A 108,628-nucleotide genomic window follows, 5' to 3' on the forward strand; every position below is an offset into this window, starting at 1 on the left:
GTCCCCCGGGCCCGTCTGCAAGCCAGGGAAGCCGGGGGGGGACGTGACCTTCACCCCTCCTGTGTGCCTGGTGGGGTGCTGGGGTAGGGGACACCCCCTCTGTGACGCTGCTGAACTACTGGGTTTGTGCCTCAGTTTCCCCATCTGCAAAGGATGAGGGGGACTTGTGGTCTCTTTGTCCTTGTGTCCCCTGCCCAGATGAGTCCTTCATCCCACCACTGATAGCCCTCTTGTCACCCCAGCTTCCTCCTTCCTCTCCCCCTTCCAACCTGATCCCCCCCCTGCTTTCCCATCCCTTCTTTGAGCCCCCTCCAGCTCCGTGTCTCCTCCTCCCACCACAGGCAGCTGTAATCCCACTCTCCCTCCACATCACCCTGCTCCTGGCAGCCCCATTCGCCTTCTGTCACTGCCAACCCTGGGTCTGAGCTGCCAAGGTGTAGGGGATGGGACACCCCATCCCTTCCCAGTGTGTGACACTCTGGTTTCCCCCCCTCCCTGCTGTGGAAGTGAGGGGACAGCACCTCCGTGCACTCCACCACCATCGTCTGCTGCCTCTTGGTTTAATAGCAAACCTCATCTTTGGATTCCTGCCTAAACCCTGCCCCTGGGACCACAGAAATCCCTGCTCGAGAGCCTGAGCATCCTTGTTTACAGTGGCAAGCTGAGGTGGCAGGCTGAGAAACACTGCAGGGTTGGATGGCAAGAGGAAACCCTACAAGCCCCATCTCCCTTCCCCAGGCCCGAGCTTATGCATGGGGTTGACAATCCTGCTTCCGCACCTTGCTATGGTGCCTGTCCACATTCCTGGCACATCCTCAGCTGTACCTGAGCCGGGCCGGAGAAAAGCACCTGCACTACCTGCAAATGCCATGATATCTCCAGACATCTCTTCACAAGGCTTCTAAAATCCCTGGAAGAGTCGGATGGGTTCCCTGTGCTCTGAGCAGGAAAACTGTGGGCAGTGCAGGAGGAAAGGGAAGGCTTCTGCGGAGCACACATGGGATGCAAAGCTGTTTTCATGGAGCAAATGCATCTCCCCACCTACTGCAACCCAGCAGCGTGGTCCCTACCCTGGACAGTGAGGTGGTGTCCTCCCATCTGCATGCGGGACATGGGGGTCCCCATAGTGTCCCCTGGTTTTGGGGCCCCACAAGCCCTGAGCTGACAAATCCCCTTCCCAATCCTCAGCTCCCCCCAGTCCACGCAGGCAGCCTCAATGGGAGCAAGGCAGCTGCCCACTGGTGCATCCTGCTCGGGATTCATTGGAAAAGTGCTTCCCAGATGTTTCCCACCATTCCCTACGTGCTATCCCCAGGGTCCTGCTGCCCTCACAGCCACCTTGTGCACTGCTCCAGCAGCCAAATGCACCGGCTCCAAGCCAACCCCATTGCACTGCCCTGGCCTAAATCCCATGGAGAAGCACCCATCGTGCAGGTGCCTCCCGTCCTCTCCCATCCGGCCGTGGTTCTGGCTGCAGGATTTGGCTGTTTGCCCGCGGCTCCAACCCTGTTTGTGTTGCAGCTGGAGGGGTTTTGCCAGGAGATGCAGGATGGGGCCCTGATTGCTCCTGCTGATGGAGCTGGCAGCATGGGAAGGGCCCAGGCTCACCTCCCACCTGGCCTTGGGCTCAGTTGGATCATGAGGGGCAGGATGGGTGTTCTGGCCGCTCAGGACCCCCAGGCTGTTCAACCAGAGCCCTGGTCCCCAGCTCCTGCCTCCTCCCGCTCCTGCCTCCATGCCCAGTGCCAGCGTGAATCAGCAGCGCCCGCTTAACCGTTTCCTTGCAGGGTCCATATCGGCTCTGGAGGGGGAGGACAGCTCAGCCATGCCAGAGCTAACCCCTCTGCTGCCACCCTCTGCAGCCCTATGGGAGGCTTCCCCTTGCCCCAGCCCCATGGATTCACCCACCAGCCGGTGGGAAACCTCAGCACCCGGCCAGGTCCGAGCTGAGCAGCTCCTGCTGCTGCAAAGCCTCTTGCAGAGCTCATCGGTGTCACCAGCTTTGCCTGCGGCTGTGCCATCGTGCCAGGGGCATCTCACCCACCCGTACTCGGCCACAGAGGGAGCAGCACGTAGGCACCGGTGCCTGCAGGGGATGCAGCACTGAGGTCGGGTACCACCAGCAGCTGATGCAGCAGCAAGGCAGCCCCAGAGCTGCTGCGATGCGATGGGAGATGCTGCTGCCAGGCTGCCCTGGGCTTCCTTGCCTGTTTCTAGTCCGTTTGTCTTTCCCATGCTGGCCATAATGTGGCCATAGCACTGGTGTGTGGTGGTGGCATTTGGTGCTGCACTCCCTGAGAGGCCCTTGACCAGCTCAGTGCCAAGATAAGGGAGAGCAAATGACCTTCCCCATGGAACCCCAGCCTGGCTCCCTTCCCCTAAACCCCTGCACTTACCTTCAGCCTTATGCTTACAAAAGGAGCCAAAATGCAGCAACTATTTGACATTGCAGCCCCATGGATGGTTTGATTTGACAGGCCAGGTCAGTCCCAGTGTTCAGTTGCAAGAAAACCCAGCTCAGACCATTGGGTCCTTTCCAATTGCTGAGCTTTGGCTTTATTACTGGGAGGGCTCAGGTAGCTACAAGGCAATAGCATACAGCAAATTACCTTCCCATCCCCAGCTCATGTGCTCCAGCTGGAGCCCTTGGCTGGATTGCAGCTCCTGAAGGGCTTTGCACCAGAGGAGCATCATGCATTGCACTGGTTTGTGCTGGGTTTGGTGTCAGGGAGCTGCTGCTTGCTGTGATTCCCACAGAGGGAGTGCAGTTCAGCATGGCATCCCTCTCTCCTGGGTGCTGTCACCAGTGATTCCCCCTCCCACAGCACCCACCCCTCTCCCATTCACTGCAAATGTGAACCTCCTGCCTTGGGACAGGATGGGGACAGGGATGGGAGCACAGGGTGCTCCTTGCAGCACATCCAGCACCATCCTGCTTTGGCAGAGGTCTCCTTGCAGCAGGAGAAACTACCAGGAGGCTCTGCAGCTCTGGGTCCTCACCATTTTCAATTGATGTGCAGGCAGGCAGGATGGGGACACATTCAGGCAGCTGCCTGTTCCCTGTATCACGTCCCCATCCCTTGCTTTTTGGCTGCAGCAGAGATGCTGGGGCCAGGGCAATGAGAAAACCTGGAGGCAGAGCAAGCTGCCTCCTGGCTGCAGCATCCCTGCTGCTGGGGCTGGTGCCTGGCACCTCACTTGAGGATCCCAGAGCCCAGGATGGGGCACCCCCATCTGACAGCACACCCCAAGGCCACTGCACTGGGGGTCACACATGTGATGGTGGTGCTGCAGCAAAGGCAAAGGCAGAGAGAGCAGGGAGAGGCAGGGGCACTGCCATTCACCCTTCCCAAGCAGTGCTTTGCCCAAAGCTCTGCAGCCCAGCTGCCAGGGGCAGGGACAGCGAGCCTGAGCTGCATGGGGACAGGGCAGTGCTGTGCTGTGGGGTGCAGGCAGTGTCGGCAGCGTCAGCTCTCTGCATTGCAGCACCTCCTGCCTGCACAGGGTCAGCACCGTCCCTGGTGCCCATGGAGGGCACAGACCCCCCTGCAACGCCAGCAGGAGCTGTGTGGGATGAGCTGCGCCAGTGCTCAGCACCGAGCGGGCTGATGGGGACAGAGATGCAGGGGGGCGGCTGCTGCCAGAGCAACCCAAGGGCACGGAGGAGCTGGGGCCAACTTCACCATCCCTCGATGCCAAATGCTCTGTGGCTCCTCTCCAGCAGCCTCCTGCAAACATGGGGCTGGGGGGGGCACAGCAGAGCCCCCTTGGCCGAGGGTACCCGACCAGCAGTGTGTGGCTGGGGCTGGCTGCTCAGCACCGGGCATCACCGCAGCCGCCCTGATGCGATGCGATGGGCTGCGGCAGAGGGCACGGGGCTGGTGTGTGCCGTTGGGCAGCCTGGCATGGTGGGGCACATGTATGGGAGGGGGGTGTGTGGCAGCAGAGCGGTGACAAGGCAGTGGTGTTAGATGGGAAGTGATGCAGAGCCAAAAATAACCCCCAGGCTGTGGCTCTGACCAGGTGGCACCAAGGAGAAGGAGCAGGGAGAGGCTGGGGCTGGCTCACGTGCCCATGGATCCCATGGCACTACACCCAGCTATGGATGTGCTCCCTCCCCAGGGTCCCTGTCCCAGCCCCGAGCAGCACTGGGGCTGTCACCCCAAGGATGCCCTTGCCTCTGCAGCAAAACAAAGAGCCACAGCCCAGAGACACAAACCAAGCCCCCGGTGCCAAGTGCAGCCCCATGCTCGGGGCTTGCAGAAGGGGCAGCCCATGGGTGCTTTGCCACTGCTCAGGTGCACTGGGGCAGCCCATGGGTGTCTGTGGAGGGTGGGAGGTGCCAGACTGGTGCTGGCTGCATCACTGCGGTCCCCTCTCCATCAGCATCACGGCAGCTGAGTGAGGGACAGCCATGAGTTTATTTATAACTGGCTGGGGAGGGCGGGCTTGGTGCCTCCTTGGTTATATCACTGCATCCCTGCCGGGCCCTGTTAGTTCCAGCACAGCGAGCCCTCTGCTGCGCTCCAGTAACTGTTTCGGCCCTCCTGCTCCTCTTGGGGCCATGTCCTGCCCTGGACCATGGGCCCCTTGGAGCCAGCTGTGTGCACAGCTGGACAGCTTGGACCATCTGCTCCCCATGAGTGGGCATTGGGACCCTGTGCCCCCAGCCCTGGCCTCCCACCTCATTGCCCAGCTGCAGGGCAGGTCTCCCACTGCCTGCTCCACCTCCCCAGGGGAAGGGATGGTGCATGGGGACCATGGCCACATCTCCCAGTCCCACAGCCCTTTTGGGGACACAGCAGGAGGAAACCGGGGCAATTCATGGCTACTTTGTCCTCATCCTGGTGGCAGATGCTAGGCAGGACAGGCCCAATGCTTTCCTGTGGGAGCACTGTCCGAATCCCGAGCAGGATGGGGATGCCAATGATGCTTATGGCCACCACAGCCCCCTATCCATCCTCACAAGCTGCCATCATCAGGCACAGCTTTTGGCAAAGCGGCAAAGGGTTAAGCCATGCAGCGGGGCCACGTGACACTCCAGGGATGCCGTGTTCCTGAAGATCAGGATGGATTAGGGTGGAATATCCAGACGAGCATTCCTTGTGTGGTGCATCCCCCCCACCCCATCCCTGCCATGGCCCCTCGCTGGTGACCCCGGCTGGGGAGCTCCTGCCACCATCCCCACCCACACAGCACCACGGCTCTGGGGCAGGTTTGGATGGCACAGAGTGCAGTGCAGGGGTTGGAATGGACACCATCCCCATGCCCATCCCCATCCCCTGCAGCTTGACCCTTGGTGCTGCAGGCAGGAGCAGTGGGGTCCCCTGCTCAACCCCACCATGACCCCCTCTTCTTCCCACAGTGCATGAGGCTGGTGCCTGCCCAAGAGCCACCCAGTGCCCGCACGGACGCCGCAGGCAGCACCGGGAGCCATGTCTGGTTCCTATGATGAGTCGGCAGCGGCCGCGGAGGAAACGACCGACAGCTTCTGGGAGGTGAGTCCTGTGGGGCCCCCACTGCCATCACTGCACCCAGGGGCCCTGCATGGAAGGGGACCAGTGCTGCCTGCAGGCATCCCTGCCATGGTGGCTTGGGCATCCAAGCCAGCTCTGCTGGAGCTCTCACCCTCGGCAGTCCCCAAAGGGTGAAACAATGGAAGGGACCAAACAGAGCTGGGTTTGAGCAGCCCCAAAGGAAAGGCTCCATCCCTGTACCCCCAAAGTGCCGGGTGCCACCCCCATCCCCACCAGAGGCCAGCTGAGGTTTAGGGCTCTCTGGACACAGCTCCCATGCCTGTCTGTCTGCATCCCCCTCCCAGGTGGGGAACTACAAGCGCACAGTGAAGCGGATTGATGATGGGCATCGTCTCTGCAATGACCTCATGAACTGCGTGCACGAGCGGGCCAAGATCGAGAAGTCCTATGCACAGCAGCTCACTGACTGGTCCAAGCGGTGGAGGCAGCTCATTGAGAAAGGTGCCATTGATAAGCAGCTCCCCAAGGACAGCCGGGGCCCGCGGGTACCCGGGCACCAGCACAGCTTCACCTGGCACAGGTGGAGGGGTGAGGGCTGTGCGGTGATGCTCAGCTGTCCCCTCAGGTCCCCAGTATGGCAGCCTGGAGAAGGCGTGGGGTGCCATCATGACAGAGGCAGACAAGGTGAGTGAGCTGCACCAGGACGTGAAGAACAGCCTGCTGAATGATGACTTCGAGAAGGTCAAGAACTGGCAGAAGGATGCTTACCACAAGCAGATCATGGGAGGCTTCAAGGAGGCCAAGGAGGCTGAGGATGGCTTCAGGAAAGCCCAGAAGCCCTGGGCCAAGAAGCTCAAGGAGGTGAGAGGAGAAGCTCTGCATGTCCTGGGGCACCCCTGCCATCTCCCTGCAAGCAGAGGGATGGACAGGGAGCTGTGACTGCTCCTCATGTGCCTTCTCTCCCCAGCTGGAGACTGCCAAGAAAGCCTACCACCTAGCATGCAAGGAGGAGAAGCTGGCCATGACCCGGGAAGCCAACAGCAAGGCCGACCAGTCCAACACCCCCGAGCAGCAGAAGAAGCTCCAGGACAAAGTAGAAAAGTGCAAGCAGGATGTGCAAAAGGTGCGAGGCATCGGGCAGGGAAAAGCAGTGGGAATGACAACCTGGCCCTTTTCCCCCCATTCATTCCCATTTTGCCATCCATATGCTCCTACAGAAGTGTGACTTGCAGGCAGCGTGAGCAGGGCAGAGATTTACCCCTTTTACCAGGGCAAAATCTCTCCAGTAACAGGCTTGTTTTCACCCACCCAAGCTCTTATCTCAGCCTGGGCTCCCCACCATGGCAGCCTCCAGACCAGGCCCTCTCAGCACCCACAAAGGGGTCTGAGGTGCTTGGGGTATAACCAAGGTACCTTTGCAGACCCAGGAGAAGTACGAGAAGGTGCTGGATGAGCTGAACAAGTGCACCCCGCAGTACATCGAGAGCATGGAGCAAGTGTTTGAGCAGTGCCAGCAGTTTGAGGAGAAGAGGCTCAACTTCCTCAAGGAAGTGCTCCTGGACATCAAGAGGCACCTGAACCTGGCTGAGAGCAGCAGGTAGGTGCCTCCTGTGCTGGCTGAGAAAGTGCCCATGCAAGGGTCTCCTTATGGTACCTGGAAAGCAAAGCAAGCCCTGGAGGAACCGAGCACTTCCAGACAGCCCATTGCCACTCCAGTACATCCTGGTGACGGTGGTGTTGGCCAGAAACAGGCATGGGCACCACTGTGGTCACTAAGATGCCCTGGAGTGGCAGGAGGCCTGTGCCTTGTAGTGGGTGACCCCATCTAACCCCATCAGCAATAGGGTCCTCCCTACCTGCAGCACCCTGACCCCCATCTCTCCCTGCAGCTATGCCAACGTCTACCGGGAGCTGGAGCAAACCATCCGCCTCTCGGATGCGCAGGAGGATCTCCGGTGGTTCCGCAGCACCAGTGGCCCCGGGATGCCCATGAACTGGCCGCAGTTCGAGGTGAGGCTGAGCACCACGGCTGTGCTGGCAGCCCCACAGGGCAGCCGGGCGCTCAGGGACCGCTCTGTGCTCGCAGGAGTGGAACCCGGACCTGACGCACACGATAACACGGAAGGAGAAGCAGAAGAAAGGCGAGGGGGTGACCCTGACCAATACCAGCGGCACGGGCGAGAGCGGGGCTCCGGCGGGCGAGCGCGGCAGGTGAGGGCTGGCAGGGTGGGAAGATGCTATGGGAGCACTGCGAGTGCTATGGGGATGCAGGAGGTCCTGGTCCTTATGAGCTGGGCTCGTGCTGCAGCCACTTCACCCCTGCAGCCTCAGGGGAACTGCAGCATCCTCCCAGCGGCACCCGGTGCCTGCCCCAGTCCTCCATCCCTTGCCCACTCCTACAGCCCCTCTTCCTCTCTGCTGCAGCGTGAGCAGCCACGACCGCGGGCAGACCTACAGCGCTGAGTGGTCCGATGATGAAGGCAGCAACTCCTTCAACACCAGCGAGGCCAATGGTGGCACCAACCCCTTCGACGAGGACTCGGTGGGGAAGGGTGTGCGGGTGCGGGCTCTGTACGACTACGATGGGCAGGAGCAGGATGAGCTCAGCTTCAAAGCAGGTACAATCCATTGTCAGTGCTGGGTTTGCTGGAGCTTCAGGTGCCCCATGTTTCGGTGGGAAATCCCTCAAATACCTTCTGAGTTATCCCGGCCCTTTAGGAAGTTGAACTGGCAGAAAGGGGAAGGCACAAGCTGAGCCCAAACCCAGGTGGGACTGAAGAGGTGGTGGGACGAGGCCCACGAGGTCTCATGGGTCACCTCTTGCCTTTCCACCCTACAACTCAGCACGCTCAACATCAGTCCTAACCCCCCACGCCAGCAGAGAAACAAGGTGGTAGAAGAAGCTCCCAACAAACCTCTCCCCTTCCACCTTCCTCCCAGGTGATGAATTAACCAAACTCGGTGAAGAGGATGAGCAAGGATGGTGCAAAGGGCGCTTGGACAACGGGCAGCTGGGTCTCTACCCCGCCAACTACGTGGAGGCAATCTAAGTCTTGTGGTGTGCTCCTTGTCGCCGTCAGCAGCTCAGTCCACCCTCCATTGCCTCCATCGCTCCACCAACCGGCCGTGGTGCTGTCTGCTCCTTCACTCCTCACACTTAGAGATTCAGACATATTTTCCGACCAAGCTTTTATTTTTTTAAGAGTATTTTGCATAGCCGCTTTCTTCAGGTAACGTGAAGCGAAAGACGTCGTCCGTTCGTCTGCGTTAGTCGATCTTTTCTCTGGACAAAAAGCCGATACCTCAAGATCTTAAATCCCAACCAGTGAGAGCTCCTGACCGGTTGGCTTTTAAAGATACTGAAATCATGAGCCGCCTTCTGATTGGCTGGAACTGTTCCGAAATGCACAGCACTGAAGCTCCTGGGACTAATCAAATTCATCCCAAAAGCCCAAGATGGATTGGAGTCTGACTCCATGCTTCCATGTTCTCCCTGCTTCATCCTCCCTTCCTAAAGGAAGGGAATGAACATCCCCTCCGGCCCTGCAGCCAACAGGCAGGGCCCTGCTCGTGGGCAGATTTGGATGCCCAGGTGAGGTGGGACCAGCCCTGCCATGGAGCTTGGTGGCATCTCCTCAGCTTCCTCTTCATGGCCGGGCTGCTGAGCCGATGTCCCACGTGTGCTGCAGGGAGCAGCAGTTACCCAGCTCCGGGTGGGATGGCCCTAAAATCCAGCTCTGTTCCCAGAAAGACCCACCTGGAGAAGGACCCACTGCAGATCAATGCTGCTGGAAGCACCTTCACACCCAGCCTGGGCTAGCAGGGACCGGTTCGGATGCTGCTGGGGACAGTCCCCACCCACTCCCTTCCCGGAGAGAGGCAGGAGCAGAGCAGGGATGAAGGATAAGCAATGTCCAGCCTTGCACAGTGCCAGCAGGAGCTGCAGCACCCCGAGGATGAGGAGGCTTTGGTGCAGGCAGCAGAGCCGCTGCCTGGTGAAGATGGTTGGAAACAAGACATGCCAAAGGGGGAACGGATGCAAGCTTTGCCCTTTGCTTCTCCCCAGAGGGCTCTCACCCTCCTGCACTTGGGTTCTGCAACCGGCCGTGGCATGGATAGGAGCCCTCAGCACCCAGGGGTGCTGCCAGCCAGCACGGTCACCCCAACCCCTCTGCCCCAGGCATGTTTGCTATCCCAAGCAATTCCCTACAGGTTATCTCTGTTTTCCCTACTCCATCCAGCATCAACACCCTCATCTCCTCGCACACTCCTCCCGCTCCTCTCTGTTGCTTTGTGAATTTCTTGGCCCCAGGGATCAGGTGTTCTCAGGAGGCAGGAGATGCACCATGTGCTGGGCACAGCGGGTGAGAGCCGCGCTGCCCCTCGCCCTGCCAGGGATGCAGGAAAGCAGAAACCACACAAAACAGTCAGACAAAACCCAACCAACCTCCTGTCTCAGCAATGCACCCCGGTTTTTGTACATTGATGGTGTAATTTAAGAAGTATATATATAATATATATATATCTCGTGATTGTAGTACCGTGGATACAACAACGAAAAGCAGCAAGCGAAAATAACTGAGCTCTGTCAGCATCCTTCGGGTCCGGGTCCTCGTGTGCCTCCCTGCGCCAGTCTTGCCCCCACGGAGGAGGCTGTCAGGGTTATGGACCCGCCCCCCCATACCTCTGGGAGCCACAGTTATAGGGATGCCCCCACACTGAGGGTTTGGAGTGCAGCGGGAGGGGGGCTCGGATGTAGTGCTGGGGGCTGAGAAGGGAAGGAGCAGCCACTGCCTTTGGGGACTCCCCTGCTAATACATGGGATGAAACCTTGTGGAAGCCATGGGGTAACTCAGGATAAAGCAGTTTCTGGGGTTGGTTCCAGCATCAGCCCCCAGCCCAGCAGAATGAGGGCAGGGGGAGAGAGGGGAACCCTGGCACAGCGAGTGGTGCTGGCAGAGATGACAGAGCCTCTTGGGCTCCTTATGAGTCCTAAAACCTTGGGAATTATGACCAGGACAGGGCCATGGACAAGGGGGACAGGGTGGTGAGAGCGGGGTTATGGGGTTATGGTGGCACTTGCTGGGCTGTTGATGGGGAGGGGGCAGAGAAAAGGGAGTTATTTCCCCTTGTTTAAGGGCCGGAGCTGCAAGCAGTCTGGTGAGAAGCCCAGTCCTGCTGCAGTGGATCTGCTGTGTCAGATCCCCACATCCCCGTGTTCACCCTCTCCATCTGGCCCCAGCTCTCCCCCTTCCTGCTCACCTTCCTCACAGTGATGCGCAGCCAAAGGACCTGTGACAGAGACCAGAGATCTGGGGCACCAGCACCACCAGCGCATCCTCCCGGTGCTTCCCACACCAATGGGATGCAGGAGCATCGGTCGCACACAGGAAATCACAAGACACATCCTCCCCCTTCCCCTTTGTCTCCCGTCGATTTTTCCAGAGGCCAAGGCAGTTTTCCTCCTTCCCCTGCTCCTTCAGTGCCCTCCAGCTGGGATGCTTGCGGGGCTGAACGAAGGGTGGCTGCTTCTCTGCCATGTAAGCACTATGAAACAGGCAGAACAAACCCCAACGGGCAGGAGCCATCACAGGCACCTATGTCAAATTAAAACCAAAACAACAAGAACCAGGCTTCTTTCTGCTTTTAAAGCTCCCACAGAGCATCTCATGGTGCCCAGGGCCCATCACCCCCCATCATCTGAACCTAAACCACAACTTGCCGCCAGCCCAAACCAGAAAGCAAATAAACCAATAAAGATGTAATATAAAAGACCAACATCAGGTAACCCAGGCTGTCGGGAAATGTGCAGTTTAAGCAACCACCGGGTTTCTGTCCCAGTCCAGGCTCAGGGGGTTGCATTTCTGATTCACTGTCCAGAGGGAAATGGCAAATCTGCCACCTCCCTTTTCCAGAACTCTGGAATTAGGCAGCCCAAAACACAAATCCAAGTCAAGGGAAGAGCTCTGTGCCAAGGCCAAGGACCTGGGGGCTTTGGGAGGCTCCGGGTGACCCCATGCCTGAGGATGCGGTCCCAGCTCAGGGGATCCCCCCACTACTGCAGGGATGCCCATGGTGGAGAGCCCTGCACCCACCTTCTACAGCTGCTCCCTTTGCAGAATGCCCCAGATCCCTGCGGAGGGGCAAAGCGGAGCCGGGAAGCAAAGGGAGGATGTTCCCATCCGAGGGGATGCCCATCCCAGGGCACAGCCGCCCCGCTCCCAGCATCCCTGGGTGCTGCTGGTGCCAGGCTGCTCCCGCATGGGCACAGCCGAGGGCAGCCGCAGGTGCCCTCGTCCCTTTGGATGCCATTGTCCCAGCTCATGCCCGTGCTTTGTCCTCCCCAGACAATGGCTGGGGCGATGCCACCCGCAGCCAGCACCCGGGAGGGAGGGGAAGAGGGAGAAGCCTGGCCACTGTGAGCAGCCCCTTTCCTTACAGCTGAGGGCAGAACCCCCCATCCTGAACAGAGCTGAGGACCACGAGATGCTTTGTTAGGGTCAATCCAGAGCAGCCCCAGTGCAGCACACGGGGTCACTCCTAATGGGCGCCGAGGGCAGCCGGTCCCACAACTGGGCTGGTGGTGACAAGGGGACAGGCTCCCACTGGAGGGGAGTATGGTCCTGATGCTCATGGGGATCTCGAGGTGTCCAGCTTGGCCCCTGTGTCCTGGCAATGCCCTGGGGCTGTAGGGTAAGGGGGCAATGTGCCAGGGCAAGAGACCTGAGGGCAGGACTCCTCTGTCCCCCAGCTCCTCTCCCACCATCAAACCCTGCCAAAGGGCACCGAGGTTGTGGGGAGCCCCATGACAGGCACGGATTTATCTGCCTTTATCTCACCCCCATCAACCCCGCACTGGTGCTTATCCCTTAGCTGGGGGCTCCTCCCTCCTCTCCAAGGCTGGGTGGTGACAGGAGTCCCGTGGTCCATTGGCAGTGGCATGGAGCCCCTCAGCATCCCGGTCCTTGGTGCTGAGGTGGTTCCTGTGGCTGGGAGGCAGGGGAGGCAGTGAGGGTCCCCTGTCCCTGCCGGGGCCTCCGCTCAGACCGGGTGCACGAACTGGTAGACCAGGCGCTGGGAGATGTCAGGCTTCCGGATGATGCCTTTCTTGTAATACTGCCGGATGGAGCGGCTCAGTTTGTCGTAGTTCATGGCCGGGCGGTTCTTGCGGATGCCCCACAGACGAGCCACTTGTGCCGAGTCCTCGATCTTGAAGATGCCTGGGAGGAAACAGGGCCGGGGGGTTACAGCCTTATCTGCACCCCCCGACCCGCCAGCACCCACCATGGGGCCGCCGGAGCACCCACCATGGGGCTGCTGGAGCACTCACCCTTCTCCTTGTTGAGCCAGCGGATGAAGCGGCCATAGTTGTGGGGTTTCAGCAGCAGCTCTTTGAGGAACTGCCAGAGGTGGATGGGTTGGCCAGCACAGGATGAGTCCACCTCGCTGTCTGCCCAGCCAGCATCACCTCCTGCTGTGGAGAGGGATGGGTGAGATGAGGGAGGAGAGAAACCGCACTGCTCTGCACTGTTCCTGGGGCCTGGAACAGTCCTCATCCGGAAAACCTCAGCTCAATGCTTGTCCATCTCTGGAGGCTGGATCCGGAAGCAACGCTTTCTCCTCCCCATCTTGGAGCTGGGAAAACCGCTCCATCCTGCCCTGTCACAGCCCCACAGGGTGCAGGAGTCTTGTGGGCATTTCCCCTTGGTTGCACCTTGCAGGGGCTGCTGTGGAGCAGAGGGAGTGCAGCCACACGGATGCTGCTGCAGCAGCTGCCCCCACACCAGATAATGGCAATAAAGCAGGGAAAACACCCCGACCTGTCTGATGCACCAGTGAGGCCGATGGAGCTGAGCCCGCACAGAACTCACCGCAGTATCTCCCATCTCCCGGGCTGGCTTTTTCCTTCATCCAGGCAGCTGGAAGGCAGGAGTGGGCATCAGAGGAGCAGCTCCCATTGCCAGCATCACCCACCCGCCCGGTGCCCAGCACCCACCAGACTTCCAGATGTCGAGGTGTGCGTGCAGGATGCCCCCGCAGGCAGGCGAGCGCTGGCAGAACTGCTCCTCGGACATGGCACACAGATCCTTTCCCGACAGCTCCTGGAAGGACTTCCCAATCTGCGGCAGCCGGTACTGGTGCTCCGTCCATAGGATCCACTTCTGCACGTTGCCGGGGCTCCAGTCCACAGGGTCTGGAGGCAGTAACACCCCAAGGAGGATCTCGGTGATGCCCAACGGCAGCAGTACCCCAGGGAACTCGGACCAACCCTACCCCTAGCTCAGGTAATGGCAGCTGCCTTCAGGCCGTCCCCAACCACACAAACTCCTCTGCCCATTCCTAACATTCAGGGACAACAGGATGGTGGAAAGGATAATCCAAGTGCTCACTCCACACACATCCCCAGGGTGCAGTTACGGAGGTGCCTTTCAGCCTCACATCAATGCCCTGGGAGGGGAAGGGACCCCCAGCTCCGGAGAGGGGAAGGGCTCAGCGCAAGGTTGCTGTGTCCCTGCAGCTCCCTGGCTCTATGGCATGGCTCGGTCATGCTGTTACCCTTCACCCAGCACTGGGCTCTGCACCCTTCCCTTTAGCTCCCGCTCCAGCACATCCCTCCCTCGCTGCACCCCATGGCTGTGGGGACACTGACCTGCAGCGATGTTGAGCAGCTTGCAGGCCGTCTCGATGTCCTTCAGCACTTCACCCACCACCATGCTCTGTACCTGCTCCAGCGAGTGCTCCTCCAGGGGCAGGCTGGCCTGCAGGTCCCCCTCTGCCCCCAGCCCCAAGCCCTGGCTGTCAATGATGGGACATTGCTCCGGCTCCTTCTGCGCCTCCCCTTGCCCGCCTTGGGCACTGCTTTGGGATGGCTCCCCCATGTCCTTGGTGGTCCAGGCGATGTCCTCGGAGTAAATCATGTCGAAGTAGTGCAGGCAAACAGCGGGCAGGGGCTGTTGAGGGGTTGGGGGGGGGCTCGGGCAGCCCCAGCTCCGGTTATGGGGGTTCCGTGGGGCAGTGTCCGGCCAGGAGAGGCGGCCGGGGGGCAGAGCGCTCAGCGCGGGGCTGGCGCTGCCCATTGCTGTGCTCAGCACCGGCTCCAACCCTGCTGGAGAGGAGGAGAGGAGATGCTGAGCCCGGCACCGGCTCCTGCCCTCTGCCCAGCAGCCAGGCACAAAGGGAGGAACTAAGCCTGTTAGAGGGGAAAAAGCATCCACAGAGACCCACGGCTCCCTGCAAGCCCCTGGATGAATGCAGGCTCAGGATCAGCCATGGGGCTGGGGGCTGTCCTGATGTGGGGAGGACGCTGCTGCAGCAGACAGCAGAGAGAAGCAGGTCCCAACAACTGCGGGGTCTTAGGCTCTCCCTATGAATTCCACACTGGGTTGGCAGCAGTTCAGTCCCAGCCCCATGCCCTGTGCTTGGCAGGGGCTCTGAGGACTTGCTTGGGCAGCCTATGGGCATCAGAGGGTGCTTAAACCATACAGGAGCATTTCTGCACATGGAAAGCATGACCTGCTGCTTTAACCTAAGGATGCCATTGCACAATAGCACCCAAATCCAGCTTCAACAGCCCCAGGCGAGACCTTTCCTTTCATTCTCTTGCAAGGAAAACTGCTCAGAATTAGCCCGTCCCCATCTGTCTCCAGCACACGGGAGTCCTGGAGGCCACGGAGGAGAGGATGAGCCTGAGCCTGCTGAATTTCCATAGCAACACCAGGGAACAGCTCCATCCATGGGGAAACTTCCCCACAAGACACCAGGAGGCTTTGGGAAGAGAAAGCGGGTGCCAGGAGAGAGGCTGCCCATGGGCACAAGGGGTGTGCACAGCACCCAGTGCCCCCACCACCCAAACAGTTTCCCTGAGAGACGGCGCTGGCTTCCAAACCTCTCCTTGATTCGCTCTGGATTAAAGGAAGAGCTTTAGAAGATCAGCGCTAAATCCAACCCCACGCTGCTCCCGGCACAAAAGGGAAGCGGTAACAGCTTGTGCAGCTCCAGCCTGATGTACAGCACTGGGGCTCTCTGCGGAGAGGATGGGGTCTTGTCCCCAGTGTCTGCGGGATGCTCGGGGTCCTGGTGCATCCTTTGCCGTGGAGCAGCAGCAGGGCTGTGGAGCCGCCCTGGGCACCGGGCACGGTGACGGCCGCGTTCCCATCCTGTCCCCGTCACGGGTGGCACCACAAGGACCCGATCCCTCGCAGCCGGTGCTGTAGTCCCAGGGCGGGGGCCCTGTTTGACTTCGTGCCGCGGAGCAGGCAGCGGCCGCGCTGGGTGGGACATGTTTGCTCTGAGAGCCGCTTCCCTCTGCCCTGGGGCAGTTCCCTGGAAAAGCAGAGCCGGGAGGGGCAGCCCCGGGCGCAGGGAGATGCTCGCAGGGAGCCCGGACCCACACGGACCCACACGGACCCACACGGACCCACACGGACCCACACGGACCCACACAAACCCCCTCATGCGCTGCCCGAGCTCAACGAGGCTCTTTGGTCATCGCATCAGTCGTGGCAAGCGCTCTCCGGCTCTCGCATGCTGCTGATGGTGAGCACGGGCTCTGCACCACAGCTCTACTGCAGCAGAGCCGAACCAGCGCAGCCCTGTGCTCATCCTGCTGCTCCGGGCAAGAGAAGCGAAAACAGAATTGGTTCTTGCGACGCTTGCGCCCTGCCATGGGCAGGATCTGGCTCAGAGGGGAGGAGGAGCTGATCCCAAACGAGGATGGAGCCATTGAGTACCCAAGGGGTTTCTCCATCCCCACAAGGCTCTGCCGCTAAGGGCACAGCTGGGAGGGTGCTGCCATTCCTGAGGCCCAAGGGGCACCGCAAGAACGCAGCCCAAACAGCTCCAACACCTTCCTTTCAAGCCAAAAGCTGGGGCTGGGACAGGGCTCCTGCTCTCCCCAGGGGTTCAGATCATGGCTCAGCTCCATAGGGCTGCAGCCCCATTCCAGGGAATGCTGGGGTCTGAGGATGAGGACAATGATTCCCTGTGTCATCCCCAGCAGTCCTGGCAAACACAAGGCATTGCTCGGGGCAGTGACCCGGCACCGGTGACAGAGCTGGGCTGGGATTAGCCCTTGGGAGCAAGAGGAATTAAATAAATAAGAAATGGGCCCAACCGTCACACTCAAACAATGACCCCGTTAATGAGAATTAAATCCGCAGTTAAACAGGTTGTGCCACAGCCGAGCTCGGGCAGGGCTGGCCCCCGGCACTCAGGATGTCTCCCAAGTCTCTGGGTGCTTCCAAAGCCCTTCCCAAACAGCTGCCGGGTGCTGGGACAGGACCAGGCTCCGGGGTCACCTCCAGCTCCCACACTGAGGATGGGGACAGGGATGGGCTTTGCTGTCCAGAGGGGATCTGGGGCCATGAGGGGTGCAGAGCTGCCCCAGACTGCTTGAAGCTGCACCATGGACGGGGGGGTTTGCCTTTAACCCATCCCTTCAGCTCCGCCTGCCCCACATCCCTCAGCACAGCAAGGCAGGGGCAGGCAGGGACCCCATGGACACAGGAACCTTCTCTTTGCCTAAAGAGGGGCTGCGATCTGGAGGCTTTGCCTCTGCTCCCTGGTCTGACTCATCACCTCTTGCTCCAGCCACCTCCCTGGGCTCAGCTCTCATCCTGGGCCCCAAGGAGGGTGATGCAAGCACCAAGGGGCACAGAGAGACAACAGAGCCCATTGCCTCTGCCAGACAACTGCTGGCCAGGACAAGACACGAGCCGTGTCATGGGGCCCACATTAAGCAGGTGAAGGGACCTGGGGTCCCTGCATGAGCCAGGGCTGCATCATGCACCTGGGTGCTGGGAAGCTGCTGACAATTTGGGGTGCTGCCAGTGCATCCCATCCACCCACCAATGCATCCCATCCACCCACCAGCCTCACAGTGCTTGGCCAGGTTCACACCATGCAGCCCCCTTTCTGTCTGGGTAGAGGGAGGCCAAAATCTGCCCTCAGCCAGGGCAGGGGCTTGGATCTGTCTCTGGCAATGACAGGACTGGGGCCCATGTACTGCAGGAGGGATGCAGCCCATCCCATGGACCCTGCACCCCCATCTCCTCACCCAGCCGTCTCCATCACCACCGACGTCCCCCCAGCTCCTCCTGCCGTTACCTGCATGGATGCTGGTGCGGGGACCAGGTCACCTCACCCTGGGTCAGGCAGCCCTGGCCATGGGTGCAGGGAGGAAAGCAGGAGCAGGGGGAGGAACAGGACAGGCCTGAGCAGAGCCTGGTGCTCTGTGTCCCCAAGGTGAGCAGCAGAGCTTGGTGTCCCCATGCAGGGCCAAAAAGCTCCTATTTATAGCAGCACCTTCCTCCCCGCCAAGCTCCTGCCCATGAGAAAGCCCATATTGTGGGGGATTTGGCACCTGAGCAGCGTTTGTGTTTCACTAACCGAGCAGAACCACAAAAATCAAACCTAGAGCCAATGTGCCTTTAGCAGTGAGAAAAACCACCCAGAGAGAAGCACTGCTGAGACCGTGCAGGTCTGTAAAGGGGTTCAATGCATAGAGACAACCCCTGAGCTGCCCAGAGCCTGCAATGTTCTGTGCAGGGCACAGTGCCCCAGAGCACATTGTCCCCTGCTCCCTGCCGGGCACTGGGGCAAGCAGGACACTCAGTGTCCCTGTGGGTACCGGTGAGCAGGGCACAGGGGCTCTGGCTTCATTGCACCACTGCTGCCTGAGCAGGAAGGGGTTCCAATTGGCAAATCCCATTGCATTCCAGGTGATGCCATGCCAGGAAGCACCAGGAACCTCGCGCTGGGGGACAACCTGTACCTGTTTGGCTCTAATGGCATCCAGAGGCACAGGAGCTGCAGGTGGGGATGCTCACGTGGGATGGCACCACATCCACACAGACTTGGTGCCTAAAGGGCTGCAGGACCCCAGGGAAGGGGGGAAGGTCTCAGAACAGAGCAGGGCTTACCTTGAGGCTCAGAAACTGCAGAGGTCCCAGTGCAGGGTGGGAAGAGCCATCCCCGTGGAGCTCCGCACGCATGGCCCAAGGCAGGGTGCCCCAGCACTGGCAGGGAGGACGGCAGCAGCACCCGGCCCTGCTCAGCGCCGTCCCTGTGGCCCCACTGCAGGATGGGGACAGGCAGAGGGTGAACACAGGGCACCCCGAGCAGCTCCGAGGGTGGTGGGTGGGTGAAGCAGCCAAAGCGTGCGAGGGGAAGCCGGCAGTGAATGCAAGGTGCTCAGCTCAGCAAATGCCTCCTTTGCCCATTATATCCAATTCCTTCCTTATTTACCTGAACAAACAAGCTGGGTGCTGGTATTTGAATAGCCTAAGCCAGGGTTAACCCTTAATGGGTGCATCAAAGCACCAGGCTCAGACCCAAATGGGCCCAAGGAGGGGAGTGGGGTAAATCTGGGCACCATTAACCCCTTCCCACCCTCATCTGGGACACCCACCAAAGAGATGGGGACACATCAGGGGGCGAGAACAAAAGCTCCTGCTGCAGCCAGACCCTGCAGCACAGAGACCTATCGGATGCATTAGAGCCCGTCTGGACAGTGCTGCATGACACTGTTCCCCCAGCACAGGCTGGACTAGGTCAGGGCCAGGAGCATCCCCTATGCAAGTGCAAGGGGCTTGAGATAGGGACTGTGAGTGAGGATGCTCAGGGCTGACAGGGACAGCAGGAGCCCCTCACACCAACCCAACCACCCCTCGCAGCAGGGATATCCCAAGGGTACCCAAAGGGTCCACGTTGCTGCTGCCTGGGAGCAGCACAAGGTACCAGGGCATGGCCAGAATGTGCAGCACTCCAGGCTGGGGTTGTCTCCACTGGAATAAGCAGGAAAAAGCTGTTTTGATCGAGACAGACACTGGGCTGGTATTTACTGTCTCTAACACATGAAGAGAGCAGAGCAGCTCAGCCGGGAAACCAAACCCTCCCCTGCCCTAAAACCCAACGTCAGACAAAACCCCGGTCACAAACACCCATGGTGCAACCGGGGTCAGACCCACGTCACCGTGTCCCTGCAGCCGTCACAGCCGGGCTCAGCACCATGCAGCCCATCGGCACCGTGTGCCAGGATGGAAACAGCCCCGTCAGGAGGTGATCCCGGCTGCCCCATGCATTGGTTTCACCGCGCTATCACCACGACCAGCGGATTCTGTCCCGTCTGAATTGCCTCAATGTTATCTTATCGGTGGGGAAAAAGTTGCCCCCGGATTTGGGCTCCTGCACCCGGGGGCAGCTTTTCTGCCCTGTTTTGGTAAACACGGCCAAGCCCAGGACACGTGGCAGCGGGTGGGGGGGATGTGGGTTGGGAGGACACGAGGGGCAGCAGCTGTGGGGAGGGAGCCCCAGGCTCTGCCATGGGGCAGGCACAGGAGATGGGCATGTGCCACAGCCAGGAGTGGGCCCAGCCACCCGCTGCCCTCTGCTTCAGAGCCGGTACCATGAGCACGATGTGGCTCTACCTGGTCCTGCAGCCATTGCAAAGCTCCTGAGAGCTGCCAGGTCCTGACCAGAGCCACCGCAGGAAGCTGGGAACAGTGGGCACCATGTCCAAACCCGTTCCCGTGTCCCAACTCAGCATCCCCATGCACGAACCAGTGGTGGAAGCATCCCAACACACCTCCAGAGATGAGACTGTAGCCCTCCAAGTGCGGGTACTTTTATCATAGCATAGAAACGCAGGCATCTTGGCTGTGGAAACTTAAGGTACAGAGTGAAACCGTGTGTAAACTACACACAAGCCATGGTAGGAAATCACTGTGGCCATCCCGCACCTTCCCACAGCACCAGTTTGCTGAGCAGGTTAGTTTGCATGGGTTGTGCAAGCTGGATTTGCACCTCCTGCTGTGACATCACCTCCAGCTCTCCCTTGTGTATTCGGTTTCATTACTACTCCTTACCAGAGCAAACACCAAAACAGTCACCCAAAGGAGCCAGCAATGGAGGACTGATTCAATCAGGGATGCTGGCTGCAAGCAGGTCACCGAGCAGAGGGGATGCACTGGAAGTACCTGGTGCTGGGTCCCTGCTTTGGAGCATCCTGGACCCCGGTCATCCTGGTCCGTTGGGAAGCCAAACTCACATCTGGGTCTGGGAAAGCTTTCCCTGCTCCTCTTATCAGTAGCACCGGAGATTCCGATAAGTAAAAGAGATTAAAGGGGAACAGCATTTGCTTTGCTGTGCTCAGGGAGAGCAGCAAAACCAGGCCCGAAAGTGAGATCTCTGCTTTCCTCCCCAGAGCAGGTTTGGTGGCTGCTGCCTGGCGTCACCGGCCATGCGATGCTCTCCCCACTGCCTTTCGCAATCGGTGGCTCGGCACATGCCTGCCTATGCAAACCAGGCAAAGACAGGTTGCAACACCTGAGAAACAACAAAAGAGGGGAAATAAAGTCTGGATGTTCTGCCCTATGTGCGCAGCTTTCAACGCGTTTCCCTTGTCCTCCCTGACAACCCAGTCCCGGTGCCTTTTGCCATGGCTGAAACCTCAATGCTTGGGAACGCAGCCCAAGGGAAGGGATGGAGAAAGGGCTCGTGAATCAGCCTGGAAGAATCTCTCTGCCTGCAGCTAATCTCTGGCTCCATCACAAGAATAATAGATCAGCAGCCATGTAATAGATAATAAAACTATTGAAGGCACTTGATGTCACTGCAAAAACCACAGAGACCATTGAGCCCCATTTGTGTCTGACCTGAGTGGTGTTTCCTGGTCCCCTGCAGCAGCAGCGTTTCCTCTGCTTTGGTTCCCACACAGCACCTGGGGACAGCGGTGGTCTCCATGCAAAGCAAAGCCATCAGCTTGGGTCCCTCTGAGAGGCTCCATCCTGCATCTGTGCTTCTGGGTGATGCTCACAGAGGAGATGGATCCTGCTCCCAGGCTTTCCTGCAGCCCAGTGAGACTGGAAATGGTTTGAATGCCTTTAACACATCCCCCAGCTCAGGGCTGCTCTGCAGCTGTGAACCCATGGGAGCCTCATGCAGTGCTCAGCAGTGTGATGAGGACAGATGCTCTCAGGCTGCCGCTGGATCAAGCATCCTTTAGGTTTCCACCATCTCCCCTGCCCTCATACCTGCAAGGACTCTGGGGATGCTCCCTGCACTGGGCTGCGACCAAGGCAGAAACCAGCCTACAAATGACCAGTTTCCCATTACTGGGAAAGCATCAGGACACAGGGAATCCCTGCCAAGGGTGAAGGAAAGCCTGAGATCCACCACGCAGGATGAAGGTCCCAGTGGGAAGAGGGGGCTGCTCACTCCCCTCCTGCCACCCATAATCTTCATTGCTCTTCACCTGCTGTTTGCTGACAGCAATTTGCTTCCTCCCAGCTCACACCAAGAGGGTTCCTCACCCTTGTGCTGGTTCAAGCTAAGGCACATACATACAGAGGGTCAGAGCCTGGAGCAGGCAGGGGCCTGGGGGCCAGTGGGTCTCAGACATCTCTTACCCACTGCCTGCAGGCTCCTCTTTCCCCATAAAGGGCAGGATGTGGGAAACAGCCACATTTCCTATCCCAGCTCCCACGTGCTTTGCTCAGAGCCCACCCCCCGAGGGGTCCCCTCACTTCTGCCCAGCTCACCAGTCAAACCCATGGGTTCTGGTCTCCAGGAGGCCCCAGGAAGGATGGGTTCTGGTCTCCAGGAGGCCCCAGGAAGGGTGGGTTTTGCAGGTGAGTTTTGGAGATGCTCTGGTGAGAGGTGTCAGCGCAGAGCAGCGTCCTTCGGTCACAGTCCCACTGCTGCAGTGACACCAAACTGGAGCAAACAGCAGGAAGCACAACACTGGCATCCACATGAGCTGCTCGTGCTCCCCTCGTGTCCCCCCAAACCCCTCCATAAGGGGTGTGAGCAGGCACTACCATGGGGAAAGGGAGTGAGATGCTGCTTGGGCTCCCCAGGACTGGGTATAGTCAAGGCCTCCTGTACCCTTGGAGGGAACCTGGGAGGGGAAGAGGTCCCTGCAGCCCTGAAGGTAGCCAAAGGGCCAGAGAGTGCAAGGAAAGGAGCTCAGAGGCATGCACAGAGAAGCCAGCACCCTTTTGGTTTGTACAGATCCACCAGGATCATGCTTGGGGCTCTTGAATCACTAAGACTGCTCCAAAGCGGAGACAACTGAATCTCCTTAAACTCCTTCTCACCCCAAATACACCAGTTTCCGGAGCAGCCCCGGGGCCAAGCAAGGCCGCTCCTCTTTATTACCTCATCTGGCCACCTTTGCTTGGCTTCACCATCTTCCAGCTGCTGCCATAAACCCCGTTTACAGGGGATGCTTGTATGCTTGATGCAAACAGCCACGGTTATTGCTGCTGGCACCAGCCTGCAGGGCCCACCCTGATAAAGAGCTGGGCTCTGATGTTGTGCGAGGTGCTCCTGGCATTCCCAGTGTTCCCAGCTGTGGCAGGGAGACCTGAGCAACAAAACCCAAGCAACCAGACTAAAGGAGAGTAAATGGTCCCACAACCCAAACGGTGTCACCTACATGACAAGGCAGCCCTCGAGGATGCTTGCAGGTGGTGTTGGAGAAGCCAGCTCCATTCTGGAGCACAGGGACCAGTGTCTGCTCTGTGCTGGTGGTGCTGGAGGTCCCAGAGCCATCCCTTGGCCGAGCATGGAGATGTCAGCACAAAAGCTCCTCCCAGCCCACAGCAGCGGGGGCTCTGAGGTTGCTGCATCCTCACTCCTTCAGCCCAGCCATGGAGCAGGATGGGCAAGGTGGTGATGAATACATCAGGCTGATGCCAGCAGCATCCTGGACCACCAAACACACTGCCCTTCCTGCCCCCAGACCTTCCCATGCCCACAGCACCCATTCTCCCATGCTTCATCCCAAACACTGCCAGTGCAAACGCTGGGTGACGCAGGTGGGGAGGGCACAGGGCACCCGGCCGGGCTGGGAGCAATGGGATCCACAGGAGTGTTTGCTGTTCCCTGCTCAAAACCCTGCTCTTTTCTTCCTTCAATCTCATTAAACTCCTGCTTTTGTCTCTTGGGATTAAAAGCCTAGGAACAGCCGCTGGTTGCCCAGCGGTGCCAAGGAGGAGATGGCTCAGGGTGGCATGGGTGCGCCAGCTCAGTGCCACGGTGAACCTTGGCAGGAGGAGGAAAGATCACTCCCCCCCCCCCCCCAAGTCACCAGTGAATTGGGGTGCAGGGGAAGGAAAACCAACACATGAGGATGCTCCTTATCCAAACCCCATCCAGGATGACAGAACCCCCTCCAGGCCAGGTACCAGCATCACTTACCCACGGCCCCGGCACAGCTGGGCAATGGGACCAGCATCCCCTCCCTGTGCTGGTTCCCAGGCACACAGAGGCAGCCAGGTGAGACGGCCGGGCCCGCGGCCAGCAGACGCTGTGTTGTCTTTTCGGCTTCGTTTCCCACACCGGTTGCCATCCAGAAATGCAAATTCCCCATTCTTCTGCTGTTGGGGTTTCTCCCCACGGGCAAAATGATCCTCGGGCATAACGGCCCCACAGAGCGGCCACTGGGGAGCGTGGGAGCCACCGGGGCAGCACGAGCAGCTCCAATGGGCTCAAAGGCAAGGAGGGCAGCACACAATGCCCCAGAGAGCAGGGTAGGCTCCTGGCTTCAGTTTCTCTTTCAGTCCAATGCAATCCATTGGATCCTGCCCCTCTGCTCTCGTGAGACCTCACCTGGAGCATTGTGTGCGGCTCTGGTGTCCTCAACATCAAAAGGACATGGAGCTGTTGGAACAAGGCCAGAGGAGGCCACGAGGATGATCAGGGACTGGAGCACCTCCTGTATGAAGACAGGCTGAGAGAGTTGGGGCTGTTCAGCCTGGAGAAGAGAAGGCTGCGTGGAGACCTCAGAGCAGCTTCCAGTGTCTGAAGGGGGCTACAGGGATGCTGGGGAGGGACTGTTCATTAGGGACTGTAGTGATAGGACAAGGGGTAATGGGTTGAAACTTAAACAGCAGAGGTTTAGATTGGATATAAGGAAGAAATTCTTTACTGTGAGGGTGCTGAGGCACTGGAATGGGTTGCCCAGGGAGGTTGTGAATGTTCCATCCCTGGTAGTGTTCAAGGCCAGGCTGGACAGAGCCTTGGGTACCATGGTTTAGTGTGAGGTGTCCCTGCCCATGGCAGGGGGTTGGAACTGGATGATCTTAAGGTCCTTTCCAACCCAAACCTTCTATGGATTCTATGAATGCATCCCTGAGTAGCCTGCAGGAGGCTTTGCCCCAGGGCAAATAACCCTAAACCCTGCGCTCCCCTCTCCTGTTGAGAGCTGAATGGAGGGGAAGGCAGCAGGGACCAGAGACAACCTCCTCCCATCACTTGGTGAACCAGGCTTGCTGCTCGCAGGGGTGCAGAGGGGGACGGCTCCTCTGTGCCCCCCACACGCAGAGGGCAGGGACTCCACAATGGTTAAAGCTGCTCCACATCCCTCAGCATCGCATGGAGCTGTGGGAATGGTTAAAACCCATGGAGCTGGAAGGAAGCTGGGGACAGAGATGGCAGCGGGCTTGGAGCTGCTGCAGAGAGAGCAAGGCTTGGGTCAGGCACCCTTGTTCAGGGGGCAGTTTATGGGCATGGAATCATGGGATGAGTGGGGTTGGATTCGAAGGGACTGTAAAGCTCATCCAGCTCCAACCCCTGCCGTGGACAGGGACCCCTTCCACTGGAGCAGCTGCTCCAAGCCCCTGTGTCCAACCTGGCCTTGAGTCCTCATCCTTGTTATCTCCCCAACACCTTGGTTCCCAGAGCCTGTCCTGGGGGCACTGGAACTGTGCCCAGTGCTGGGAGCTCTGGGCAGACCTGGGCCTGCTCAGGGCCCAGCTCTCTCCATCCCAGCACTGGCTCTGGGCACAGAGCGAGGCCATCACTGCTCTCCTCAGGGGGGGATTTGGAGGGCAGCAAAATGTTTGTTCTGTCAATACCTGCCTAATCCCCAGCGAAAACGTGATGAAAAAGCCATGGGGGAGGAGGGAGGATGGGAATGAGCTGCCCTTTGAAACACAGCCCCGGTGGTGACAGCCACAGCCCAGAGCAGGGGATGGCATCTCCAGGGCTGGGAGTGCTGGTGTGGCTGGGACACGAGGGCAATGGGGATCCCCCAGCCTGCAGTGAGGCAGGGCAGGGGAATGCTCCCCATCAGAGCAGGGATGGCTCCAGGGCAGGCACACATCAATGCCCCTGCTTAAACCTGAGCAGGACCATGCAGGAGGTGCAAGCAGCACATCCCTGCTCTGAAGTGACCGCACAAAGGGGCTCACCTGGGGACAGGTGTTTGCAGATGACCCATAAAGCCCTTTTTGGGGTGGGATGCAGCACACCTGCTCATGGCGAGGCTCATTTCCACATTGCCTGGGGTCCCCCCCTCCGCAGGGACCCAGCACCCGGTGGCATCGGCGCTGCACCCTTCACCCGCAGGAAATAACAGCGAGTACTTTGAAGCAGTTTCCATTTGTTTGCTCTTTAAATAATCGTTTCCTTATCACTATTTATTTAGATCCCTTTAAAATTCTGACAAACCTGATTCTCAGGCACCAGCAGCAGCTTCCTCCCAGCTTCCCCCCTCTGCTGCCTGCGGGCAAGGCGGAGCAGGCAGGATTGTCCCAGGAGGAGGTCCCCTGCTTGGGGAGGGATGTGTGGAGCATCGAGCCCTCACTTACCCCCTCCTTTCCGAGATGGACAAACCGGGATGCTCCAAAGCTGTGTTTTGGGGAGCTCCTCCTCCTCTCCCCATCCCACCGTGGGGATGGGGCCATGGCAGCACACACAGATGCTCTGGGGCTGCTGCAAAGTCCTGCCAAGCTCAGGGGAGCAGGGATGCCAGCGAGAGGGTTGGGGAGGAAAATGATGTTCTACACGTTTCCCACCATGGAAAGGCACCAGAGGGAGCAGGAAGGATCCTGGTGCTGGCCCAGCCCTTGCCCCCCAGTTCTGATTGCTGCCCCAGGATGAAGCCATGTCCACAACTGCCATGTCCAGGCAAGCGCTGCTCTCGAGTACCAACAGCACCAGTCAGGCCAGCACCCAGCACCAACGGGGGTGAGAGCAGGATGGGTTCAAGTGTCCCAGGAGCATGCACAAGGGACATCCTATGGGTCTCCGGGGACAGAGACCATGGCTGCTGCTGGACTCGTGTGTATCCACAGGCCTCTCCTGCTGTCACCTGCTCGGGAGGCTGGGCTGGGGGTGAGGGGTCTGTGCCCCACTGCCTGCCCCACACCACCCTGGGGGTTTGGGTTCCATCGGCTGACGTCAGGGCCCAGCCTGCAGCTGTCAGAGCTGATTGAGGAAACCCAGCCACGGCAAACAAGGAGGGAAGGCAGGGGCAGATTAGATAACCGGGAACACCAGGCTCTCGCTGCGGTTCCCTCTGCTTGGCAAACCCTGCCTGGCTCAGGCTGCTCCCTGCCAGCAGCGCAAGGACACCAGGAAACACTGAACCCCCCTCCTATGGGATGGCTTTCCTCGAACAGGTCTGGTTTACCCCAGACCCAAGAGCTGGTCCCATCCCTCCTGCATCACCCTGGGGCAGGCAGCAAGAGCGGAGCAAGGTGCCCCATGGAGATAGGTAGGAGTGACCGCAGGGTTGCTTTATCCTGATGGAGAGGCAGGGCAGGGGCCTGGCCAGCAGACCTCCTGTGCCCACTGCACACCAACAGCCACAGGGTCCCAACAAAGGGGAACCTCTCAGCTGGCTCCAGCCTGCATTGCCCCCAGCAGCACAGCACCCTCCCAGATGGAGCACAGCGTGGACCTGCCGGTGTTCAGGCACCTTCCTCATCCCCACCGGCAGCACCGCTCTGCCTTCGGGGCACCTCGGCTCTGGGGGGATCTGCAACTGAGGAGCAGCCTCAGCTCCCTCTGCTGGCTCCTGCTTCAGGAACACCTGGTGATAGAGAACATTCCCAAGCAGCTTCTCCCACCTCTCGCCTTGTGGGACACGGTGACACCTGCCCAGCCACAGCCGGGAAGATGCTGCAACCCAGCACAGGCAGCCAGCTCAGGACACATCACCCATCCATGCATCCATCATCCATCCATCCGCCCATCCACTCTCCTCAGGGCAGCCATCCCTGGTGAGGAAGGTCAGCCGAGGCAGCAGGGATGAGCCACAGCCCTGTGGAGCAAGGCACCCACCAGCACTTGCTGGTTTAGATGTGGGGCAGTCCCAGGGGCTGGCTGGGGGGATCTGGGACCTCCAGCCTCAGCCTCTCCCACTTATAAATCCCAGCAAGCACTGATCTCAGTGGGAACATACCTGGGAGCAAAGCGATGCGACCTCCTGGCCAGGCACCTTCACCTGCAAGAGATCAGCGGCTCTGGAGCTTCACTGTGCCTTAGGAGGAGCAGCAGCATCAGTCAGCTCAGTCCTGCTCTCTCAGGACAGCACACACACCTGAAGCAGCACCTGGAGCCAGCCAAGCAAAGCAGCACTTAGGCCTGAGCCCTGCAGCAAGTGGGAAAGCTCCTGTGAAGATGTTTATCCTTGCTCGTGGAGATCCTTAATGAATTCCCATGAACAGCCAATGCAGCCCCAGAGATGAAGAGCTGGCACTTGACTGCTGCAAGAAAACACATCACTTGGTGAGGGTAAGTACGTACAATCTCAGGCTTGTTCAAACATCCTTAGCTTGAATGGGAATACACCTCTGCTGGGAGAGCAGCTCGGGCAGCCCATGGGAGCCTCTGGGAAGCTGCTTCTACAACTGGTTTTATGCAGGTGGTGTTCAAACACAAGAGCCCTGAGTGCAGGAGCCAGGGATGCTGCCTCCGGGAAGCTTGTGGACTGTACTAAGCCAAGCAATGAGCTCCTCCTCTGGAGGATACTCTGCACCCAGGTCCCAGCATCACCTTGTCCCAACACCAGCACCGTGACAAGATGGAGCCATGATTCTACAGGGTCACCAACACAGCCAAGCAGCCTCACAGGACACTGCACTGGTTACTGTGTTCATAAATAGGAGTAAAACATTCTTCCCCTCACCCCCTTAGGCCCTTTAAGTTGTTGGGAAGGTACCACTTCTGCCCACGGCATTCAATGGGACAAACAAGGCTGGTCCTTACCTGCGTGTACCATCTGCTTCCTGGCTCCATCTCTGCTGTGTTTTTACTACTCAGCTGTTTTATGAATGGTGTAGGAAGTGTTTGAGATTAGATTTCCTTAAGCAATTCCTGTTTAACCAGGTACTTTCCAACACTCGGGTACAGCAGGTGAACAGCAGATCACCTACAACACAAGTTATTCCGGACCCTGCACAGGCACATGCAGATCCCATACCCTTCCCCAGGGCCTCCCTCACACCATCCCCTTCACCACCATGGCCTGGTTTTCCCTCTGGACCTGTTGATATTTCACTGTGCATCTTCAAAGTACATGCAGAGAAACAAGAGCAAAGGGAAGAGGTGAAGCGAGCACAAACCCCTCCTCAGCACCTCCTGTGCACCGCAGGACTTAGTGCATGTGGCTGGTGTGGAGGGGAGAAAGGAATCACAGCCCCTGCTCTTCCCTTCTCTGCTGTACTCAGAGCTGCTGCTTCCAGTCTGCAGGTACCAGGACGCTGTGGAGGCTCTGGAGCATCCTGCATCCCAAAGCACTGCAGAGGAGCACAGGAGCAGGGGACAATGCTGCTTGGTCCTGGGCACTACCCAGCGTGCTGAGCATGCCACCCTCACTGTAGTTCATCACACATGGTAGAAAGCACCCTCCTGCCTCCCGCAGCATCACTTCAGGAGCCAAACAAAACCTGCTTAAAACCTGGGTTATGACTTTCAATAAACAACAACCTGGACCCCCCAAATTAATCAATAGGCAGACAAAAGCAAACCCAAGTAGTTCCCAGGTGACTGCAGGAGCCCTTTGACTGCCCTGCCACCCTGCACCAGCCCCAGCCTCCATGCAGGGATCACAGTGTGAGGATGACCCCTGTTACAGCCATCCCTGAGGTTACCTGGCTGCTCAGGGGGACGGTGTAAGAGGGTGCGATGCTCTTGCCCTGTCCTGGCATCGCCAGGTTGCAACCCTAAAGACAAACATATTCTATCATCCAACAACTAGGAAATGACAAGATGGGCAAGAGAGAAGGGGAGGTAACCCCAATCCACCCACATTGGTTGCAAGGGCACCCATGAGCACCGAGAGCTCAAGGGTTGCATTCTTTTCAAGGCACAGAATAAATACCCGTAGGCACAGGTAGCAGGATGTCTGTTCCCATTAAGGCTTTCAGTGAAGCTGAAACGGCAGCTGAAAGCTCCAGGCACTTATTCAAATGGTAAAAAGCAAACCCCGTGTGCACACATTGAGGCTCCCTGCAAGGATTAGTAACAAAATCACATGTAAGCAAAGAGAAAGGCTTCAGCTAAGCTGCTCCACAATATAGTTTATATAGGCAAATGCTTGGGCTGGGTGCCTCGAGTGGTCAGGTGTCGCTTGGGAAAGAGGAGCAGCCTGCAATGGCCAGGCCAGTGCAAACCAAAGCAGAGACCTTCACACATCCCCATCCTGGTACACAGGAAATGCTGCTCCCTCAGCGACAGTAAGAAAAAACCCAAATCCTTTCCTGCCTCACCAAGATACTCATGGAACAGGAGGTCTGATCCATTGCCACTCATGGGAAGACTCACCATATAGCCCACCAAGGCTCCCAGTAAAGTGCTGGGATGTAAATAAGCCACACAAGGGGCACTGAAGGATGCGGCTGTGGCTATGACCTCAGTTCGTGATGGTGACCCCCATATGATCACTGAAGCCAGATTTCTCCTCCTCGCATCCACCCCTGCACCCCTCAGTGCTGCCTCAGGCCCTTCCCAGCACGGTGCTGAGCCGCTGCTCACCTTCATCAGGCAACTGCACACCGCAATGGTCTGTACTGGCACCGAGATCCTGGGGCAGCTCCGGTGGGAATCCTCCTTCCGGAACAGACGCTGTGGTGAGCCCGCTCCCCATCACCCCTCATAAAATAACCTAAATGGGCTTCTTGGCCATCCTTATCTGGACCGGAAAGGTTGGTTGGTAAGTTCAATATACACCAAATGTGGTTTGCCTTTAAAGTAATTTGGGGTAAGGGCAAGGCTAGAACGGGGTTTAACGACACCGTGCTTTAGTGCCTGGAAGCACCCTGGAGATAGAAACAAGCTGTGTACATTTAACCACACCATGACAGACTCAGATGCTTTTGCAGCGTCAATAAAACTCTCAACAGCTACACAACATTTTTTTCTGTGTTAATTTAATCATACAAATATTCATTTATACATCAAGGAAAAAGCTTCCTTTATTCCCCCCCTCCATGTGCTATCATAGGACTTCTCCCAGACTCAATGAGGCAACACACCATCCTGTTCTACACATGCACTCTGCCCGGAGAGAACAGACAGGCTGCAGAACCCCCACGCACTCACACACCAAAAGAAATGGAAACACGCAACAGAAACGGAGACACGGGACAGCATGCACCTCTCTGACCACCCAGCTTCGCCCTCCAAACCCCGGAGAGCTCAAACCCAGCACTCCTGAGATGCAGGCAGCACATTCCAGCTCCCCCCATCCCCTCCTCACAGGGCATCGCCAGTTACGGGTTGGTCCTCTAGGGATACTGTGCTCCAGTTTGCCTAGGCTGAGACACTGTGCCTGGGCTGCTGTTGTAAGGTTGTTCCAGCATTATGGTTCCACATAATCCTGCTTGACACCAGGATCCATTCTAGAGGCTATCAGAGATGTTCTGTGCTACCTTTTCCTTTTGGAAGGGCTGGGGCAGTTAAAGAACATCTCCCCCTTTCCCAGGGCTTCAAGACAGATGGGTGTTAATCAGACTGGAGCCAGCTGCAGCCTCTGTCACTGCATCCTCCTGTAGCAGTGGGTACCAGCCTCACTGGGGCAACAGCCTCTTCAACCAGTTCACCACTCTCAACCCATTCAGGACTCCCCCCTATTTCTAACACTCCCGAGCTCTACGTGTGTAACTCACACGGATCAGGGTTATCCAAGCACACGCTTCAGGCTCACCAAAACATTTGTCATTCAGCCCTTTTGGAAAACCAGGCCATTTGGTTCATGTATCTGATGTTAAGACTCCACCAGTTTGAATGCATCAGCCATATAGAAACCAACACAATCACCATGCCCTGAAGTCACCCGGAAAGAGCTTTGCTGAATACACCTCAAACCTCACCTATTTAAAAGCTGGAAACCTGATAGTAAGAGCAATTTCAGTGCTGGCTGCACCACTCCAAAGGACCACAAGAGGTAAAACCACCTTTGGCCTCAGTTTTTACTCGTTAAAACCCAAGGGATAGAGCAACCACTAATTTAAGCATTCTTCCACTGTCACAGCCACAACCTAAACCCTCAAAGCAGCGAGAGCTCAGTGTGACTGCTCGCAGAGATCATACCTGCACACAAGAGTTGCTCACACCTGGTTACCTGGGGAATAGCAGTGATGTGAGCAGCAAAAGGATGCAGATTTCAGCAGCAACTCAGATCTGGCCCTGGCCTTTCTTTACGCCTTCCAGTAAGTGACCCTGTGCAGAATGAGTATGCCTTCTGAGTGGGAAAACACACACTACTTGGGGTACATGCAAGGGTTTCTTCAAGAAGAGGAAAATTCAGCCTAAGGAGGAGGACAGCAACATGAATGTGGCAGCCATGACCTATGGAAGAAGCATGCATGGCTGGGAGCAGAAAGCCAGCATGAGAGTATCAAGAGTTCAAGGGTCTCCCAAATGCCTCAGCTGACACAAGGCAAAGGTTGCAGCACCAGCTACAACACAATCCTCACACCACCCCCCTGGCTTCCACTACACACCTGATAAAAGGGGCTAGTAAAGATAAAGAATTGCCTTGTCACTTGGACAAACAGTCTCCAGTGGTTTAGACACCTCCAGAAGGGAAGTGGCAGCACTGCAGGAGGTGTGATGGTCAGGTCACTGTTGATACCTTCAGAGCTTGTTGCACAAGCCACCTGCTTGGAAAGGAAGGGATCACAGAAAGAATCCATTTACCCATTCGATGCTATAGTGATGGAAATAATTCCCTAAACTGAATGCTACTGAGATAACCAAAGGCAAAATGATGTTAGAGAACAAGAACCAAACACTACAGCTGCACTGAGCAGTGCAGCACCACCTTCCACAGGATCGCTCTGGATCTTAACAACCACCCAGCTCTAGCAAGGTGCCAAGACAGACCCCCAGACTGCAAGTGTCAATGGCCAGCAGTCCAAACCCTGCAGTGCCTCTCTCATGCCTTTCTCACACTGTGCTTGTTTCTCCCTTCAAGCACATTACTGATGGGAGATTTTGGGTAACGGTGACCTTGAACAACTGAACCTCTGAAATACAAACCAGAGCTATCACCCAATTCTTCCTCTATTGGATACAAGGAAGGTTCCTCTAGAATGTCCTCCACAACATCCACCTGCATACAGAAAAATAAAGAGAGCACTTGCTAGCTGCAATGAAAATGAATGCCCCATTCAAAGGTAACTAAGGAAACACAACTAGTCAAGGGCAATCAGTGTAAAGACACGTACCATGCAGCAAGCCCATGTTCTACTCCAACAAGCAGAACAAGGGTCTCCACTGGAAAGATCTGTAAGAAGGTAGTGGGGGCTTTGCATATTACTGTTACCTTTGGCAGGTGGCTGTTGCAGCTATGTTCATGTTTCTGAGTAAGACCTCATTCCCAATCCACAACCGGAGGAAGTTACACTGAAGGAACAGCAGAACAACCTGAACCATCAGAGGAGCCATTCCTTCTCTAATACTAAGCCCTGGAGATCCCATTTTGAAGGTAAGAACCTCAATGATGCTCTAAGCCAGGATGCTAAAGGCAAATGAATACAAGGTGACAGAGTGGAATCCAGCTGGTGATGCATTCAAAGCCACAAACCGTTAGCCTTTAAGCTAGTATTTTATCACAGGATAAAAGAATGCAAACTTATACCCTATGAAAGAGAGATGGGACATTCAAAATTAAAAGGACATGACCTTTGTAAAGCTTTGCAACTACCACCAAGTGAATTACAGCTACAGAGAGGGACTTCCCTCTTGGCATAAGACTTGATACGTTTGCTTGATTGCTCTAGGCCCAGCTACTGCACATCAAGAGCTAACAAAAAGGTATTTTACAATGCTAACCACATAGGACAGCTCTGGATCTTTAATCTGTTTCTTATTAATATCGGTGGTATCTGTGTGTATTTCATGTACAAGGGGAAGGGAAATGAGCTCTCCATGTCATGCTGGAAGCCCCAGAGTCTCTCTGATTTTGACCTCAAGACCTGGTCTTCAGCAGGGTTTCCAAGGCCACGCAGCACAACTTAACTCACAGCAACAGCCAAACCCAAAAAGAAATACAAGGAATTAAAAAGCTTGGTAACTAAACCCAGCAGCTGATATTAAAAACACAGAGCCGGGCGCAGGCCCAACCTGCCATGAAAAAAACATCTGACAAAGGAAATCACTGCACGAACCCCAGAAGACGCGAAGCAAATTCCATTCAGGAGCAAGTCATAAACACGAGGGTTCCATACAAACACACGCTGTCCCTTACTTGAGAAAAGAACAAGAAACAAACAGAAATGAAACATTTGCTCAAACTACAACCGCTCTGTAGGCAACACATTTTAAGATGGCTTTTCCATAGTCATTTGTTTAAGCTTCTCTTTAAGCTCCCTAATTACGTGTGAGAATGATTGCTAAAAAACCCAAACAAACCATGGTGTTGGTATAGTTTCTTTCTCATAGCATTGAACAACACTCCTGAAACTCAGCATTCACACATGCATACTTAGACTTCGTATTTTCCTCTGGAAACAGCTAGTCTTAAGTTACTGAGTTTTAAGTTACTTAAGTTTTCTTCGTTATCCAGAACATGGAGGAGGAGAAGGGGGGTGTCCACGCTGTGTCTGCCACGTGAATTCCCCTCCCTCCTCCCCAAAGTCAGTCCTTTGTTAAATTCTCCTCTTGTCGATACCCGTTTTGTTTTTGTGGTTTAAGACTGTCCGAAGGGATAAGGACCGTGGAAACCCTGAAAGAAAGTTGGAGACATAATCAATTTCACCAGGCAAGAAATAAAACACTGAGCATCCCATCCCAGTACTTCCAAATCAAATGCAACCCTTTACCCACAACACGACCTCTGGTGTTCAGCCTTAAGACACACTTGAAGCTGATCTCTTGCGATGTCATCCTATCCACTTACCTCTTTCAGTGCTACTGGGCCACAAAGTAACTTGTATTTTCTACAACAGAGCAAAATAATCCCTTATAGATGCTACAATACCTGTGAGGCCAAGAACTGCAGTTTCCCAAGTCTCTTCTAAAGGTTACAACAAACAGTGAAGTAAGAGGCTGTAACTGGTGGGAAAGCCCCACAACTGCCACTTTTGCTCTCTCAAGGTAACAAAATACATTTTCCTCAAGTGAAAAATCAATCACATTTAACCAAAGAAACCAAGACGCTTACTAGAGAATCCATTTTTACATCCTAGAGTGAGTCACCTAAGCAACAGATTTAGTAACAGGTTTCAAATGAACAGGAACTTCTTTCTGCAGTTCCTGTTGTTTGAATCAGCTATCCAGGGTTTCATCAGGAAGCAAAAGAAAGTGACCAACAGGGAGGTAAGAGATTTCCTGAGTCACAGGGATATGAAGTTTGTCATAATGATGATGGTACAAGCCACACATATAATCCTCCTGTAAGGTCCAGACAAGCACTCAGGTCAGAAGTGAGATGAGTATCATTACATTTCACTGTCAAAGGTAGAAGATCATTATCCAAATGCTTTTTTAAACACAGTGCAGCTTCTTTCCAGCACGCTGATGAGTTAAGACAACCGAGAGCCTGATTAGCACAAAGCCATCACTCGTCTTGAAGTGAAGCTCTAACCTCAAGCCTTCAGCATTTTGCCTTTAATGTGGCAAATTTCAAAGGAAACAGCAATTCCTGCACATTCTTTTATGACTGTAACATCATTGCATAAGCCACAGAGCCATGAAGCAATGAGTCTAACATGACTTGTATAAAGCATCAACTTCATTACTTTAAGCCCCCAAAACCCCAAGTTCAAGACCTCTGTTGTGTATCTATGTTATAAAGGAAGGAAGTGCTCTAAGAGGCCTGTAATGTTGCTGTAGGTGAGAAAAACTTAGCTCTTTAGGATACACCAGGTGGCAAAATGCAAGACAATGGTGACATGAAGCATCTATCGGCAGGTTTCAAAATTCAACCCAGAGACAGAAGGGCATCTCACAGACTGCATGGGAAGTATAGAAGACTGGAAACTTGGAAATTACTGTTTGCAGACATGAATACCTGGAAAACCAAACACACTTCTACCCTAGGAACAGGCTGTACTCTGAGTTTGTAAAGCAAGCTTTTCAGAAGACAACTTCTAAGAGATTCCAAGACAAAAATCCACCTTGGAAAGGAGAAACTCCTGCCAAAACAGAGACTGAGATACTCAATCTGAAAAACACAGTCATCACTGAAACAATGGGGAGAAGAGGAACATTAAAGTAATGTGAAGAGGTGCACACCCCCCCCCCAAAGGACATAGAAGGAAAACAAGGTTATAAGCAAGATCCTAAGCAGTCGCACTCAAAGAGGTTAAGCTATTGTACTTACTGCTCAACAGCAGAAAACCAGGGTTTGTTGTCCATTACCTGTACAGACATACTTGCAAGAATTTGCTTTATCTTTCAGTTTCCTGCACACCAGGCTCTGCCTGCAGGTACTGACAGGCAGGCGCTGCTCCAGCTGCTCCCTGGACCTCTCGGGCACTTCAGCTTATGAGCAAGGCACCACCTTGCTCATTTAAACTGTGCACACCTAAGCCAAGCCATCTGCATTTCCCCATGACATAACAGCAGTGACACAGTTCAGCAGTACACAGTATGGTCTTCACCTTAGCCACAGTTCACAAGTCTTGCTGTATGCAGAGACTCTGCCATTAACGTTGTTTTCAGGGAAACCCTCTGGATCTTCAGATACTGTTTTCTGTAGCATCCAATTTAAAACACTACAATTATGCTATTTGTGTTAAACAAAACCAGAATTTAGCTCACCTTCAGTCAGATGATCAAGTACATCCATCTCTGCACCACTGGCTACACTGCACTTAACAGGCTGACATCTCTAGGTGAACTTCCCATGAGCAACTCCAGAACAGTCCCACAATCTGTGACCAAGGTCAGCGTTTCCTGATATAATTAGTTTCACCAAGAAGAAAGAGCCCAAAGTCTTTGCTCTTGAGATTGCCACTTCACTGCATTTCACTTACCCATGAGATTTATTAGTGTATATGAGAATGTACAAAAGCAAGAAACTTATTTCTTTTAAGATCAAGCCTAGACTTGGTTTAACATCAGACCCCGAGCAAGAAACTCTTACTCTACTTTGTGAAATGAGAATACTCCTTTCTCAGGAAGATACAAGCTGCCTGCAAAGCACTTGTTTCCCATTAAATGTATCCAACATGCAGTGCAATGTTGGCACCTGAAAACTTCAGTTACTGCTGTAATGCAAATACCAAACTCCATTATACGACATTTTCAAGAATATGTCCCTTGTAGGCAATATTTTACATCACAAACATGCAAAGATAATTCTGCAGAAATTGCAGTTTTTCTGAGTTCGTTTATCTGAAGAATTATTCACACTATTTTTGGCAAATTCCCTTCTAGTCTCAAAATGAATCATTGTCTTTATGAAAAGCTCAGCTGCAGCTTTGCAAATTGACTTTCATGTCTTCCAGTATCATCCACAGAAGTAATTGCTAACTTGCTAGTGAGAGCACACTGGCTGTTCATGCAAGTAAGCGTGTGAGACCAGAGGACCACATTTTCCTTCAAGGAAAGACTCTACATGAAAATCATTGGTATAAATTATCATTTGACTTCTGCATCTAGAATGGAACGGAGTCGTTTTGGAAAGTTAAAGGCCTTTGTAAATACTGAGCTCTTTAAGTGAAGGCAACTGTGCTAGAAATAAAATGAAGTTAATCTTTCATAAAGCAGCACAACACAGGCTTTCAAACAGCTATCTTTATTTCACCTTTGTGACCGAGTCAAGATCAAGAAAAGGTACACTTCCAGAGAGACAGGAGGTTCTGATGCACAGCTGCGAAGCGATACAGGAGTCTCCCAGTGCACACTGACAGCAGGATCAGACAACGCTACAAGTCCCCGTTTCCTCAGCACCTCCTGGGCTGCTCCTACTCAGTGCTTCTCCAAACTACACAGAGTTCTCGTAGCCAGCTTGTGTAAACTGAACAGACAGGAGAACAGAGGCTTGAGCACTTTCATTGTGTTTATTCCATGCACGCTGCGCACACATGGCATGGGCCACCAGGAAGGTAAGAACTTTCTCACAGTGCAGCCACTGACAGGGCTGGTGTAGATGCAGAGCTGATGAAGTACATGAGGGCTCAAGTACATGATTAAGTTACCATGCAACAACTTAGCTCTTGTAACTCAATGGCGTGCTTTTAGTCTGCAGAGATAAAGTAACAGGGAAACTGTAGGCCTGCAATGGAGCAAAGTTAAGCTAAAACCAGATTATCTCACATTTCCCACAGCCCAGACGCACAGGGACTGCTGGTGTTTGCGGATGAGCTAACATGCAACATCCAAACACATTAGTCTTTCACCAGATAAGCAAACCAGCTCATGCAACATCAGTTTAGCCTGCAGATGCTAAGGAGCAGCGTGGCTGTCAAGGAGTAGCTACAGTAGATTTGAGTCCAATGCTCTCCTACTTTGTTCTAGATTAATTTAACCATGTGGTAACGATCCACTTTGAAGCCCAGATACCAGGATGGAAGGAACTTCTGATCTACATGTATGCAAACACTTCTGGGGCATCTTCCTTACCCACAAATACAGTTCAGTATTCATATAGTTCTCAGTGAGAAGAATCCTGTCTAAAGTTTAGAGGTACTAAAAATACATACCAATTGGAGTGCCCTGGTTTGGAGGAAGCATGCATATAGAAGCAGCAGCCACTTTTAAACTCAGAGGGAGGAAGCCAGTTGAAGGCTCTAAGTATAGAGATGGTTTTTCCCTTTACATATAGAAAGCTGTCAAGTATGGATCAGAGTTCAGCTCCACACAGAATGAAGGGAAATGGAGAGCATAAATACAGCAGGAAAAAAGGTGCTGAGATTTTTAATTTTGTGAACTGCAAATGTGCTTGTATTTCACTGGGCTCTTAATAGTGTGAGTAATGAAGAGATTAATACCAGACAAGCAGCAGAACGCTCTTTGCTATGGCAGTGACTATACATGTTGTTCTCTATGGGCAAATCTTTGCAGAATCAGAACTTCTATGTGCAGTTTCTTGCATTACACAGAAAGCAGAGGTTCCTCAATTCATATGGGCAACTTTTATATATATATATATGTATATATTTAATATACACGTGACGCAGTACAATCCAAATGTCAGTATATGGCTATCCACCTCAGACCTTTTTAGGTATTTAAACCTGTACGTTTCTTTCTTTAGTTAAGAAATTTAACTCTAATTCCCCAGGCACTGTAAGACTGCATCTTGCACTTTTAATGTAAAAGACTGTCACAAGAGAGCAGCAGTGACCTCAACAGTGTTGCTATGAGACAGGAGCAAGTAAATAGAAGCTATATTCGCCTCATCTCTCTCGAGAATACAGAGAGAAACCGATTGCCAGAAAGGAGAATAAAATACCCATGCATGGGTATATCTGGACTCTAATACAGCTCATCCCTACCCTGAGATAAGCATCCTATCCTGCGCTTAAGCACATCTTTAGTTCTAAGAACATGCAAAAACTCCACTGGGACTAGATATGACAACATGCTCAAAGCAATGCTGGGAACACAGAACCTGATCTAGCAATACTGGGAACACAGAACCTGATCTACCACCTTACAGCAGTTGACTTAAGGGAAGTGGAGTGAGCCCAGGGAAGGTGTGCACTACAGCAGGAATAAAGATCACATTTGGTTTGTTTCAACCAGATCACAGTTTTCATCTTACCTGCTTACAGGGAATTCAATTCTTGGGTTTTGTGTTTTGTGTGGGGTTTTTTCTCCTAGGCGAGCACACAAGCTATGTGCTTTACACGCTGCTGGATAAAAGCATTTTGAATGCTTCCACGTGTGAAACGTTGATACACTTGTCTAATCCAGCAGCAGATGGCATGTCACTGTCACTAAGATCCTGACTCCGATGGGGAATTTGAGAGGACAAGTCACACCTGCTCAGTTGCACCAGAAGGAGAACTGACACAGGCAAAGTCTGGCAACTTCTGGTGTGTTTTACAGCTGCAGACGCCAGAAGCTGTAGTTTTAGCTCAAAGATCTCATGCAACTGCATGATTGGGGTACTCCATGATCTCTTGGCAGGGAGAAGCCTCCACAGTGATCTGAGAAATATTTAAGCACTTATATTACTTCTAAATATGGGACATAGTACCTTCTGAACACCTTAGCTGGACCTTACCCATTCCCACTACTGTATCTCACCAGGGACTCACTCCATTCTCTGGGTACATGAAAGCAGACAAACACTGGAGGTCCTGCTGAAGATCACCAGAATCCAGGAATCCCAGCATGCAACTACAGAACCAACCCATAGGACTCTCTATCTGCTCCAAGAACTTGAAACAAAGCCTTTCACATCAATATTCAATCACAGGACAACAGCTTCAAAAGTAGTTTTCTTTGTCCCTCTCAAGCAGCAAAGAACAGGTAAAGTCTCCAAGGAAGTGGGGAAGATGGGTCAAATACTGCTTTTCCTAACAGGTACTGGAATACCATCTGCTCAGGAGGTTTAATACTTCTTACATCACTTCCAATAAGCCCTTTCCCACTGAAATGGTACCTGCAGCTAGCATACTGCTTGCACATTATAGGAGTATTGCTTGCACATTATAGGAGAACTGCTTGCACATTATAGGGTACTGCTTGCACATTATAGGGTACTGCTTGCACATTATACCTTCTTTGGAAAAGAAAGAAGATAGAAGTATGTTCTTTCCCAGCTTGCAGGAGGCAGCAAGTGATGGTGCCAGACCCCAGCCAGGGAACAACTGAAATGACACCAAGTATGTAGGGTGTCAAACCTACTCAAACATGTTCACTACGGAAGCAGGATCGTACCAAGATGAATATTAAGTCTGTGGCAGAATGCCTCCTGCCCTGGACAGGAAGGGCAAGGATGGAACAGGACTCTGATCTTCAGGCCTACCTTAATAATGGCTTCCAAAGGAAAACCTAACTTGTTTTATTATGGTATAAACAAAAACACTGGAGCAGAGAAAAAACCCTCAAGTATCAATGAACTTTCACATACCCCACCCCATCTTCAAAAAGGACCATAAGGTTATCCCTTGTCAAGCAAGCAAAACCCAAGATGTGTACTTTTTATCTCAGATAATCCACCTCAAATCCACCCAAGAAACCTCCCAAAAAACATCTGGAAGTAAAAAAGGGGGGGGGGGGGGGGCGGGGGTTTGAGAAGTAGGGAGAAAGGCCACCTATTACCTATTCTGCATCTGAGGTTAGGTTATAATGGCTCACATCTCAAAGAGTACTGCTCAGGAGCTTTGGGTTACCAGCTAAAGCAGCTTACTTCAATTTATGACATCCTCTCTGGTAGTGCTTCACTCTCCTTTCTGGCTTTCCCTTTCCAGAGTACAGCTGATCTTTGCTATGGCCTCTGCACCTCCAATAACTATCAGTTTCTTGTACCTATGTTCTTAGAAAAGACAAAGCATCTACTCCCCAGCTGGGAGTCTGTTGGGATGCTTTACCTCCTGGTGCTCAAAGCACTCTCCTCTCACTAGGAAGGGTAAGGATATATATTACAGGGAGAGACCTAGTGAAAACTGAAGGCCATGTTACTGCCAAAACCCCACATCTGGGAATTCTACAAGGGAACTGTCTCAGAAGTGTATTAGCAGTTCCACATCTCTCCACCTGCAAGTGTATATCAACTACGAAGCAACTGCCAAGCTCTGCACTCAGAAAACAGGCAAGGGAAAAAAGCCATCTCCAGCCTAAAGCTGACCTCCAAAAATGAAATTAAACCCAGGATTTCAGGTCTGAAAGGCTTCAGTAAGTCCACTATGTCACCAAAGCTGTACTTAGAAACTGATTTTTGTTTCCATCAGCTGATACACAGAGCTGTTACCAATCATTGCTGGGATATGTAGGACAGAGCCACAGAGCAGCATTCCCCACCTGAAGCACTGGAGAGAAAGCGTATGCAGAGAAGATGTATCAGCATGTAGGCGGCCTCTGCAGTCAGAGGATGGCCTGTCCCTTCTGGGAACACTGCTGTCCACCAAGCAACTGCTATGAAGACTTTCAGTCCCTCCTAACTCAGGTTGGATTGGAACTGACAGGTAAAGGCTTTATTTCTCAATCATTTCCTAAGCCATCCATTCCACTTCCACTGAGCAGAGCCTTGAAGCAGGAACCAGTTCAGCTTTTAGCAATTTATGTTTGGGGTGCAAAACACAAGAAGGGCAATTGGAAGTCTGTCACACAGTTCATCCCACACATGCCATCAGTAAAAAATGCATAGCCCTGGTGCAAAGTAGGTCACTAAAATATGATCCACTGGTAGAGGACAGGCAGTTCATCCAGTTAGGAACTAAAGTGCTGTAGGTGAACTAACATTAGGGCTTTATTAATTCATTCAGCAACCAAGTGTTATTGTCCTACACAGACTGCTTAAAGTACAGTAAAGCATTTTAAAAGGATTTTAAAAATCAAACTAGTTTGACATACGACAGTACACACCTACACATACTGGCTGCATCAACAGGTGGATTCTGAATTGTAAATAATCCTGCAAGTCATTTTTCACACACAAGCAAATAAAAACAGTCAAAATATCACTCAGACTCATATAGCATCCACCAAGCAAGCTTTTGAGAGAGATTCAAAGGAAAGATAATTTAAAAGTCACCTACAATTATAACAAGACAAGGACACAGACAGGAACAGTCCTTTAATTGACTGTTCCTGACAGGTAGCTTCTGGGCTCAAAATGCTGAGCTCTGTAGTCTCCCCACACCATCTTAAAAGAAGTTACCTGGTTAAGCTCAGGTTTGGGGAGGGTGGTTATCTTTTGTCTTTTCCAAATGATGTAAAACTCAGGAGCACATCTAGAGAGATATTTTGACTTATTTGCACACGCAACTGGAGCAGGCTCCAGCCACTAATAGTTACAGCACCCAGACAAGATTATATAAACTTTAAGAAGGACTTGAAGCAGAAACAAGAAGGTGGATCTAGTAGAGTCTATCAGAGGCAAAAAAAAAAGGTTTAACATAATATGAGGACTTGGCAGAGTCAGTCAAATTCAAAACCTTCCTTAGCAGGTCTGGCAGAAGCAGAAGGGAAGGGCTTTGCAGTTTGTAACGAAGAGCTATTACATACATCAGTCTCATCACCTACCCATTCTCCTGTTCTCCCAGGGCACCTACCTCACTGTATGTCACTACCGACAAGTTGTTCGAGTGACTGCTGGGGGAGAGATTTACAGAGTTTTGTGACAGTCCATTCTGATCTTGTTCGATTTGGTCAGGAGGAGGCCCCCATGTGTTTTTGCTGATTGTACCTAGCTCGGAACCCCCAGGGTCTTTTAGGTTGTTTTCATCTGGTTGCCTGTTCTTCTGTGGAGAGGCGAATGGGTTAAAGTTTCCTTCTACCTTGCGATGCGGTTGTGTGTTGAACTCTGTTTCAAAGGATGACAGCTGCTGTGTTACACCCAGAAGTCCTCCAACTTCCACGCTGAGGATCACCCAGATGACATCTGTGGAAAAAAGAAAAGACACTCCGGTTGTCACTAGATGGAGTTAATGAAGAGGAAGAAGGAGAATAACAGAACATGAATTCCAACCTTTACAGAGACAAGAAAAACCTCACCATTTAAAGTACATTTTAATGTAACACTGGAAGCACTGCTTAAACACTAATGTAGTGTCTAATCTTTCCAGAAAACCAGGCAAGTTTTACTCCTACTGAACTTCCATGAACCAGCTAGGAACATAAAAAAACAAAGCAACACGACGAGTTTAAGCTCCATGCTTCAAATCATCTATATGATGCACTGAAAAATGAAAACCTGAAGTGACTTTATCCAAGGCTATGCAGCAAGACTGAAATGACAGCCAGGAGATATCGCTGCCAATCTTCTACTGTGATGGTAAAGAAAAGGCAATGTTGTTTTTGTTTAGCTTTGAAAGGCTGGGCTATTAACATAAAGCAACAAATGGGTGACTTGGAAGGTAATTATGACTATTTATGATAATTCACTGTAAACCATCTCCACTCCAGTTCCAAAACACTCACGGTAGGTGGGTAAGATACCAAGGCTTGGTAGACAATCACATGAGTTCACAAACTACTGGTTAGAATAAGAAACATATTTGCAGTTCTTACCTAATGCATTTCTCTCTCATGTACACAGATAAGATTGTTATTTTATTTATCATTTCATTTACACTTTATGCAAACATTACAGCCTATTTACACTAATCCATATCTTGGTATGTATCCAAATTCAGCTTTATTATCGTTCTCCCCCCACCCCCCCTTTTTTAGCACCTCTCCATTAAATGTGCTCTGGTATTGTTTTGCTGCACAGTGGAGGAGAATAAAAAAGAACAGCAGCCATACCTTATCGCATCTCAGCAGGTCTGGTAAGAGCACCTCACGTCACATGTAATTCATAGAATCACGGAATGGTGTGGGTTGGAAAGGGCCTTAAAGCTCTTCCAGTTCCAACCCGCCATGGGCAGGGACACCTTCCACTAGAGTAGGATGCTCCAAATCCCGTCCAATCTGGCCTTGAACACTGCCAGGGATGGAGCAGCCACAGCTTCTCTTTGCACCCTGTGCCAGCGCCTCAGCACCCTCACAGTAAACATTTCTTCTTAATATCAAATCTAAGCCTACTCTCAGTTCACAGCTGTCGCCCCATGTCCCATCCTTACACGACCGTACGAAAAGTCCCTCTCCAGTTGTTTCCAGGTTTTCTGCAGCCAAGCGCAGGCTGCTGTTGGCTGAATAACACTGCCCCCGGCGGCCCGGGGAGGAGCCAGCAGGTACGTCCGCTGTTGGGATTTACCCCCGTGGCTTCTCAAGCAGCACTAACTCCTTGAAGCTCCCCTTTACAGGCCCACGCTCATCAGTTCTCATTTACGACCCAATCCCAGTCGCTGAGATTCCACCTTCCAGGAACGGCAGGACCCTGCGATCTGCGGGATGCGGCCCCGCGGCGCCCCCTGCTGTAAGCTGCGGTACCACCGGCGGTCCCGCGGCGCCCCCTGCTGTCCGCTGCGGTACCACCGGCGGCCCCGCGGTGTCCCCCTGCTGCCAGCCCCGGGGCCGTGCCGGTAGGAAAACCCAGCGAGCGAGGGGTCCGGGAGCCGGCAGGGCCTCAGCAGCGCTGGGGCTCAGCCTCTGGGGCTGTAACCAGCATAAAAGCAATTAACGGGGAGGGCCTCTTCATTAGGGACTGTAGTGATAGGACAAGGGGTGATGTTCAAACTGAAACACGGGAAATTCAGGTGAGATGTAAAGAAGTGCATCACTGTGAGGGTGGTGAGGTGCTGGAATGGATTGCCCAAGGAAGTTGTGAATGCTCCATCCCTGCCAGTGTTCAAGGCCAGGCTGGATGAAGTCTTAGGTGTCACGGTTTAGTGCAAGGTGTCCCTGCCCATGGCAGGGGGGTTGGAACTGGATGGATGATCTTGAGGTCCTTTCCAACCCCAACTATTCTATGATTCTATAATCATATTGCAGAGAAGGGCAGCTGTGACTCTACGCTCAGCAGCCCGAGGGATTCACATTTGTAGGTCATTGTCTTTTAAAATGTGCAACTTGAGGAGGTTTAGGAAGATCTCAAACTGTCAGGAGCTGGGAAAACCTCAGCTTTAATTTAATAACACACCAGCTGAACAAGCTGCATGGAGGAATTCAGGCTCGTTCTTCAGGGACAAGTTCCATCCACTTTTGACACCAGAGTCATACATTTACTGACGATTCTGCCAAAACCCTGAGCACAGAGTTATTTTTGACTCCAAGTGCCAACATCTCTCACTCAAACCTGTGTAATTTGGGATACTCCCAACTGCCAAAACAGACATAAAGATGTTCTCAGTTTAAACTAGAGCTGGCTCAAAGAGACTGAACAACTCCACATGAATGAGGATGGCGATGGCCTGGGCTGAGAAACCAGGAAAAATACCAGAAAGTAGTTTTAAACACAGAAAAAATGGGTCACAGTAGATGCATCAAATTCCTGTATTGAAACCTGGATCCTGACTTCTCAAATGAGGCTTTCTCCACTTTATCCCTGTATGTAGCCCAATGCTCAGTGCTGGGAAACTGGGAAAGAATCCTGACAAAGACCAACTGGGAAAGAGTCTCCAGGAGAACTGTGTGAGGAAGCCCCTCCTGTTTTTCAGAGCTTGGTGTAATCTGCAATTTGTTCCAGTGGTTAGAAACCAGTCCCAGGCTGAGACAACAAAGCAACTCTCTCGATGTTTCCTCTATTCTCTTTACTATATTTAGCCTCAGAGCTGGCAGACCTCTGCTTTCACCATTTGGTTATCAGGAGAGTGCCTGCAAGGGGCCAGGAGTGTCCATGTTATCTGCGAGGGGAATGTCACAAAGGAGAGCTGGAAAAGGGATCACTCACCTCCGTAATAGAGTCCCGTGGCAGTGCACATCCGCCACTGTCCCTGATACATTCCTGCTGTGCTGGGGCTGCACATCTGAACACTGACGTCTGCAATCTCCTGGGGCTCCAGGGACCTGACCATCACCATGTTCACGTGGCCAAACTGGTCTCCCCCAACATACTTCAGGCAAACCCCTGGGGGCCATGCCTCTGTCCCTGGGATTAAACAGAAGAAAGAATTACTGACGGGGCACCTGCAAATGCTTTATATCTGTTAAAGACTGGATGAAACATGCTTATTACAAGTTATGCAATTGGTGAACCAGCAAAGGAACACCAAGACACACATCACCAGCAATGAGTACTAAAGAATACAGTTGTCAGGCAAGGCTTAACTGGTCCAGTTAGAGAGCAGCAGGACAATTTATAGTTCTATTTGAACAACCTCTACATCCTATTTACACAGAAAAATTCTCAATGTCCCAGTGTAACAGCTGCAAGAAAATCAACATAGCCAACATGTATGTGTATTGTACCAACGCTAGAGACAAAGGTGGGCTCCCCCCACTTCTTTCTGCCTCCCTACATGTAGCTCCCAAGAGACATCAACGTAGGTGTTATTAATACAAAGTGCTGGAAACATTCTTTCAGGGATTAATTCTTTTCTAAGCCCATTGGCAGCCTCAGGAGGAGCCAACAGTTTGAACTATAATTAAAGAACTGGTACTACCCTCTAAATGGCTTTATTTCCTTTCTTGTAGCAACCCTTCTCTCAGCCTTGTGCAAAGGTGAAAAGGCTGTGAACATGGGATTTCTTTGTGGAGATGAATGTTTGGACTGCGGATCGTGGGACCAACAATGTGACCTGGCAATGTGCAGAGATGCAGGAAGCAGTTCCACACACAGGCACAGCCATCTCCACCAAACATAACAAGTATTGGGGCAGACACAAAGTGCTTGTCTGATTCCTGAAAAAACAGTTTAGCCAAATTTTCTTATGCTGCTTCTCCAGTAATGACTTCACTAAAGCAATGACTTGGAGAATAATTTCTGCTCAGTTGAGGTCAATGGAAACAACAACGGAAAGCCTGAACCACCAGGGAGCTCCGAACCACTCTGTCTCATTCGAGATGAGGATGGTGGATGCTGATCTGACCTTATGCTACCTCAAAGAGCATCCTCTGCAACAGCTTGCCTGCTAATTTAATCCCTGTGGATACTTCAGTAAAGACATGGCGGGGACTGGTTTTCTGGTCAAGTCCTTATTTGTGCAACTCACAATCTAGCAGTAAAAGAGTGATGAGAACAAGTCCAGTAGGATATCAAGAGCAGGGGATATATCACTACAGTTGGAAACAGCACTGAGATAGGGAGCTCTGTGAAAAGAGAAGGTTGAGTGACAAGCTGACCTCAGACTCTGGTGTGCAGGAGTATGAAGTCTCATCTGGAAAGGCTGGCAGCCCAGCAACACAGCTTAGTTTAAATAATTGATGTGATTTTTATCGGGTTTAATGGCTTTAGGCTTGCAAGGTGCCTAGAACACTTCAACTGATAAGCCCCATAAAATGGAATTATGATTATGTCATTCTATTGCAGGACACTCATCTTTCAGGAGATGATAAATTGTAGTAGATACCCTGCAGAGCCGGCAGCTGTTGGGAGTAGAGTGGGAAAAGGAAATAAGTCTGTTAAATCCTGCTGCTCTTCCAGCAATGGGTCCACTATATAAACTGGTCATTTGGCAGAAAAGCCAAACACCATCCTGAAAGGTATCGGAGCAGGGTATTGGTTTTTAGTAACACATCTGAACACCTGACTGAATCTAGCTTACTGCTTGCACACCTAAAACTGACAATCTCTCATTGCTCTGCTTGTCATACTCATCATGCACCGAACGCTTCGGTGACACATGCCTCAGGTATTCTGTGTTCTAAAACTGAAGTCATTTAATCAAGGGTTCCTGCAGAGCTGTTAAAAACCTGGCTTTGCTTCAGTTATCTACCTAACAAGCAGATATCATCTGGAAACACTATAGGTCTTTGATTCTATACCTTAATTAAGCAAACAAAAAAAGGTTTTAAAATGCTACAGTTCACCTTAAACTGCAGTTGTAACACAGTTTGTGAAGTTGCATTTAACTAAAACATGCCTCAACAGCATGGTTTTAACAAGATCTGGCCTCCAGCACCACTATTAAAGAGTACAGATGTACATTTTAAGAAGTCAGGCTTTAACACACACAGAAGCCAAAACAAATGCTGGCTCTGCCAGGAACTCAGATGTCAAGATTAACTCCCTTTCCTCCTTTTAGAAGGCCCATGGATTTCAGCAGGTCAATCCAGGAACAATGAAACATTGCCTGAACTAGGATGTTAAATTAAGGCGGAATTTGCATGCAGTAAAGAGTACATCAGAGGAAAACAAGAGGAAGGAGTCAGAAAGAAGCAAGGTATGGTTGTAGTCATACCACATGCTAATGAAGATACTAATAGGAGAAACAAGACCTGTCAAACTTACTACATTTGTATTTGAGGCAGCTGTGAGAAATTGACTGGCATTTTCTTAACATTACTGGAGTTTTAAGCAAGCTACATGTGTCAACTTTCCAAACAAATGGAGGCAGAAAGTCAACTGAAATCATTAAAGCCTTTCTCTAGAATACAGTCTCTATAACTTAGTGTTCTTAAACACACACGGGCACCTGATTCAGAGAAAACTCCAGGAGCAAACTTGCCAACAAAGTTTCCAAGCTGACAAGCAGGTATTCTTTATTGTGGTGCCGGGAGACACGGGGGATAACTCCTCCTAACGTGTGTCCCCCTATTGCTACACAAGCCATCCTTATATAGTCCCTGGGCACACATTCATATTCATGAGGCTACGTATGGATTACATCACTTTCCAGAAAGCTCCCCGCATGTGTACAGAATCGTGGTGGTGTCTCTGAGGGTCGATTACTTCTTCCAACAATCTTCATCACTCCTGGCAGCCTTTGAAGCACGCACAGTAGATGCTTGTACCAGTTTAATTGGTTTGTTAGCACCAGAGACATAATAACCCTCCTATCCTCCTACTTATCAGTTAGTTTACCCATAGCCTATTCTGGACACCTGCTATTCCCAGATACTCCTTATCCCTGCGTCCTGTTTTTCTTAAGACCACATCAACTGTAACGATGTATCTTGTGCCAGTATGTTCTCTAGCTGTACTCTATTTTTTAGTATGTATTATATGCACCTCAGTAATTTTCCACTGCTACTGTTACAAAGCCATCGAACTTAACATTGCTTAAAACTAATTCTAAAGGTTTATAGATTCCATTTTGTGATTTTGTGTTCCCCTTGTTTCACCCCTCTTCTCACCTCTTGCTTCTTGATGAAACCCTCCTAGATTTTTAGTATGGTTTCAGTCCCTGTTATATGCTGATATTCAGCACAAATCTGTACAACACTTGAATACTGCAGTTATTAACAAGCAGAAATACTAACACAGCTGAACTTTACTCATGATGATTCATGGTATTATCCCTTGTTGTGCTATCATTCTTCTTCACAAAAGTGCAAGCATGTCAATTAATTTCAAACACACAGCTTAAACATCCAAGCAATGTCCTGTCATTGCAACACTTGAGGACAAGCTATTCTGCTTTACATCCACGGATCCCATCTTTCTCTCTGACCACATCCCAACAGGTCAAGCACTGAGAAGGTATTTTGCCTCATCCCACTTCCTGGGTCACAGTCACTGTTTGACTTATTCCAGACTGGACTTTGGTCTCTCAGAGCGTGGACTAGCAATGCTGCCAAGAAAGATTTCAAAAGGAAAGGGTTATCTGCCACATGACCCTTGTGTCACTACATCTTCTCAAGGTAGATCATTGCATCACTGCCTCCACAGAGAGCACAGTGCTATAAAGAGCAGAACAACCCAATGACAGAGGTGTCAGAGAAAGGGCTGAAAATGGGTGGGAGGCCAATTACAAGGTAGAGGCTGAATATGAGTGGGAGGCCAAAAAGGGTGTGGGAGGCTCACCCAGTGACTTGCACTTCCATTTATTTTTATCTAGAAGTTCACAAAGTTCCTACGTGGTGGCCTGAGGAACAAGACTGGTGAACTGAGCTGCACATCTCACCACAGAACAGTGTGCCAATGTAGGAAGGGACAGCACATAGGCTGGCAGCTACCTTCTCCTGTGACAGGGTGCCTCTATTCCAAGTTAAGTGCACATTAACCTCTTGCCTTAAGCCAGCATCTCTTCCATTAGTTCTGCCAGCCTATCACATACTACATACATTTTGCTACAGACTAAAAGCCTTACCTGTGTTTTGTATCCTCCATGTTTTTGTAAACTGGGTATCGGGAGGGATGGACTCTCCTTCACCTATGGTTACATCTTCAACAAAGGACATGGAGGGTACATTGATATTTGGACTCTCAAAATCATAGTAGGCTCCAATGGCGGCTTGTAGGTTCCTAGAAAGCAAAAAAAGCACATTACAACCTGAAGTACAGGAGGGTCAGGTTGTCTTAACAGGTTTAGGTATGTCATCCTAAACAGCTGAGCAAAAATATCCAATCTGTACTAGCTCTGCTGGTCATGGCTTTTTAAAGCTTTTCTCTCTATCACACATGAATTCTCAGAGATAAGAGAGCTCAAAATATAGCATTTTATTTGCCAGGGACACTATTTTAGACCACTTTTCTACTCTACTTATTTGCACTGGAAATTTTGGAACTTGCCAACCTTGGAAACCTGTAATGGGATGTTAGCTCTTAGTGACATTTGCAGACAAGTTCAAGAGACACCAAGGAAAGTGCTCTGCAGCAGCACATAAACAACAGGGCGGTTTCTTTCTATCAGCCTTGTTTCCCATGCTAATTTCAAAATGACTGAATCTCTCCAATTTGTTTTAGCACCAAAAGCCCAAAAAGAGCACAAGATGGGCAAAATATAAAGAACGCTTTTATGATACCTCTCATGGCCAAAGGGCATCAGTAGCTTTGGGTAATAACTCAAACCTTGCTGCTTTTGAAACATACTCTATATATGAGCCACAAGTACTCCAAGACTATTTGTTAATCATTAAGGTGACTGCTCAGCTCTGAATAGTCACAACTGAAAGGAACTTGTAAACCAACTGAGTCACAAGTTCTTACTTAACAAAGACAAATGACAGTGGAAGCCTGTGATATATTAAGGACACTCATGTGATCACTCATTTGAGAAGAGGAATAGTCCAACAGGAAGAGGATTCATGAGTCTTAGCTGCCATTCCACGATATACTATTAAGTTATTATGTGTTTGGCAAGTCATGCGATTCCTCATGTCTGTGAGGCTGTGGTCCTCATTTACGTGTTGTGACTAGGTGCTGTAAGAATGGAGATGAGTAAAATCTCACCAGATGCAATGGGCAGAGAGACTGCTTTTTATCCATGATTACCAAAATCTGTGTTGTTTTTTTAAGCAGGATAAAAAAAAGCCCTAAAACCCCAAACTTTCAAGAACTGGGAACTGCCACCTAATCCAAACCATGCAGAAGATTAGTCAGAAGCTGCACTAGATAGGTGCAGTGCTATATTGAAGGTTTGCATTGTGTGGCAGGGTGTCACATGTATAAATCAAAGCCAGAAAGCCAAGGTGAAAGCAAGAGAAACATTTGCAGTGTGACCCTAAGAAAGAGCAAACAAAGGGCTTTTTGGAGTGCTTGCCAGCTGGAAAGAGACTCAAAACAGCAAAGAAACTGCCTCCTGTTCAGTCTCTACAGTGGTTCAGTGAGGGAGGGGAATAAAATCAGAACTGCATGGGTGAAGTATCACTGCTTCCTTGTCACAGGGAACTGATAGTGTAGTAGCTAATAGCACTGGAGCTTGGGGCAGAGAGGGCAATAGCCCAGTTAGGCAGTTCTGCTATAGAGGCACGTGGGAGAGAACCTAAACAACACACGTACCAGTTGGGTGATCCATCAGAGTGACACAAGATAATGACGCTGTATTAACCACAGGAGTTCCTGACATCCTGCTAAAGTCTCCCAGCGCCCAGCCAAAGCATTAGGAGGCACTGGAGGAATATCCTGTACAATGTGGCCACAGCAACTGATTGGCAAATTCAGCAAACTAAGCCTTATGCCGAGACCTTTCATCATCACCGCAGAGCAGACTGATATGAAAGGGAGACAGAAATCTTACAGGGTGGCTCTTTTATGTTTAGAACAATGAATTTCAGACCAGAAACCATTATTCAGCTTGAGCCATTTTTCTCCTTAGGAGCGTCAGGGCTATATTTAACACAACCAGCTCGGGCAAATGCTGCAGGAAGGGTGCATGTCACATTAGCTAGTAAATAGAGACAAATGCTCAGTTTTATGTCACCAGCCGCCTGTTGCTTGTACACTGCACAAGATTTACATAACTCCCAACAGGGCTGTGCCAAAAGACTCCTGTTTGCTCAACCAGCAAACACTATGATCGAGAGTTTAAGTTTCACTGGGGTGTCATCCTCTATTACAGCAAGACAAGGCAAAAGGCATTCCAAGAGCTACCAAAGACAGCAATACAGCTCTTTCTCTTCCTAATCCACTACTACATAAAGGTATTTTCAGACATATCACAACATCTTCTGAGCTATGATTCTGGAATCAGTAGTAATGACATTTTATTGACATGAGAGGGGAAAAAAAAATGAAGGTTCCAAGAGGAAGATTTCCACTGTAAGTCTTTGTAAGGCAGCCTGCACTGTTTGCTTGGCTGCAAATACACTTCAAAAGGTAGTGGGCTATTTGTGCACACAGGCCCTGTGCCAAACCTCTTCCCCTCCCTGTGTCATATTTCATTGCTTGCTTTGCCATTGGGAAACAGCTCTAGTCCTCTGCAGCATCTAGTTAAAAACTAACTAAAGAGGAACACATGCTGAAAACCAGGATCTGCTACCCTTCTGTGATCAGATATTCACAAACCCATCCTCCTGTTCCCACCACTCTGGATCAACATGCGGTGGGTTTTCTCTGGGGAGAGGCTTTTTTATGTTCAGATGTACCTTGGCCTTCCCAATAGAGAATTAAAAAGAAGCTTCCAGAAACTAAAGAGAAATTGAAAGCAGCAAGTCATGATGACAAAGCAAATATGCCTTAAGTTCATGTTCTTTGACACAGCCAACCCTAAGAGACAGCCACTGAGAGGCTGTATGGCACCACACTGCCACAATTAGCAAAGCCAGCAACACATCACTTGGAGCTTTGTTTCCACTCTTTGCAAGAGACAGTGCTCCTATCCCTCCCCTTATCCCAGCCTCCCCAAGTATCAGTTTGATAGTACTTGGCTTGAGGAAAATGAGTGCCATTTGCAGAGGCAAACTATTTGCAACCTGCTCATTTGCAGGTTAAGTAGTACCCCCTGCCACTGCCTTCCTGCTAAAGGCACCACATTAGTGGAGTTTACAAGCAAATACAAGCATTCACCATAGAGATGCTTCAAGGTCACACTCAGTACCCTGAAAATTGTCTCTCTTTTAAAAATATATATATATATAATTTATTTCTTAGGCCTTTACCCTGGTGCCCCAGCTGTGACTGCACAGCACCAACTGCAGACAGCACGGGGACAGGAGCAAAGTGCTAGATCTCTGAGAGGAGAGGATTATAATCGAAAGGCTTCTGCTTACACATCCACGCTCACTTTCTTTTAGTCCTCCTCGGTGTGACTTGCACCACACTACCTTTCTGCTCTCTGCCACATGCGATGAATTACTATTGTAAACCAAGCAACTCTGAAACTCAGAGTGAGCACGCCAAATCCAGCCAGTGTAATTTACATGACTGATCTCTCCTAATTACAGGGATGGCCGTACATCTGCTAACACAGCCCTTCAGGTGTCAGCCCTCCTTACCTTCCCTAAATTAAGCCATTTTTCCCCTTTCAGAGCAGTCCTGGACTGCAGCACTCTGCAGCTCTGCCATACTGACAGAGCAGGTCTGACAGGATTTAAGCTCAAACTCCTGAGAAATGCCTGCAATCAGAAGTCACTGAGCCTATTCAAAACCAACACAGTGCTCAATTCCAGTCCCAAGAGCAAGAGTCTGGAAAGAGAGGGGAGAAGGCAGGAAATAAATGTTATAGCTCCATTTGAGCAACCAGATCCAGTCTAACTGTGGGTATCCCACTCCTTGCTCTCCAAGGGCATCCCATGATGCAGCCGTGTCAAGTGCTTTTCCAAAAAGATTATCCCAAAGCTAGAGAAAACATTCTCTTTCAGTTCCTTTTCAGATCAATTCCTTCACTCTGCTGCTTTGTTTCAAGCCTCAGGAGCTAAATTCAAAATAGTGAAGTTAAAACCTTCTCTGCTAATAGCTCTGGAGACTCCCTTAACAACTCTTAAGCGTTTGCAAAGAGACATTCTTTCCTTTCCCAGCGTTTTTCCAAGCAGCCTTTTCTTATGTTAAGCCAATATATTTAGATAGTAATTACTCGGGATTAACTGGGTCACCACTAAGTATTAAAATATATAAGAAACTCTTCCAAACCAGTTGACAAACCAGAGCCTCTTTATACAACCCAACTGTTGTGCAAACAAAAAGCAATATACAGGTAATTGGAAATATTTTTTATTCATGAAATCAGATTCCTTTTTAGAAGAAACTGAAGCACTGAGGTTTACTCACCTCGGCCTGATGCAAAGCTAGGCAGATGCACAAGCCCTAATCCTTCTGTCACCAATAAAACATGTGACTCTTTCAACATATAGAAGTTGAACATCTTGGATGGAAAGCAATACATACACATGAGACAAGCGACATCAGAGTCCTGCCAAACAGATACTCTCAATATAGGTAGAGGGAAAGGGAGCTGGAGGGGCTGTAACCTCCTCACTGGCTGCTTCACCACCCCTCTGGTGCTCCTTACACAAGGAACCGTATTTGGGGTTTGTTTTCAATACAGCAGTTCAAAGGTCTGAACTCAAGAAACAAAAACCCCTTATAATGTGCAGGTTGTCCAATGTATGTGATGACACAGAATTCCTCTCCAAAATAACATATACAGTAGAAAGCAACAACTTGAACCAGAAAATTTGAACTAAGCTATAGGAATCTGTGAGTTTTCATTCACTGTCAAATTCTTTAATGAAAGAGCCAAAGATTTTTGTGAGTCAAAATTCCAACCACATTACAGGTTAAGCATGCAGATTTTGCCCTTACTAACTCCTGCCCATTCCTACAGCACCTATCTCCAGTAACATTGCCCTGACCTGTCAGAACAATCAGGCTGGACTCCAATACTGAGTTAGGCTTTCATTTAGAGTTTCACACAGGATGTAGCCCTTAGATCACATACAGACGGTAAGTAAAGGACATTTATTAGGTCAAGTAGAAAGCAGTCTGATAAATGGAGTCAGTCACTTTGTTGTGCAGAGCAACTGTAAAGATGTGAACGCCAAGTTACACTTCTCTCTCCCTGTGGAGGTGGGGGAAAGCCAGGCAGGGCCCCAGCTGCAGTGTATGTCCTCAGCACTCACATGTGGTGCAATATTTTACCTGAGAAAAGCACCCCAGGTGTTAAACCTCCTGGAAAAACGCAATGCAAAGCCTGAGCAGCAATAGAAAAAGTACAATCAAATCTCAAGAACATAATGTTAGGTAGAACACCGTGTGCTCTTTCCGTAACTGAATTCTCAACCTTTACAAACCTTTCTCTTGTTCTCCAAATGCAGTATGTAACCACGGTAATACTCATAAGGTGTCTATTGTTAAAACCAGACAGAAATGTACAAAAGAAATAGTGCAGCAGAGGGATAATTTCTCACTCCTAAATAATGGAATATCTCTACATGAAGGAGGTGGAAGAGACTAGAAACGCACATGGAGAACATCCAAATGAGACAATCCTAAATCCACTCTTTTGGCCTCTTAGTCTCTAGTATCTAAGTTGGATTTTATTCACCTCAGCTATTAGGGAACTGCATTGATAACACTATGGGCTGGGACCCCTCAACCTGCTACCCTACTGCTCCTCAAACAGGAGACGCCTCCTTCAAAGCCTTCGAGAAAGCTGAAAGAGGTGGAAGAGATGTACTCTGTTACACCACAGGGAAGCACTTTTACCTGGAGTTTTCAATTCAAACATTTTTCAGTAGAGGTGACACATGGCAATTAAGTGGAAAGTCTCAAGATGTTTTGAAGGACGGGAATTTTAATGAGTGAACAGCTTTCAACAGACATCATTTTAAAACGCAAAACGTGCTATCAGTTACCTTCATTCTTGACCTCTTTTATGCTAAACCATGAGGTTAGGAAACTACCTCAGATGATGTTAGGTGATCCAAAAGGGATCACCTGTCACTGAGGGAAGTTTAAAGCTTTAAGCTAAACTTACACAGCTAAAGGCTGGGGGGAAAGCTGGCTAATTCAAAGCTTATTGTATTTTCTCACATGAAGCCAGAGAAAAACATTTCATTGTCTTAGCTGAAAACAGCCAGTTCCAAACACAAGTGGGATGTTCCAGGAAGACAACAGAAACCTGCTGTGACCAGAAGCAATACTGTGTTCTTTGCAGGGGCTGCACAAGCAAAGAGATGGAGAGGCCACCGAAGAGAGACACCATTTTCAGCACACCCCAAAACCACCAAAGGAAATTACTTTCCTTAAGCAGGCTTTTCTACACATGCAGGCACACCCCCCAGCAGTTGACTGTTATCACAGTGCCTGCACTTGGCCAAACAACAGCAAGCGATCTCAGGACAGAATCAGTAGGACACAGCCATGAGCACAAGTCTGCGCAGCCATACCCAGCAGCTGAACCCTCCTAAAGCAGGTGGTCAGGAGCTTTAAATGTGGGGTGAAATATGTTGAGAATGTCACAGCAGGAGATGCTCTCTGCTTGCTGCCATCGAACACAGGCAGCAGCTCTTCCCATGGAAAGTAACCAAGAGCTGCCAGGACTCCAGATTCTGCAACTGTTAATTCCTCAGAATAAACTATGTCACCAATCTATAATTGTATGCGTTAAAATAAAGGGGGATTAAGCTACAGAAACTGTCTGAGAACAAGTTCAAGCATGTAAGGCAGTCTAGCTGGACTAAAATAATACTGGACCCAATTCCTTCTGTTCCAGTTGTCTGCTGACATTCCCATTTCACGTGCATCACTTTATTAAGCGTTTTGTAACTTGGAGCGTAGCACAATTACAGTGTGCTCCATGGTTAAAAGACAATATATTTGAAGTCTAAATTTCAGTCAAAATAACCTGGTCAAATCACTGGGTTGTTACGGGGGTTTTAAGGCATTAGGTGAAAGCTGGCCAAAAAACTGTTTTCTAGTTGTTTAATTCCATAATTTTGTTATTTTTAGTAGCATCAGGAGACAGTTGTGGACACTAGAGATGCAAGAGTCTACATTAGTTATATATATATTATATACCTTTACTTACAAGTAATATGACTATATAATGTAGTAAGAGACATCCACTATGCTTTCAGTTAACAACAACAGATTTAACAGTTTAAACCCCATTTTCTACCCCCCAGCATAGGCTGCAGATACCCCACATACAGTGCTCTGCAGTAGCCATAGCTCAGGCACTGCTGGCCTGTTCTGACATTCTGGAAACAGCACCTCAAGAACTACTAAACCTGTTTCTACAGTGTCTTTTCTACCTGTAAGGACATCAGTTCATCGATTGTTTTGGAGTAAGAATGTTATTAAGTTTAAATCCTCTTCTCTCTTTCCTTCTACCTAATTCAAAACCCAAATGATGTTTTAAACCAAGTGCTTTACCCTTCTCATAAGATTGAATTTAACTGGTCATCAACTAGAAATATTTATCTCAAGAGTCACATTAAGATCTAAATTTTCTAAAAAAAAAAAAAAAAAGAAAAAAGATCAACTTTCCCATGTACAGAGACACATAAAGCCATAAAGAACATAAGACCCTCTTGTTTTGTCACCTAATTCAGGAGGAAGAGAAGCAAAATAACATGACTTCCCAGCCACTGTTGTCACTTCCCTAATAGATGCCTAGATGAGTACTGAGCTGAGCCAAAGAAGTTTCCAGGGAAGGAGAAGGACTGACTTGGAAGATCAGGTCTCAGGTTTCCTGCCTCCTCCATGACACAAGGATTCCCCCCCACTGTTCTTTCAAAAGGAAAGGTGTGTTAAAACTAAGCTGGAGTGGGGAAGTTCTCCTCTGAAGTCACAGAGTCCCACAGACTGAGATGAAGAGTAAACAGAGGTGGCCGGCAGGAACTGCTGGACTTCTCTAAGGTAAAGACGCACACCACAGCTCCTTGCTTACAATGACATGATCACTTCCGTGGCAAATCCAACCATGCAAACATTGACATGAAAGAAGAGTTTACATTCCATAGCCCAAGGAATCGATTTCATCTGCAGAATTATATAAAAGCTATTTTCATCTAAGATATCGACTAAATTATTTGGGGGTTGCTAGTGTTTAAGTAAGGGCTGCAATAAGAATGCAGCCATTTTAATGGCAGCAGTTAGCTGTAGTGAACCCAGTCTACCAGAACAACCACACTGTAGAGCTACAATGCCATCAGTCAAACCGGCTTTTGATACAACCCCACAATCAAAGGTTTCATGGTGCAAGTAAGGCCCCACATTCCACTTCAATATTCATACCCTGACAGGTTATGCTTAAAACTTTACAGCTGCACAGTCTCACTTTGCATGTCCCCATATTTGCCTTTTATCTGTGCTTTTTCCGTACATTTTTGAAACATAACGCACAACTACTTGAAGACTGGAACAATACCATTCCATAGGATGCCTGGTATATTGCATCAGCAAACCCTCTCAATATAGAAAGTGCAGGAAGGTCAAGGGCATTGAGGTGAAGAATCATCAAATCATATGTGAGGTGCAATCAGGCTGGAAGGGACCTCAAGGATCATCCAGTCCAACCTTAATTGAGAAACAACTGCCTTCCCTCACACTGGTCCTATGCTTTACCTATCACATGCTAACCTGAATGTGTCTGAACTGAGAAGGAACATTTCAAACCCAGGCTCTTCCTGACACACACTTGGAGAGCTTCTTTTCAAAAGCAGTCCATAAAAGCTGTTAATGGAGGACATCTGCATGCTTTTTTTTTCCCTTTTAAATGGCAGCTCTGCAAACACCTGCAAGGTTACAAATCAAGACCAGGAACCAGTCTTACCCACTGTGGGAAATGCATCATAGGCACGTGAATTCATTAATCCAAGACTGTTGTGTCAAATTCTGTCTTACTTAAATATACTTCAAGTAATTATATAGCACCCATACTCCAGTACTGATATCAAGTGTAACTGGATATTCTTTCACCAACAGACCAAAGTTTTACTTCAAGTAGCATCCTATAATCCTTGCTAGAAGGCAAAACAAACCCTTAAAGTCAAAGAAATTAAAATAACCTATAAGCTAAAACATGTCTTTAGAATCTCAGTCACGTACATCCACTTCTGGGCAATATAGGGGCTTCATCTGATATAAAGATTTCAAGCAGCCTGCCCCCCCCCCCCCCCCCCCCCCCCCCCCGGGATAAACCCAGGTATTTATAAGGCAGCTGAGTTTTGTTAATAATATTCTGTCTGTTCTCCAAGAGCAATAAAGCACACACACAAGTGTTGGATGTATTTTCCTTGCTACACTCCAAAATTGCAGATTCCTAATGTAAAAATCACTATTCACCACTAACTACTCCCCATCTCACCTTAGCCCCTCTCATTTCTATATACACAAATGCCCTATACCTTACACAATATAGAAAGAGGTCTTACAGCAGATCTCTGACATATTTTCAGATATAAACTTGTGAATATGCAGTTAAACCATGATGTATCTGCAGAGTCTTCTAAATGCATGAAAAAACTGAGGACCTCCAGAAGAGCTCTGATCTTATAAATAATGACCTCTCACCAGAGAGCTAGATCAAAAAATGCAACAAGATGCCCCTCTCTTTCCCCCCTTGGAAACCTTCATTATGTGACACATTTCTATTAAATATCACACCTAGCAGACTACTAAAATCTCAGCTTTCTAAACAAAAGAGAATGTAAAGAAATATTTACATGTAAATTACTGAAATAGATCTACAAACTAAGAATCCCTTCACAGCCAACTATGCTGAAACCTGGATTTTAAATCCAGCACCACTAGCTACTTGAAATCATATTAATTCACTTTCTCACAGAAGAACACATCAAGCCCCATGCTGCAGTCTCTCTCCCTCTAAGCTACTGTACTCCCCAGCTGAAAATAAGGAAAATAACCCCTCTTCCTTGTCAGAATACAATTTCCAGACTGGTTTTAAAGGAATCTGATGACTTTCACGAAATAAGCTTTAACTGAGTGTCAACAAAAATAAAATGCACATTCTGTGCAGAGTTTCTTCTGCGCTTGCATTTACACCAGTTCACACAGCTCAAAACCAGTCAGGGCTGGGCCTGAGCTCCAGAAACTCTGTTTTGCAAGTGTTTTCAGGAAGCCTGTTCTGCCCTTGCACCATCTATCCAGCGACCTACAACCAGTGCTGTGTTAGGAAGCCTGTGAGGAAGTATTTTGGCATAGACTCATTCAGCACCAAGTGTCTGTCCTAAACAATCTGTATTTTTAAAACATTCCCAACAAAGGGCTTTCAATAGGAGTTTCTTAGGTTGGTAACCTGAGTCCAGACTAAAGTTCAGATGAGTTCCTGGCCATGCTATCACATAACACTGAGAAGCTGTGGTCAACAGGTGGAACTTTACCACAAAACACTCTTCAGAGCCCCTTCCCTCAAACCTGCTGGGCTGGATGTGCTGCAGTGTGCAAACTCTTGCATGGCCTAACATCTAGAGGGAGGAAAGGAACAGGCAGAGTTAATTAAACATACCATTTAATGGAAGCGGAATTTTATCCCAGATGCAATGGCAGCAACATGTCCTCCCAACTATGCTGCTTGGGTTTGCCTCCCAAGGGCATAAGTGTCTTGGTGCCAAAGCATCTTTTGGAGAAGTTCACTTTTGGTTTTAGGCCAAAACATGAAAGCTCAACCTCTCTCTCTAAAGCCTCACAACTTCTAATGAAAGATAAGTAAATAAATAGTAAAGGACAATGGGGGCAGCCATTAAAGCATGAACAGCCCGTGCTCTTAGAAAGGGCAAAGAAAGCTAAGAAGTTATAACAGCCTACAAACAGAACTCAAGGTGCCATTAAAAAGAAGCAGAACTCTAGGAAAAGTGTTTAATGAACAACAGGGGAAAAAAACAAGCCCAAGTGTTTAACTTGCATTTCTTGAAGATCAAGGAACAGTCTCAAACTGAGGTCCTACCTGAAGCATTTTTGCAATACTGTTAATAAAACCAGTTGGCAGCTCTTTAGTAGGGTCCTAAATCTGCCAGAACTTGGAAAGCACATTGAGCAACCGCAGGTGAACAAGGGCAATGGGCAGACTTTTCAAGGCTACTGACAAATATGTCTATTGCTCTACAATCAACCTCTGTTTTTTCCCCCCAAATTGGCTGAAGGAGCTATCTTAATTCCACTATTCCAGCAGGAATATTAAAGTGCAAATGCTCGTTAAATAAACACAATTACTAAGGATACTATTGGAAATATTATTCCAAAACACATTACAGCTCAGATTATTTACTACATTGGATGTGACAGGCATGCAACAAGGAAGTAACTTCAAGTCTGGAGACTACATAATTCCTGCCAAAGAGCAGCTTGCCACACTTGTAAAAAACCTCTAGTGAGAATTATTTATGGCTCTGTTAATTAACCAGTACCTGGACATGGCTAAAAAGAACCCTATCTACCAAGTAAGTGCACTTCTCTTGCCCCTGCTGTGAGCTCCCTCACCATTTCCTGCAGATGAACATTAATCCTGATGCGGAAAGAGGGTGAAGGGATCATTGCTGCAGGAAAGTGCCATGCCTTTAACAAAAGGAAAACTGACTTCACAGGATCATAGAATGGTTTGTGTTGGAAGGGACCTTAAAGCTCACCCAGTTCCAACCCCTGCCACAGGCAGGGACCCCTTCCACTGGAGCAGCTGCTCCAAGCCCCTGTGTCCAACCTGGCCTTGAGCACTGCCAGGGATGGGGCAGCCACAGCTTCTCTGGGCACCCTGTGCCAGCGCCTCAGCACCCTCACAAGGAAGAGCTTCTGCCTAAGAGCTCAGCTCAGTCTCCCCTCGGGCAGGTTAAAGCCATTCCCCATTGTCCTGTCCTTTGTCTAAAGTCCCTTTCCAACAACCTGACAGTCTCATTGAGACAATTATTTGGCAGAACAGAACAGTGATACAAGATTCCAACTCTAATTCTAGGCCACAAAACCCAAACCTAATAGGCCATTAGTTAACATCACCTGGGGCAGCATGGATTACACAGGGTCCCCCAACACGGTAAAGGTGTTTCTAGAAAAGGAAAACTTGTCTTCATTGCACCTTTTTATAATGACCCAGAGGGTTAGTCCATTCAGGCAAACATGAAGAGGTGGGAGGGGGAGAACTGAATAGAAACACACTAGCAGAGTTGTACAAACCCGGGCACAACAAACCATACCACAGGTCAGGAAAGCAGCACCCTGGCAAGAACACATGAGCAAGCGGAGCAGCACCTGTCAGCATACCCAGCCCTGCTCCCTGCTGCTCAAAGGTTAAACTCTCACAGGCTTTAAGCCCCCTCTAGGAGTAATCAGTCTCAAGCCAACACTAATTTTCATCTACTCTTGTCTACATTACACCAATTTAACAGACTTTCTTTTTACACACCCCCATTCATCTACAAGGCTTATCAACTTAAATACCTGAAAACGTGTGATTTCAGAACCAAACCACCCGCTGAAGTTGGGAAATTAAAGCCAGTTTGATCACTTCAGATTTTCTTCAGCTGTAACTAAAAAGCCAGTGGTTGTAAGACCGTAACTGACATGCTGCCACTGCAAAATGAGAGTGAATACTCCTGAAAGAGCTTCTTCAGCACAAACCAGGAATAATACAATTATACACATTATCTTCACAAGTAATTTTCAGGTTCAGCTCTGCTTTCTGCTGCCCCCCAGAACATTACAGAAAAAAACCCAGTATTACACTGCAGTGCTGGGAATTTTGTTCTTCTCATCCACACACATGCATGAAGCATCCTCTGTTGAGAGCTACTTCTCCAAACCAAACTCCTGAGCTCCTCGAGAGAGACCTTCTTTTGCACTGTATTACAATGCACACAGTATTATTTACTATTCCCTTACTCCCTCTGCAGATGCAGATTTGCCAATATAATAATTCAATAGAGAACTGCAGAAGGAGGAAAAGATGAAAGGAAAAATGTAAAGAGTCTTCTTACTATTTATTAGTTCAACAACTCCACACAAGTTCTTTCCCCCAACTGTTGATATCAAGACCTTCGCTTGGAATTCAAGTCGCAAACCTGTGCTTTCTGGGGGTTTGATGTTATACCACTGAGAAAAAAACAGTAACTACAACTTAACTAAGCAATCTCTGTTAACAATACCCGAACCTACACGACATCAATGCTATTAGAAATGGTTTAAAAGATGTAAGTGCAATAACAAGTCAGACCCCACAATTCAGACAGTGGCACGTTCACGACATTGTATCACTGGGCTCACCGCACTACTCATACTCGCAGCTTCCGTTCTTCACCATTATATACTGCCTATTTCCAACGTTTTTCCTGGTGCTGCAGCTTCCCTGATAACTTGTACCTGCTTTTTCTATTTCCTAGGGCAGTAACAGAGCCTATACAGACGCAAAATACGCAACAAAAGCCAGAGTATTTAGAGAACCCCGGTCTGCAAACAGATGCTAACTTTCTTCCAAACACCTAGCTAACTTTCCTGACAAGAGAAGTTCCTGACCATGGAAGTTTTAAGACTTCCACAGAGCCTTTAAACCTCGGTTTTTTCTCCTTCCAAAGCCTGCTCTGGTGTTCAGGGCACCACAAACCACCCCTGGATTCAGCTCATCCTCCCGCTCCTCAAGGAAAGCGCCCTTGAAGAGTTTCTGGGATCATGTGCTCCTCTTCCTATCAATTAGTCACTCTTTAACAGCTTCACAGCCCTTTGACCGACGAGCTCCTGGAGCTGGCAAAATCACAACCCCGAGCTGCTGGGGAGGCGAACCCGGGCTCCTCCTCACTCCTGTCCGGCTCCTCTCCACCTCTTCTTCCGCGCTGCCATGATAGCTCCCTCCTCACCACACACACACCCCCGGCTCCGCCGTCCGTCTGCCCCGCCATCGCCGACCCCAGGGAAGGGGAGGGGAAGTAAAGGGGAGGAGAACGGGGGCCCAGCACTAAACACCGCCTTCCCTCCTTCACGGCAGCTCACCCCCCCACACCCGGCCCTGCCGCCCTCAGAGGCGGCCGGCGGCCTCCCAAGGCTCCCCTCACAGCCCCCGCGGGGCGAGCGGCCCTGCCGCCCTTCCCCTCGGCCGCCTCAGGGCCGGCGGCCTCTCCGCTCCCCTCAGAGGCCCCGCCGCCCCTCAGGCCCCCCGCAACCCCGCTCGCGGCCCGCCGCACCAGTTGGTCATGTCGAGGAAGAAGGCGCAGCCGGCGGGACTGAGCTGGAAGCCGAGGAGCCGCTGGAACTCGCCGATCAGCACGTCCTTGTCGGTGGTGCCCAGGCAGCTGAACTTCTGCATCAGCTCCGCGTCCAGATCCACGTCCATGCCCTCCATGGCGCTCGGCGGGCCCCACCGCCCCGGGGCCGCCCCGCTGCCGCCGCCGCCGCCGCCTCAGCGCCGCATGGGGCCAGAGGGGAGCGCGGGCACGCCGGGGGGGTTGGGGGGGAAGGAGGAGGGGGCGCGGGCGACGCCAGCCGCTGCCCGGCACTACGCAAGCGCCGCTCCGCCTCACGCTAGGGCACGCGTCTGTGACGCAAGCACGCTGGCGCCCGGGCGCGGTGGCGTCACCCCGCTCGCGGCCCCGCCGGCCCCCCCCGGCGGAAGGAGAGCCGCAAGGGCAGGGGCGGGGCCGTGCGTCACGGGAGCGCGCGGGACGTTCACGTCCATATATGGAGTGTTTATGTATGCAAATGAGCCCGCGGGGGGCGGGCTCTGTGACGTCACGTGGCGCCAGAAGAACCCCCCGCAATGACGCTTTTCCCGCCATTTCCATCGCCGCGGGGCGCGCTCGGTGGCTCCGTGCCCGGTGGCTCCGGTGCCTCAGGGGCACCAAAGGGGCCGGTTTGCGCAGGCGCACCCGGTGCGAACACCCCCTCCCGGGGCTCTAACGCGTGCCCGCTGCGCCACCGGCAAGCTCCGCCCCAGCACGGCCCCGCTATGACGTCACGTTACGGGCAGCTCGGTCCCGGCCCCGCCCCGCTCTGCGCAGCCGCCGGAGGGCAAGCGACGGAAGGTGTCGCTGTGTAATTACGTCACTTCCTGGCGGGGTGCGGGGGGCATCATGCCGAAGTGAGCACGGAGGGGCCTGAGGGGGCAGGCGGGAATGGGGGGAGCCCCGTGGCTCCGGTTCGGTTCCGGTTCGGTTCCGGTTCGTTCCGGTTCGGTTCCGGTTCGGTTCCGGTTCGGTTCCGGTTCGGCTCCGGTTCAGGCCTGTGAAGAGCGGAGCATGGAGTGCGGTGCGGGTGCGGGCTGGGCCGTGGCGGAGGGGGATGTTGGGGTTGAATCCTCACAGCGAGTTTTCCCGTTTCAGGTTTTATTGTGATTACTGCGATACGTACCTCACCCATGACTCGGTAAGCACTGCATTACCTGCGTTAACTGCTCTGCTGTATCAAGAGCGTTTAAAGACAATTCATATAAGGTTACCTGAAGTAACCTGGTGTCTGCCGTGTTATTTCCTATGTCTTTTCTAAAAAGAACCAGACTGGTGTCACTAGCTTTCAACATCTGGGGGCAGCCGATGGTGACGGTTGCCTGTGAGTCCTGCAGTGAGTGAACAGGATGCAGTTGGCTGTTAGAACATCTTCTTTAACTTAAATTGGAGTTTCAACGCTTAGAGTTTATACGTAGAGTTTTTGCACAGTGCCTATCCTCTGTCTGGGCACAAAAACCAGCCAATGAATTGTGTATGTTTAAAGTTATACATTTCCCAGTAAATTTTGGTTTTGTGTCACTATTGTGTAAGCTTTATATGATCTTTCTCAGCCCTCCGTGAGAAAAACCCACTGCAGTGGCCGAAAACACAAAGAGAATGTGAAAGACTACTATCAAAAATGGATGGAGGAGCAAGCTCAGAGCCTGATTGACAAAACAAGTAAGGCCAATCTTTCTGGAACCCCGTATTGCATCCCCTTTATCTCCTCTGTTGTTCCTCTAGCTGCTTCTCTTCTGTGCTGATTCTTGTGGTGAGTCTTTGCTCTGTGAGTTGTGTGCAAAAACTTCCCTTAAAATCTGAATTTTGAACTTGTTGGAGTGTGGTTTCCACCAAAGACTCCAAAGGCTCAGCCCAAGGGCTCACTGGGAGCAGGCACTGCCTCAGTGTGGTTGAGAGGGCAGTAGACACTACCTACTGCTGCTAATAGTGTCCTGAAAGGTCACATAACATGGTTTTGCTCTTTGGTAGTAGCATATTTATAGAAAGAGCACAAATAAGAAATCCAAAAGATAGGAAAATGAACATTAAGATGTGTGGACTCTTGCCCTTTTTTATTTTAAAACACAGTTTCTTGCCCTCAGTTCCTTGGGATATTGATTCCCCTCCCTTGCTGTTAAAAGCAAGAATATAAATAAAGTGTGAAGTGTTTTTTCTGTCAGTTTATAGGGTTCATTTGTTTTTGTTTGTTCTCTGAATAATGGTCCTTTTCTTCATAAGAAGGAATACAGCTGCCAAGTTAACTTTATGGCAACTTTATTTAGATTGTAGAATCAGAGACCCAGTTGGAGGGGGCCCATAAGGATCTTTGAGATCAACTTCCTGCTTCTCACAAGGCTACCAAACAACTATACAACTAAAGAGTGTCCTTCAGGTGCTTCTTGTACTCTGGCAGGCTTGGTACCATAGCCCCTTCCCTGGGAAACCCATTCCAGGGACTGACCACCCTCAGCAAAAGCCTTTTCCTGATGCACAGTCTGCGCTTCCCTGGCGCAGCCTCATTCCTTGTGCCCATTCTCCCCAATTTCACATCTTTTGCCTTCCTTCTAGTCAATTCCAGTCTTGAATTTCTTCTTTTCCCTTTCACATAAGATATCTTTCCTGCTTTTTGTCACCTACTTAAGTCACTGCTAATTAGGATTTTCCTGTCTTTAATGATTCCAGTTGAAAGCCGCAGCTGAAAATCACGAGATGTATTTTTTTTGTAGCACCCGCCTTCCTGTTAGGTGTGTGAAACCCATCAAGGAGCTGTCTAGTCTCAGCTGGAGTAATTACTGTAATAATTGTCTTCAAGAATATCAGGTGTTTCCGCAGCATAAACCAGGGATTTGTTCCAGAGTTAGAACAACTGAGCACGCAGCATGACGTGAAGTATGCTCTGACCGCGTGGCATGCGGAGGACGATTGGCGCAGGAGCTTCCTCAGCCTAGTAACTGGCTTTTCTCCTGGGATTCTTTCTTTCCCCCTTTTTCTTTTCTTTTCCCCCCCAATGTAGCGGCTGCCTTCCAGCAAGGAAAAATCCCACCTACCCCGTTCTCGGCACCACCTCCCGCAGGAGCCATGATACCACCTCCTCCCAGCATCCGTAAGTCTGAGCTGCACAGGTTTTGCCAGGGCTGGCTGTGCTGTTGCCTGTTTCCTGGACTTGTAAAGAAAAGTCCTTTTAGCTTGGAATCAAGCTAAGATGTTTTGAGCTTGTGAATACCAAAATGTAAGTGAATGTTTTGTCGGAGTCTTTCAGCAACTGTCTTAAGCTTTATTTTGTCTTATTTGAGTATTTTAGTTAAGTACATTAATAGAAATATGTGCCTCCTTGTTTTTGTTTTGTCTTCTTAAATAGAATAGGATTGATAATGTTCTTTTGTGCTTCTGCTGGCTAATGGCTGAGCTCTTCCTGTAGAGTCCTGCTGTTGGCAGCAGTAGCCACCTGCATTAGGTATGCAAAGGTGGCAGTAACAGCTTGCATACTCTTCCTCCAGTTCACTTTTTGGCACCTGAAGTCAGAGTTAGATCTGAAAATGATGGCAGGCAGTTGTAAACCAGCCTAAGACACTTCAGTTACAAAAATGTCCCGTGAAGTTAAACTACTTCATATTGCATGTTGTTGATGAATGTGAAAGTAGCCACATGTATAACTGGTCTGTGTATCTGTTCAGCTGGCCCCCCGAGACCCGGCATGATGCCGGCCCCTCATATGGGTGGGCCACCAATGATGCCAATGATGGGCCCACCCCCACCAGGAATGATGCCAGTTGGACCTGGTAAGTCTGGGTACAGGTAAATCCTGGCTGTGGTACTGTGTGCTCTGGTTTTGCAGGGTGTTTGGGTTGTGTTTTTTGTCCAACTGGGCAATAGAGAGATGTCAGAGCCAACCTGCACATGTATTGATATGACTGGGTAGCTGCTACTCCCAAGAGCTCTTCTCTGATGTCTTCTCTTTCCCCTTGTAGCTCCAGGGATGAGGCCACCAATGGGTGGACACATGCCAATGATGCCAGGGCCCCCAATGATGAGACCACCCTCCAGACCCATGATGGTGCCAACCAGGCCAGGAATGACCCGTCCAGACAGATAGAGGTGGATATGGAGTTGCTTTTTCATTTTCATATTGTGATCTGTATGATAAAATACTACAGACCTCTGTCTCTAAGGTTTTGTAATAAAATAGCGTGTATAAGACATGTGCTGTTGCTGCAGCTTGCAGGTGGTTTGGCCTACATCCTGTTGCACACTGGACGGATGCTTTTTGGTTCTCTTCCCCCCCTTTTGAATCTTAAAACATGACAATAAAGCATTGATGCTGGTTTACATGTAGAGAATGTGAGCCTTGCTGTGTGTGGTGTTTCTGCCTGGCAGAGAGATGTTGGTTTTCTTTGTTCCCTCTCTACCTGTCTTGTGCAGAATTTCCCTTGTTTTTACCTCCTCAGTTCTTAGGTGGTCTCTTTTCCATGTCACCCCCCTCCAGAGCTGTGTTGCCATCTGCATTTTGAATTCTTGTTTCAAAACAAGTGCCTGTGTTTTAAAATAAAATCCAGAGTGACCCAAGGCTGGTATCTCTGCCTGGTGAGACTGCAACATTAAGTGGCTTCCTGAGACAAAATAGGGGGAATTAAGTAAAATGTTGATTCTCCACGGGGGAAGCAAAGAGCTGCTGTTAAAATGCCACTTCTTACAGTAATTGTTCTGATACTGCCACATGTGTTTCTGCATTTCTATTGTTAATGGGACATACATGTGGACATATAGGATTATGTTACTGGAGCTGTTCTGTCAGTAGTTATTGACACTCTGCTCCCTCCTTAGCAGGAGGGGACATGATCTTGAAGACACAGGCCAACCCAGTTGTCTTATTAAAAGGGTTTTGATGAACTGTACATCATGCAGGTGCACAAACCCAAATGAACTGTGCTTTTTATAAAGGCAAGTAGTGATAGGAGAGAATGGCTTTAAACTAACGGGGGGAATTTACATGTGATACTAGGAAGAAGTTACTGTGTTAGTAGAAGCTGTTCTGCCTGTGGCAGGGGAGTGGAGCTGGATGAGCTTTAAGGTCCTTTCTAAACCAAACCACTCTGGGATTCTATGATAGGATTGCATGAATCAAGATAGTTTATTCTGTGGACATAACTGGCTGTTCTGTGCATGTTGTTATGTGCATCACCCTGCAGAACTGTCCAATTCATTCTTGACTTATTTGAATCTCATATGGAAGTGTGAGGAGGATTTGCCTCTGCCAATGCAAAAATAGTCAGGAATTGGTGGTTTGGAAGCTGTTAAGAGGTTCGAGGTTTGTGTGCCACCCGAGTTCCTACCTACCCTAGGATTCAAACAGAACATACACAGTGGTGTACAGCGCATGTGGGTTTTGTGTTGTGCCACTGAAGGTGTGAGTGCCCGGGGCAGGGCTCCTGGGTACTGCCAGGCAGCAGAACATGCCTCCACGTGGGCTGCCGTTGCTGAGCTATGCTTTGGAAGCGAAATGCTCCTGTGTGATCTATGCTGCAATCTCGTGGGGCCATCATTACAATGCACAGCTACACCTAGCACAGAACCTGTGTGAAGACAGGACGGTGTGTGCTCACCCAGGCACCTCGCTGGCTTCTATTTCACATTAGTTGTAGTGTGAGCACCTTCTTAATAAACCCCTTCATTCTGGCTGACCGAGGGCTATAAGAGGTGCTGCTAAGCGGGTTTTCACGCTCACTACCCCGTTAACAGCGTAAAGCTCCAACGATGAGCACCCTGCTGCCGAAGAGCACCGGTACCGGCTGCGGAGGCGCAGGTCCCGCGGGTGCGGCGTGCGGCGGGGCCGCCAGGGGGCGCCGCGGAGCTGCGCGCGGGGGCCGGCGGGAGGTGGCGGCGCGATGGGGTCCGGCGGCGAGCGGGCCTGACCCGCGGCATGGCCGCCATCATCAAGAAGCAGATCCTGAAGCACCTCTCCCGGTGAGGCACCCGGCCCGGGTCCTGCAGCACCCGGGTCCTGCAGCCCCCAGCCCCGGCAGGGCTGCGGGGAGGCGGGGTGGGGTGGGGTGGGTGAGGGACCGGGTCCGAGGGGCTCCTGGGGGGGTGTGGGGACCGCAGGGCCCGGCTGCCAGGCCCGGTGAACCGAGGTCACGGTGGGCTGTGAGGGGCCGGAGGGGTGACTGAGGACCGGCGGCTGTGGAGCTGCCGGAGCCGGGGTGGTGGCTGTGGAGCTGCCGGAGCCGGGGTGGTGGCTGTGGAGCTGCCGGAGCCGGGGTGGTGGCTGTGGAGCCCCGTGGGGCAGGGCCCGGCCGCGTCCTGCGGGGACCAGGCCCTTCAGGCCCCCGTTGTACGGGAGGTTCCCGGCCCGGCCCGGCTGTGCCTCGGTGCCTCGGTGTGTGCGGGCTGCGCTGGCTGTGACCCTTGGGGATAGCTGTGGGCCTGGGCGGCTTCCCAGTTGGCAGCTGGGCAGCGTGGATACGAGCTGAGGAGAGGAAGGGAAGCCGGTGCACAGTGAAAGGTACCGAGGGCAAGAAGGAATGCTGTAATTCCTGACAGACCTGGCACACGCTTGGTTGTCATTTTCATTGGTGTTTTGTCGTTTCCAGTGAAGTTCATTAAAGGCAGTAAAAGGTGCATACAGGAAGACCATCACTTGGTGGTGCTTCACCTGTGAGGCAGTAAATGCAGCCTCAGCTGTGGCTCTGCCACTGGCCTGGAGTGAATGGCGGTGCCTCAGTTTCCCTGCCGTTGGACACGAAAGAGCTGCATGAGATCTAACGGCTCTTGTGTTATCTCATGGCTACGGGCACGGCCTCCCCCTGCATTGCTGCAAGATCAGAATAACATGAAGTAGAGAGGTGGTGTATCTCTGAGCATAGTGAAGGGACAGCATTGCACAGTGCTTTTCTTCTCCATGCATTGCAAGCTGCAGATGATCGAGTCCTTTCCAGTTTTACTGGTGAAGAAGCTCAGATACAAAGTGAGGAGTTTGAAGTGACTTGTGCAGGCTTGCATGGCATCAGTGCTGGAGCAGGGAGGTAAGACCTGTGAATCCTGGCTCTCTGATAGATCCTGAGTGTTTCTGGAACCTCAGAAGAATCCCTGCAAACTCCAAGCAAGCAGTCTCCTCAAGGAAGTGTCTGTGGCAAGTCTAAGTCACTGGTTGTTCAGTACTCCAGCTTGTTGGGTGTTGTACCAGAGTGGAGTGACCTAGAGCTGCTGCTCAACGTGCTCATTGTGCTAATTTCAATGTATTCCTGATATCACAGATCTCCAAGCTTTCTGTCTCATTGAACTTCAGATCAGCATGTTGTGTTGGTTAGGAAATCAGTCATCGTGTCAGGAGGCAAGGAGAAGTAGATGAGAGCAGTTAGTAATGGAGGCTGAAATAGAGCTGAGCTTTATTCCTTGGTACCTCTCCTCCTAGGACATGGATCATCTTCTTTAGTTCAATGCACTTTTCTTGCTGGTGCCTTTACTTCATTTTTCTTTTTGCCCTCTGTTACTTGCATTGTTGCAATGTGTTCCTGATCCAAACACCCCCTCTCCTTCCCTCCAATTGGGCCCATTACTGGCATTTCCCTGTGTCTCCTTTGTGCGGTTCCAAGGGGACAGGATGTCCTGAAAAATTCTGCAGCGCTACCTGTTTTCCTGCTGGTTGGACTTACTGTGGTGTTTGGGGTGGTTGGTCTGATCGTAAGTGGTGTGGATGTTTTGCAGATATGCATCTTGAACACAGTTTAATGTCGTGTAAAACAGATGATGCTCTTCCATCCCGGTTTTGTTGCCTCAAAATACCTCAGCTTCACACTCCCTTTGGGTTGCTCTTTCAGTTCTGCTTATTTGCCTGGAAGAATTTTGCTGTTGAATCATTAAACAGCCTTTATTTTCTGCTGTTCAGTTTTCACGTGAAACAGTTCCTTGTTCTTCTTGTTGTGTCTTATTTGAAGTCATTTCTGCATGGGGTGTGCTTTTGTTCCCTTTCTCTCTGGAGATTTCCAGGGAACAAGATCAGGGAGAAATGAAAGCCGATTCACACCAAGTGCTAAGATTAAATGAATCCCATGTCTAATCGAATGACAGTGGTTACTTGTGGTGATCTTAAAGCTGGGTTTTGCTGTCATTGACACAGCTGAGTTATGAATGTCTTTTAGAGGTTTAGCCTGAGTTGTGTAGCCTGTGTTGTGCTTTAGCAGCTTAAATTCCTAGAGGAGAAGAACCTAAAAACTTGCAGTGCTTTCACCATCTGTGCTCTTCACTCTTTTGTCCTATATTTAGCTTAGAAAAGAAAACAGATGAAGTAGCTTCACTTTTTGCTGCTCCTGCACTGGCACATGGCTGCAGTACAGGGGTGGCAGATTCTGCAGGAAGAGGGCTTGTGACTGAGGCTTGAGTTGTTCCAGCTGGGACAAAGGGCTCTCCCTGTGAGCTGTCTGGAGCAGCAGCTGCTTGTGCTGTGTTTGGACTTGAATGTGGTTTGAACTCCTCTGATGCTGTCCAAGAGCAGTATTTTGGGTGTGTTTAGCAGCCTGTAATGTTCATGGAAATACCTCTATTGCTTTAAAATGAAACCAGTGATGTGACTTCATGTCTTCTTGGTTTTGTTTGAAAGTAGGCTTTTTTATTGTCTTTTTTTAACAGTGCTCAGCTGTAGCAGATACTTGATCTCACCTTATAAAGGTGGTATTTATCCCCATTTGGCTGAACGGGGAAACTGGCCAAGCCAAACTGCCCAAACCTATTAAGTATAATACTTTGGGGTTTGGATTCTCAGCACTGCAGTGCAAATCCTTACCAAAACGATTTTTATTGAATTTCATTGGGAAGCTCTTATCCCCTGGTGTGTCTGCACCACCGTTCCCCACCAGCATCCTGTTTCACAGCTTTAGTGCTCTTTCACCCTGTTACAGTTCTTTTTGGTACACTCTAAACAAAAGTACTGCTCTGGTTTAGATGTGTCCTTAGGTTTTTCTTCTCCATTACTAGCTGAAAGCAGCTTCCCCATCTAAGCACGCTTAGCTTGGGATGAGCATCTGAGACACCAGGGTTTTGATCCTTCTTTACAAGTGTGAGAAAGCTGCTCTGAGTCTTAGCCTCTTCCCCAGCTGTAAGCTGATCGCTGCCCACAGCAGCCTTTGAGCTTAATGGGGCCAAGTGCTTTTTATTACCTACCTGTTCAGGTTGTGTTTGTTTTATTACGAGTATCCAGTCCCAAAGTGGACGAGACTACTTGGTTCCAATACCTAAAGAGGGCCTACAGAAAACCTGGAGAGGGGCTTTAGACAAGGGCCTGTAGGGACAGGCCAAGGGGAATGGCTTGAACCTGCCCGAGGGGAGACTGAGCTGAGCTCTTAGGCAGAAGCTGTTCCCTGTGAGGGTGCTGAGGCGCTGGCACAGGGTGCCCAGAGAAGCTGTGGCTGCCCCATCCCTGGCAGTGCTCAAGGCCAGGTTGGACACAGGGGCTTGGAGCAGCTGCTCCAGTGGAAGGGGTCCCTGCCTGTGGCAGGGGTTGGAGCTGGGGGAGCTTTAAGGTCACTTCCAACCCAAACCATGCCATGATTCGATGATGCTTTTATGATTACCACAGCTTTCAACAGACCTGGTTCTCTAATCAAGATCAAGGATGCTCATGTATTGCCTCTGGAGGTATTTGGTCTAATTTTCAGCAGTACCTGAGATTTGTGGGTGCTCCCAACAGTACTGTATTGCATACACCTGCATCTCCCCACCAGCAGAGCAGCTACTCTAGCACACTTGGAAGGGGTTATTTCTTTGTGTGGATGCTCAGAAGCTGTGTTGGACTTGGCCACCTTTCTGTGTGTGTTTAAACAAGAGGGCCTCTGGTTAAAGGGAGTAGCAAGTTTGAAGTGAATGTGTCAGCCTGAGATGCTGACAGGTGTGTTATACATTTGGTCTTTAATCAGTTGTCAGTGTGTACTTTTGGCTCAGGGGAGGGAGGTGACAGCATTACACAAACAATGTCTGACACAGGCTTCTGTGGCAGTAGAAGACTCTATAGTGGCAGGGATCAAGGTAAGAAAACTCAGCTGTTTGTGCCACCCTCCTCCTCCATGAGCTGGTGCATCAGTGGCACAGAGTTGACATCAGTGGCTCTTCATCATCCGCCAGACTTCCTGACAAAGCATTTGCTCTGGAAAGGCACTTTTTTTGCCCCAGGAAACCCTGGGTTAACTGACCAGCAGCTGCTCTGGCCCCTCTGCACCTTGTGTTCGTGTGGTGGCCACATCAGCTGCCATCCCCGCAGTGCTGCTCTGCTTCCTCCTCCCCTCTTTTAGCAATGACTTTGTTCAAGATGCCCTTTGTTCCTGTCACAGAAAAGTCCCCACACTGCTGGTGCAGGGGAAAGAGAGAGTGACAGCATGTGACTGACTGTGAGCCTAATCCTGCTTACGTTGACAAAAGGGTCTTTCTCTTGCCCTTCTTTCTCTTCCCCTTTTTGGACCACAGTACAGCATTAGAATTAGCATTAGCATGGAAGAATGTGTGAAGTAAGTCCTAGCTGCAGTAGTGGGTAAGTAGCTTGGCAGGAGGTCTACAACTTTGAATCCTGTGACTACAGACTGCAAGCTACCTTGGTGACAGCCCCTTCTGCACAGAAGGGTTGTTTGATAGAGACAGCTGTCCTGGAGAAGTATTGCTGAGACACAGACAGCCTCTGAGGCCTGCTGCCCTCTAAACTGACTCTTCTGGCCCTTAAGGGCCATGGTGGTTTAAATCAAATGTCATGGTTTAAACCCAGCCTGTAACTCAGCACCAGCAGCCGCCTGCGCATCCCAAAACCTTCCCCCTCTGTGGACTGGGTGGGAGGAGAATCAGGAGAGTATAAAACCTGTGGGTAGAGATGAGAACAGTTTAATAACTAAAGTACAATAGACTACTACTACTGTTAATAATGAAAAGGGAAATAAGGAGAGAGAATATAAAACTAGAAGGGAAAAGGAGGGAAAAAACCTAACAAAACACTAACCAGCAGTGATGCATAATGCAGTTGCTCAGCACCTGCTGACCAATACCCAGCCTGACCTGAGAAGCGATCAGTGTCTTCTGTCCAAACCCCCCCAGTTTCTATCCCGAGCATGACATGCTGTGGTATGGAATATCCCTTTGGCTAGTTCAGGTCAGGTGTCCTGTCTCTGCTCCCTCCTGTGCCCCTCCTCTCTGGCAGACCATGAGAGACTGAAAAGTCCTTGATCAGGGTGAGCAACAACTAAACCAGTGGTGTGTTATCAGCATTGTTCTCAGACTAAAGCCAAAACACAGCACAGCACTGGCTACTAGGAAAAGAAACCAGCTGAAACCAGGACAGCAAGTCAGAGGTGTTCAGGTCTACACCAGAACACGCGGATCTTGAGCAGTCCAGCTGAAATAGTTTTATCCACTGTATTTAAACCTCAGGCCCATAAGGTTTCTGAAGATACCAGACTGCATTGCATACAAGGGACGTGGAAAAAGAAGCCCTAGGGAGGAGGAACTGCAACCAGAGAGAGTCACGGGTGCTGGCTGCCAAAAGGAGAGGAGTTAGTCTGTGTGCTTGGGCCAGCTGACCAAAGAGCAGGCTGGATGTGAGGCTGGTGTTTAAAGACACAGCCATAGAAGTCAATTTATTAATGAATGTTTACTTTCCTGTGTCAAAGACTTCAAAAAGAATCCAGATAATGGAACTTTGGGGGAAGTAGAATTGCTGAGCTGCTGAGGTTTTTCTTGGCTTTGTCCTATGGCAGTTTTGCTGGCTTCTGGGTTCCCAGTGCTTTAGAATGAATTTTCAAGTTTCTCAGACTTGAATTTGATCTAAAACAAATGAACAAACAAGTTCTCCAAATGCCAAAGTGTAGATTTTTTTAATTGTTTTTTTTCCTGGAGGAGCCAACATGCTCTGGGTTTAGAAGTCTCAGAAATAGTTTAACAAAACAGCAAGCAGCTTCTTACACTTAAAATAGCTCCCTTAAAATCTAATCTTAGCAGCTTTGCTGGGGTTTTTTTTAAGAGTCTCTTCTTTCTTCTCTTGTAGGTTTACTAAGAATCTTTCTCCAGACAAAATCAACCTGAGCACACTGAAAGGGCAAGGGCAGCTGACCAACCTGGAGCTGGATGAAGAGGTGCTGCAGAATGTGCTGGAGCTGCCCACCTGGCTTGCCATCACTCGGGTGTACTGCAACAAGGCATCTATCAGGGTGAGCAGAGGAGGCTGCGCTTGCATCCCCAACCACAGCTGAGGCTTTCTATGGGCAACTTCTGTTTGTCACTTGGGAATTTCTGATGGAGAATCATGATGTGATTTGATCCACACAGATCAAGCCCTGTGCTTTAGGGGTGAGGTTTGCTGATTGAATACTAACACAGGAGGTTTCACCAAAGGCCACTGCTCCTGATGGTAGCTGGCAGCAGATGGTAGAGGGTGCTGAAAGAAGCACAGGGACAGTGTGCTGTGGTACTTCCTCACGTTCAGGTGACTTGTTAACCCAGCAGTGAAGTGTCTCTATTTAATAGCCACTGATGAATTTCCAGGAATGAGCCCAGATGCTTTCTGGACCCATGTATTTAATATCCAGAGTGTGCTATAGCAAAGAATTTCACAGCTCAATTACATTGGGTTTTGCTTGTACCTAACCTTCATATGCTGGATTTAATTGATTACCTCAACCTTCCAGTTGATAACTGGAAGAAATAGTGAACAGTCATTCCCTGTTCATCACCTCCATGTCACTTTAGATTTCACAGACCTCTCTGGTAATTCACTTCCATTCCCCTGCTGTTTTGATAGCAAAGGGGTTTTCTGTGTCTTCCCTTATTCCCACTGACTTGGTTTTCTTTTAATGCTAAAGAGGTAACACAGACCTTCAATGGGAATAAGAGGCAGAGAGGAATGGAGTGCAGTTCTCTGAAAGCCTAATTATGCTATAAAAATAAATGTAGCTTCAGGCTAAATTGTTGCAAATGCAGTTAGTGAGAAATGCCTGAAGAGAGCATGTGAAAAGCTGCACTCTGCAGTCAGTCATCCTTGATGCCCACTCACACCCATTTCCTTGCATCGTCAGTAGCTGTGCATGCACTTGCACTTTTGCACACTGAGCTAACTCTTCTATAGGTTCTTCTTCCTTTTTTGATATGAAATGCCAGATTGTTTCATCTCAGTTGGTGCTAACTGTAGTTGCATTACATGAATGCAGATGTTTTTAATATATCAAAGAGACTTGCTATAAAAGAAATATGATTCTACTTTGCCAAGTGACAGTAAAAATGAGCCTGTCTCACTCATCTGATCTGCTCTGTTTTTAGAGTCAGATATGCTTAATTTAGTAACGAACATTTGTTCTCCCTCCTACAACAACTGCAAAGTATGTGTTGCTGTAAGAAAATAAAATAGATCTTTTTGGTTTGTGCGATCTTCAAGAATTACCTGACTGCCAGGAACAGCAGGAATGAATTGTGAGCTTTAAGGACAAGAACATTCTCCAGAAAGGAATGTGATAAAATCAGAATGTGACCTGAAGAATACCTGTTACCCGTGACTATTTGCCTGGAGAAGTAAAGCTGTGTGGAGACCTCATAGTAGCCTTCCAGTATCTGAAGGAGGTCCACAAAGATGTTGGAGAGGGATTCTTCAGGGACTGTAGTGACAGGACAAGGGGTGATGGGTTTAAACTTAAACAGGGGTGATTCAAGTTAGGTATAAAGAAGTTCTTTACTGTGAGGGTGCTGAGGCACTGACCCAGGTTGCCCAGGTAAGTGGGAAATGCTCCATCCTTGGCAGTGTTCAAGGTCAGGCTGGACAGATCCTTGGGCAACACGGTCTAGTGGAAGGTATCCCTGCTCATGACAGGGGGTTGGAACTGATGAGGTCCTTTCCAGCCCAAACTGTTCTATGATTCTATGATATGTGAGATCCAAAAGCTAAGTTGGGTTTGTAAGTCTGGTGGCTGAAATGTCTTTTCACTTGTGTGTGGGAGCCAGTTTGGCCTGGACACAGTGAGTCATGATGGATTGTTGCTGTGGTCATTTCTCAGAAAAGTGGGGCTCAGACTTCGGACTCAGATGGTTTTCTGCAATATCCCAAACTTTCCAAAGCAGAGAGACCTTCTGTAACCCCAGCTTTATTGTTTCAGATCCAGTGGACAAAGTTGAAGACGCACCCAATCTGCCTGGTAATGTTTCCTCTCTTGTTCATCCCTTTTTTGCTCACTCCTTTTGATCTCTCCAAAGAAAAATTCTGCAAAGGGAAATCATGAAGTGCACGCTCAAATCTCCATTTTACCTAAATCCTCGAGGCCCTTAGCACACAGGGGAAGTGGAGTACTGAGAATAGTCCTGCTTTGCCATAGGAGACCTCCCACAAGACCCACATTTCACTGCAGGATGCAGCTGGACTGAGCTCTCGGTGAAGTCCAGGGGAGCTGTGTGCCTGCTTTCTGCTGTTTAACCCCCCCCCCCTTATGGGGATTCCAATTACCCAAAGGTAATGAGAGCTTTAACATGTCAGACTCTTGGGGGAATCAGGAAACTGCAGAGATGGGGTTATTCCTGCCGTAGAGTCTCAGATCTAAGGCTTGTAGGCTGAGCTTGAGTCCTGGTCTTGTGTTTATTGCTCCCCTGTTGTGTATTTGCAGTACCTGGATAAAGTGGAGGTGGAGATGCGAACATGCGAAGAGCCTCGGCCACCCAATGGACAGTCTCCCATTGCTCTTGCTGCAGGTCAAAGGTTAGATCTTGAGCTCCATGTTTTCATTGTAGTGTGTTTCTGGGGTATGGGTGTTGTTGATGATTAATCACTGGCCCCTCTGCATTCATGTTTAAGTGGCTCTAATATTGCTTAGAAACCTCAGAGCCTCTCTGTATGTAGCCTTATACCTACTGGGCCTTTCGTTGTAAGAGGTGATGACTTTGAGGGGTCTTCTCTTTGCAGTGAATATGGCTTTGCTGAAAAGGTCGTGGAGGGGATGTTTATTGTTGTCAATTCCATCACCATCAAGATTCATTCCAAGGCCTTTCATGCTTCTTTTGAGCTATGGCAGCTCCAGGGCTACAGTGTCAACCCAAACTGGCAACAGAGTGACTTGCGACTCACCCGCATTACTGATCCACAGAGGGGAGAGGTAAAATGTTATCTGATCTTGCCTGTCATAATGGGCACAGAAGGGTGGCAGTTGTGTCCCAGACTTCTGGGGTAATTGGGCTGGTGTCTGAGTTCTTATATAGTGATGGTAAGGAGCTTTAGGTGAACCTGCTGTTTGCTAGGAGAGGGTGGCTGACAGCTGACTTGTGTTCAGAGCTTTCTCTGAGCTACTTTAAACTGAGAGAGTGAAACTGGAGTTCTGAATGCCCTTGTAGTTGGTCTGGTTTTAAACTCAGTGTGAGAGAGGGAGTTAGGTGTTATCTGGGATGTGATTTTGCTTTTGTACTGGAGTCACAGAAGAAAAGTGTCTTAAATGATTTTCTGTAGCCTTGTTCCATTCCAGGTCTTTTAAGCATTTATTTTAATCTTTGAAATTGTTGAAAAATTCAACATTTTCCTATTTTTCTTCTTCTGGGTAGGTTTTGACATTCAAAGAGCTCACCTGGCAGACACTTCGCATAGAAGCAGATGCCACTGATAATGGTGATCAGGATCCTGTTACTACTCCTCTGAGACTCATTACCAACCAGGGGAGGATCCAGATCTCTCTCAAGAGGAGGGTAAGAGTTCTTTCCATACTTTCCAGGATACAGTCTCACTGCCTAGTGTGGTGATGATGCATATTTCCTCACACATTCCTCAGCGGCCATTCTTTTCCTTCACAAGTGTTGAGCTCAAGCTGCTGTATTGCTCTCTGTTTTCTGTTGGAGACAGCTGTGTTCTTACCAAATGTCAAAGCAGATTATTTCCTAGGGGTTTTTCCTACAGTTTCTGTGAGTATGGAGCATGTGGGTGCAGTTCTTAAAGTCCCTGACTCATCTTTGCTTTTTCAGACCAAAGACTGCAATGTGATGGCATCTAAGCTGATGTTTCTCCTTGATGACCTGCTCTGGGTGCTAACAGACTCTCAGTTGAAAGCAATGATGAAATATGCTGAGTCTCTGAGTGAAGCCATGGAGAAGTCTGCCCAGCAGAGGAAGAGCTTGGCACCAGACTCTGTACAGGTGAGGGAGTCATGATTTGGATGTTAGTCTCCCGGGAAAGAGTCTTAAATAAGAGTCTTAAAGTGTATTTCAAGGTAAGTGCTTGATGTAAGGGAAGCATGATCACAAAGATTTTTGCTCAGGAGAACATAGGAAAGGATCCAGATTTATCTACTTTCTAGAAATAGATGCCTTGCAGTCTGGCAGGTTGCATGAATTGCTTTTAATTGCATTGTAACCTCTCTCCTTGATTGTTTTCTTCCCTATTAGCTCTTACCAAGCTTGTCTGTCCCTCCTAGATCACACCGCCTGCACCAAGTACCCAGCAGTCCTGGTCTCAGTCGTTTGGAGTCAGCCCGAATGCAAGTAGCATTGGTCAATATTTTGATAAGCATGACATGAAAGAGTCATCGTATCACCTCCTCATCTCACGCTTGGATCTGCACATCTGTGATGACAGCCACACTCGAGAGTCAGGTAACTAAGGGCAGCATCAGGAGGATACTGCAGGAGGCAAACGCTGATCTGGTCATCAGTTTTGTGTCTTGAATGAGGATTTTCCTCTGAAAACCGAGCATGTTCCATGTTACTGTTTCCCAATGAGGCAATAGCCAGTTGTTCAGGCTGATGGGGTACTGATAATCAGTCCTGAATGTCTGAACTAGGTATTGGGAAATCTTTCTTGGTTAGGACAAACATGGGGAAATCCATCCTTTTGACGTGGTTAAAATGTTAGATCTGCTCTAGCAGCAATCTCGTTTGAGCAGTGGGAATAAGGGATGATCATTCCACTTGGTGAGAAAACATTTGTTTAGACAACGTTCAGGACATTCACAGTAGGATAGCTACAAGGATTCTTTGCCACCTTTGACAGACTTGCCAACCACGTTCTTTTCAAGCTAGCCTTTGCTAACTAGTGCTTGTTTTGCTCCCAGTTCTCCCCTACATTTCTAAGTACCTTTTTCTCTTTTGAGGGAAATGTACCCCCCTTTTTCTGCACAGGCATCTTTAATCCAAATTGTACTCTTTGCTTTTATGCATCTTTCATTAAAAAAGTAAAAAAATATTCTACCTATGTCCATCACTATTCCAGGTATTTTTGAATTGGTCTGTGTACCACTGTCTCCTGAGCTGCTTTTAGATCACTTTTTCTGTCTTCATTTCACTGGCCCTACCAGCATGTGTTGTAAACACAAGTGCTGGTTGTTGTAGTGGGAAGCATAATTGATAGGGGCCTGGGAAGCAATGGCATCTTGCATTTTGGTATCTAAGATTCTAGGTCTGGTTCTTTCCAAACTGTTTGGCCTGTCACATTCGGCTGTCCTTTTCCTTGACTAGGCCAAGATTTTGGTGCAGGTTTTGGTACATGTAACACTGGCCATGGTGACAGTCACTCAGTGGTAGTGATCAAAGTGATGTTTTGAATTCTCCTGGATCAGGACTTGGATTGCAGAGCTGATGGTGGTTTTCTTTGCTCTGTGTTTCCACAGGTGCTCTGAAGCATGGGATGCTGGGGGGTGCCATACAGCTGACCTTCAGGAGGATGGCTTTTGATTATTACCCTTTCCACAGGGCAGGTAGGGGAGTGTGTGGCCTCTCAACTTGAGGAGGGAGATAAAAAAGAATTTGAAGAACAGTGATGCTGCATGGCTTCAGGCTTGCTTATTTGCCATGCTGTCTTGGGTTTTCTTAACATTGGTGTAAAGAAACATCCAAAATTCAATACAAACACGATAGCTAGAAAACTATTTAAAAAGCAAATAGATGAGGGGAAAAGATAAGAGCCATTGCGAATCACTTAGAGGCAGAAGCTTAGGCTTGAAGAAAAGCAACAACCTCAAAAAGAATTTGAAGAAGAGTGATGCTGTATGGCTTCAGGCAGGACTGGAAGAAAGGCTGCACAAAGGACTTAAATCCTCATGGGCAAGGTTAACCTCATTTACCTGTTGGTGGATGACTGACAAGTTGCTGGCAGAGCAGAGTACAAAGAGAGGAATAAGTTCCTGTCTGTTGTTAAGACATGCATTTTAAACTTTGGATTCTTTTTCAGTTGCTTAAGCTCTGTATCTGGTCCTTAGGTGTACCTGATGAATTTGGAAGGGTTATGGGATGTATCCCAGGTGAAAATCTGTTTGTGGTTAACTGAAGAATCAAGGAAAAGCAACCTTGACATTTTTCCTAACATTCAATTTGGACCATTTGCTGGTAGGACCAGCTCTGTTGTATGAAAGCCTGTGCTTGTTTCACAAGCACTTAGACTGTCGCATATTGTGTATTCCAGGTCTGATATCAATAAAGAGGAATGCTGTACAGATTTGCATGGATTTGAGGGGCCCAGGAGGGTTGTATGTGTCCAGGAACCTCAATTTTAAAGGCAGAATGTTTGCTTTCATGCAGGAGATGCCTGCAAGCACTGGGTGAGGTACAGTGAAGCAATGGAAACACGGGGACAGTGGGCAAAGAAGTTGGTCAGTGAATTTCAAAGCAAGATTGAGAAGCTTTATGAAGAAATGGACCCTGCATTTGCCAGGACTCCACTTTCACCTTTCAAAAAGAAAGCAGGTAATGGTAAACTTGTAGTAAAGCAGGAGATGGTAACAATTTTGCTCCATCCAGCAATATCTCTAGTTGCCTGTTGCCAGTTTAGCAGGCTGGTTTGGTGCAGAGATCCACACTATGCTAAAAAACATAAATATATGGAGGCAGTGGCTGTCATAGTGGAATAACACTGCAGCAGGAATGGGCAGACTGCAGCGGTTCCTTTTTCTAGCTTTAGTGCTTTATTGGGTTTCTTCATAAACAAATATGTGAGGAGTAAGTTAAAGCCTATCTGAAGAATGTATTCTCTTGCTATAAAGCAGACTCACCTTTCACAAGGTTCTTCCTTCAGAGGTCCTGAGTTTTTTTCCTATGTAGCTGTGTCCATCTGCGTCTAGTTTTGGAGCTGTTAAATCTGCTCTGTAAACACATACTTGTTGGTATTGATGGTGAAGTTTGCTGCAAAGAAGATGACTGAAACCCTGCTGGTTCTGCTTCTCCATCCCTACAGATACTTCATTGAGTCCTCATAAAAGCCCTTTAGAAAAAGGCCGTGTACCTCCCACAAGCTTGCCACAACTCCGGCACCCTCCCTGGAACCGTCTTCGGTCCAGCTGTGTGGTAGTTCGAGTGGATGACCTGGATGTTCACCAGGTAGGGATCTGAGCAGTGTCTGGAGATGGTAATGTCACCTGTGAAAGAGAAATCTAATCTGATATGATTCAAACCATGCAAATCCTGTGTCATCCAAAACAATCAAAACTCTAGCTAGAAAACCCAAATGCCATTATTATGTTGCCCATTAAACCAAATACTAACTACTGATGATTTTCATGCTCAGAGCAAATTGCATAACCACAGTTTCTGCACTCATGCAAAAAAGTATGCTTGATGTATAAATGAGATGGATTCAATACAGAAGACTGCAGGGTAACGGGGCATTTTGTTTTGCCAAACTGGAATTCTGCTCAGGTGCATACCACTGTGTGTGTTTTCAGGTTTCTACAGCTGGTCAGCAGAGTAAGAAACCCTCCACCTTGCTTTCATGTAGTAGAAAATTCTTCAAGCTTCCTGATCAGGTCTCTGCAATCCACATTGAATTCACAGAGTATTACTTCCCAGACAACCAGGACTTTCCAGGTAATACACCAAGGTTAGCACCTTCTTTCATAAGTTTCTTAAAGAATTAAGAATTGACTGAATCTTCAGGTGTGTTAACCTTGCTACATATTCTCTGGGTGTTCATTTTTGTTTACTTTTCTGATGTTTGCCTTTCTACTATTCTGGTGGAATGGTGTAAAATAACCTATTCAGGAACATATTGAAGGAGCTGCTGTCTGCCCAGCTCGCAGGGTTCAGCCTTACTGATTAGCAGTGGAGCAGGAGTGTAAGGTGCTTTGGGTACTGCACCTTTGGTACTCTGCAGCTGGCTGGATGCGAGACCTGGAACACCTCATTTCTGTGGTGCACCACAGCTTCTTTTCATCAGGAGATCTGTCTTGTGTTGGATGTTGAAGCCTTTTGCATTGTTGTTGTCAGTGCAGGTTATACACTGAGCTGCAGACCACCTGAAGTGCCTTTCCTGCTGCTATTAATGTGTATTGGTTCTGTTTCATTGTAGTTCCATGCCCAAACCTGTATGTACAGCTGAATGGCCTGATGCTTACTCTGGATACAGCAAGTGTGCTCTGGATAAACCTCTTCTGTCTGGATCTTTATCGCAGCTTGGAGCAGTTCAAAGCCATCTATAAGCTGGAGAACTCAGGCAAGCGTGATGAGCATGTTGATGTTCGACTGGATGGCTTCCACCTGAAGGTACCAGTCATTTTCTTCCTTTCTCAGTCTTCCCTGTTCTTTCTCTCCCTATTGTGGAAGGAACATGAGATCAGGACATATCTGGAGTCCAGAATGAGAAAACAAAATCTCTGCCTTTCTCTAACTTTCTTCTGTTTACCACTTGTGCTAGTTTTGCTTTGATCTATGGACAGTAAAACAGGCACTTGAGTTCTAGTCCAGATAAGCAGGCAAGTCAGTATTTATGAAAACAGTTTCGAGGAGAAATTAATGGTTCATGTAGCCAGAAGTTGTTTTCTGGCTTTTGTAACCACTTTGACCCTTGTACCATTCCCATGTCCTGTGGTGGTTGTAATTGACCCCCCTTGTTAGCAGTTTGGTGAGGATGCTAAAGGCCTAAAAGGTGTAGTAAGTCTTTGCAGAGAAGGAACAAAACAGATGTTGTAAGTTGAGCTGCTGAATAAGCAATGGATGTTAAAAGAACCTAAAATAAAAACCAGTTTAAATTCCCTTGTATCTGATTCATTTCTCTTCCCTGGTTTGTAAATATTATTTAACTTTCAGATGGAGACAAATTGAGGCTCTGGTCCAGCACTTGGGATTGTTTTAGACTGAGGCTTCTTGATTGTTTATGTATTCCAGAGCTGACCTTTTGTGTCAATGCCAGGATCAGCCTTTGATCATTCCCCTTCTCTTCGCTTTACTGCAGCTTAACATCCCTGTGGGGAGGAAAGTCGCTGACCATCAGGATCGTCCTCAGGCACTCTGCGTTTGCACGTCGGAGATGACGGTCACCAACACCCGCCACGCTCCCTTCTGCAGCTGCCAGGACCTCCAGAGCCTCTTCCGTAAATTTGCCAGTTCAGAATTCTTCCACTCCAGCTACACCAAGTTCCCAAGGTGTGAGGACACCTTCAGCCTCCTCCACACCCTTTTCCTGCGCCATGCATATGAGGTGGATGAGAGCCCTCGCAAGCATCCTGGCTTTCCCCAGCTGCCACGCAAGCCCTCAGCCTCTGAAGATCTGTGGTCTATGAATTTCACTGAGCTTTCCCTGGACTTTGAGGGGGCTGAAAGCTCCAAGGGCAGAGCCCTTAGCTTTATTGACCCTTTTCCCCTTTCCATTTGGGCCTGCTTTCCCAGGAGATGGGGACAAGCTCAGATATCTAAACGACAGGAATTGGCAGCCTCTGAGTTGAAAATCAAGCCTTCTGCCAGCTTTAGCAATCACTCAAAGGATGAGCACCTTTCCAGAGAACACGGAGTTTGTCAGAGATCAAAGACTGACCAGGATCTGAAGAACATCTACAAGGTCCCAGAGACAATGGATGTCTTGGGAAAAGCTAACCTTGAAGTTGATTATGGAGTAGATAATAAAGAGCTGGAAGCCTCTGCTGATATCCATGTGCTTGTGTCCTCATCTGTCCACGTCAAAGTTCGTCTCAACCACTACCAATACTTGGTGCTACTCAGGATGAAGGAAGTTCTGCAAGAGCTCCAGGAGCAGTTGACCCGAGATACCCAGGAAGTGACTGGGTCTCCTTTAGATCCCATCTCTGCTTGTGTAGGAGTTATATTCCACACGGCTGAAGTGGCCCTAGTCATGAACCCTGCACCAGGGTCTGTCTTGGAACCCAGATCCCTTGACTCAGACACAACAAGCCTGATCGAATCTGAGCTTTCTCCTTCAGACAGTAAGGAGGGGCTTGCAGCTGAAGAGAAGGAGCTGAAATCAGAGACCATGCCAGAGAAGGGAGTGTGCAGTACTGCAGAGGTTCCAGAAGACAGTGGGAGTGAAAATACAGGAGCCAGTGTGTCGCTGGAGCAGCTCCCAAGATCTGCAAGTGATGGAGCTCTGAGTACAGCTCCAAACAGTAAGAGCATAGAGGAGAAAGGTTTGGTAGAGGAAGCACATGAAGCTGTGGAAGACTTGGTTGCAGAAAGACCGGCGGAGGCCAGCAGCCATCCTCAGAGCCCTCCTGCTCTGCCTTCCAGCCCAACCTCAGACACACAGTCCTTGGGGAGAGGAAATACCACTCTCAGTGGCCAGGCAGAACTCATCCCTTTGAAGAACTTAGAGGTGGAGTTGTCTAGTGCTCTGCATATCACAAAGGATGCCACGAAGGAAGCGCTGCATGTGACTATGGACCTCACCAAAGAAGCCATGTCTATAACAAAAGATGCACTGAGCCTGAGCCGGGAGAAGATGACATCCACCATGCAGAAAATGCTCTCTCTCCCCCCAGCCAAGTGAGTGCCATCTTCCTATTCTTCCCAACAGCAGCAGTATGGCTGCAGGGAAGGGGAAATGTAGGCTGACTGCTCCCTTTCTTTCTGTGTCATTTGGATTAGAAGTAGGCTAGGTCTGCATCTCTTGGGGTTGGTTTAAGTACACTGCAGCCTGGCTTGCAGGTGTTCAGGGCCCAGCCCAATATCTATGTAATCTGGAGACTCTTTGCCTTTATCACTCTTTGTTTTCCCCTGGTAGGGATCCTGTGCCCAAAGCTGAAGAGGGAGCAGTAACTCCAGGCGGGGCTGGCAGCACCCGAACACGTTTCTTCTCCATGAAGAGGACAGCATCCCAGCATTCCTTTGACACCACATCTGTGGATGGGAGCGGCCCTGAGGATGGACTGTCCATGGACAGTGATGGCAGTGATGGCTTTGTGATGCTCACAGACTCTGGTAACAAGCGCTTGGCGTTATCCTCTTCCCCACTCTTATTTCCCATCAGTGAACATTTTTCTGCCATGGGCAATTGAATGGTTCTGTGTTCATGTGGAATTCATTTGCACCACTCCTCCTTTTGAAGATCAACAATAGTTCACCCATAATAGTTCTTTTTGCTTTTATATGTGCCTTTTCTTTGAGATGAGGAGTATAACGGAGTGGGGAGGGTTCCCCCTGCACATAACAATGGTGTTTCTAAGGCCTCTGGCGGTACTAGCGGAAGGGCTGTAAATGTGTGCAGGTGGGTAGATGGTGCATAGCATTTAGGAAGGGTTTAATAAGATCTGGTTGGAAATAAGGTACACTGAGCATTTCAGTGAACATCTTTCTCCAGCTCCTCAGATGAATTTAAGCAATACAGAGCTGAAGTGAGAGTTCTAGAGAGGATGGTATAGGCTTTCAGGCCATGAGATTGAGGCAAATGCTCAGATCAGGACTTAAAACCTGAAAAAAAGCCAGAATCGAGTTGTTGCTACTTCCATTTCAGAAACCAGCCTGGACCCTCTTCCCTCAGGGCATCTTCCTCAGGTCCACAATGACACGTGCAGTAGAACAAGCCTGATGACAGAGGATAAAGGTGGAGTGTCTCCTGAAGTAAACAGCTCAACTTCACAGAGTGGAGACCCCAGCCTTCAGCTGGTCAGAGTTCTATTACTTTTCACTGTAATACTGTCTTTAAGTGAATCTGGAAGCAAACCCTCCAGTGGTGTTTGTTTTGATAAGTGAGCTTGTCCCTTGCTGTTTCAGGTGTCAGTCCTTGTGCTGAAGATGAATGAGGTGAACTGTGGAATAGAGGTGCGAGGTGATGATTTGTCAGTTGCTTTACAAGTAATGAACGTGATTCCAGAACAACTGAACAACGTTGGAATGTGGCAGTATCTACGTGGCTATTTGGGTAAGACACTCTTGGATTCTGCTACTTTATAGCTGAACTTTTATAACTGGCATTTATACTGGCCATCCTTGGGGAATATTCCATTTGATCTGGTACTTCAGTGTCAATGTTTGATGTATTTAGCATTGAATAAGACTTGTGTGTGAGGGAATGTGAATGGTAGGAATCTTTTCTATCAGTGGTTCAAATCTGGTATTTGAAAGACATTTTCAAAGTGCCTCCACAATCAAACTCTGTGGTGCTCAGTAATCGTTGAGTGGGATATTTTTAATTCTACTAGGATCTATGAGATGAATTAGAAGAGTGAGTAAATCTATCTGTGGGAACCCTGAAGTTATTCCTGCCCTGAGAATAAGGCTTCTGGGCTGGGGTACTTCTTCCTGGGAAGCAAATTAACTCTATCCCAGCCAAAACCAGGACAGTGAACTTGACTCCATTCTGCACCTGGACAGTAAAGGGCTTTTCAAGATACCTGTTTTGAGTTAATATCTTCTGCAATGAAATCTTTCTGCTATAGCTCTAGGAGATCCAGGTATAGAGAAGCCTCTGGGAGGTGAAGCTGGTAAGACCCAGCCAGAAGTGTGCTTACGTTTTGAAGTAGGACCTGATGCTGCTGTGCGTTCACCTCTTGCTGTTCAGAATGGCTTCCTTCATATGCTGGTCCGCAGTTACACAGCAGAGCTCTTCATGTCCTTCCTGACCAACCTTGGCCCCTTTCTTGAGGATGAAGTAATTCCAGAGGTGATCCCCATGGAGATAGAAGTTGTGGATGCCAAAATCACATTGAAGGTGAGTGTATGAGGGACCAGAGATCTCACCCAAGGGGATACCTGGGCAGAGCTCACTTGTGAGATTCTGCTTGGGAAATGATGCTCTGGGGCCTACATAGAGTTTGTGTCCCTCATGCTGTTTTATTTTGCTTCTGTAAACTGCCTTAGGGATGAATGAGTGACACAATAGAACTGTTGTGATAGGTTGTGGAGAAATGGGAGCCTGACCTTCGCATTCTCCCCCCAGCTTTGTTGATGACCTGTTTTGCAGACTCAAAGAATTAACTGCCTCTTCCTCCAAGCACTTGACTGAAATGGGAAATATTTTACCTTTTCTGTAAAGATTCAGAGAATTACAGGTGAAAAATATTCTATAAAAAGTAGTTGATATTTAGGAGGGAGGCACTGACAGAAGTTCTTGATGAAACCTTTTTGCAGTCAATGCTTTGGCTCCACTTTCAAGCAGGAGCTAGTGTTGCTGCTGCACAGCAGCAGGAAGATCTTAAGTATATCAGCTTCTTTTTGGCCAAGGAATGTTGGCTTATGTGTTTGAATTGGGAATTTGTAGGATGGCAACTGTGAGAACAGGCTTCAGGGTGATAAGACATAGGCCTCAACCTTTATTACATATATGACACAACCTGGTTCTGATGTGTGGGACTGCTTTCTACACAGATTAAGGCTCACATGTGGCCTTGTATATAGAGCCAAGCTTTTCCATGTAGTCGGTGGGCTCTGGCACTGCTACTCCTGTGAAGGCTGGGGCAAGGGGAATCCTTTGCAGAGTTGCCAAAGCTGTCACAGCAGTTAATCTCTTCTCTGCTTTGTGTGTTCCAGGATGACAACCCCCAGATATATCCTACCTCCCCTGGCCCTATCCCTATCACCTTGGCAGTGGATCACATCATTGTGAAGCGCAGAGATGATGGCGTGTTCTATGTAACAGGTCAGCAACATTGGGAAACTTGTTTTCTTCTCCCCATTCTCTCCACACTGCGCTGTGCTGGAGGTAAAGTGCTCTGCTGTGCCTGGTGCTGGAGGAGACTGGAACTGAACTGGAACGGAATGGGCAAATAATCTTCCATGTTCAGTGCAAACAGCCAGGTCCTTTGGCTGCTCTGCTGTGTAAATGTCTGGATTGATGCATGTCTTGCTGCTTTTGTGGTTTTGTTTGCACAGTGAGTTTGATACCACAGGCAGAACAGGTTAGTACCTAAACCAGGGTAGTGGCAGCCTGAATTCATGCCTGATGTTTCCTTGAGCTAACACAGGGCAGATTACTGCTTCTTCCCTTGCTTTAGTTTCTCCATTTTCAAATGAGAATGAGATTCTAACATACCACACACCTCCCCTGGCTGCCATTTAAAAAGAGGGGGGAAAAAACAAGTTCCAGTTACTCTTTTTGCCCTGAGAACCCTGCTTATAAATGTCCACATGTGAATGTTTTCTATGCTTCTTTCCAGCTCTGCAAGGGGAGGACTCACCAGAACAGGAAAAACCTGTGTCTGTTCTTCAGGAGCAGAAAACCCTGGCAGAGTGTGTTGAGGCAGCCCCAGCACCAGCAGCACATGGACTGCAGGTGAGTCACTGGTGTCTGTTGCTGTCTGGACAATCAGGGAGCTGACAGGAGGCTGGGAAATGAAGGTGTTTGTCTTCATGTGTTTGCAGTTACTCATGAGTATGGTGTGTTGCAGATGGGGAGTGCACACAAAAGCAGGCCTGGACCTTCTTTTACAGGCATTTTGAGAAGTAAGGGTACCTTGTCCAGCACAGCCTCTTGTTCCTTCCAGAAATCTGACACATCATTTTTCATCTTTCTCTTCTCTATTTAATGCAGAGACTTTCTGTTCTTCCTGTTTGTAACATCTTGTGAAGCAGGGCCTTGACCAGACCTGGAGAACATAAGCATCACCATAGCTTAGCTTCAGTTTATTTTCTGATGTTACTGAATTCAGTAGGAACAAATGCAAAGGCTGAATTCTTGGGTAAAAGTATTTCTGAGAGCCCAAGCTAAAAACTGGCCTGTGCTTTGAAACTGTAGTGGAATCTCACTGGCAGTGTTCAAGGGCAGAATGAATGTTGTTCATGGAGACAGGAAATAGGAATGCCAAGAGGTATCTGCTTGTTCCAGCTATCATCTTCATTTTAACAGTTCTTTAGAGATGTATCAGGACCCCTTAGAAAAGAATTCAGGGCAGAGCCTTTATTCCCCAAGCCCTGCTTTCTTTGTATCATTATCTTCAGCCAGAATCAGCCCTCTACAAGTCTTGTTCCTACACCTAGAAATGTGAAGTCTTGGGAGAGCACAGTCATTAGACAGCCATTACTGACAGCCTGAATTGGCTCTAACAGCAGCTATGGAAGTCAGTAGGCACCAGTATTGGCAAGTATTTCTGCAGCTCCAACTGGGGTCATGTTGTCAGTGAGATTTGTGTGGTTGTGTGTCATCCTCCTCAAAAGCTCCTGCTTTGGTTTTCGCTTTGAGCAGGTGGGTGCAGGTGGATCTGCCCTGTGGATTACCTCTGGTGACTCCTGGTTTGTTTTTAATCTGTTTCTTGTAGTTAAAGGAAGTGCCAGAGTTGCAAAGGGAGCTTCAGACCATGAAAATAGCCCTTGCAGAAGCCAACATGGACAAGGCTCGCCTTCTGCAGGAGATTAGGAAATACAATCCCCTTTTCCAGCTTTGACAGAGAAGGGGCAGGCTGCAGCTGCTTAGGAGGAGCAGAGCCACCACCAGCACTAAGGCACTGGTTTGATGATGTTGCTGCTGAACAGGTCAGCCTCCTGGAGACTGAGCACCTCAACAAATTGAGACCAGCTGGGATTGCAAAATGAACTCAAAAGAGGGAGAAAGGAAGGAAAGTCTGGCTGAGCAACAGGGAAGGAACAAGGAGTTACCTGTTTGCAGCCACTTTCCTCTCTCCTGACAGTGTGGTGCCACCTCTGTTGCTGAACCAGGGCAATGGTCAGCCCACAAACAAAAGGTCAAGGCTACAAACTTCAGTTGGGGGGACCCCATACCTCTTCATCCATAGGTGATAGTGGCTGTGTGCTTTCAGCTTTCACTGTAACATCTAAGGATGGTCCTTGTCGGGGGTTCTGCTTCTTTCAGCCTTCCTTGTGTTCTTGGCTGATCATGCAAACCAAGGAACACAAAAAGAAGGAGAAAGAACAAAGAAAAAGTTACTTCACCACATCAGGAGTGACAGAGAATAGCAGAAAACGTTACTAGGAGCCCTTATGTGAAAGCTTGCTCTGCTACATGAAAAGTAGAGGTCAGTGGGAGATGCAGAAGGGATTTCCCCCTGTGGAGGAAGGGGGTTATAGGTCACTATTCCCTCAAGAGTAGGGTCAGGTAAGAAAAGAAATTCCACCAGGAATTTGCTGTGTCAAGACAGAATCAGCAGTATATTAGATCCAGTGTAGTTCATTCTCACTTAATCCTGCCATGTTTGGCTTTTATTTATGCAGAAACACAAAAGAATTAATTTATTTCATTACAAAACCCTGTTTAAACTTTCTTTAATTGTACTGTCAAAAAAACCCCAGGGGTTAAGGAAGTTGGTTGGAGTCACAAAATGACCTATACATTTTCTATGCACTGTCCTCAAACCATTCAATGTCAGAATTGAACCAGTGGAGAGCAGTACTGTCAGCACAAGCACTCCTTCCTAGAACACAGTGATGTCTGTGGTCAGTGAGTGATTTGATTGATGAAGAAATACCCTCTACAAGCATGGAAGGGGGAAATAGGTACAGGTTTTTTTTGCATCTAAAAGAGTAAAATGCAAAAGTAGAGGCTAATTTTAAGCAGGAAAAAATGAAATGTCCTTTGAAACTAAGGATCAAGTCAATTCTTGAAGGCAAACTGGAATGTGGCTTCTTTGCTTTGCTAGTTCAGGCAATACAAGGGTGATGTGCTGAAGGATGAAGCAGCATAAGGGGTAGCTGTGGAGGGAGAGGCTGTTCCGGGGGAGCGCTCTATGTTCCATGAGGAAGGGTGCAACTTTCTGCCCCCTCTGTGTTAGGGGTGAACACCTAACACAGAGGTGAACACAGAGATGAACACCTCCCCTGTCACACGCAGCATCTTTACTGTGTGCGGAGTTTGGATTTTATCTTATCTCAGACTTTGATTTGGGTTTTTCCCTATGCCTTTTGTGTTTGTGGAGATGGACCCTTCCTGGTTCATTGGCTTTCCAGTGTGTGTGCAGAACAAGTAACGATTGCCACGTGCTGAGTGCTAGGACGTGCTGAGTGCTAGGAAAGGTGACAGGTTATGTGCCATTCTCCTTTATTAATCAGATGGAAGCTGCACTATAAACCTTGGGGGTTTTTATTAGCTGAACAAACTCCCCAAAACTTAATCCAATGGGTTTTTGTGTTTTCCTCATTGCTCCACTAGAATCAGTTTAGCTAAAGTAATACAACTCACTATGCAAGGAGAAGCCTCTGTTTTCCGTGCCAGGATGAGCTGAGACCTGGTAAGTATTCAAGAGCAAGAAAATAACTTGGGAGTCAACTTTGGTTTTCCTACTGTGCTCTTACATACATGTTTCTTTGCCCAGCTTGAATTGTTGGTCACTTCCCCTTATCAGGCACTCCTGAGATCATTTTAGTTCTCCTTTAGCTCTAGAGGGAAGGGATATGTGTTTGCAGCACTGGGCTGGATGTGGAGGTGCTGCTGGCTGTGGTTTGCAGAGAGCCAAGGGTGAATTCTTTGTGGTTGTTAGCTTTTACTTTGAAGAGGGTATATTAGAGAGGGGTGGTTATTAAAGTAAATGTTGCTCTTGAGAGCATCCTCTTAATTCCATGTTTGACTCCATTAGGCTGAAGGTAGCTTTGAATGACAGTGTTGGAGTTCCTCCTTGTACGCTAGGTTTCCATAGACAGCCTTGGCAGGCCTGTGACTGCCCAGACTGACTGACCAGTGCCTACAACCAGATGTGGCAGCAAGAACCTGACCTTCCTACTGGAACCTCTGCGAGCAGGCAGCCACAGAGCAATTGAGAGCAGTACTTGCCTTTGGCAGAGGCACAGGAGTGGAGCTGCAGGAAGCTGCATGGGCATCACCCATGCAGCTGATGTTTGGATGCTGCGCCTTCTGCCAGCTGCTTTGCTTCTCCTGCACAGAGAGGATGACTCCTCATTCCTGTTACACAACCTGGCTGCTTTCTCTGTGACCCAGCCCTTGCTCGGCACAGCTTTCAGCAGGGTAGAGTTGTGCTGCCTGGGATTGAAGAGGCACTCGAGCAGCCTGTCAGACCTGTTCTCGAGAGGAAAATGCACTTTATAAGCATCAGTGGGCATTTCCTTCACCAATACTGCCTCGTCAGACGTAAAAACAGGGGTTCTGAAATGTGAGTTACCTTCTGTAGTGAGTGAGACTGTTGCTATGAGCAGTTCTCATGGCAGGATGGAAGGGAGATAACAAAGCATCTGTGTACCTAGTCTTGAAACAAACCAACCTATATGCAAACAGCTGGCTGTAAGTACCATTACAAACCACACAAAGCTCAGCTGGACAAAAGCTGAGCTTCCTTGAGTCAAACCTTTGTGCTTGCTCCCTCTTCCTGTGTGAAGCAAGAAATACAAGAATGTTTTAGGTGGAATGCGATGGTGTTCTTATGATTTCATCATTAATTACTTGAAAATGGGAGGTTTCTTTCCTTCTCCTTCACATTTTCCTGCCTTTCTGGTCAAGGAGGTGCCTGGCCTCACCTCCTGCCAGCTTGGCAACAACAGCCATTGCAAAGGGGTTGCTCAAACGTGGTGCCTACAAGCAGGGCCACAGAGCTCCTCCCCACTCCCTTCCGTGTGTGCAGACTGAGCAGAGCTGGGGCCCAGTTATGTCCAGCAGGTTTCTTGCTCCAGTAGCTTCAGGCAGCTGGGTTTGTTTAGGGCTGAAGCACTCCCATTGCTTTGGGTTGAAGTACCAGGAAAAAGTACTGTAAAAGAAAATGCACATCCTCACCACAGGGCAGGCACATGGGAGGACAAAAGCTCCTCTTTCTCCACTGATGGTGATTAGCAAAGTTTACTTTGTAGAGCCTTTTCTTTAAGGGCTCTTTGTATGTTGCTATGAGAGCTAACTTAATCCTTTGTGTAACTACACCCCAGTTACCCTAAGAAGAGCACGTGGCCTTAGCATCTCTCACAGTTTAGTTAGAAGCAGTGTGCTCACAGGGGACTGCAGTGTGTAGAGCTGGGTAATGTGCAAGTCTGAACTTGAGTTTTAGGCAGTATTGGAACTCTGTTGCAGTGTATTTCCACTCATTCATTTATTGGTTCTATGAACCATGAAAGGAAATTAAAGTTGTTAATCTCCATTGAGGCTCATGCTTTTTTTTTCAATCCCTTTCATAGCCCTTCACCTTCCTTGTCCTGTTTCTAGCTCCATCGCACCAGTCCAAGCATTACCTCTCAGCATGGTTCTGTTGCTTGTGTCAGTGGAACAGAACCTGCCCAAGGCAAGGTGAAGCCTCCTGAACATGTCAGGGTTGGTTGAGACAGATCACAGCATTGCACTCGTCCTGCTTCAGGTCCCACAAACACTATTGTGCAGTTAGCACTTCCCAGCAACACAATGACAGGAGCAAGTTTAACGTACAAAGCCAAACACCTCTGTATGGAGGCAGTGCTGCATCTGTGCCAGCAGAAACCATCATCCTAGTGGGTCAATACACTGAGGGCCTTCACTGTTCCTGCCTCTGCTGTGCCTTTGCTGTCCGCCGCAGCCCACCGTGGGTACCGGGACACCGACAAGCACCGCGGCGTTATCCTGTGCGATAACGGAGCAGCGCAGCGCCGGTACCGGCAGGAGGCAGAGCGGAGCCGAGCGGCGCCTCCTCACGCTGCAGTACCGCTCTTTGTCCACGAGGTGGCAGCACCGAGCGGCGGCAGAGGGACCAGCGCTACCGTGCGAGCCGCGCTCCGGGATCATCGGGTACGCGCACAGGGAGGCAGAACGGGGATGGAGGTGTCGGTGGCAAAGCGAGGCGGATGCCGTGTGTAGGTGATGTGACCGTTACATCTGCAGCATCTCCCGGTCAGGCTGCTCCCACCGTGTAACCGGTTGGGCTGGTGAAAGCGGAATCCACCTCCAGTTTGGGTGCCCGAGGTGCTCCCTGATGCGTGCTCCATCATCCCATCTCCTGCACAACTGGAGCGTGAGGGAGCTTTGCAGCCGGTGTTGGCGTCCCAGGAGAGGCAGGAACGGCTTCCTGAGCCTGCGGTGCTCTCCAGGTTGCAAAAGGAGGAGTAAATCCGGTGTAAGAGATGCAGGAAGGGGTCAAAGGGAGGGGGAAACACTTCCCAAGGCTGCTGGCTGTGCCACTAGATGGTGGTGTCGGACAACAGCAACCGGAGGCGCTGGGGTTGGTGCGGTGCAGCCCCGTCCCTACTGCTTCCCCCCGGGTGAGGAGGACACCTCTCATCACACTTCCCTTTGTGCCCTGCGCAATGAATCCCTCCTCTCCCTGGGTAAGGTTCTCTTTAATGGATTTTAGCACAATAGCCCAAATTCTGCCGTTGGATACACTTGAGCAGATGCTGCAGTTTAATGTCCAAGCGGATGTGTCCTGGAGCACTTGGTGCTTAATGTTTTACTGGGATGAAAATGACTTTACTCAAGAATGGCCTAAAGAAAGGGCACAACGAAGCCCTTCCAGTAGCTGCTTGCTTTTGAGCAGCAGCCAACCAAGCAAAGTAACATCTTGCTTCGAGGAGAGGAGCACATTTAAAATGCCAATGAAGCCCTGCAAGTGCTCAAAGCCACCCAGCTCCTATTTGTGTTGGTTGGAGCCGGGAGTTTGAGCCAAAGCGATTCGCTGCTGCCTGTACAAACACGCTGCTCTCGCACTGCTCAGCCTGTGTTTATCTGTTTGCTGTGTTATCTAAAGGCAGGTTTAAATCCCAGCCTCGCTGGGGTTGGATTGGTCGCTGCCTGACTGCAGAGCTGTGATTGCAGCAGCAAAGCAGGAGCTGTGGAAGGAAACATCACATCATCCTCAGTGGGGCCACCGGTGCCGGTGCACGTGGGGTTTGCTGCTGCCAGCATGTTCTTGGTGTTGTGGGGGGCTGATGATATTGTAGTGTAGCTCAGCCTGGAGAAGTGAAGGCTCCTGAAGGGGAGACCAGTCAGTGACAGAGCTGGAGCTGCAGCCCTGTGCCAGACCCAGAGGTGCCCCCCGGCTGTGCCTAAATCCCCATTGCACCATCCCCTTTGGGACAAAGGGATTGCGTCCCCCCCGCAGCACCGCTCCCGCAGTCCCAGGGCTCAAACATCCGTGGCATTTTCTTTGTGTGGTACCGCGGTCTGAGGCCTCAGTGGCTCCTTGAGCTCAGGGGTGGATAAGGAGCCCGTTGTGCTGCGGAGCGGAGGATGCTCCGGGTGCTGGCAGCATTCCCGTGCCATGAGCACACTGGGATACGGCCCCAGCACGTGGCCGGGGGCAGGAGTGGGGGGTGTGCGGCCGGAGCTGCTCCCCACTGCCACAGTGAGCACCCAACAAAGGACCAATTCATGGGGTACAGAGCGGCTCTGGGCTGAGCACACTGCGGCTTTATGGAGCTGGGGCCGCTCCGGTGGCCATCACCTTGAGCTGCATGGGACCACCTCTGCTCATGGGATGCTGCCAAGAAGGCTGAGAACCCCCCGGGTGTCCTTCAGACCAACCCCACAGGGACCCGCAGCCCCCAGGAGCTGAGCTCCTCAGCTCAATGCAAGTCAACAACGGGTTTGTCTCCTTATGTCTTGTTTTCTCCACAAGTGTTTTAAATAGAGATCAAGTTTCTTGCTACTCATTTGAGTGAATGGTGGAAGAGTTGAGTTCAGCTCCGGGGCTCCCAACACAAGAGGGACCTGGAGCTGTTGGAGTGAGCCCAGAGGAGGCCATGGAGCTGCTGCGAGGGCTGGAGCAGCTCTGCTCTGGAGCATTTCTGTTATTAAATATGACTGCAGCAGAGCTCCTGCAGGCTCAGCCTTTCTGATGGATGATGTTTGAAATGAGAGAGACCTGATAGTGGCTGTCTCATGCTCCAGTGATGGGATGCAGGGCACAGCACAGCCACGGAACAAAGGGCTGTGACAAACCTCAGCTAAACCCAGAGTACGACAGCAAAGACAAACTGAGCTGGAGCATCCTCTGTAACACAGCAAAGCCAATGCTCACGTACTGGGGGGTTTCTGTCCTAGAACATGCACCTTGGTCAACTGATTTTGATGTTGTCTACTGCAGAAACAGCAGACAACCTAAAGGGCAAGCAGAAGCCTCTTGTCCCAAATCCTGTTAGAAACATGCATAGATTTCAATAGAAACAAGAGAAAACTGCCATTTTCCTTAGGACTCCAGCACTGGGGGATGCTCATCCTCCTGTATCTCACAGGAGCAAATGGTAACACATGTTTAGAGTTCAGTTTTCAGATCTAAATGCACTGCTTTGGTTCTGACATGAAGACTCATTATCTCCACGCCATGCTGAGAGGACAACAGAGCAGAAAGCCCCTCTCATGGTTGGTGTTTGCTGCGGTTCATTGCAAATTGCTGCAGGTTTCATACCAGGAGCAGGACCTGGAGCTCCGGGTGCTCCCTTTGACTCAGTACCTGATGCAGAGTGTGATTAGAGGCCCCTCTTGGCCTTCTCCTTCTGACACAGCATTGAGGAAGGATTTGGGATGAGATAAGCTCCTAGAGCGGGGCCAGCACTGAAGTAATGGACCCAGTGTGAGGTGGTGAATAAGGATGAGTCAGAGCAGCCGGAGGCGAAGCCGCTGCCCTTGGGAAGGAGGAAAAAGGCTCCTCAGTGTCTCCTCCACAGGGATGGAGCCCAAAAGGCTCCTGGAAGGGGGTTATTATAGGGGGAGGGGCTGCACTGGGTGCCCCGCATCCTGAGTCCCACCACAGGAGCTCTGGGTGCTCAGTTCCTCCTCTGATGAGTTGTGCATTCCCAATGGCACTCGGGTGCTGCCGCTTCCCTTCCCTTTCATTTTTCATCAGTTGCTTTGGTCGCTGCTCTTTGGGAAGCGCAAGAAATGGAGCATTTATTTTTAGCAGCTGCACGAAGAGCTCAACCCAAGGCAAATTCAATTACTTCAGGTTGCACACAGGCTGCCCACGACCAGAGGAGAAAGCTTTTCCCAATAACAAATGCCCTCAAAGCCAGCACTGTGAAGGTGCTGTGCAATGGGAGCATCACTTCACCATTTGAAGAGTGTGTTCAGTTCCACGGGGCTGGCTCTGGACCCTCCCCATGGCTGCACCAAGCCCCTGCTGTGCCCCATCCCACTGCCATGCAATGGGGACCCGAGTGGTTGCTCCTGGCCAAGCCCCTCCACCTCTGGGTATTTCCCATCCTGCAGTGTCCTCCCGGATGCGATTCCTGGACCAGTTTTAAGGCATCCATTGCCCAAAGCTTCTGCTGGGTTGTTCCTGGAGACCTTGTGGCTGGGGAAGAGCAGAAGGGGTGGGTGAGAGGCCCTTTGGTTGGAAGCTTTCACTCTATAATTAAGCAGAACAAGCTCAGTCTCTGTTTCTCTCTCTCTGCCTGAGCAAGCACAAAGAGGAGAAAAGGCCTCAGACAATGACAACAAGCAATAAAACAGCACAGAGAGGTTCATGGAGTGATTCTTCGCTGACACGCTCGCCCCCAACAAGTGCCACATGTCCTGTGTATAAATAGCAGCTGCCCAGACTTGCTTAATCATCCCATTGTTGCTTCATAATATTAATTAAACATTCCTCTGGGATTGTGTGCATCCTAATGCAGTCGGGAAGGAAGGGAACAAGTGCGTGCTGGGGGTGCACAGCCTCCTTTGGCCGAACTGTGTGCAATCACGGTTAAACTATGCATTACAACGGCAGCAGGGCTTAGGCTGGAACTGTCTTCAGTGGTCAGCGGGGATGGGGAAGGCCGGGTTAACGCAGCGCAGGGATGGGCAGCGGCTCTTTGCTGCAGGGGTGGTTTGAGGGAGCATCTCCCCCTGTCACAGACATGGGCGCAGGGTCCCTGGCAAGAACCCGTTGGTATCAAAGGGACAATTGAATCCGCAGCTGCTCTGCAAGGGGGGAGCCGGGGCCGGCGGGATGCAAGGAGCAGCCTCAGGCGCATTCAGCGGCAGCTGCGGCATCACCGCATCCACCCCATGGGCACGGGGGAGCCGGGGAGGAGCAGGGGCAGGAAAGGGGCTGCATCAGTGCCCATTGTGGCAGTACCCGACTGCAGCGTGCCCGGCTCTGCTGGTGCCACTAGTGCCCAAGGACCACCGTGGTCTTGTGTCGTGTTCCCCCCCCCCCGGTCCAAGCCTGCGGGGCCGAGCCTCATCCTCCTCATCCTCTCCTTTCATGCAGCGAGGAAGACTCGAGCACATTGTTCCCAGCTCAGCCTCATGCCCTGCAGGGATGTACCGTGAATTACTTCCCAAACGATGTGAGTAATTAAAATCAATGAGAGGGTATCCTGTTAAATAACGTAATTAGATGAGCGGAGTGAGCAAGATGAGTGCAAGAGCCGTTTTGTTCTCCTGCCTGGAGACAGCTTTTAACTCTTTCCCTCTTGTCTCTTGCCCTGGAAGGGCTCCTCAGTGTTGCTTTGCTCTTGCCAACACTGAGGTTTTCCAGGACCTCCAAAGCCTCTGCCTGCTTCCTTCAGTGCTTCCTCCAGGAACAAGGGTTTCTTTCCCCACAGTCTCCATCCCTGTGTTATGTGGGGGACACCGGCGATGATGCACCTTGAAGCCCATGAACTAAGAGATAGAATTGACTATCCACTTTAATACTGTATTAAAATACATCTCAATGCAGTGCTGGGGGTTGTAAATGGAGGAACCCAAGTGCTAAGAGTCCTTTCTGTTCTATTCCTGCTTGTTCCAGGGCAGGAACTGAAGCCTCGATCCATTAAGATGAACTCTTTCTGCATGGAGTGCTATCAACTCCAAGGGGGCTCTGGGAAGGGTGAAGGCATCTGTCCAGATGGTTCTTCTTGCAGGCCTGGGATCTAAATAATGAATTTATAGTTTCATGTTCCTGACTTAGCAAGGCCTCCCAAAGGAAAGCACTGAAAAGTCCTTAACTTGGTGCTTATTTGTTCCACGGAGATGGGGCTCTCTGCATTCCGGGTTAGTCAAAGCTTGTTTGTGATCTTCCGAGGTAGTGAATTGCTGCAGAGACGTGTCACATCTAATCACACTTGTCACATGAAATCATATTATGGCAAAAAACCCCGAGCCCCTGCTGGGAACATAATCCCCTCCAGTAGGGATACGGGGAGATGTACCTCTGCCACGCTGCAGGAGTGACAGGGTGAGATTCAAACACACAGAGAAGGGCAGCAGCACACGGAGCCCTGCCCGGGTGGGATGCCAACAACATCCCCAGCACACAGCACACTTGTTTGTAAGGAACCACTGGTTTTGCTGTAAGAGCATCTTATCCTGTTCATCTCTGAGTGATTCAGAGCCCCATAAAAGCTCTGCAGAAGGAGGGCTTTTGCTCAGCTTTTCCTGGCAATAACATCTTATCTCTGGTGGATTTCCCAAGACTCTGTAGCTGCAAACAGAGTGTTTGCTCCCATTCATCTTAGGAGACACCTTAAAAAGGCAAACAGTGATATATTCTGTGTAAAGCTCAGATTCTCCTCCTACCAGCACTGCTCGTGTTTGAAACCCAGACAAACGGTAAATAGAGAGATCCCCTCCTGAGTTCTTTTAACTCCGGAGGACCCCATCTCTCCTTTTCACTGGTGGAGCTGGATTCAGGGCACAGGAAACTGGGGACAAAGCCGCCCATGAATTGCTTCCACACAACTGGCACGAGCACAGGCAGCTCGGGCAGCTGCACACACAAAGGCCTGGCTGCCTGCCTGCCTGTGGGTGCGAGCTTGCAGGGGCTGGGCTGGAGCTGAGTGAACAGGCAGAGTGTGAGCAGGTAACGTGGATGTGCTCAGAGAGCTTGTTCTGTGCCATTTACACTGCTGGATGCCACAGCCTGTGCCGAGGCACCAAGAGAACTGCGAGCTCATTGCATGGTGCCAGAGGGGAAAGATACCCTGCAATGGTCCTGCTCCCTGCAGACACTCAGTGCTCTGAGGAAGCTCTTCATGGGATCACAGAGCCACAGAACAGTTTGTGTTGAAGGGACCTTAAAGCTCATCCAGCTCCATGCAGGGACATCTTCCACTAGAGCAGCTGCTCCAAGCCCCTGTGTCCAACACTGCCAGGGATGGGGCAGCCACAGCTCCTCTGGGCAGCAGCATCCGGACCAGGAGGTTGCTGTTAGCAAAAGCGCTTCAGAATAAAGCAAATGCTTCATCAGGCAACCGCTTATCTCAGTCCCGGAGCTTCCTCCTGCTGCTTCCCTCTGCTTGCAGCCCCTTTGGAGGTGCCGGCCCCTCTGCTCCTGCAGCCCCCAGCCCGGCTCTGCCTGGGCAGCGGCTGTCCCTGTCTCAGCACGGGATTCATTAGAGCTGTCAGAACGTCACGTTCGTTATCCCCAGGTTCCAAATGTCACATCCCTCCCTGCAGCCCCTCGGGGAGGTCCCCCCTGCGCTGCCTGCTTAGGTTGGTAATGAGGGAGCTCATTGCCCTCCACATTGACAGAGCAGGGGGAGCCGGAGCCGGAGCCGGCACAGAAGCCGCAAGGTAAAGCCGGGGTAAAGCATCCCTGTGCCGTGAGCACCCGGCTCTGCTCTGTGCAGGCCCCATGGAGGAGGTGACAGCCCCCGAGCCAGGGCAGCCCGGAGCCCTCCCTGTGCTGTGGCCACATCCAGCCCTGTCCCCCTGCATCGCTGGATGGGGTTAATGTAAAGGATGGCACGAGTGTGAGCAGGGACCCTTCAGCTTCCCCTCCAGGTCCCGGCACTTGTGTCCTGCGGGCCCTGGTGGGATGTAAGCATGCATTTATAACCTTCAAGGTCCCTTCCAACCCAAACCATTCTATGAGTCTATGATTTATAGCATGTCGGAAAGTGCTTTCCGCATTAACCTCCAGCCTGCCCAAGGTGAGCACCGACACTGAATCAGGCGGTTCTTCTTTCTGGGATATTGATTTTCCCCTTTCCTGCTCTGCTGAGGCAGGAAACCTGAGCCAGCTCCGAGGCTCTCACTGCAGGAAACGCTCCTGGAAAACACGGATGAGAAGCTGCTGGAGGACCGACCCCCTCCAGCTGAGCCCCAGCCGGCTGAGGGGGTGAACGGGCTCCTCAGACCATGCCAGAGCCCAGCCTGGCCCAGGGACACTGAGGTTTATTTGTGCTGTAGCACCAGCACATAGAGTGCCTGCCAGCTGGAAGAGGGGGACGGTTCCTTGGTTAGAAATGCCACATGGAAACAAATGGACTTGAGCAAAAGGAAAGAGGAATAAAACACAGCATCCCTCTGCAGAGACAGGGATGCTGAAGAGGCGCCGTCCTTGTAGCAACGCTGCTTGAAGAAGTAGAAGAGATTCTGCTGATGATTAATAATATAATGGAGGTGGTTTGGAATGTGCTGGAGTGAATAAACCAGTGTTGGACTTTGAATAAAAGGGATCTTGGTTCAGGGAGGGTCACAGAATCCCAGCCTGGTTTGGGTTGGAAGGGACCTTAAAGCTCCTCCAGCTCCAATCCCTGCCACTGGTTCAGGGACCCCTTCCACTGGAGCAGCTGCTCCAAGCCCCTGTGTCCAACCTGGCCTTGAGCACTGCCAGGGATGGGGCAGCCACAGCTTCTCTGGGCACCCTGTGGATGTGACCATCGGTTTCCTTCCTGCCAGACTCAGTATGAGGGGAACTGAGGGGAAACTGTTAACTTTGCTCATTCTCCAGTCAAAGCGCACGGGTGGTTAATGGAGACTGAGCTGAGCATCATTAGGGAAGACAAGCCCCGGTCTTGGGGAGGCTTCAGCGATGCTGCAGGTTTGCAGGGTGCAGGGTAGCCTTGGCTTCAGCAGTTATGCAGTAGATATAACCCCTGTCAATGGGACTGGAAACACAACAGGCAGCAGGCAGCCTGTGTTTTCCTTCCCTCTTGCCCAGCATTAGCCTAAGAAGCCCCATCCCATTGTCACAAGAATAAGCTGTGAAATGGTTTTGAAAATAAAGGCTTTTTAATTACAGGCACATTTGGGAGCCTTCTGGAGGCCATCTGGCTGGAAGAGCAGGATGTGAGCGGGGCAGGGAAAGCCAAGGGAGGCGCATGAGGAGCAGCTCCCGGAAAAACACCCTATTAATGTTAAGAGCCAAATCCTCTCTAGACATTAAGCTGTATGACCAGGTCCAGCACCTCTCCATTGCAGGGGTGTCTGTCCTGCCCCTTCCTTCTGCCCTCCTGCACTGGAGGAGGGCTGTGTGCCAAAGGCAGAGCTGGCACCAGCACCACCCTCCTCCCCTTGGCTGCAAATCCCCAGGGCACGGGGAAGAGCAGCTCCTCTTGTGCCAGTTTATTAATCCCTGGTGTTTGAATGAGTGTTACTGGCGTCAAATTCACTCCGGTGCTTTTGATCCCATCTGGGTCGAGCATCCCTCAGGAACAGGTTTCTAACAAACTGGAATGCCCAAGCTTCATTTGCCTTCCATGGGCAGGTTCATGGGGGGACGTGTGCCTCTAATTATTGTCCTGTGTTTGGTATTAACGGCTCCTATTAAAGATGCAGAACGCAGCCAGGGCCTCATTAGAGGCTGTCATTGTGCTAATTAGTTGGGTTTCGTACTTAATAACAGGGAACTATTTCATGACAGTTTCATGGAAAAGAAAAGAGGAGAAAAAGCCATTATCATTTCAGGAACAGTCCCTGGAGAAGTGAAATGGTGATTCACAAGTCCTGCTGTGGTCCAGGAGCAGATCCTGCTCTGGACATTAAATCAGGCAGGATTGTGCTGGGAGCACAAGGGGCCAGAAGGGCTCCTTCTCAAGGGAAACCTCTGTTGGCTCCTGGTGAGAGCCCCAGCTCGGGAGCAGCTCCATGGGAGTGAGGGGAGGGATCGGTGTTTGAGGGAGCACCAGTGTGGGCACAGCACCCTGAGCTCTGTTAGCTCTTAGGCAGAAGCTGTTCCCTGGGAGGGTGCTGAGGCGCTGGCACAGGGTGCCCAGAGAAGCTGTGGCTGCCCCATCCCTGGCAGTGCTCAAGGCCAGGTTGGACACAGGGGCTTGGAGCAGCTGCTCCAGTGGAAGGGGTACTTGCTTGGAGCTGGAGGAGCTTTAAGGTCCCTTCCTACCCAAACCAGGCTGATTCTGTGTTGATAAAGGCCTGGGTTTCGTGGCCTCTGCAAGGTGCTGGGGGCTGGATGAGGTGTCACCAACAGGAAGAATCAGGGAGCAATCCCTCAGAACTGCTTTTCCCACAGAGCAGATTCCCAACCTGCATTTTAGGCTCTAGATCTCCATGATCCTGCATAAACACTTCCTGTTTGCTGGATAATAGGTGGCCTTGGGGAGATAACCAGCTGCACCCTTCATTTCTCAGCCCAAGTGCTGCTGTGACCATAACCTCACTGTGCTCAGCCTGGGCTCTTGCTTGTTCCCCTCCCATCACAGCTGAGGGCAATGCCCTGTGATAAGCTTAAAAAGCCCCTGGTGTGGGGCATAGCCTCTCTCCAGTCGCCGTGGTGCTTCTTTCTCCATGGGGCTCAGTCTTCAATGGCAGGCAGGTACAGCCAGGATGTGGGGCTGGGGGTGCTGGAGGGCAGGGAAATGCTGGGGTGAGGCTGTGCTTGCTGGGGATTCAGGTTGGTGTGGGGAATCTGTTGTTCTTGTGCTGTGACTCATAGAAAGCTCCTTCTCTTTGCTGACCCTATGGGAAGGTCGGTGGGAGCAGGGGGGGATGTATTTTAACAAACAGGATGAACTATTGACAAAAGAGGAGGAAAACAAAGCGGGTTAGAAACAGCCTTTTAACATGTGAAGAAATGAAGGGGGAAACCAACCAGACCTGCAGCGTGTGAGGAGGCAAAACAAAAGCTTGTAAATCAGGTTCCTGCAATGTGCTGAGCGATGCTGACCCACTCACTCCTCTCCTTGTATGGGCAGAAATGGGGCTTGTCTTGTGCCTATATTTAATTTGCAAGGGGAAAAAAAAACCCCACCTCCCTTCATGCCTGTGCTCCAGCGGCCTCTGTCTTGGGGAGTTACAACAGGAATAGGATTGCATGGTTCAAAAAGCTACTACTGCTGCTCACACATAAGCCCCTTCCCAAGCTTGGAGTGAGGGGAACAGGTTTGTGCAACATAACACTGCTGCACACAGAGCATTTGGTGAGACTCCAGGCTAAGGGAAGGGGGGAGCTGCAGTCCATAGGCTTTGTGCTCTCAGGATTGTGGCTCCTGGAGCTGGCAGGGAATTGCCTCGGCTGGGTTTAACTGCAGGGATGGTGAGGAGAGGACCATGGCAGGGCCCGTGGAATCCCCATCCGTAAGCCAGGGACTGCACAGCCCTGAGCCCCTTTCCCCCCCCCCCCCAACATTTCTCCCTCTGCTGCTCCCCGCACTGTGACATTGAAGCATTACCATGCAATGGATATCCAAGTGCTACCCAAAGGCCCTCAGGGATGTGCATGGGTTGTGGCTCCTCTGGAGCAGCTCTGGGACCCTGGCAGGGACCTCTGGCTGCAGCTCTTCTCCCTGCTATGATTTATAACCTCTCCTTGAATGGAAACTCTCCTGGCTGCTCCCCAAGCCCCGGCTGGGAACAGGCTGACACCAACAGCGTGCTCTCTGCTCCATCCCCTGCCAGCCTGACCCTTTGGGCTCGTGATGGGGAACACAGAGAGGCTTCTGTGCTGGAGAAAAGCAGGACTGTGGTCACCCCATGCTCTACAGCATGCTGGAGACCCATGTGGCTTTATTGGTAACTGCTGGCGAGTCGGACAGCGAGGAAGGAGGCTCTGTCAAGAGGTTCGTACACAACAGCAATAGGAAACAACAAATACAAACATCTGTTGCAATTTCATATCTTGGTGCAACCTCAACAATACACTCTTGCAATACGGCATCTGGTGTGACCTGTGGGGAGAAGGGCAAGGGGGGAGAGGTAAAATCACAGCTTGGAGCCACCAGCTTCCATAAAAGGATCTTTGAGTCCTATTGGTTTCACTGGCAGGGGAAGGGGATACGCTGGGAGCACAAGGGAGATGCAGTTCAAGGGGCAAACCCCACAGCTGAAATGCACCAAAACTGGGGGTCCCCCCTTCCCCATTAGCAATTGCTCGAGTCTTACAAATTCCAACTGCTTTCTTCCCATTTAACAAGTGCTTCAGGTGCCTGGCTACTAACCCAGCTTGAAGTGCACACAGGCAGGAATAGATCTTCTTTAAAAAACTATATAATTTGCACACGTACACACACATGCACACAGTGAGTTTTGTGCTGCAGCTGTCTCGGAGATGATGGAATGGGCCTGAAGTGGTGCTCATAAACCAGGAGCGGGTTGGCTGGGGCACCACTCACCCTAAAGCTGCTCGAGATTTGGGTTCTTTTTGCAGTATCAGTCCCTCAGTCCTCTGGACAATGCCACTTGCAGGTGACCGAAGCCCATGCGGTGCTTTGCAGAGGGCTCTTCTCATCTCAGTCTATGTTGAGAGCTCAGAGGTCTCCTGAGGAGTCGTGTACGGCCTCCGGCTCCTCTCCAGTGTGAAACAATTGCTTGGCAGAGCAGAGAACACCACCAGGCTCAGACCCAAACAGCTGTATTGATGTCAAACCCAGACTGGGTGTAGGTTATGGTATCGTGGACTTTCTTAGTGCCGATTCGGGCTTTCTCGCTATTGCTTTCTGCCTTTGGGCACCTCTCTGCTTTGCTGTGATGGTTCTGGATGTTCCCATGCAGTGGGAAGTAAAATGTCCCCTTGAGCTTGTTCATCTTTTTGGGTCTCTTGGAAATCTCGGGCTGTTTGTCTTCAGGTGGCAACCAGCAAGGTTTCTCCTTGAGCAGCTTGTCTCGGTCTGGCCGAACGCTCCTCAGGAACTTCTTGAAGATGTTGGCTGTGAGGGAGAACTTCCTGCAGAGCTCCTGGGATCTGCTCATGGACAGGGACACTTCGCTCTTCTCCCCCTTTTTATCCAGCTCTGGCAGATCCAACCAGTTCCCAACCAAGTCTGCAAAGATGTTATCCCCCAGGACCAGTGGCTGCCGATTCCTGCTCTGGGACATGAGGGAGGATGTCCAGTCGTGGCCATCATCACACCCCAGGCACTCCTGGCATGCTGGCCACCCCCCAGCT

General features: G+C 50.2%; 6 protein-coding genes across 9 annotated transcripts in view; 3 read left to right on the forward strand and 3 right to left on the reverse strand.

The window, feature by feature from the left end:
• Nucleotides 1–5,393: 5,393 nt before the first annotated feature.
• PACSIN1 (protein kinase C and casein kinase substrate in neurons 1) lies at nucleotides 5,394–8,527 on the forward strand. The gene is made up of 9 exons (XM_005142827.3): nucleotides 5,394–5,498; nucleotides 5,822–5,978; nucleotides 6,103–6,338; nucleotides 6,445–6,600; nucleotides 6,899–7,074; nucleotides 7,367–7,487; nucleotides 7,564–7,688; nucleotides 7,902–8,095; nucleotides 8,418–8,527. Exons 1-9 carry the CDS (start codon nucleotides 5,436–5,438, stop codon nucleotides 8,525–8,527), a joined length of 1,338 nt encoding a protein of 445 aa, XP_005142884.2. The 5' UTR covers nucleotides 5,394–5,435.
• A 1,629-nt stretch (nucleotides 8,528–10,156) lies between these two features.
• SPDEF (SAM pointed domain containing ETS transcription factor) lies at nucleotides 10,157–14,705 on the reverse strand. 2 transcript variants are annotated; one of them, XM_034069850.1, is made up of 5 exons: nucleotides 14,128–14,705; nucleotides 13,474–13,671; nucleotides 13,349–13,396; nucleotides 12,808–12,951; nucleotides 10,157–12,697 (listed from the first exon to the last, which is right to left on the reverse strand). In XM_034069850.1, the coding sequence occupies exons 1-5, from the start codon at nucleotides 14,552–14,554 to the stop codon at nucleotides 12,519–12,521; spliced, it is 996 nt and encodes a 331-aa protein (XP_033925741.1). In that variant the 5' UTR covers nucleotides 14,555–14,705; the 3' UTR covers nucleotides 10,157–12,518. The 2 variants fall into 2 exon arrangements, with proteins under 2 accessions (XP_033925741.1, XP_005142883.2); XM_005142826.3 differs by having other exon boundaries at nucleotides 12,808–12,948; nucleotides 14,128–14,556.
• A 19,313-nt stretch (nucleotides 14,706–34,018) lies between these two features.
• Nucleotides 34,019–64,861, reverse strand: ILRUN (inflammation and lipid regulator with UBA-like and NBR1-like domains). 2 transcript variants are annotated; one of them, XM_005142824.4, is made up of 5 exons: nucleotides 64,602–64,859; nucleotides 50,408–50,562; nucleotides 46,108–46,305; nucleotides 42,887–43,215; nucleotides 34,019–34,437 (listed from the first exon to the last, which is right to left on the reverse strand). In XM_005142824.4, the coding sequence occupies exons 1-5, from the start codon at nucleotides 64,757–64,759 to the stop codon at nucleotides 34,402–34,404; spliced, it is 876 nt and encodes a 291-aa protein (XP_005142881.1). In that variant the 5' UTR covers nucleotides 64,760–64,859; the 3' UTR covers nucleotides 34,019–34,401. The 2 variants fall into 2 exon arrangements, with proteins under 2 accessions (XP_005142881.1, XP_030899365.1); XM_031043505.2 differs by lacking the exon at nucleotides 34,019–34,437 and adding an exon at nucleotides 37,437–37,677 and having other exon boundaries at nucleotides 64,602–64,861.
• Nucleotides 64,862–65,344: 483 nt separating this feature from the next.
• On the forward strand, nucleotides 65,345–68,953 carry SNRPC (small nuclear ribonucleoprotein polypeptide C). Of its 2 annotated transcripts, none has more exons than XM_013127410.3 (6): nucleotides 65,345–65,494; nucleotides 65,736–65,778; nucleotides 66,191–66,299; nucleotides 67,633–67,722; nucleotides 68,294–68,398; nucleotides 68,588–68,735. In XM_013127410.3, the coding sequence occupies exons 1-6, from the start codon at nucleotides 65,487–65,489 to the stop codon at nucleotides 68,710–68,712; spliced, it is 480 nt and encodes a 159-aa protein (XP_012982864.1). In that variant the 5' UTR covers nucleotides 65,345–65,486; the 3' UTR covers nucleotides 68,713–68,735. The 2 variants fall into 2 exon arrangements, with proteins under 2 accessions (XP_012982864.1, XP_030899366.1); XM_031043506.2 differs by having other exon boundaries at nucleotides 65,346–65,494; nucleotides 67,630–67,722; nucleotides 68,588–68,953.
• A 1,561-nt stretch (nucleotides 68,954–70,514) lies between these two features.
• On the forward strand, nucleotides 70,515–92,807 carry BLTP3A (bridge-like lipid transfer protein family member 3A). The gene is made up of 21 exons (XM_034069766.1): nucleotides 70,515–70,580; nucleotides 76,630–76,792; nucleotides 78,725–78,763; nucleotides 79,226–79,317; nucleotides 79,522–79,711; nucleotides 80,151–80,291; nucleotides 80,565–80,735; nucleotides 81,014–81,191; nucleotides 82,205–82,291; nucleotides 83,112–83,276; nucleotides 83,764–83,906; nucleotides 84,251–84,392; nucleotides 84,874–85,067; nucleotides 85,756–87,296; nucleotides 87,535–87,731; nucleotides 88,264–88,415; nucleotides 88,524–88,671; nucleotides 89,189–89,460; nucleotides 90,279–90,387; nucleotides 90,905–91,020; nucleotides 92,003–92,807. The coding sequence occupies exons 1-21, from the start codon at nucleotides 70,537–70,539 to the stop codon at nucleotides 92,126–92,128; spliced, it is 4,410 nt and encodes a 1,469-aa protein (XP_033925657.1). The 5' UTR covers nucleotides 70,515–70,536; the 3' UTR covers nucleotides 92,129–92,807.
• A 14,397-nt stretch (nucleotides 92,808–107,204) lies between these two features.
• The window catches only part of INKA2 (inka box actin regulator 2), a 2,077-nt gene continuing 653 nt past the window's right edge, over nucleotides 107,205–108,628 (reverse strand). Inside the window, exon 2 of the mRNA XM_031043496.2 lies at nucleotides 107,205–108,628. This exon is cut by the window's right edge and continues 440 nt beyond it. Coding sequence (XP_030899356.2) covers nucleotides 108,079–108,628 — 550 coding nt within the window. The 3' untranslated portion in view covers nucleotides 107,205–108,078.

The sequence above is a fragment of the Melopsittacus undulatus genome, chromosome 16 (genome assembly GCF_012275295.1).
Source record: "Melopsittacus undulatus isolate bMelUnd1 chromosome 16, bMelUnd1.mat.Z, whole genome shotgun sequence".
NCBI lineage: Eukaryota > Metazoa > Chordata > Aves > Psittaciformes > Psittaculidae > Melopsittacus > Melopsittacus undulatus.

Coding starts and splice junctions, on each gene's coding strand:
- ILRUN (XM_005142824.4), bottom strand. CDS start 64,759: ATGGAGGGCATGGACGTGGATCTGGACGCGGAGCTGATGCAGAAGTTC. Junction 46,306..50,407: donor ATGGAGGATACAAAACACAG/GTAAGGCTTTTA, acceptor GTTTAATCCCAG/GGACAGAGGCATGGCCCCCA. Junction 43,216..46,107: donor CACGGGACTCTATTACGGAG/GTGAGTGATCCC, acceptor TTTTTTCCACAG/ATGTCATCTGGGTGATCCTC.
- SNRPC (XM_031043506.2), top strand. Junction 65,779..66,190: donor CGTACCTCACCCATGACTCG/GTAAGCACTGCA, acceptor GATCTTTCTCAG/CCCTCCGTGAGAAAAACCCA. Junction 67,723..68,293: donor ACCACCTCCTCCCAGCATCC/GTAAGTCTGAGC, acceptor GTATCTGTTCAG/CTGGCCCCCCGAGACCCGGC.
- PACSIN1 (XM_005142827.3), top strand. CDS start 5,436: ATGTCTGGTTCCTATGATGAGTCGGCAGCGGCCGCGGAGGAAACGACC. Junction 7,075..7,366: donor AACCTGGCTGAGAGCAGCAG/GTAGGTGCCTCC, acceptor CTCTCCCTGCAG/CTATGCCAACGTCTACCGGG. Junction 7,488..7,563: donor TGAACTGGCCGCAGTTCGAG/GTGAGGCTGAGC, acceptor CTGTGCTCGCAG/GAGTGGAACCCGGACCTGAC.
- BLTP3A (XM_034069766.1), top strand. CDS start 70,537: ATGGCCGCCATCATCAAGAAGCAGATCCTGAAGCACCTCTCCCG. Junction 79,318..79,521: donor GCTCTTGCTGCAGGTCAAAG/GTTAGATCTTGA, acceptor TTCTCTTTGCAG/TGAATATGGCTTTGCTGAAA. Junction 83,277..83,763: donor ACCTTTCAAAAAGAAAGCAG/GTAATGGTAAAC, acceptor CCATCCCTACAG/ATACTTCATTGAGTCCTCAT.
- SPDEF (XM_034069850.1), bottom strand. CDS start 14,554: ATGGGCAGCGCCAGCCCCGCGCTGAGCGCTCTGCCCCCCGGCCGCCTC. Junction 13,672..14,127: donor GCTGCTCAACATCGCTGCAG/GTCAGTGTCCCC, acceptor TACTGCCTCCAG/ACCCTGTGGACTGGAGCCCC. Junction 13,397..13,473: donor CCTCGACATCTGGAAGTCTG/GTGGGTGCTGGG, acceptor CCTGCCTTCCAG/CTGCCTGGATGAAGGAAAAA.